The 139,802-nt window shown below is 37.0% G+C and overlaps 1 protein-coding gene across 1 annotated transcript; it reads right to left on the bottom strand.

The window, feature by feature from the left end:
- Nucleotides 1-18,590: 18,590 nt before the first annotated feature.
- On the bottom strand, nt 18,591-93,966 carry ACVR1C (activin A receptor type 1C). Its single transcript, XM_059167284.1, has 9 exons — nt 93,668-93,966; nt 60,223-60,453; nt 37,016-37,255; nt 31,809-32,039; nt 29,044-29,211; nt 27,540-27,696; nt 25,649-25,773; nt 23,121-23,251; nt 18,591-18,832 (listed from the first exon to the last, which is right to left on the bottom strand). Exons 1-9 carry the CDS (start codon nt 93,738-93,740, stop codon nt 18,707-18,709), a joined length of 1,482 nt encoding a protein of 493 aa, XP_059023267.1. The 5' UTR covers nt 93,741-93,966; the 3' UTR covers nt 18,591-18,706.
- Between the last annotated feature and the right edge of the window lie 45,836 nt (nt 93,967-139,802).

Here is a 139,802-nt window from a genome sequence, read left to right as displayed (position 1 = left end):
AGACACTGGAGCGGGGAAGCCGGATACAGAGATGGAGCTGAGGTGAGGGCTCTCAGCTCAGAGTTACCTTAAATCATGGTCCAAAGCACAGTGCTCTTTGAGCAGGGACCCCACAAGCAGCAGATCTGGGGAAACACCATTCTTCCTTATCCAGAAGGAGTGGCACAGGAGTGTGTTGCAGGAATCTTCTGGGTTTAGAGACTCCAAACAGGGCTGTGCACCAGAGATAGAAATGCTTGGTCACAGGCTGGGTGAGCACAGAATGTGGTAGGAAACCAGGGACACGGGAGGGATTGACTGCTTTTCTCTGAGGGTGCACTGAGGAGTGGAGGCCCCGAGCGCTCCGCTCCTCCAGGCCAGAGACTGAGAGGCTGTCATTTTCATTCCTGTCCTCCAAGGTTCTACAAAAAGCATTCAGGAAACAAAAGCTACTGAGAGCAAAACTAAGCAGATTGCTTAGCCCGGCCCCTGGCAAGGGTTGTGCAGTTATGCCAGGGGCAAAAACATTTACGAATCACAGCAACAGGCCCCTCCCCCAGAAGATTAGCAAGAACATCCAGCCAAGACCACGTTTATCAATCAATGAGAACTGCAGAACTCCAGAACTAGGAGAATGCAACACATACATAGAATTCATGGCATTTTCCCCGTGATTCTTTAGTCTTTCAATGTTAAATATTTTCAATTTTATTTTTTTCTTATTCTATTTTAAAATTTTTTTCTGCTTTCTTACTTTAACATTTTTCAACTATTTTAACATATTGATGCCTTTTTAAAAATATTTTTAAATTTTCATTGTTATATTCTATCCCTTCATTGTATATAACCTTATTTTTCGTATACATATAGGTTTTTCTTTCTTTGAAATTTAGGGATACAATTTCTTCTAACAGATCAAAGTATACCCTAAATCTAGCATATGGCTCTGTTCTAGTCTCCAGCCTGATCACATTCTTTCCTCTTTTTTTTTCTTTTTCTTCAACCAACTTCTTATCTTATCAATTCCTTTTTTAGAATCTTTTTAAAATTTTCATCTTTACAGTCATATTCCTTACCTTTATTGTGTTTACTCTTATTTTTGTATAGGTATAAGTTTTCCTTTCTTTAAAATATTTGGAGACTGCTTCTTCTAACAGACCAAAATAGACCCAAAATCAAGTGTGTGGCTCTGTTCTATTCTCCCCCTGGTTTGGGGTCTCTTCCAATTTGGTTATTTTTCTGGAGTTGTTGCTACCCTTTTAGCATTTTGTTCTCTCATTCATCTATTCTTATCTGGAAAAATTAAAAGGCTGAAAACCTCACCTCAAAAAAAAAATTAAATTAAATAACAAGAGGCAGTACTAATGGCTAGGGACCTAATCAATATGGACATTAGTAAGATGTCAGAACTAGAGTTCAGAATGATGATTATCAAGGTGTTAATTGGACTCAAAAAAAGCTTGGAAGATACTAGAGAATCCCTTTCTGGAGAAATAAAAGAACTAAAATCTAACCGAGTTGTAATCTAAAAGATATTAATAAGGTATAATAAAAAATGGAGGCTCTTACTGCTAGGATAAATGAGGCAGAAGAGAGAATTAGTGATATAAAAGACCAAATGATAGAGAATAAAGAAGCTGAGAAAAAGAAAGATAAACAACTACTGGACCACAAGGTGAGAATTTGAGAGATAAGAGATACCATATGATGAAACAATAGAACAATTGGGATTCCAGAAGAAGAAGAAAGAGAGAGAGGGACAGAAGGTATATTGGATTGAACTATAGCAGATAATTTCCCTAATTTGGTGAAGGGAACAAACATCAAACTCCAGGAGCATAGTGAACCCCCCTCAAAATCAATAAAAATAGGTCCACACCCCATCATCTAAGAGTAAAACATGCAAGTCTCAGTGACAAAGAGAAAATCCTGAAAGCAGCTTGGGACAAGAAGTATGTAACATACAATGGTAGACATATTAAATTGGCAGCAGACCTATCCACAGAGACCTGACAGGCCAGAAAGGACTGGCATTATATATTCAGAGTACTAAATGAGAAAAATATGAAGAATACTATATCCAGGTAGTCTATAATTGAAAATAGAAGGAGAGATAAAAAGCTTCGAGGACAAACAAAAACTAAAAGAATTTGCAAACACCAAACCAGCCCTACAGTAAATATTGAAAAGGGTCCTCTATGCAAAGAGAGAGCCTAAAAGGAACAGACCAGAAAGTAACAAAAACAATATAAAGTAACAGTCGTCTTACAGGCAATACAATGGCACTAAATTCATATCTTTTAATAGTTACCCTGAATGTAAATGGGCTAAATGCCCCAATCAAAAGACAGAGGGTATAAGAATGGATAAAAAAACAAGACCCATCAATATTCTGTCAAGAAACTCATTTTAGACCCAAAGACACTTCCAGATTTAAAGTGAGGGGGTGGATAACAATTTGCCATGCTAATGGACAGCAAAAGAAAGCTGGGGTGGCAATCCTTATATCAGATCAATTAGATTTTAAGCCAAATACTGTAATAAGAGATGAGGAAGGACACTATATCATACTCAAAATGTCTGTCCAACAAGAAGATATAACAATATTAAATATCTATGCCCCTAACTTGGGAGCAACCAATTATATAAACCAATTAATAACAAAATCAAAGAAACACATCAATAATAATAGTAGGGGACTTTAACAATCCCCCTCACTGAAATGGACAGATCATCTAAGAAAAGATCAACAAGAGAATAAAGGTTTAAAATGACACACTGGACCAGATGGACAGATATATTCAGAACATTCCATCCCAAAACAACAGAATGCACATTCTTCTCTAGTGCAACAGCACCATTCTCCAGAATAGATCACATCCTGGGTGACAAATTAGGTCTTAATGAATACCAAAAGATTGGGATCATCCCCTGCATATTTTCAAACTACAATGCTTTGAAACTAGAACCCAACCACAAGAGGAAAGATAGAAAGAACTCAAATACATGGAGGCTGAAGAGCATCCTACTAAAGAATGAATGGGTCAACCAGGAAATTAAAGAATTTTAAAAACTCATGGAAATACATGAAAATTAAAACAGAACTGTTCAAAATCTTTGGGACACAGCAAAGGCAGTCCTGAGAGGAAAATATATAGCAATATGAGATTTTCTCAAGAAACAAGAAAGGTCTCAAGTACACCTAAAGCAGCTGAAGAAAGAACAGCAAAGAAAACATAAACCCAGCAGAAGAAGAAAGATAATGAAGAGCAGAGCAGAAATCAATGAAATAGAAACCAAAAGAACAGTAGAGCAAGTCAACAAAACTAGGAGCTGCTTCTTTGAAAGAATTAATAAGACTCATAAACCCTGGGCTAGACTTATCAAAAAGAAAAGAGAAAGGACCCAAATAAATAAAATCATGAATGAAAGAGGAGAGAGCACAACCAACACCAAAGAAATACAAGCAATTATAAGAACATACTATGAGCAACTGTACACCAGCAAATTTGACAAACTGGAAGAAATGGATGCATTCCTAGAGACATATAAACTACCTAAACTGAACTAGAAAGAAACAAAAAACCTGAACAGACCCATAATCAGTAAGGAGACTGAAGCAGTCATCAAAAACCTCCCAAAAAATAAGAGCCCAGGGCCAGACAGCTTCTCAGGGGAATTCTATCAACATTTTTTTAAAAGATTTTATTTATTTATTTAACAGGGAGAGAGAGAGAGATATCACAAGTAGGCAGAGAGGCAGGCAGAGAGAGGGGGAAGTAGGCTTCCCGCTGAGCAGAGAGCCTGATTTGGGGCTCAATCCCAGGACCCTGAGATCATGACCTGAGCTGAAGGCAGAGGCTTAACTCACTGAGCTACCCAGGCACCCCTCTCCCAAACATTTATAGAAGAATTAATACCTAGTATTAACTATCCCAAAAATTAGAAATGGAAGGAAAACTTCCAAACTCATTTTATGAGGCTAGCATTACCTTGATTCCAAAACCAAAGAGCCCATCAAATGAAGAATTACAGACCTATATCCTTGATGAACATGGATGCAAAAATTCTCACCAAAACACTCGCCTGTAGTATCCAATAGTACATTAAAAGGATTATTCACCACAACCAAGTAAGATTCATTCCTGGACTGCAAAGTTGGTTTAACATCTGCAAATCAATCAATGTGATATAATACATTAATAAAAGAGAAACAAGAACCATATGATGCTCTCAATAGATGCTAAAAAAGCATTTGATAAAGTACAGTATGCTTTCTTGATCAAAACTCTTCATAGTGTAGGGATAGAGGGTACGTACCTCAATATCATAAAGCCATCTATGAAAATCCACAGCAAATATTGTTCTCAATGGGGAAAAACTGAAAGCTTTTCCCCTAAGGTCAGGGACACTATCAGGTCAGGGCTGTTCACTATCACCACTGCTATTCAACATAGTACTAAAAGTCCTAACCTCAGCAATCAAACAACAAAAAGAAATAAAAGTCATCTGAATCAGCAAAAAAGAAGTCAAATTCTAACTCCTTGCAGATGATATGATCTTTTATGTGGAAAACCCTAAAGACTCCACTTCAAAACTGCTAGAACTCATACAGGAATTCAGTAAAGTGTCAGGATATAAAACCAATGCACAAAAATCTGTTGCATTTATATACACCAACAGTAAGACAGAAGAAAGAGAAATTAAGGAGTCAATCCCACTTATGATTGTACCCAAAACCATAAGATACCTAGGAATAAACCTAACCAAAGAAGCAAAGAATCTGTACTCAGAAAACTATAAAGTACTCATGAAAAAAATTGAGGAAGATACTAAAAAATGGAAAAACATTCCATGCTCATGGATTAGAAGAACAAATACTGTGAACATGTCTATGTTACTTAAAGCAATCTACACATTTAATGCAATCCCTATCAAAATACCATCTATTTTTTTCAAAGAAATGGAACAAATAATCCCAAAATTTGTATGGTACCAGAAAAGGCCCTGGATATTGAAGAAGTGTTGAAAAAGAAAACCAAAGTTGGCAGCACCATTACTGTGATATAGAGCAGAAGAATTCCACGTTCATGGATTGGAAGAACAAATATTGTTAAAATGTCTATACTACCCAGAGCAATCTACACATACAAATTTTTTTTTAAGATTTTATTTATTTATTTGACAGACAGAGATTACAAGTAGGCAGAGAGGCAGGCAGAGAGAGAAGGGGAAGCAGGCTCCCCACTGAGCAGAGATCCCAATGCGGGGCTCCATCCCAGGACCCTGGGATCATGACCTGAGCCGAAGGCAGAGGCTTTAACCCACTGAGCCACCCAGGCACCCCATATACAACCAATTTAATCCTGATCAAAATAACACCAGCATTTTTCACAGAACTAGAACAAACAATACTCACTAGCCCTAGGATTAGGCTACTCTAGACCCTACCCTAACAAATATTAAAACAACTAGACTAGACAGAATAAAACTATTATAAATGACTTTTAAGTCAAACTTCAAATCTCCAGGGAAAAAATGAAAATAAAATCCCGACACTCAATAATGCAACCTATACAATGTCCAGCATCTAATAAAAAAAAAATACTAGACATACAAATAAGGAAAATATTATCCATAAACAAGAGAAAAGGCAATTCAAAAAAGAAAAGAAAAGGCCTAGAGGAAGACAAAGACAAGACTTTATAACAGTATTATAGTACTTAAGGACTAACAGTTGCATGAAAATAATGAGAAGAGATATGATATAACAACGATCTAAATGATGCTTCTAGAGGTGAAAAATATAATATTTGAAATGAAAATTTCGCAAGGATGGTGTATCAGGAGATTGGAAAATGCAAAGAAAAGGAGTAATGACCTTGAAGTCACAAGCAATCAAAACAAATCAAGCTGAAAAACAGAGAGATAAAAAGCAGCAGCAAAAAAAAAAAAAATAGAAACTCAGTTACCAACAGAGCAATGCCAAGATATCTAATATGCATGTATTTGAAGCTCTCTGTAAAAAAGAAGTCAGTTTGTGGGGTAGGAAACTTCCAAAGAAACTATGGGAGTCAGAAATTTTCCAGATTCAGTGAAAATTGTACACATATAGATCCAAGAAATTCACTGAAACAAAAATAGAATAAAAATAAAGAACTACACCAAAGCCCATCATAATTTGATTGGCAGAGACCTGTGAAAAGAGAAAATCTTAGGACAGCAGAAAAAGGCCACAACACAAAGGGAGAAAAGAATTAGTGCTGACTTTCTTATCAGGAACCATGCAAACAGGGAGATAACAAAACAATGACTTTAAAGCACTGACAAAAAAGACTCAAACAATAAAAGAAATTCTGTTAATTTAGAATTCTATGTCCAGTGAAAATACTCTTCAACAATAAAATGTATTTACGGTTTAACAAAAGCTGAGGAAATCTGATTCCTCCATGTATAAGAAATGTTAAAGGAAAATCTTCTGACTGAAAAACACAATATCAAATTAAAACTCAAATCTAGGAGTACCTGGGTGGCTCAGTTGGTTAAGCAGCTAACTGTAGGTTTCTGCTCAGGTCATGACCTCAGATTTATGAGATCAAGCCCCAGGCCCAGCTCCGTGTTCAGTGGGGAGTCTACTTCTCCCTTTCCCTCCCTCTGGGCCCCTCCACCCCCCCCCAAATAAATAAATAAAATCTTATAAAACAAAAAAATAAAGTTTATATTTTAATTTATTTAAATTATAATTCACAGTTTGAAGAAAAAAATAATTCAATATATTGTGAAATTATAACATAGAAAAAAATAAGTTCAACAACAACAAAAGCACAAAGGACAAGAGAGAGAAAATGAAAATGTGTTTTGTAAAATTCTTACTTGATATGTATCATGACATGACAGTATTCAAGGTAGATTATGATAAATTAATGATGCCCTAAGCTATATAACGTCGTTGGTGAGCATAGAGAAGGCAGATAGAAGAGTAATGAGAGCAAAAGTTGCACTACAGTGGATGAAGGAAGTGAAAGGGGATGAAGGAAATGGGATCATTTCTACTTCTACAAAAGTGTGTTTCAGGAAAGAAAGAAGAAACAAAGAAATAGTCACGTCTATGTTTCCGAATGTCATTTTCCTACCTGACTGTAAATTGGGGGTATTTACTAAGTACTTTGTAGCAAATAGATTCTCAGTAAGAAGTTCATGATGTCACCCATGTATTTCTGGGAAAGGAAAAGCTGACTTAGAGAAAAGTACATTTCATGAACTAGTTCATGTATTATATAAAAGCAAAGATCTTGATTGCGGTATAGAATTGAAATGTGTTTTGCAGTCTTGTTTTTGCTCTGTGCATAACTTGGCTCTATTTCCTGGTTCTGGTTCACTTATATCTCTGTGTCACCTTGTGTTTTACTGTTAAAAAAAAGAAAGAAAGAAAAAGAAAAGAAAAGTCCAACTCAGCAGTTCCTTTTTCTTAAACTGCTTCAGTAACCAGCAGTTGCCACATTAAAAGCTGTAGCTGGAAGATTATAAAAATAGCTTAATGCTTCCTAGCAGGTAACTACTTTTGAACCAGTTCTCCTTTCAGGGATGTAGTGAGGTCAAATCAAACAGCCAAAGAAGGACAGGCTATGAGAGAGAAGAAAACCGGTTGACATTCAAAGGGCAAAAGTGCATTGTGTTTGGAATGTTTTGTGTAAATGTTAAACAGTGCCCACATTTAACCACCTGCTTCTTGTTTAGAAGAGTTCAAACGAACAATTTCAAGCACAATTGAGTAACACTCAAAAGAAAATCAAGTGTAATTTCCTAAGTTGCTGAAGCAAGGGTTCTTCTATGAAATCACCATTAGTATTTCTAAACCCAATTTGATTATATTTGAAATGTACTGCACACAGTTCAGTGGCACCTGGAAATTTTTCATGCGGAGATGGAATTATGAGGAAGAACTTTTCAAATGATTTATTGTGTGTGTGTGTGTGTGTGTGTGTGTGAGAGAGAGAGAGAGAGAGAGAGAGATAAAATTCATAGTTGCAATAAAACGAAGTTTATAAGAATGAAATCTTTCATTTCTTTTTTATCTTTCTTGTGAATATAGCCTGCTTTTAAGACACATGAAAGAGGAGAAAAAAGCACCATATAAAGACACCTACATCATACCAACTGTACAGCTCATCTTAAAATTCTTCACCTGAGCGCCTGGGTGACTCAGTGGGTTAAGCGACTACCTTCGGCTCAGGTCATGATGCCAGAGTCCTGGGATCAAGTCCCACATTGGGCTCCCAGCTCCATGGGGAGTCCGCTTTTCCCTCTGACCTTCTCCCCTCTCATGCTCTCTTTCACTCTCTCTCTCAAATAAATAAGTAAAATCCTTAGGGGGAAAAAAATCTTCATCCATCTGCTATGTCTAAACATCCACCAATTAGGGAGGAAAGGTAATGGAGGAATCTTCAAGTCTCTTTGCTATATCTCCTAAGAAGGTAACTTTTTAAATTCCTTTATTAAATGTAAGTACACCTTTATTTTATTGTGCTTCACTTTATTGCACTTCTCAGATATTGTGCTTTTTAAAAACTGAAGGTTTGTGGCAACCCTGTGTTAACTGAGTCTATTGGTGCCAGTTCCCTGACAGCATTTGCTCACTTTGTGCTTCTGCGCCATATTTTGATAATTCTTTCAATATCTGAGAGTTCTTCACTATTATTATATGTATTACGGTGATCTGCAGTCATAAACTAGGACTTGCAGAAAGCTCAGATGATGGTTAGCATTTTTTAGCAATAAATTATTTTTCAATTAAGATATTTACATTGTATTTTTTAAGACATAATATTAGTGCACACTCAAAAGCCTCCAGGATAGTGTAAATAAAACTTTCATTTGTACTAGGAAACCAAAAAATTTCTTTGTCTCATTTTATTATGGTATTTGCTTTATTGCAGTGGTCTGAAATCGAACCCACAGTATTTTGAAGTATGCCTGTCCTAACTTTCCACTACCATTGCAGCTTTAAAATCTCAGTCTCCCTCAAAGGCAAGATCAAGTTTAAATGCTATAATCTAAACCTTATAAAAACCCTCCATTCTACTCCTCTAACTTACTCACTGCCTTGATCATCCCTGTCGTTTTTTCAGACATTTTTCCTACCAGGGACTTCTCTGTTCCACTTACAAAAATCTTTCCCATCCTACAGTATCAACTCCTTAATTTTCTTGAATATTCCAATGTAACTCATACCTCATTTCTATGCCTTTGTGATCACTTCATGTCTGTAACCACACTCAGCCTTCGTAACTTTTTTCCTTATGACATCTTTTCTGTTACTAGCTTCTGAGGTTAGATAGGCTATTTGTGTGCCTGCCTTGTGTTCCTTAAACCAATTATCTTCTGAAATGCAGGAGCATTTCATATTTTTTTCTTAAGAGCACCTACATCAACTGCAATGATACTATGTGCTTGGCAGCAATGTTGGATAAAGATTTGTTGAATAACTTTTGAGAGGGAAAGAATTTGAACCTATCTTAACTATAGGAGTGATTGATGGTAATTACAACTTTGTTACATATAGCATTAACAAAAAGAAAAAAAAAAAACTCCATAGAAGAGTTTTTCTCATTAAACAGATTTTAAAGAAACTATTCAAAGTTCAAATACTCTATTTAACCACAGCATATGCCCAAAGTCATTGAACATTTCCTTAAAATTGCACCTGCAGAACACCCCGTAAAACAGCCTAGATTTAGTTATCCCCCAAACTCAAAGAATCTATCCTAAGGGAATAAAAGTTGACTATCCACTTTTAAGTTCACTCATTAGGTAAATTATTTCATCATTGTGAATGTTAATCAACTTTTGCTCACATTACTGTTAAAAAATAAAAATGCTGAGCGTTTTTACAAAGTTACAACCAAAAAAACCAACTACTACCAGGCCTGCTGAAACAAAAGTATTTGTCTTATTTCAGGCATGGGTTTCACAATCCAGATTGACAAAGATAATATTTTTGCTTTTCTCTACAACTCCAAGAAAAATCTAATCATGAAGCCAAATGAGAGCCTGATTTAATGATTGTTGGGAAAGAATATTTGAGTGTGAATCTGGTTAGTACCTATTTAATGCAAAGAGGACACATGAATAAGATTGCCCTCAACGTAGAAAAAGAAAACGAAGTGGAAGAACAGAAGAGCTGATACCAAAAGTAAAACCAATGCAGTGTTTTGCCTCTCTACACTAATGCCCGGAAAAAATCCACCTTTGTAGGATTGAATGTATAAACCTCAAAACTAATTTTTTCATGTCTTTCTGCAACAGCCACTATGAATTTGGATAAACTATTCTTGATTGAGTTTATAAGTGTCCTTTAAGGTTTATTAGACATGGGGGAGGAAATGGGTAAATAATGACTGCCACAGAGTGCTTCTTACTGTGCACAATATATAATTCTTAACGTTTTAAAACTACATCCTCAAGGGGCACTTGGGTGGCTCAGTGGGTTAAGCCTCTGACTTCAGCTTAGGTCATGATCTTAGGGTCCTGGGATCAAGCCCCACATCGGGCTGTCTGCCTGCTTCCTCTCTGCCTGCCTGCCTGCCTACTTGTGATCTGTCTGCCAAATAAATCCATAAAATCTTTTTAAAAAAATGTTTAAAACTACATTTTCAAACTTAAGTGCAAGGATCCCTAATATCAGAGATCAAGGTATGTGATATAATGCCAGTTAATGTAAAGTACTATAAAGAAAAAGAAAACAGGCTAAATGGACAGTGAGTGATAAAGGGTGCAACTCTAGAAAGCATGGCAAAAAAAAAAGCCCATTTGGTGTGATGGTATACTAACAGAGACCTATACTTACAACTATCTGTAGGAAGGACAGTCCAGCCAGAGGGAATAGAATGAATCCCCTGGGACAGGCAGGTATATTGCAAGTTCAAGGAACATCAAGGAGCAGAAGACTGTAGAGCAGTCTGGAGGTGGGGAGATACCAGAAATGAAGGCAGAGAAGTTGTCCGGTTCCATAACCTGAAGGTGCTTATAGACCACATGAGTGTTCAGGATTTTATCTAAATGTGAAGGAAGCTATGTTCTGTTTGAGAGTAGGCCTACCCAAAAGTCTTTCAATAAATGCCTAAATAAGTACAAGGAATTGTTACTCTACAGGAAAAATAAGCCAAAAACTATTGTGCTAACTTTCACATAGAGAAATGATTATTGAAGAAGTTATAATGGTTATAAGAAGAAGCAAGTTCCTCTTCCAGGAAGGAAGGAGGGAAGGAAGGAAGGAAGGGAGGAAGAAAAAGTCCATTTGCAAAAAACATTTAAATTTCCAAAACCCCTCCGTTTACTGCAGGCAAATATAAAGACAATTTTAAAGTAACAGAACATAGAAACCAAAATATGACACATTTTCTTTTTATTTAAAATAGAGCTCTATATGCTTCACAGAAACAAGTGCAAGGAGTGATTGATTTATTAACTTTGCCACTTTACAAAACAATACATTTCCAGAAATGCATACATAAAAATATAACATTTAGGCAGATAAGTATTTACATTGGAGGCAGCTGAAAGTTATGCAATAATATTTAAAAAGCTTTAAAATAAATACTTTATGACTTACTGTTAGTAAATTTAAACATTTTGGTATGAAGGCTATCACTGAGTTCTTACTAAATTCTAAAATACTATTTTTCTAAAGAAAATAAGTATACATATTACTACAAAATGCATATTTCCATAAACTAGAAGCTAATGAAACATCTGAATATCATTCATTTCTCTTTGGAATTTAGAATTCTCTTCAGCTTCAGCAATTAAAATTATAAATACTAAAATCACCATCTGCATTTTTTATACAATTTATTGCCCAATTCTCATTTTAAAACCTAATTTATTTCTTCATATTCCTTATATACATTCATTTGGGCCTGTCTGTTGAAGGGTATTATTTTTTTACATACCTATGAATATCAGCCAGCTTACAATAAGTCTTTACAACAGTGATTCTTTTCACAATAGTTCAAGAGTTCAAGGCATGTTTTGCAATGTCAAAATGCAATGGTTTTGACATTTGTAATATGTTCTTAGGTATAAGAAAAGTCACACTACCAAAAGAAAAGTATAATTAGTATTAGTACTTTGAAAGTCAATCCAAAAATCTTTTTTTTTTTTTTTTTTTGAGATATGAATCTAATTTTCTGTATTTAGGACATTTTAAAGCCTCAAACACAGATCAAGTTTGAATAATATTCACCAGCCTAGGTTCAGAAGAGTACAAGAGCTTGACACTAGTGATTGTGGAAACAAACTAGAATTTAATATTTTGGGTCAAACACACCTTATATAAATAGGAAAAAAAGAGTTGGAATCTGGAAAATATTTAATTACTTGTCCTTAGCCTACTGAAGGAAATGGAGATACTGGTAAATTTCATTTTATACCTGCCTTAGTTACACAGAATTTAGGCATGTAGTTACCTCTTCACAAGCAAAGTCAATGAACAAGTTTGCACACGGAAATAAAACTCAACAGAGATATTAAATGAGGGCCCACATGTCTTGCTTCAGATTATCTGGGTTGAAAAATTAAATCGACAGATTGAACACACAGTCTCTTTCACTCTTTTAGAAATACTAGGATGAAAATCTACAGAATTTTTTCCCCTAGGTTCTGTAGTCAATTTGCAGATGTCAAGAAGCATTTTGGAATATTTAATGATCATTCTCTGAGGTTGTAGAAGCGGGACCATTTTTCTGAAGATACACAGCATGTAAGATATTTTTCTGAAAAATATAAAAATATTTGAGTTGAGGAGCCAACTGCGGGTTAGATTTTAGCTCCAATCTTTCCTCAAAGGAGAGGACTCATGCAGGACACTACATAGCCTGCTCAATCTGGCAACACTCAGTAGAAGGCCCATTTCCTAATACATTCAGATTCTCAGTGGTACTGTTGACATTCAGGTTCATGTAGCCCATGTACAAATCTTGCAGTTAAAACTGTTAGATCTGCAGAGAAAACTTTCTTGCACAATAACAAGGACCAGCGATAAGAAAATACAGTCATATCAGAATATATTAAAGTCTAAGATGAGACAGTGTGCCTATCCTCCCAAATGTTGTGTTAATCTATATCTGAATTAAGAAGGACAGGAAGCTTTTAATCAAGGGAGTTTAAAATGGGGATGATTAATTTCCATACAATCTTATGTTACAAACCATATGCCATAACAGCTTAATTTAAAAGATGGCCAAAGCAAAACAAAGCGATTGTATGAAGCAGCAGAAATAAATTTAGCAATTCCATTAGGAGACAAAAATTTCACGTTCTCTGTCCAAAGTCATCATCTTTGAAGCGGAATTGGGCATTAAGGCAAAAGTAGACATTCCTTGTATGTTAGCTAAAAGCTAGAATGTAACTTGACTGGTAGTCTTTTTAAACTGTGAAAGAAAATTTTCTCTGCCATTAACAAGTCCTCTCTTCATTGTGCCAAATGAAAAACCACTGGAAAAGGCACAAGACAAAACCTCTCATACGTGGTTATGGCAAATTACAATCTTGCCAGGAAGTTCAATGTGGAGCAAATGTGAACATGGGCTAGAAGAACAGAAATTACAGAGTGACTGGAACTGATGATATCCGGCAAAGATTTTTTAATGTATCTAAAGAAAATGAATAAAGAAAAAGTAATGAGAAACTGAAAAGAGAGAAGATAATATGCTACTAGCCATGGTCTGAGATTGAAAGGCTAATCGTCTCCCGCTCCCATTGCCAGGCATAAAAAGAACAATTGTTACCGAAAAGGGAGAAACAGAGGCATGAAGTGTCTCATCGTTACTTGCTACTTGTGCAAAGAAATACTACGTTCTCCCAATTCCTAAATTTTATTCAGTACTTCAGTGGTTGCCTACCTAGCTTGACAATTACTTTACAACTTTTCCCTGGCCTGTTTTAGCTTTTAGCTCTTCTCATTGACCCCACTAGGAGTGAGCAAAATATTTTAGCAGGGGAAAAAAAAGAGAGAGAGAGAGAGAGAGAAAATTGAGATTTGATCAACACAATTAAATGATGCATTCTATCAGTGTACATTCAAGGTAGGTTTAGAGGCATGTTAATAATTTTTTAATTAGCAAATGTTGACTGTGGTAGGGTCCTGGTGTGGGAGTCACCACTGAGTTTGCCTATCAATTCTGCTAATAACAAGCAGTCACGTAATCTTTGATCCTTGGTGTCTCTATCTATAAAATATGGAAATTAAATTGTAAAACCTCTTACATTCTTTATAATTTCCAAGTTCTGGTTTTTGTGTTTTTGTCTGTGACACATCTGAAATAACTTAGACCACCAAAGGATTCCCTTTCATGAGAAGGCTAAATATTAGAGTGATTAAGCTAAATGATGTCTAGTTGCTTTTTAAATTAGGGACTAAATATAATTTTGGAAAACAGTAGGGAATATTTTAAAAGGAGGTGAGAAAAATAATAAAACATAAAAGCAAAGCTAGGAGAAAACAAGAGTGTCAAATATTGGAAAATTTGCATTGACATACTTTGAAAAACTGCCTATTATGGAAATTCTATTTAATATTAACATTTTTAATGAAACTTTTGTATTCCAACCAACATCTTTTCTTCTGTTTAGAAGAAGCTGTCAGAAGCAAAGGGATGACTGTCATCACTAAATCGTACCTAAAGTCCCTGTAGGTATTACCTTATGGAGGGAGCTAATACAGAGCAGTGCCAAACACAGCAGAAGCATGTTTCATGAAAGAAGGTATTTAGAATATCTTCAAAAACCATAATGACACCATTTTAAGAAATGAATTCTTAAATATTTTCAAGTGACCTAAAATGCTATATTTGTAAATTTACTTAAAGTGATGCTTATTGAAATAATCACACACCATGAACTTGACTCACTTGTTACTGTTACTTTCTCAATTTCCTGATGGGACATAAAATGTCCATACTTTAAATAAATTTATTGAAACAAAAAACATCTCCCTGGGTGGCTCAGATGGTTAAGCATCTGCCCTTGGCCCAGGTCATGATCTCAAGGTCCTGGGATGGATCCCCCACATTGAGCTCCCTGCTCAGCAAGGAGTCTGATTCTCCCTCTGCCTCTCCCCTCAGCTAGTGCTTTCTCTCTCTCTCAAATGAATAAAATATAAAAAAACAAAAACAAAAACAAAAAACCCTCTATATATATTTTAAATAAGTAATCAAAAAATATTCCCTGCTAAGAAATTTTAAGTTGAATTTGATACAATGGCAAACGTGGGCTTCCTGCTTTCAGATGATGATTTCTCAGTAGGTTCCCTGGTATTTTTGCGTAAACTCTAAGACAGCCCTGAGTTTTCTCTGCCCCAGTAAGTCACATGGTGGCAAATTTCAGCACAGTTAGTAGTTCTGTTTAATAATTCTACTAAAGTAGAAGTATTAAGAATAATAAATTCTTATGGAACTTGTAACCCAATGAATCTATTGTAGATATTCATTTTAAAATAAAAGCTGATTTTGAAGTCTTCAGACACTGCAACCAGGTTACTATTTTCATACAATCATGGAAATTTAAAATGCAAAGTTAATTGAAAGTATAAAGATGAAAAGCAAGTGCTATGCCTAAAATAGTGCACGACACAGTCATGTTTCACTTTCAAGTCAGAACATAAATTAAGAATTCTAGATGTGACATGCCAAATATTTTAGACAGAGAAGAAAGCACACAACATAATTCGTACCAATTACACACTTAAACGTGTAGCTTGAAGGCAACAAGTTCATGCTGTAATATTGACAACACATAATGTTTCCCTTATTTTAAAAAGTGATGCTGCATAGAAACCCCATCACCACTTTATACAGTACTGGCATTTCATAAATAGCAATTTCCCAAGCTTTATATTATACCCAAAGTCAAAATATTTGAAAGGAGCAAAGAACACTGACACATTGAGTCTAAGAATATTTTTTGCTTATCACACAATTCAAAAGAAATAAATATTACACAATGACACTCCATCAAAAACAAATAATATGAAGTTTAACAGGAAAGGTATATACAATAAATTTATGCTCTAAACTTTATCCTGTTCTTGTGAGCATTTTCTATTTATAATCATGTTGAGAGTTAAGAAAAATTAGAACTTTCATCTTTTTTTAATCATTTTTGTTAACCTAACTCTTTTCTTAAGAAGTGTGTTTGGTAATTAAGATGTAAGACCAGTCAGTTAGAAATTACAGTAAACTAACATGAAAACAAGAAAAACATCTCAAAATGTACAAATTTCTCTAGAGTAAAAGTTGAACCAATAAGAATATGGAGTTCTATTTGGGCACACCCAAATAAATTATAAAACATAATGTAGAGGAAAATTGAAATGTTAAAACATTCTCTAAACACTGAAATAAGTATATTCACCCAACATAAGTGAATAAAACAAGAAATATTATTCTTATTTATTTGAACAACCATTTAACTATAACACAACCATAGTAAATAAATAATTTCATTTTCATATATTCAAATACAACCTATAAGAAATCAGATCACCCCTTCCCATAAGCTCTTTTTAAAATCCCTTCCCATATGCATTTTAAAAAACTGATTATATAATTAGATTGTCTGCACTGGCCCAATAAATATAACTTGTAAATGTTTTGCAAATTGAAAATAACTTCCAGAACCCACTGTCGTATGGAACTCAAGACTTCCTACATTGTCAATTTATTTCCTTCCCACAAACCAATACCTACATTGTTGTTCCCATTTCCAAATGAGTCTCTAAAATCCCTGAGGGCAGAACCTATGATGCATCTGTTCTCTACTGACCCCAATATTATGGCAATGAAGATAAGGGGTCCCCTATCTTATTTAATGAATGGATGACCACAGCTGTCAGATATTGGCCCTTGATTATCTCATTCCAATCAAATGAAGGTGGGTTCAGTAACATATTTCCATAGTGAAATGAACTATAATCACTAGATTGTGCTCTGCACGAAAATACATCGCTATATCCTTTTGAACACTGTTACCTAAGCTATGTTTTGTAGAACACTAAAATGTGGGACAGTAAAAAGGTTTTCCCTCCTCTTAACAAAAGGATTCCATGATCAAATAATTTGGGAAATCTAATTAAAAGTAGCTCCCACAACATTTCTTTATTGCTAGATTCCTCAAAGTACAAGATATACTAATGTATACTATCACTTTTTAAAAATCTATCAAAGAATGCTTTTGGTCTTGGAACGTCTCAACAGAAGAACGTTCTAAGGATCAAAGCTTAGGAATCAGTGCTGTAGAACAACAAAAGATACCATGTTAAATCTCCTTTACCCAAGCAGAATTACAGATTTGAAGGAAAGATTCAGTGTTGCAAGTATTATTCAGAATTCATCACTTCTGTCTCCACAGGAAGTAGAATAAAAGCAAAAGTACCATGAGCCTTCTTTTGCATTTACTTGCTCATTTTGAAAAGGTAGGGAAATAGCTATTTACAGTTACTGAAGAGTTCTCTCATCTTTTCTCAAAATATTTTCTACTTCCTCCTCCCTCTACTTCTGATACATTCTTTCTAAGTGTGTATTCCAAAAGCAGTGGGAACCTCTGAAATAAATCTTAAAGACCCCTCCTAACAATGCATCTTTATACATGATTAATCTCTGGAAGTTTTCAGAAAACGTTAATTTTATCTCACAAATAGTCAGACTATGAAATCTCTATGAGGAAAACGTCAAGGGATATTGTCCTCAGAGTTCATGCAGGCCCATTATGATTGGGCAGAATGACCCACGTGGTCTTCTGTTTAACTAAACCATGAATACCACCATGAAAGGTGTTGTTTCTGCCTAAGGAGAAAAGTACTATATGGGAATTAATGGGAAAGCAGGAAGTTAGCTAAGTCTACAACTGTGAGTTATCACAAGATTTGGACCTAGTGCCAGCTCCACCACTGGTTATGTGACTTTCAGGAAGTCTCAATGTTCAAGCTGTCCGATGTCTCATTTGTAAATGGGAGGAAGTAGCAATCGTAGTGGCTTTCATACTGCTTTGGGGGCTGCTGTGGTGGCGGGTTATGAAGAACAGGATAGCAGGTAGAAAGGAGGCCAAGCCAGTGGCTACTGGGACCTCAGTTCTATCTTCCAACTGAGCGGCTCCCCTTTTAAGTGTTTTAGACACTGAAGTTCAGGGCAATATGTAATCTTTTTCAAAGGCCCTTCTTAATTTAAAAACAAAAAAAAAAAAAAAAAGAAAAAGAGAAAAAAGAAAAGAAAACCGCAGATTATATAATCTAAGCTTCTGCTGAGATAGAACGTGCTCTAGTTCACACTTTTCATGAAGGTGTTTTCATCTCAGGAAAAAAAAAGCTTTTACATTTCCTTTTCTTCATTCATGTGTTTTTGATTCAAGTAAAATAAAATCTTAATGACTTGTATTAGTTTTATATAGCTTATTTTATATTCTTGCAATATCTCTCTTATTAAATAAAAAGATGAACTGATGTGGTGCGTTTCAAAAGAAAAGTAAAGACAACACAGAGAAGGGATGAAGTCAATTCCTGCCCATGCCTGACTTCAGTTATTTTTTCCATGCTGCCTTCGGGCTCTTAAATACTGTACTGCATTATCGTTGACGTAGAACGACAACCAAAAAAGGCAGAAACATTCACATAAAGAGGGAAAATGAGGGAAAAAAAAAAGCTGTAAGAGATTTCTTTTTAACAGAATCATCATCATTAGGCTTTGCAGTCTTCTTTGCCACAAAGTTGAGAGATAGTCTTCTTAATACGAAGGGCTGTTAGGCGGGCTGCCCCATTGGCATACCAACATTCCCGCATTATTCTCCCCATGACTCGGAGGGCCTTTAAGAGAGAAAAATATCAAACACTTTAGCTAGTCACACAAACACAGTCCAAGAGAAGCATAACCACAAACCCAGGAATTGATGCTAAGCTCTGACGAAGAAATCGTAAATTTAAAACGATATCAGAAGATCAGGACCAAACGTCTTTAAAAATCCGGTCAACACACACACATTAACCTTATGGAGACTAGCTTTTAATTGAAAATTCAATCACTGATTTCTGGGAATATGGTAGAGTAGCTCTCTTTTAAAATCTTCTGAGAAGGGACATGAAAGACAAAAAGGCATACAGGATGAGTTGCACATTCCTTGATCTGGATGTTAAGTACATACACGCATACTCTTTTTGTTACTCATTGAGCTATAAGCTATAAGACAATCAACAGAGAGCTATTAAGATTTGTGCATTTGTTGGGGTGCCTGGGTGGCTCAGTGGGTTAAAGCCTCTGCCTTCGGCTCAGGTCATGATCCCAGGGTCCTGGGATCGATCCCCACATCAGGCTCTCTGCTCCGCGGGGAGCCTGCTTCCTCCTCTCTCTCTCTCTCTCTCTGCCTACTTGTGATCTCTGTCTGTCAAATAAATAAAAAAAGATAAAAAAAAAAAAAAGATTTGTGCATTTGAACATTTAATTTATGCCATAATAAAATAATGACCTGGGTGTAAATATCAAAAATTTGAATAAAAAAATAGTATAAGTGAGCTGCTAAATAAATAAGATAAATACTCAGAGTGGAAAACAATCAGAGAACACAGGAATCTGGAGATGGAAGAAATCACTGAAGCAGCGTCCACCCTGGTAACATCTGCTGATCTCACAGTCTAGACTTTCAGAATTGATGAACAACATGGGAAAGACAGGAAACGCCATCAAAACACCCAGGAAGTATCAGGTCAAGATGTTTCCAAAGTCCTGGATATACAGGAGAATCAGTCTTATAAGGAATTTTGTAAAGAATATTATCTAAATCTTGATTCTTGGTAAGAAGAAAAATCAAGCCCAGGCCTTAAAATTTTACAGTAAGCCTAAGCTCAAAACAAAAAGTCACAAGACAGCAGAAAATAAAGTATCATAAGCAAGAATCAATTGAAACAACGAACAGTAAAATCAAATCCATCAAAACATTAGATGCTAGAATTAATGCCCTAGAAGAATTAATGTCCTAGAATGACACATGAAGAGATGCTCAACATCACTACTCATCACTTCTAGGTCCTTCTAAAAAATCAATTTAAATAAAATACATTTAAAGAATGCACATTAAGAAATCAGAAAATGATCTTAGAAGGCAGCTCTAAGGGGCACCTGGGTGGCTCAGTGAGTTAAGCCTCTGCCTTTGGCTCAGGTCATGATCCCACGGTCCAGGGATCGAGCCCCGCTTCGGGCTCTCTGCTCAGTGGGGAGCCTGCTTCCTCCTCTCTCTCTGCCTGCCTCTCCACCTCCTTGTGATCTGTCTGTCAAATAAAAAATTAAATCTTAAAAAAAAAAAAAAAAGGAGGAAGCTCTGAGAGGCAAAAAGGAACATTGAACAAAGAAAATGATAAATATCTTCTTAAGTTTAAATAAGTAATAGTGGTATAAAATTGCACTATATCTAATACATAGGATTAATACAGAATAAAATAGAACTAAAATATTGGATTAAAATGGACAAAAATTGCTTTTATCAGCAATGTACAAAATTGATCACATAAAAAATGACTATGTTAGTTCTATTCTAGGAATGTATGATTGGTTTAAGAGTGGAAAATTTATAAACGCAATTTATCACATTAAGAGACAAAACTAGAAAGGCTATATCATTACCTCATAGGTAGGAAAAAAGCTTTTATCAAACAAAGTCAGTTTTTATTTAATGTGATTAAAGTTTTGACAAACAAAACCTACAACGAACAGCATGCTCAAAGGAGAAATGTACAAAATTTTAAGTAGTAAAACATGGATATCCATTACCAATTTTTAAGCAACACTATACTGGAAGTCCTAGAAACTCAAGAAGAAGTAAAGAAAAGGCTTAAGAATTTGTTCCAGAACTCTCATTATTTGGAGATATGATCATCTATGTGGACACCCCAAAAGAATCTACAGTTTTATACTCTAAGACATTTTTCCCCCCACATATGCATATATATATATATACACATATATATATAATGTATATATATATTATAATGTATAACGTATGTGTACATATATACACACACATATATGTATATATATCAACATTGTTTAAAAAATATTGAAATCACACATAAGACAATCAACAATAAGAACCCATATAATGGACTACTGCACTGATATGAGCATGAACAGATTATAGCTACATATATAAATCAAAGTGAATAGAAATTAAGAAGACTATCTACAGTAAGTTTCAATAATATGTTTCACAGGGCACCTGAGTGCTCAGTTGGTTAAGTGACTGCCTTTGGCTCAAGTCATGATCTTGGAGTCCTGGGATCAAGTCCTGCATCAGGCTCCCTGTTCAGCAGGAAGTCTGCTTCTCCCTCTGACCTTCCTCCTTCTCATGCTCTCTCTGTCTCTCTCTCTCATTCTCTTTCTCTTTCTCAAATAAATAAATTTTTTTAAAAATCTAAAAAAAATAATGTTTCACAATTACAAAAAAAGTAAACAATATATTTTTAACATGAGTATATATATATTTATATATGCATATTTATACATTATATATATATTTTTTCTCCTAAAGAAAAGCAAGGCAATAATAAATAATCACTATTGTAATCTCTCAGAGCAGTATGGGATCTTTGTTCTATTTTTTAAACTTAGTAGTGAATTCACTGACTGCCACTTTATTATTATGCTTAAATTTTACATGAAGTGTGTAAACCTGGTGATTCACAGACCTGTACCCCTGGGGATAAAAATATATGTTTATAAAAAAAAAATTTTATATATGTTACATATTCTTTCATATACATAAAATTATTAACAATAGAAATAATTTAATTTAATTTCAATTTGGTTATAAATATTTCAAATTCTGCTTCTAAAATAAGTATGTAGGTAAGATATCTATACAAAATAGAAACATCAAGACATAATTCCTCCCTTAAATAGAAAAAGAATTGAATGAAACATGAAGGGGAGGGGAAATGAGGAGAAAAACTATTGTATGAAATAACCCTTATGATGAAGTCCAGCTAAAAGATGTCACTATAAAAAGACCTGAAAATTACAATTATGTATGGTAGAATATAACAGTAATAATGGGGTTGAGGGAGAGGAAAGCCATAAAACAGTTGTGGAATTAGTCAGATGGTTTGCAACCTTTCCCTCTTCTTCCCCTCCTTCTCCCTGTGGGAACTAGAAAAGTCTCTCGCTTCACGTAAGGCAGAACAAGCACTGGGATGACCACAATCTATGCCTATGACACGATGCTTACTGGATGCATTGTTGGTGATGAGAGAACAGTGGCCTCTGCCATGAGGAAGCTTTTCTGATTTAAAAACAGAAGGCTCAAACTTTGGCCAATGTACGGGCTGCAAAGATGATCGAAAAATTGCAATACTCCTCCTTGCATGGACACTGACGACCAAACCTGTCTGTGCTCCTCCAGTTACCAGACTCCTTGCAGGCAGATCGGGCCGTGTGACTGACTCTGGTCTGTGCATCATGAGCGGAAGTGAGGTGAGTCACCTGAAGCCAAAGCATTAAAAGCCATGGGTGACCCTCCAGCTCCTCTCTTTTCCTGACCTAGACACGTCCTGACCTAGACACTGTGTTGAGATAGCAGCATCCCAAGATCAAAGTTACCTGGATCATTGAATCACCACAGAGAGACACTTGCCTGACCCATAGGGGACTGTCCATAGCAAGAAATAGTCTTGTGTAAAGTCACTGGGATGCTTGTTGCTGCCACTTATCTTGGCGTTCTGTGTACATATGGCTGAAGGGAATAAAATCTTTTTGAAGACTGAAACAAGGACATAGACTTATACATGTGGAATGAACTGGATGCCTAGATGAAGACAGTAGAACTGTATGGTCTCTGAAAATCTTCCCCGATACTTACCTCAAAATTATAACAGATAAAACATATGTAAGAACATAGCCTGGGGCACCTGGGGTGCGAAGTGGCTCAGTTAAGTGTCCGACTCTTGATTTTGACTCAGGTCATGATCTCAGGGTCAAGACATCAAACCTTGCACTGGGCTCCACAGTGGGCATGGAGCCTGCTTGAGATTCTCTCTGTCCCTCTCCCTCTGCCCCTTTCCTGAAACCCTGCCCCACTCCATTCCCAGCCAAAGAGGAAAACAGACTTACTTCACAGCTTTGCCACTGGTTTGGGATACTTGGCCGAAACTTCTGGTCACAAACAACCTTCCTCATTTCCTCTATTGAAGGATCTGAAGGCACCATGTCATAATAAGGCAACTGGTACTCCTCAACAATTCCTATAAGAAATTTGCATAATAAATTTCCAAGTATGAATAATAAACAAAGATGCTTATTTCAAAAAGAATACCAATTAAGTCCTCTAGGCACAAGTGGCATTCTGAGAAACTGGAAAGTCAGGTTTATGATAATTCTATATCACTATAAAACTAAGGATATAAATAAAGCACTCAGATGAATAATTATTACATATGTTCTAAAATACATATTATGAAAGTTTACATAATCTTGGAAATTATATAAATTTTATATAAAACATAAAATTATATCCATTTTACAAAAATATAATTTATGCAATTACATAAAATCTTATAATTTTGTATAAACAAATTGCATGTATATAATTTTAATAATTATATAAAATATAATTGTATATTATAAAAATTATGTGAATACTGATTTATGTAAAATACCATTGTACAATTCAAAAGTAATGCCTAACTGCAAAATTTACAGCATGGTCCCATTTGGGAATGAAATATGTTTCTCCATTAAATAACCCTTTCAAAACAGGATAGTTTTCGCTTTTTGAAAATTGATAGGCAATCTTTTAAAAGTTGAGTTTCTTACATTTGGATTTTGGAAGTACTGTACCAGAGAATGTGCCAAAGAAGCAGCAAAGGTACTGAAGATGGACAGTTCAACACGAAGGTTCATATTAAAGAGTCTCAAAAAGAAATATCTGAATTTAATTATCAGAATATTACCTGGACTTGAGAATGTCTTCATAAAATTGTTTAAATTAACAGTCCTTTCAATTTAAAATATTTAATTTTAATTAAATTAATTAAAATACTTAAATTAAACTAATATTATGTTAACTATTTCAACAGTTAAAGAAAATTTAAGGACAATGAACAAAAAGCAGATCGAGAAGAATATTAATATGAAATTTAAAAAGTTTATAACAAACATGTTTCAATCTTGCTATTCACCATGCACTGTCTTAAACTCTTTACATGTTTTAATTATTCCTCAAAAAACACTGACTAAAAGAGGTAGCATATTATCCCTACTTTACAGAATGAGGAAACTGAGGCACAAAGAGTCATCAGTTTGCTCAAGGTCAAAGAGCTAGTAAGTGGCAGATCTGGAACTCGATCCCAGGCTCGAGGATTCCACTACAACTTTATTGCTGCTATAAACCGCTTCATTTTCCTGAATGGTTTACTAACTTATTTGTGAATAAAAAGGGGAAAAGTATGTTTCCTCATTCAAAAGAATTTTACCCTTGTAAGTTTAAAAACATTTTTAACCCATTTTTTTAAAATGAAATTGGTATAAGGGAAAATTATATCAATGCAAAATACAAAAACTGACAGTTGTCTGATAATGACAGCTCTTTTAGTGAACATTTACCCTGTCCTATGCTCTGTACTAATTAATTAATCAAATGAATCTGTTAAATCCTCAAAACCCAAGGGATCAGTTTTATTACTCATTTTACAGATGAGGGAAATGAGACCAGGTAACTTGCCTAAAGTCAGACATTCAGGAATTTGCTAAACCACAGCTTAGTGTTATGTCGGTCTCACTGGAAAGTGAAAAGCCTAATCAGTTTTCTACCAGGAGGTAACTTTTCTCCACAGATGCCACAACTTCATAAACTGCATTTGTAGGGTTTCATCCTTTCAAAATCTTCCTCCTCTCATTATTAATCTCTAAACAACTAGGAACAGTAGAGTCAGGAAGTTAGTCTTCCTCTCCACCTCTGCCCTCCACTTTCTCCCTTCCACATTCATTATCATAAGGAAAAAGCAACAACAGTAACAAAAAGCATACAAACAGGGCGCCTGGGTGGCTCAGTGGGTTAAGCCTGCCTTCGCCTCAGGTCATGATCTCAGGGTCCTGGGATTGAGCCCCGCATCGGGCTCTCTGCTCTGCAAGGAGCCTGCTTCCTCCTCTCTCCTCTCTCTCTCTCTCTCTGCTTGCCTCTCTGCCTACTTGTGATCCCTGACAGATAAATAAATAAAATCTTAAAAAGAAAAAAAGAGCATAGAAACAAAAACTGGAAAAACCTGAAAAATAGAAGACATCAAGTCCTGTGGCTTTTGGTAAATCATTTAACATCTTTGGGTTCAATTTCTGGTAGAAAGTAGGGATACAGCTAACTGCATACAAACTCAAGAAAATTTTCAAGTGCTTCGCAAAGTATCATTAAGAAAATCAGAATTATCAGAACTGTCACCCCCACCTGAGCAGTAATCATAATACAAAATCATCATCATATGTAGGGTGCTCCACTCTTGCCACGGGAAAGATAACACCAAAGGGCAGTCTCTTAAATATTAAAAAAATGATTCAATATAATGCTTAGAAAAAATACATAGAAAAAAATATCTTGTATTCACAGCATTGAGAAAAGACAGATACAAAGAGTATCTCCAACATCTTACCTCCAACTGAACACCTTCGGGCTATTTCCCAATAAACCAGACCAAGAGAATAGATGTCAGCTCGTTTGAAAGACTCAAAGATATTCACATTCATTGTATCATCCAGCATTTCAGGAGCCATATACCTTAAAAAAACATGCACATTCCAGATCCTCTGTATGACTTTATAGCAATCCAATAAAATACAACCTTAATAAATCCCCACATAAAATATAAATTAATAGCTTACATCAAATTTAAAAGTAGATTCAAGCCACTATAATAAATTAAATTTATGTAATATAGCTATTGACTGAACTATAATTTTAAAAACATTTTAAATAAAACTAGAGGTCATCCTACTCAGGGTATCAAAGCAAGGTGCCAGGAGCCAAGTACTTGCAAAGGACAAGCTAGAGGGAAATGCAGTAAGCAAAGCATTCAATAGGAGAGATGGAACTCAACCTCCACCAACAAACATTGCCATGGAAAGTTCCTTAGGGCAAAGAGCATTTCTTAATCATCATGGTGGGCCCAGGACTCTAAAACAGTGCTTAGCAGCATTCCATAAACACCTTCTCTGAATGAACAATTCTACTATAAATTGGCTTCCAGAAATATATACACCTTATATAGTGGCTACAAGAAAATGACAGCCTTGTTCAAATAAGACTAAACCAAAGAAATCTACAGCCTATGGGACCTGATGGAGTCTAGCTGTCCTAGGGGAATTCTACAATTTCCCAGAGTATTAAGATGAGGATGCAAAACCCTCCCAAACTCTTAAAAGTTTTAGAACCTCTGAAGGAGTCTAGCATCCAAGGCTTCCCGGGGGGTTGGGGGTGAGGGGTGTCTGTGATGGGCATACATTCCGATGGGCAAGCTGAAGTTTACTTTTTATAGGGGAAAGAAGAGAAGTCCCATAGGGTTGCCCAGCTTGAATAAACTGCCCTGAAGTGTTCCTGGGGTGTCATTAAATTGTCCTAGGGAACCAAGGGAAGGACTCAGAGGTTTGGGCTTGGAATCTTAAACATGGCTTGGAGGTCAACTATACCAGAAATCCCTTATTCCAAAGAGCCTTTGACAACTCCAGGAAAATGTTTTCATGTTTTCTGTCTTCAAGGTCAAGAACCCAGGAATTAATGTCAAAGTAGCATGAGCTTGATATTCGAATAAAAGGAAATGGAAGTACTCTGGCCATATGACCACAGGCTGGCCAGAACAAGAATCCACCAGAAATCCCATTACTAATGGGCCTGTGGTAATATATATGTCATATGTTCTGTTTCTCTCATATTTGTTCTGAGCCCTCAAAAATTCTGTTCCTTGAATGTGGAACTTGTGTCCAAACTCCTACTATCTCAATATACATCAATTTGGGAGACTTAAGAATAAGCACAATTATAGTAAATACAAAAACTGTTACATATTCTTAAATACAAAGGGAGTACAGTAGCACATGTATGTATTTATGTAGAGTCCCTCACTTATCTTGCTCAACACATTGACTGTATCTATTGTTTAGAACATTGAACAAATAGAACTAGCCCTGAGTTTCAGTTCCCTTATGAGTATAAAGGCTTTGGGGGAGCTATATACTGATGACATGTTTTTCCCCTCCTAGCCATGGGAAAATGTATTTCCGGAAACTGGCCCACTCAAAATAATGTATCTTCCACCATCCATCTCTACTGGATTCCCCACCCAGATAGCTACTGTCTGTCTATATGTAGTAACCATTCTGTTACTGACTTCTCAATGACCCAGAGAAGACTCTTTGCTTTCCTCGGCCTAATGATTTTCCATTTGGACTCCCACCTTCACCCTCAAAACACCCACACACTCATCCCAGGATTTCATGTTTATGGCGCGGTCATTTGTCTGAGTGTGCCACCAGAGTTAGTGATCTTACCTTTTGGTTCCCACTTTAGGATTCTGAGGTATGTCAATTGTGTTCAGTACTGAATCATGCTTCACAGCCAGCCCTAAGTCTGCTATGGCACATGTTTCGCATTTTTTCACTAAGATATTCTTTGATTTTATATCTCGATGAGCAATAGCAGGTTTACCTATGAAGCATAAGAAAAGAATACACATTTTTTTTTCTTTTTTGTTGTTATTGTTGTTACCGAAGGCTGACTCTCCCTAAAAGGAATCACATTGAACACCTGGCTCAAAAGTCACCTCCAAAAACAGGTCTTCCCTGACCACGCAGTCCACATCCCCTGTCAGTCTCCACAGAGTACGCCATTTTGCCTTCTTCATAACCCTTATTACTCCCTAAACTATACTGTTCATTCACATGTGTGTTTGATTATCTGTCTCTCCCAGCTAGACTGTAAGCTCCCTAAGGGCAGTGCCTGTGTGTTATTCATCAGCCTTCAGCATGTCATTGATGCTTAGTACACTAGGTGGCACTTAGTAGCCACTAGTACATATTTGTTGAATGAAAAGGGAAAGAATTAGCATTGCTACATCCACATAAGAACACAGCAAATATTCTCTTACAAAAAAGTCTCAAACTTCTACTACCTTAGACTAGCAGTTCTCAGAAGTAACCCCCAAATCCCTGGGAGTGTTTGATACTCTTTTCCAAATACACAGCTGTGGGATATTAACTTTTCTGCACATATTTCAATCAAAACATAAAGGAACAACTGAATGAAGAGCATGCATGAAAATCTATGCATTAAGTCAGACATTAAAGAGATTTGCAAAAATGTAAAAACAAAATCATATTTTCACTATATTGGTTTTGTATTATTAAAAAATTTTTTTTGAAACTTGTTTAATAATTATTAAGTAAATTAATAAATACTTTAACATTTTTTTTCAATTTTAGTTTTTAAAAGAGTAAATATTAACAGATAGAATGAAAATACACCAAAACCTCTGGGGTCCTCAATAATTTTTAAGAGTTTAAGGGATCATAAATGCAAATTTGGTAACCACTGCCCTGACTAACTAATGACTTTCTAGAGCAAATTCACTATTAGCTCAATAAATAGAAAAGACAGTGGGAATCATTTGATCTTTAAGTACTTTACATGTAAATTTTTTTTTCAAGATAATATTACCATCTCCAATTATTTTAGCTATCAGAAGTAAACATTTTAAATTAGTTATATTCTCTGAACATAGAGCATTTGCCACCAAAGCATGATCTCCCAGGTGTATGTGCTAAATGACAAAGTTGGAGCCACTAAGTATAAAAATATTACTATGGCTAATATGCAAAAAGTGTGTAGATGAGAGTTGGCTATATTATAATATCCTCAGCTTTATAAAGTATCTTAGTGTTTCTTTACATTTGATAATTGTTTTTAATAAACTAAAATGCAATTAAACACTAAAACACAACTTGGTGTTTCTATCCTCATAAATAAGCAGGAAAAACTTAGAAAGAAAACACGTACCTTGTGTGCCAACGATCTCCATATGTAGGTGGGCCAGGCCACTAGCTATTGAAAGGGCCAGTTTGATCATGCCAGCCACGGTCACTATGTTTCTATTCAAATAGTCATATAAGGAACCCAGTTCATGATATTCGGAGACAAGCCAAAGTTGAGTCCAAGTACCATTATCTAAATGTGAAAAAGTCATTTTATTGCTATAAATATATGTTGAGAAAGAAACCAAAAGCTTTTACCAAATGTCAGTATTTAAAGTAAAGCTGTACAGTTCACAAAGCAAAGTTAATTCCTTTAGTGAGGACGCTGATGGTCCAAATGAGCAAAGTAAAATTTCTCACTGTATCTCTGAAAATACTGATATGCTAGAACCTGTTGCATGTATCCACCAGAGCTACAGGAAGCTGTGAGAGTGATTCTGATTAAGTGAACAACTCCTTTCTTACTCTCTTTTTATACTGATAGCACCACATTATAGGAGAAGCTACTGACAGATGTACTTGGGCTCAGTGTCGTGCTAAAATTACTCTGAGCTTTCAAGAAAGATTGTTCCAGTACAAACCAGAAATGCAACAAATTTACACAAAGTGTTATTAATGTAATAAAGACTCTAAAATTCTAAGAACGTTCAATGTTCTTCACCTTTCAAAATATGAAGTTGATGATTTTCCCCAAAAGTTAAGGTTAAGAGCTAAATACAGTTACTAGACATTTTCAAGTAATTTACTTCATTAACAAAAGCTAATCCAGCTTATAAAATATTTTTAGCAGAACAGAAATTAGCCTATAACTTCTTCAGGTATTAGAGTCCCTGGAGTTAGCTTTAGCTTTTGGAATAATATCTACAGCAGCTCTGAACAGTCCTGATCTGTTCCAACACTCAGAGAAAGGAAGCTATAATGAACATTTGCTATGGACTTTTTCTATTAAATGCTTTATGTACAAGAGCTACTCCTAATCGAAATATTTACTTTTCAAATCCAGTAGTGATAAAATTTCCCTGGAATACAAAAATCAACATAACATGATAAAGTTCAGTAATAAACTAACCATGTATTAAACTAATCCTTATTCTGACTCTGTCCCTGCTCAACACCAGTGGCTATCTTGTCCTCTTATAGCAATGTCTCTGTCAGACTGTTGACTAACCAGTGGAACTATAAATACCACAAAAGATTTAGAAATGAGGATGAAAGCAATGTTGGAGATCATTTGAAACCATGCACAAAGCCAGATAAGCCAGCGACAGAGGTAGACCAGTTAAACTGAAGGAGAGACAATCAAGGATGATCTCCCTTGGGCCTATTGCTTTATAATCAAATAAACATCATGATGAAATTAGCCTCATCAAGATGATCCTTATAACTAAAGTCATTACTGCTTTGACAACAATGCTAATTAATCTGATAAGTAGGTACACCTCAGCTCAATCTTAGGAAGGAAAAGGAAAAGTTCTTAGTTTACTAAGAAAGGTCTCATTTTCAGTAGTCTGGATATTTTTTCAAAGTACACAGAGTTAAGAATTTGGAAAGAACTTTTTTTGTTTATAGCTCATCTTTATCCACTTTATACCTGGGAAATCAGAAAACACATACCATCTGCAAACATAATTATGGCCAAAATGTACAATAATTCTAAGCCTCTCTTTTGTCATCTAGTTAGTAATAATCAAGCTTATAATAGATAAAAATAACCACAGATTTTAATTTCCATGGGCAATGGTGTATCTCTGATATCCACAGATAATTTTTTTTTTTTTTTGTAATTTGTTTTTTAGATAGAGGTTACAGTCTCTACCTCACCAAAGTTCTTCATGAGTATTACTGATTCGAATTTTAAAAAATTGACTGGGTCATGTTTTGCTCGTCATTGTGCCCTGTTTCCCTTTGTTATGGGAACTAATGCACAATTAAGTAAGTAAAAGCCATGCAAAAAGAAGAAAGAACGCGTAAGTAATCCGCAAATTATACCCAGTCCCTGATTACTCAGGGATTTATACAATATTTTATGAAAATTGATTTCAATACCAAAACATTGAAGCTCTGTCTTGCTCCACAAATCTCAAAAAGTCATACTATTTGAGGTTGTTGACGTTCAGTCTCAATATAATTTATACTCAAAGTACATTAATAGAAAATTTCATTGAAATTGATTTGCTTGCTGCCATTCTGGTAATGCTCATAGAGAATTTGAGTCTTGGAATTGAAGCCTATTTATACATATGAGAAGTACAGTCTTAGCAAAGGTAAATATTCAACTAGCAGTCACTGGTATGCCTGTCCCAGTTAAAATATTGAAATATTTCTGTCCTCATTGGTTAACAGCTGCTATTCAAAATTCCAATGTCATCCCTTTGCCCTAGACACCCAAAGCAACCTCCCCCACCTCCCACTCCACCCCCTGACAAGATGCCTCTCCAACTCTTCACGAACCAGCAAGTAAGCGCTAAAAACTAGCACGGCACGGTTCCCCCAGGACTCTGGACCAGCTGAAGCTTCTGTTCTGATTGGATGGTTCCTGTGCCATACCAGTCACCAAATATTTTAAGTGTCAGCCCAGCTATGGCATCATCATGATTTCATGTCACTAATTTGCCCTGTCTTTATTGTATGGTTCTGTACATTTATCTGTGGAGAAGAGGAAAAGCATCTTCCATCCTCAATAAAGAAATTAGACTTTTATGTATTTTATTAAAACAAAGAAATTATTTATGGTGATCTGACGACGGACATGACATGTTTACTTGCTGAACCCAATTAGATAGAAAATACCTTTGTTGTCAGCAGCAATGAAACCAAGTATGTTTTCATGACGCAGCATAACCGTCTGATAAATTTCTGCTTCCCGAAACCAAGATCTTTCATCTCTGGAGGAGAAGATTTTTACAGCCACATCTTCCCCACACCATCTTCCATGCCAGACCTCACCAAATCTACCTTTTCCCACTATCTCTTGAAGTACGATCGTCCTTGCAATTGTTCTTTGAACCAACAGAGGTAGACCTAACCAAAGAAAAGATGGAATTGATGAGTACAAACAAGGAAGTGTCAGGAAAGAGCTATCATAATGATTATTATTTTCACACAAAAAGGCAAACATTGAAGCACTTTCATAATTTTACCGATTTTGAAGAAATAAGGACCATTGTATCAAACTTTTAGGTCAAACCTTTCTCAAAAAAAGAAAAAAAACAAAACACTCCAAATTCTTCATATGAATTTCTCTTCTCACATTCCCAAATAAAGATTTCTTGAACATAGCCTGCTGCTACAGATATCTGATTTTCAGAATTGCTGGAAATTTCCCTGATTTGCCCACGAAAGCCAGTCAGGTTACTAAATACACAAAAGTTAAAAAAAAAAAAAAAAAAAAAGCCATCAGCCTCTAAAACAAAATGCATTGTTTCTAGTACAACTGGGGAAGCAGAAGAATTCCTTGTGAATTTTTTCAAAAACCAAATTAAAGGGCCACCTGGGTGGCTCAGTGGGTTGAGGCCTCTGCCTTTGGCTTGGGTCATGATCCTGGAGTCCTGGGATGGAGCCCCGAGTCGGGCTCTCTGCTCCACGGGGAGCCTGCTTCCTCTTCTTTCTCTCAGCCTGCCTGTCTGCCTACTTATGACCTCTGTCTGTCAAATTAATAAATAAAATCTTAAAAAAAAATTAAAATGGCAAAGTGAAGAATCAGATTCAATAATCAAGTGAGATAATTATGTTACACTAAAAAAAGCAAGGCATCATCATAGAAAACACCAAATGGACATTCTTTGTGAAATAAAAAAAAAATTCAAAGAAAATATATTCCAAGTGTATGTTAAAAGTTTAGATTCTTTGAACCAATAACCCCACCTCTAGAATTCTATCCTAAATATTTAATGCAAAATGCAGAAACATGTCAAAATATTTAATACCTTAATATTTACAGGAAATAGAAGGAAAATAGAAAAATTGTTAAACATAGTACTGTGATTAAGAGAAAAGATAAATTTAAAGACCTCATTTCCAATTTCAGCTGTGCTACATGGTAACCACGGGCAAGTATCGGAACTTCTCTGAGCTTCAACTTCCTCATCTAAAAAATAGGGGATATTAACAGTACTTATCTCATAGGGGTAACACAAGAATGAATTAGCATGTTAAGCATCTGGGACAGTATCTGGTATATTACATGCTCAGTAATGGTCAGCCCTTAATATTCTATCTTAGAACAGATTACTTAGAGCAAATGATAATAATGCTATTTATGAGGAGGTATTTCTTAATGACATGGGAAAATACTTTTGCTATAATGTAAAATGAAAATAACACAGTAAATTCAACTCATCTAAATAAATATACCTAGCTATTCAAAATATGCACAGGAAAAAGCCTGTAAAGGAAATTTGCCAAATGTTATAATTGGTTCTGCCTATTTAGTGGAATCAGGATGAACTGTGATATTCTTCTTTCTAATACACATTTTCTTAATTTCCACAATAGGTACCTACCACTTTTAAAATTAGAGGAAAGTAGGTAAAGAGGTTACAGTCTAAGTTTACTCTGGGAGGTCATGTTTAGTTATTTTCCATGTACTCAGATGGCTTGGAAACTCTCATTGCTATAACCCTCTAAGCTCTGCAGGGTTCGGCCTCTGCTCCTGAAATGAGCCACGGTTTATTCAGATGTTCTCCTCTTCCTAAGAACCACCCACTGTGGCTAAATAAGAACAGACTATAAGGTTGCTATTATGGATCTCAACAATTAGTCATAGAGCCCCATAGCCAGGAAGTTCTGAGATAGTCTAGTTCAACTTTATCATTTTAGGGATGAGAAAATCGGGGCCCTGCAATAATCGAAGACTGGCCCAGAAATAGGCTCTAGTGGGAGGCCAACCTACAGCTGAAATGCTGGTGTTCAGTCCAAACTCTTGCTCTCCCTCAAGGAAGACAAAACATAAGGGACTCAATCTCACAAAACAAACTGAGGGTTGCTGGGGGACGTGGGGGTAGGGAGAGGGTGGCTGGGTTACAGACACTGGGGAGGGTATGTGCTCTGGTGAATGCTGAGAAATGTATAAGCCTGATGATTCACAGACCGGTATCCCTGGAGCAAATAATACATTATATGTTAATGAAAATAATTTAAAACAAAACAAAAAAACTCTTGTTCTCACCATTCAGTGGATATGCCCACAGTCTTCCCCTGTTGGGAAGACTTCCAGCAGCAAACTCTAAGGGCCATTTCTTCAGGCTTATGGCCAAGTTTACTACTTGACCATGCAGTAAAAGTTGTACTAACAATTATCAGGCCAAATTGCAATCTCAATCTCCCTCCTCCCTCCCCAATCTTGCACGCACACACTCACCAGAACACCACCATCAACAGCCACTACCACCAGTAACTGACTAGAGAACTTGATTAGCCTCTGTTTTCAAACTGCAAATTGATCAAACACAGGACCAATGCCACAGACCAGGGACAGAGGAACACAACATCAATAAAGGTACTGAGCACAGCAATTAAGCTGAGACACTAAAATTCAGGGAAAGTTGCTTCGGTATCTTTCAAGGCAACCACTCCAAAAAATCTAGTTCTTGTTTATACACTTAGAGATTTCATTTGAATATACATAGACTTTGCTTCTCCCTGTAGGTTCATTTCACTTTAAAAATTTTTCTTTAATTTTTTTTTTTTATTTTTTTACCAGTAGTTGTAGAAGCAGATGCCTGTCTGATGGGAAGGCATCTTTCAGTAATGTCACCACCCATCAGAAGAGTTATATTGGGACAGGAAAGCAGCCATCCACCCAGTTTCTCAGAAACCACCTGAAACACAAGCCATTCTCAGAAATAATCCAGCAGCAGATATGTTCACTTGCCTTTTTTGCAGATATTTTATCTCTTTGAAATGACCTGGTCAGGAATAAGCATCACAATTTTTTTCAACACCTAACAAAATTGCCTTTGCCTAAATTTTGCTGGCCAATTAAGAGAACCAAAGGGGAAGCGGAAGCACCTGATTTCCTCCCAATGAACGAGCTTTCATGATGGAAAACTTGTTGTAGCTAGACCCATTCTCTCTGATTACCAAAGGCACTGTTGTCATCAGGTATTTTTAGCCAGTGCTCACTGCTAAATGGATATAGTTGACTCTAAGAAAAAGTCTAAAACTCTTTCAAACGGGTCATTAAAATCATCTGTGCTTGAGTACATGTATGGCTTTCTTTTTAAGAAAGATCTTAGAATAATCTAAAGATGAGAGTTCAGCAGTCAATAAACCCAGATTTAGGTTTAAAGATGCACAAAAACACCAAAATATCTTAAGGTTAATTTTTAAAATTTCATGTCTTGGCTCATGACTACTTTCTTAAACTAAATATCCATTCTCCAGTTATAAAGTCTCTATTATTTTTATTTGAGAAGGAAATTCTTAGTCATATTAAATATATTCAAGGAGGAGCTACTTAACGTCTTCAGATAAACTGAAATGCTTGGGGGGAATATTAAATAGTTATTTAATCACTTGAAATTTATCAAGAAATTATATGAGGTTTCAAGGAATTGGGCACAAATCAGAGCACTCTCTGCTCATATTTTGTGCCTAGAATGCCACCAGTGTCCAGGAAATTAGCAACCAGTGAGTCCCAGGATGTAACAGTCAAAGAAGGATGAGTACTGAATCTGAACAGCTTTACGTTTAAAGGAAGAACATCAGTTTTCTATGCAATAATTTAATTTGGATTTTAGTTCTATAAACTTTGCAGTCTGGAGACCATCTTTTCTGGGATGCCTCCTTTGAAAACATGCCACCTAATTTGTGCAGTGATGGCAAACACATTGAGACCTTGGTCCATGACACAGCAGGGGAACTTGCCCCCCAAAACAACAAATTCTCTGGACTCTGTGGATGGCCTGATTAGGCCTCTCTTTCCTGGACTCTTAGGGGACTCTAAAGCTACTTCCTGTTAAATACAGACACTCATACAGATGCTACTGTCCCTCCGGCATCTGCCCTTGTTCATTGTGCCTGCCTGGATGCACCTAAAGGCCGTGAGCTGGGGAGTTTCTCGAAGTCTCTTTGAGGTAATCATCCTAAATGATCCTTCCAAAGCAAGAGGGGTCCCAGGGGCTCCTAAAGTGACCCACGTAGGCTTACCCTAGTTCAGCTTTCAGTACTGCATGCAGGCAGGATTTCTGGACATATACATTAGGAAAGGTCATTTTAGAAAGTTTATTATTACAGAGAAATCTGCTTGGTGGCCAGAAACCCAAAATGGCCTCATATGGTTTGTGCGATGAAAAAGGCTCATTTAGGCCATAAAACAGCCTGGTCTTTTGAATTGCTTCACCAGGGGTTGGAAAGTTCCATTAAAGAGGAATAGACTTACCATACTACCTTAGCAAAAGTCAGCACAGGAGGGCTGCGCTAATCCCTATCATCTCTGTTTCTGTGCTTTAAGAATACATTCTTGATTTTAATTTTAGGTCAGCTCCCCGTTGACTTCACACACACACACCTCCTGGGGGGTGCTTCGGATTCTAAAGACTTCCATTACCACAAGCAAAGACACTCTCTAAGAATACCACTTCACTCAACTAAAATCCTCCTCAGAACTCAGCTCTTCAAATACAGTAACTTTTGTGCCCATGAAACATTATAAAGAGAGCAACAATGATTATTACTAACCATAATGGTGGGGGGCGGAGGGAGAGAAGAGAAACTCTTTATCGATTCAGAAGTACACTCTGAAAGAATGTAAAAATGAGAATCTGAATACCTAAGGACAGAAAACGCAACTGAGAGGACTTAATTCTTTCGGCCACAGCTGTTGGCTCTCTTCATCAAATCCAAAACCAAGTTTTAATATCAGAACTTACCTGTACCACATCAAGCATTCTAAATGACCCAGTTCAAAATATTGGGGCCCTTTTTGTTAGAAATTGTTTTTTATTTCTTTTTTAAATAAGAGTTTTCTTACTACAAAATGGACAACAGGCACATACCAGAGCCAGATCCAGAGGCAGTCACATCATAAATCAGATCTTTGAGAGTTTTTCCAGCATTTACCAGATTGCACTCGGAGAGCGGTTCCTCCACATTCTGTCTCTTTTTCTTCCTGTTTGTGCACGGTCGACCTTGGCATGCCCAGATGGTCAGAACTGTGGCCAAGGACAGGAGGCAGACTGGCACAGTAATGACAACGGTCAACTCCATGGGTCCAAGTTTGGGGGCATTTGGAGATGCTTCAGTTAAAAAAAAAAAAAAAAAAAAAAAAAAAAAAAAAAAAAAACCATGACCATACTACAACAACCCATTTAAGGTACTCTGGAAATTGGAAATGTGATCACCAAAATCTCACATCTTTGATGTGGAGCTACACCCTATGCACGTAGGTGAGTTGGTAAAGATTCTCTGGGGGATAAGCAAAGATGGGGAAAGGGAGTTGAGGTCAGGATGCACCCAGCATAATTATGCCAGGTGAAGATGGGAGCCAGAATGAACATCAAGGAAAGCACTAGTGGGAGGGATCCTTTTTAAATCCTCCAAGGTATTTGACACTTTCCTACTATCTTCTTCCCATTTTTCAGCAGTCCATCCTGAGAGCACATTCATTCATTCACGCCACAAATAATTACTGAGCTCTGGCAATATGTCGCCACTATTCCAGGTGCTGGAGATACAGTGGTGATGACAGCCAAATCCTTGCTCTCGTGGTGCTTATGTTCTCATACACCCACTAAACAGATGGATATGCAATATCCAAGCAGGAGGCCCTCAGCATTATGATGAAGCAGAGGGGAAAGTCCATGATGCCGGGGTGCCCCTTAAGACAGAGTGCTCCCAAAGGCTACTCTGGGAAGGGGCAGGGAGAACAGCAGGAAGAGCCCAAGAAGGTGCTCTGGGCAACATGAAAGCAAGTGTACACCCCAAGATGAGGCCCACTCGGGTTGCTCAGGAACAACCCCTGCCTAGAGTGCAGTAAGCGAGGAGAAAGGCAGAAGACAGTAGGAGGCAATCAAGGGAAAGAGCATGTGAGGTATGGTAGGCTAAGTGAAGGACTCTGTATTCTATTCCAAGCAGATGCTGTCTCAGGACTTGGAGCAGGCAGACTAACTACATGATCTCACTTCCATTCTGCAGGGCTGCAGAGGGGCGCAGGAGTAAAAGTGAAGAGATACATGAGATCATCCAGGCAGAAGGGGACAGGATGGTCTTGGCTGAACTCAATCTGAAATAGGAACACTTCCTTCTCAGTCCCCATTCATTCTCTACACCCCTTTACTGTTTTGTTTTCATTCCTGGGTTGTATCACTGTCTGACACATCATATATTCATGTATTTGTTTATCTATTATTGGATTCCCTCCAAAGAAGGTGTGCTTGGTGAGAGAAAGAACTTTGTCTGTTGTTCACAAATATATCCCCAGTGTTTACAAATGGAGATGATTAATAGTTCTCGAATAGCAGAACCACTAAAAATTCTACTAGTTTTGTTCTTAATCGGTAAGGGATAAGATTTTTAATTTTGGAAAAATAAACCTAATAATTGAAACCAAGTAACATAAGGATATAATTTGTGACTCTAATATTAAAACACAGATAGCAACTTTTTCCAAAGCTCTCCTTGCACCTAAGAAATCTTTTTAATTTAGGGAAAATAGTGTTCCATGAAAAATCTACGATGGCAGATATTTTCTGTATTTTTCAAAGAAATTATTTTGACACTTGAAATGAGCACATAGTTCATTTTTCCTTCATTCATTAGACATCATCAGCATCAATTTAATTTTATCCCCATATCCTATCATTAGGGATCATGATTTTTGCTTTTAATAAACCCTAGGAAGTATTTGATAGGATATAGGAACAGAACTCTGGCGTCTCAGCTTCTCAGACATCAAGGAGAAATAGAAGAATGCAGGCTTTGGAGAAAGAGAAGCAAAAGTAAGCAGACAGTTTCTCCATTTGTGGCTCTAATGCCTTGAGCAAACTACACCCTTCCTGAGCTAACGAGGCATACCCAGAGAGAGGGTTGCAGACATGCATGGAAAGCACAGCACAACAACTGCCCCTTAGAATCTAAACAAATGATGGTGATAATGGACCTTGTGAATTAAGCCATTCGTCAGACTTCCTTCTTTGCAATGACAATCCTGAAGAGTTCCTTATATTAAATGCATTTACATTTTACTTACAATATGTCAACCGGAATATATAAGCATAAAGGCAAAACAATTATTTAATTCTCAAGGAAAAGGAATCAAATTCTTCAAAAACGTGTTCATACGAGTATCACTATGATCCTAAAAATAGCTGTTTTTTTTTCAAACCGATAAATAAAATAATTAAAACTGTTAAGAGAACCCTGGAAACAAACATTATCCTTGCTCTTCTACTTTGCCCTGAGAATTCTGGCAGATCACCAACTTTCCTTCTCCAGAGTGTTTCAGGATTCCGCTGAAGTCATTAGGAGGTGTCCAGGTGCATATGAGAAGAACTTGGCCTTCTCATGACAAGGTGCTAAAAGAGTTCTTTGACTTGACTTCGCTTTAGAAATCATTAACCATACTACTTGCAACTTCTACCATTTGCTATCATAAAAGGGTTTTATTATTCATTTCACAATGATCTTTTAAACATACATTTCAAGTTGTATCTGTATCTCTAGGTCCTCACGATGGTATTCTAGGAATTCTATGAAAGCCACAGAAAGCACTTAATCTTTTGCAACCTACATAAACATCCCACTTAAATATGTTTTTAAAACAAAAATAAAATTTAAAAAATAAAATTCCACTATTAGATCCACTTATATGCCTATATCTTATTTCAATATATGTTATCAGGAGCTACCAAGATAAACATTAGAGTTAAAAAGCTTATTGATTGTCTTCATTTTAGTAGCTCTATTAAGCAGAGCTCAGATCATCACTATGGCAACCAATAAAGAGGCGAAAGGTCAGTAACCCTGAAAATAGAATATTCTCTATAAAATTGTACTGCTCTAGTGAAGGTTACTGCTCTCAGAGATATTTATTACAGATGAGCAATTTTTCTACTTTTGTGAACAAATTTACTGATGGGAGTTAGTAATAAAAAAAGATTACTCCCCTAGAAAAAGGCTAGCAACAACATCCAGAAAGAGCTCCTTAAACACTGAGCAATTTTTAAAGCAAACATTTGTAAAACTATCTTCCTAACCAAATGTTGATTGTAATCTCTATAGGAGATAAACGAAGAAAAACTGTAGTCTCCACCCAATGAGTCATAGCAAAGGAGATAGCAGTGCAGCTAAGAATACATTTTATTAAGTTACCTGTGATGAGTGTATTATTTTTTCTAGCAGGTTTTACATTCTCGATCATAGAACTCTCATTATTCAGTAATTTCCAATCTGAGATTGCCTGTGCCAAATGAAATGCCCGCTCCATATTATAAGCAGCTCCACGGGAGAGTGTGTTAATCCCCAAAGTGAGGTCTGGGGAATGCTGCATTGTTCATTCGTGTAATTTCACTCTCCAGCAATTAAACAGAATAGATGGGGGGAGGGGGCAGAGAAAAGCTCTAAGTGAGAGCCTAGGTCACAAAGATCTCCCCTATATAAATTCTATAATACACTGAACCAAACAACACAAGGAAGGAAGTATTAATGAGGTAGGGAGAAGGGCACATTGACCCAAATGGGGTGGAAAATTCTGGACAGCTAAAGAGAGTCATGTGAAAGGCAGACAAATGTAAGAAAGTAAGACAAGACAAAACAATAAGAACCAAAAAGGAAAAAAGAAAGGAAGGAAGAAGGGAGGGAGGGAGAAAGGAGCAAATTAAAAAACAAACAAACAAACAAACAAACGTTTTGTGTGTGTGTGTAAACTTTGCAACTTCCACTGGAGACCTGAGTAGAACTGTTGATGGTGAAAGTCAATGATCATTGCCACTGCTCAAATTTCAGAACTATTTTCAATGCCTCAACTTCTTCTAGGACAGCGCCTCCTTGCCACTCCCTACTTTCAGCTTTAGGGAAGCATTCTTCAAGATGAAAAGAAAAAGGTAATACGGCCATGACCCCCATGTCCCCTCCCCTGCTGACCTCTTCTCTTTCCTTATTAAAAATCATTTTTATAATTACTGATGTTTGCAAGATGTATATGACCTTTAAATTAACTAATTTTTATCTCCTTAGTTTATGCTATTAGTAGGATGACAGAACTAAGTGGAGCTCTGGACTAGATCAATAGCTTCAAATAGCCCATATTGATTATTGGTATGGAAATCTTGAAAATGTCTATGTTCCATGTAAAGACACATTTCATTATATTTAAGCACCTTTCAACTGATTACAAACTAAGACATTACAATGGAGTGAGGAATAGAAACTCTGAGAAGGGACATCTGGGTGGCTCAGTCGGTTAAACATCCAATTCTTAATTTCAGCTCAGGTCATGGTCTCAGAGTTGGGAGATGGACTCCCCTGTTGGGCTCTGTGCTGGGTATGGAGCCTGCTTAAGATTCTTTCTCTCCCTCTCCCTCTGCCCCTTCTTCCCCTCTCTCTCTTAAAAAAAAGAAAAGAAAAGAAAAGAAAAAGGAAACTCTGAGCAGAGAATGACTAAAGACATACGCACTGGTCAAACAGTTGGTGAAAAACAAATCCAAAGAAAACAGAGGTCTCTGTCCAAAATGATTTTTTACAAAACTTTGCAGGGTTAGTGCTTCCTTCCCAAAGCTGTTATAGGAAACAACCTATAGAAATTGAAGAGGATCCAAAACACCCTTAAAGAAACCACAGACTAATTTAATATTAAAACCACTTGTGTTCCTTTTATTAAAAGTTTTGCCCCAAGGGAAAAGATACCACTTTGCAAGACTGTAACCATGAATGTATAAATATCAAGTCTTCAACTGCCTCCCCTCCCCTTCTCAGCATAAGAGGAAGCATTTCTTTTTCCAGTTTGGAGCATGTTCTCAGGTAGTAAGCCAACGAAAACAGACAATGCTGTTTGAGATGCCTTCTGAAGGGTGTGCTTCTGCCCTGGCATGTGGAAGAAATGCCACCAGGGTCAAATGAATGCTGTGATCCGTCCACCTTCCCTATAAACCCTCTATGACACAGGCTGTGACATTAATGAAAGGGTCTTTGTTTAGTTTAGTTCATAGGGGTCTGGGGGACATCATGGAAGTAATATCTGCAGCTGAAACAAGAGAATACATTGCCCTAAGATGTTCAAAGCTATCTTGTTAATTAGCTCAACAGGAATAATATCTTTTGCCAAAAAGAGAAAGACATGTAAAGCACTTAGAAATCTCCCAAGTCTTCACGATGAACCTCTTTGAATCTGCCATTTCAAATCATCCTTAAATGTGGATACCATCATTTCGAACATCTGCTTGATGGTAATGAAAAGACATTTTGAATTGGTTTCTTGCTGCTCTACTGAAAGACTGGATCCAAATGGATTGCTTTGTGTGACGCCGCACTGAGAACAACTCTCTAGGGCAGATGCCCGAAAATGAGGCACAGTCCACATCTTATGGAACTTAAATTCTACTAAGGAATATATGATCCGCCTAGGGAAAAATTCCAAAGCAATTACTACAGTAAAAATATGAAGACAACTTTACATAAGAGCAAGACAAGTGGGAGATAAGAGAAAGATCATGATGAAGAATTCCATTCATGATCAGTCCATATAAAACCACATGGAACTGCACTTACATGTGGGCAGGGAATGGGTCTCTGTTGCTAAGTCAAAGATACTGGCTTTATTTGTCTAATACTCTTACATTATTCCACATTCATGAATTGCAGGCAGCTCCCCACTCTCTGAAGCTTTTCATAGCTTCCTACTTCTTCACAGTGACCCTTATGAATGTCATCAGGAATAATCCAATGAGAAGTGAATTCAGTTAGATCCCTCCAACATACTCCAATATAAGGAACAGCAAATGGCCACCCTTCTCCATGGAGTAAGAATAATCATGTTAAACAGGTTATTTCTGATCAGGAACCTCAAGGACAGAACAAGGGGAGAATATCATCTAATCTAGAGATTCAGCAGAGCAATGAAGGTGACAGAAATAACGTGAGAAGTATTTTCTGCCTTTTAACTGAATCCAATGAGCTATCGATGAGGCCATTCCATTGTTCAGTGCTCAGTCTACGTATGGCTGTTTCCATCCACCATCTTCCCCTGGAATTATTTCATGATTTTATGGCGTGCTGATCGCACCACACATAAACGTATTTCCTGGCAGTTCTCCTTGTGTTGCTGGGCTTCCGGGAATATGTGAGGAACACTGGGTATCTTCAAATCTTCTCTTGTCCACTTTTGTCTGAATTTAGAATAAAATTGTTTTAATATGTTAAGGAATTAGGAATGTGAGGTTGAAGAATATCAACTTTGGCATGGGGTCTGTGGAACTTCAACTTCAGGGGAGATAAGATTAATAAAATGTAAGAAGGACGGGCTCCTGGGTGGCTCAGTGGGATAAGCCTCTGCCTTCGGCTCAGGTCATGATCTCAGGGTCCTGGGATCAAGCCCCGCAACTAATAAAATGTAAGAAGGAGGATTTAAATCAGCTCCATAGTTGTTCTTTATTTCAGTGCATGCACCCAGAGATTAGTTTATTATCTGTCATCAAAACACATATGATATGATACAATACATATTTGTATAGAAATTAGGTAGTAATTACTCAAAAACTATTTCAGTGTTGTTGCTTTTTTTTTCCTTAAGCCAACCTTTTACATGGAAAAAATGAAAGACCCTTGGAAGCAGCACCTGTCTCTCCTATCCCTGTTTCTCCTCTCATAACAAAGCCTTGTTCAGGGAAGCCATTTAAAAACATTGACCACGGAGTGCCTGGGTGGCTCAGTTGGTTAAGCCACTGCCTTCCTCTTGGGTCATGATCCCTGGGTCCCGGGATTGAGTCCCACATCGGGATCCTTGCTCAGCAGGGACCCTACTTCTCCCTCTGCCTCTGCCTGCCACTCTGCCTGCTTGTGCTCTCTCTCTCTCTGACAAATAAATTTAAAAACAAATAAACAAACAAAAACACCAAAACATTGACCAAGAGAAAGAATTTACACTTCTCTGTACTGAAATTCCTGCTACTATAAATTCTCCCACAGCAAACATACTCACACAAAGCAGTTTTTTCACTTGGAAAAAAGACTGATGCGATATCATCCTATTTTGACCCAACCCAATGTCCCATACAGGATAATCACCCAAAAAGTATTCCAGCAAACAGGTAATAGTATTTACATAACTGAGAGAGTAGAGGCTCACATTGTGTGAAATCCTCAATTTAGAATTGGTTATAAATTTTACTTCCAATTTCCCATTACATCCCTCTGAACAAAATTCCATAATTGAAATCAGTGTACTTCTTTACCGAGATAGGAAATGCTTCCTATATTAGACTTTAAGGCACGTGTTTGACTTCTTTGTATGCTTATATTTCATAGCATTTTCTCAAATATAAAAATCATAGCACCTTGCAGTTTACGGAGGGGAAAAAAAAAGAGCCCTGTCTGGCACACCTGTCAGGTGTGCACTGAATCCTCAGAGGATAGGCTATAAATGGATTTGCTCCTGTGATGGCAGAACAATTCCACAAGGGGTCCCGTGAGTATTTCTCAGCAGGTAGATGTCACCTTACACGGATCCGAGCAATGAATTGGTTTAAAATAGAAAACCATAAGAAAGTTTGAAAACAACAATGAATTTTTTAAAGAATTGCAGATCACAAGACGTTTAAAGTCCCAAAAGAATAATACGATCAGAGTCTGCAATTTTTATAATTATAGCATCCTTTGAAATTATTAATTTTTGATAAATCTAATTGTAATGTTTTGGCAGTTTATCTTCCTTCAGATGTAATCCTTCAGTTGGTTTAAATGAAAGTCTAGTTTAGACATGTACCTAATCAATATGCATTGTTTACCTACCCTGATATAAATAATCACTTTCCCTTTTTCTCTTTACACAACTGAGAACAGAACAGAAAGGTGGAAATTGTACTGAGGTTAATAAAGCACCCAATATTTTCATGTTGTGCATGTCTTTTCTTTACTAAAACCAATTATTTGGAAAGCAAAAAATATAATAGCATTATTAAAATAGCGTATGAAATCTGAAAGGGAATTATTAGTACATTTACCTTTTCAAGCGCTGTATGTTTTGGTAGCAAAATAGGAACAAAGATACCTGGAACTTGGATGCTTTCCGTTGAATAGCCGATTTCCATATGAAAGGTGGTAATTAGTGCAAGCCTGAACTAAATAGCAATTCCTATCAAAATTAACCCAGTAGGGATGCCTGGGTGGCTCAGGTGGCTAAGCTTCTGCCTTTGGCTCAAGTCATGGTCTTGGGGTCCTGAGATCAAGCCCTGCACCCAGTCCCAAAACCAGTCCCAAAGGGCTCTGTACTCAGTGGGGAGTCTGCTCGTCCCTCTCCCTCTGCTCCTCCCTCTGTTCCTCCCCCCATTCATTTTCTCTCTCTCTCAAATAGATAAATAAATAAATAAAATATTTAAAGGAAAAAAAAAAAAAGCTCGCTAGATGCTGCCTGAATGAATAAACAGGGAAAGCCTGTGTCCACTAAGGAAGAATGAATTACTTCTCAGCTTCCACCAAAAGATAAATGAAGAAGACATTAAGGGTGCCATCCCTGATTTTTCAAAACAAGCCAGATATGGAGAAGTTTCATATGAAGACTCTGAATTTTTAACAATGTAAAGAAATTCCTGTTTCTTTCCTTTTCCAGAAACCATAGGTCAAACAAAACCTGTGAACCAGATATAACCCATAAGCAGGTAGAACTCTGTAATTAGATTTGGGTTTAGCTACAAATAACAGAGGAAACCGGACAGAAGTTTCCTCAGTCATGGAAACGACACTTGAAGATGAGTTGTCCAATGTGAGCAGGTGAGTCCATGAAGTTTTCAGAGAGGCTCCTGTCAGTTCCGTATCGCCACCCCCATGGTGCCTCCTCACAGTCCAAAGGCAGCCACTAAAACCACCTTCACATCCAGGCATCAGGATGGATGTGCCAGTTCTAATGGACTTCAAAACACTCACATTCATCTCATTTGCCAGAACCTAGTCACATGGCCACACTTACCTATAAGGGTAGCTGAAAACATTGTCTGTTAGGGGGACAGCTATCTTAACAGCAAAAGTCTAGGTCCTGCTACAAAGTTGGTTTTGGAGGAAACAATATGTCTTTGAAACACTTATTTATAGGCATAATAAACTTTGATCTATTAGATTTTCTCGTTAGAAAAAGAACACATGTGCGAAGAAATAAATCAGACAGTACTGTATGAGAATTGATAAGGAGTTACCTAATGTCCTCAGCTGTTCAGCACTCCAACACCAACTCAGATGTTCATAGAATGTGTAACCTCAACCCAAACATTACCCTGAAACTTGATGTTTTGTTCTTCTTTTGTTGTGAAATATAGTGAATATACCGAAAAGCACACAGATTATATAGGTTGAGTACAAAAAGAATGATAAACTTCCATGCATCTCCTCTCCCTGTCCCCCTTCCCCCCTACTCTGAGATACCCCCAAATGGTCACAACCTAATTTCTTAACCAAGGGTAACACTTATCCTGATTTGAGGAACAATGATTTCCTTACCCTTGTACTGTGGTTCCCAGTATCCCTTTTCTTATATGGTTCCAGGTTCAAGTTGGCATATTTGCATACATGTTCATAAATATGAGTGGCTTGTAATTTCCTTTTCTCATACTATCTTTGTTGGGTTTTGGTATTAAGAGTATGTATAGGGGCGCCTGGGTGGCTCAGTGGGTTAAGCCGCTGCCTTCGGCTCAGGTCATGATCTCAGGGTCCTGGGATCGAGTCCCACATCTGGCTCTCTGCTCAGCGGGAAGCCTGCTTCTCTCTCTCTCTCTCTCTCTCTCTCTCTCTCTCTCTCTCTCTCTGCCAGCCTCTCTACCTACCTGTGATCTCTCTCTGTCAAATAAATAAATCAAATCTTAAAAAAAAAAAAAAATTTTAAAAAAAAAAGAGTATGTATAAAATGAGTGAAGGAGTGTTTCCTCTTTGTCTGCATTTTGGCAGAGATTTGTGTGAGATTTATTTGTTCCTGGAAGTTTATCAAAATTTTCTGATAGCCCTCATGGGCTTTGAAATTTTCTTTCTAGATATACTTTTCCTACCTTTTTCAAACTACTAATTCAGACTCTTTATTATCATAATACTACTCAGATTTAGTAAATTACAATCTTCTAAAAAATTAGATTGTTTGTAAGCCATCTGGTTTCAACCTTATACAGTCTCACTAATTATTTATCCACTTGTTCTATCAATTACCAAGACTGTGGGATACTAAAATCTCCCCCCTGAGATTGTGGACTTCTGTATTTCTCCTTACAGATCTCAAATATTTTCTTTATTTTTGAGTCCCATTCTTAAGTACACAGGAATTTAAATGTATTAAGAATTCCTAAAAAAAAAAAAAAAAAAAAAAAAAAAATTCCTGGTAAATTGAAACTTTAATCATTATAAAATGACCCTTCTTAACTCTAGGAATTTTTTTGTCTCAAAGTTAATTTTGTCTGCTCTTAATATAAACTTATTTGTTTTGTTTTGTTTCAAAATATGTATGGTTGTGGTGCCTGGGTGGCTCAGAGGGTTAAGCCTCTACCTTTGGCTCAGGTCATGATCTCAGTGTCCTGGGATTGAGTACTGCATCGGGCTCTCTGCTTGGCAGGGAGCCTGCTTCCTCCTCTCTCTCTGCCTGCCTCTCTGCGTACTTGCAATCTCTCTCTGTCAAATAAATAAATAAAATCTTTAAAAAAATAAAATAAAATATGTATGGTATATCTTTTCCATCAAAAACCACTTCAAGATTTCTCTAAACTTTCATTTTTAAGACATTTTTAAAACAACATTTAATTGGATTTGTTTTCTCCAATCTAGTAATCTTTGTTTAGTCTATTTACATTAAATTATTTTTGTTTAATTATTACTGACATTTGGATATTTTCTTTTTGTCACACCTGTTGTTTGCTTCTTTTGCCTCTCTCTCACTCTCTCTCTCTTTTTCTTTTCTTTTTTTACTTTTTTTTGATAGTTTTTATTGTTCTATTTTTCCAACTATAGATGAGAAGGAACATAGTCACCACTCTTTTAGAAGTAATTCAGATATGACAACAGGGACACTTGAAAGCATAAGGATTAACAATATGTTTATCCTCCTAGACAAAACAAGGCCCCTAGAAAAGTTTAATTCCATTTATGTCTCTCTTGACATGTATAGTATGCTATTTTTATACTGAATGACCATTTTATCTTTTTTTAACCCCATAAGACATTGCTGTTGTTGTAGATTAATATTCTTTAGATTTAGTCACATATTTCTCTCTCTCTCTCTTTTCATTTTTTCTTTTTCTTTTCATTCCTCCTTGCATGCCAGAACTTTGGTATAGTTTTTTGTGGTTTTTTGCTTGTTTGTTTTGCCTGAAGTACATCTTTAGAATTACTTTTATCAAAGACTTTGATAATGTGAAACTCCCTTATTTGTGTTACTTTGACAATGTCTTTTACTTAACTTCATTTTTTTTTTTTAAGATTTTATTTATTTATTTGACAGAGATCACAAGTAGGCAGAGAGGCAGGCAGAGAGAGGAAGGGAAGCGGGCTCGATCCCAGGACCCTGAGATCATGACCTGAGCCGAAGGCAGCGGCTTAACCCACTGAGCCACCCAGGCGCCCCAACCTCATTCTTTAAAGGTATTTTTGCTGGGTAGAATTCTGGGTTACCAGTTAATTCCTTTTAGAATATTGAAGATGTAATTCCACCTTTTCTCTTTTTGCTTTTTGTTATTGAAAAGACAATGTCAGTTGTTGTGTAATTCCTTTGAATTTCATTTACCCTTTTGTCTGTCAGCTTTTAGTGTTTCACTTTGTTTTTGGTGTTCTGCAATTTTACAGTGCTATGTAAAGGTTTAGATATCTTTTTACTTCTCCTCTTGATATTGACTGAATTTCTTAGATTTATAGATGGGTGTTCATCAATTCTGGAAAATTCTGAGCTATTACTTCTGCAGAGACTGCTTTGGCCCAAATCTTTCTCTCCTCTCCTATGGACCACTGTGTAAAAGCACATATTAAACCTTTTTATGTGTCATCTATTTGTCATCCTCTCTTCTGTATTTTCCATTACGTATTCTCTGTCTTTTTCCACACAAAATAACTTCTGACCTGTATTTCAGATCCCTAATTCTCTCCTTATACTAATTGCTATTAAACCTATCTGCTAAGTTTTCGATTTTTGTTATTATATTTTTAATTTTTAAAAAGTTTTATTCTGTTACTGTTCAAGTCTGGTAGGTCACTTTTTCATAATATCTTCTTTTAAAGTATTTCCAGACATCTCTGCAAAGAAGACATCCAAATAGCCAACAGATCCATGAAAAAGTGCTCCCCATCACTTGGCATCAGGGAAATATGAATCAAAACCTCAATGAGATACCACCTCACACGTCAGAATGGCTAAAATTAACAAGTCAGGAAAGGACAGGTGTTGGCGAGGATGCAGAGAAAGGGGAACCCTCTTACACTGTTGGTGGGAATGCATGCTGGTGCAGCCACTCTGGAAAATAGCATGGAGGTTCCTCAAAAAGTTGAAAATAGAGCTACCCTACAACCCAGCAATCGCACTACTGGGTATTTACACTAAAGATACAAATGTTGTGATCCGAAGGGGCACGTGTACCCAAATGTTTATAGCAGCAATGTCCACAATAGCAAACTATGGAAAGAACCTAGATGTCCATCAACAGATGAATGGATAAAGGAAATGTGGTAGATATACATATATAATGGAATACTATGAAGCCATCAAAAACCCAAAATCTTGCCATTTGCAACAACATCTATGGAACTAGAGAGTACTATGTTAAGTGAACTAAGTCAATCAGAGGAAGATAATTATCATATGATCTCATTGATATGAGGAATTTGAGAAACAAGACAGAAGATTATAGAGGAAGGGAGGGAAAAATGAAACAAGATAAAACCAGAGAGGGAGAGAAACCATAAGAGACTCTCAATCTCAGGAAACAAACTGAGGGCTGCTGGAGAGGAAGGGAGTGAAAGGTATGGGGTGGTTGGGTGAGGACATGGAAGAGGATATGTGCTATGGTGAGTGCTGTAAATTGTATAAGACTGATGAATCACAAATTGTACTTCTGAAATTATACATTATACATTAATAAGAACAAAGTTTTTCCAAATTTGCCTTATTTTTTTAAACTTAGGATAGTTGGTCTACAATTATTTTCTGATAATTCCGATATACGAAACCTTTGTGCTCTATTCTGCTGGCTCTTGCATGCTGCCCTGCACCCCCCGTGTGCTTGGGAGCTTATTCTTCACTATGTACTGCTCACGTCCTTGAATAAGCATCTGATTTATCTGCTTGAGACCTAACATTAACGTCCCTTCCTCTAGAGAGCTGGTACTTTCTTCTGGCAGACTTGGGGGCACTAACAGTCTGGGACTACTTTAAAGAACGTTTGTTCCCTGGAGAGTCCTTAAACCACTCAGACAATGGGAACATAGGCCTGTCCGGGCTATATTCGTAGCTTCTCAGGGACAGGTTTTTTGTTTGTTTTTCATTTTCCCTCTCTGCTTAGTGAGAAGGCCAAACCTCCTCCTTGGGGTTAAAAGGAGATGGGTTTGTATCTTGTTTAAGCTTGCGATATGCAAAGAGACCTTTGATATCTCTGCTCAATACGGTGCCTTCTATTAGACAATCCAATTTGAGCAAATCATGTTTCTTGACCTTTGTCATCCTTCAACCTTGAGATCCCTGATAATAAAACCCAACATTTTCCATATTAGAAAAAGCAGACACACATGAAGAAAAGAGTCTTAGCTAAAAGTACCAGAAAGTTACATAATAATATCTTAATAATAAGGGTGTTTACCGATTCATGTAATGAGAATTCTGGAAATAGCCTGGCGATATTATTGAGTCTCTTTGTTAATAAATCATGGAACGAATCTACTTCCAGATTCCTAATCATGTTGAGTTAGTGAATTCCCTTATTAAGACATTATTATCTAAGTTTCTGATACTTTTATTTGAAACTATCTTGACCTATACATCACTCTTCTAACTTATGCAAAGCTAATGGGTGGAAAAGAAAAATGGTGGTTGTAATTCGCATTCCTCCGCTATTAGTGATATTTATCATCTTTTCAATACTCTGGCCACATAGAATATTCTCTTCCAGGTGCCTGGGTAGCTCAGTCAGTGAAGCGTCTGCCTTTGGCTCAGGTCATGATCTCAGGGGCCTGGGACTGAATCCTACATCAGGCTTCCTGCTCGGCAGGGAGTCTGCTTCTCCCTCTCTCTCTCTCTGCCCCTTCCTCTGCTTGTGCTCTCTCTTTCAAAAATGAATAAATTTAAAAAAGAATATTCTCTTCTGTAAAATTCCTGTTTGTGTCTCCTGCCCACTTGTTCACTGAGCATCCCCTCTCCTTCTCTTTCCATTCTCTTGCCATGCACATGTACGTACATGCAGCATACACACGCAAGATGCTCCTTACCTTCTCAGAGTTAACTTTTCTCTAGTCACACATGCTGCAAATATTTCTATCCCATATTTAACTTATCTTTGGTTTTATTTATGTTATCTTTCATTACTCATTTTTATTTTAGTTTGCATGCAATTATATCTCTTTTCCTTTTATAACAGTTGGATTTCCTGTCTTATTTAAAAACAGCTTCCATACTATAAAGTCATAAAAATCTTTTTTTCTAAATTTTCCTCTGACATTTAAATTGTTTTATATTTCACAATTAGATATTTAATCAAGCTGTAATTTATTTTTGTATATGGTATGACACTGTGGTACAGCCCTGTTTTCTTCCAGATGGATAGATAATTATGCCAGCATCATTTCAAAAATAAACTATCCTGGAATTTCCATTTCTGCCAAGTTACAATTTAGATGTCCACAGAAGCCCTTCTTGGTACAGCACATGCAAAAATGCTGAATAAAATATAAATGAAAAACTTTTTTTTTTATTACATGATTAAGCTGGTGGGAAAAGAAATGAATTGCTTGGAGCCATAAATAAAGTGAAAATCCAGAGAGGTGCTTGTGCACTGGGGCTGCTATTTACCCTGGAGGCATCTGCCAGCTCCTGGTGGTTACACACTTAGCTTACCAGACCTCAGCACAAAATCAGGAGATAAAATATGGTTCCTAAGACAATGCAAGGCCAGATCAGAGACCCTCATCTAAATCAGGCAACTATGAGTGAAATTACACTGAAAATAAAACAGAAAATGTTCTGTAGAGAGAGACAGGGTATATACTTGTCTATTTGTCTGTCTCAACCTTGACTTTTATATAGCAAAAAAAAAAAAAAAATCCTCAAGACTTGCTCACCCCAGTGTATTCAGGCTTAGAGCCTGAATTCGTATTATATGTTGTCCCAAATAAAGCTAATCAAAACACTGAATGGTTTCAGATACTTAGCAGATACTTAGCAGAAGCTAAAGTAAATCTTCTCTGAAGGAACATATTTTAAATACTGGTCTCAAAAGTGCCCTCCAGATACGGTTCCCAAAAACATGAGCTCACATTCAAAAATTACAAAACACAAGGTAATTAGCCCCAAAAATATGAGTCAGCAAAATAAAAAAACAGCAAATTCAAACTTAAATAAACTGTAGATATTAATATTATCAGAGATTCAAACATTAGAAAATATGAAGGAAAGATTTTAAGAGATATAGAGAATAGACGCCAAAGGCCCAGCTTGCACAAACTCAGTGAAGGCATTGTGAGAACCAACAAGAACCTATTAGAAGGCTCACAGACAAGTTGAAATGGATAAAAGACCTCAATATGAGGCAGGAATCTACCAAAATCCTAGAAGAGAACATAGACAGTAACCTCTTCAACATCAGCCACAGCAACTTCTTTCAAGACGTGTTTCCAAAGGCCAAGGAAACAAAAGTGAAAATGAAATTTTGGGACTTCATCAAGATAAAAATCTTCTGCACAGCAAAGGAAACAGTCAACAAAACAAAGAGGCAACCCACGGAATGGGAGAAGACATTCACAAATGACACTACAGACAAACAGCTGATATCTAAGATCTATAAAGAATTCCTCAAACTCAACACCCAAAAAACATGATACTTCCACAAATGGGCAGAAGACATGAAGAGGCACTTCTCCAAAGAAGGCATACAAATGGCTAATAGACACATGAAAAAATGTTCATCATTAGCCATCAGGGAGATTCAAATCAAAACCACATTGAGATACCACTTAGAATGGCCAAAATTAACAAGATAAGAAACAAGTAGTGTTGGAGAGGATGTGGTATATATCAGTGGTATATATCAGTTCTCAGAAATGAGAACCCTCTTATACTGTTGGTGTGGATTCAAGTTGGTGCAGCCATTTTAAAAAACAGTGTGGATATTCCTTAAGAAATTAAAAATAGAGCTACCCTATGATCCTGCAATTGCACTACTGGGTATTCACCCCAAAGATACAGATGCAGTGAAAATAAGGGCCATATGGACCCCAGTGTTAATAGCAGCAATGGCCACAATCACCAAACTGTGGAAAGAGCCAAGATGCCCTTCAACGGATGAATGGATAAAGAAGAAATGGTTCATATATACAATGGAATATTATGCCTCCATCGGAAAGGAAGAATACCCAACTTTTGTATCAACATGGACAGGACTGGAGGAGATTATGCTGAGTGAAATAAGTCAAGCACAGAAAGTCAATTATCATATGGTTTCGCTTACTTGTGGAACATAAGGAATAATAAGGAGGACTTTAGGAGAAGGAAAGGAAAAGTGAACTGGGGAAAATCAGAGGGGGAGACAAACTACGAGAGACTGTGGACTTTGAGAAACAAACTGAGGGTTCTGGAAGAGAGGGAGTGGGGGGATGGGCAAGTCTGGTGGCGAGTATTAAGGAGGGCACGTACTGCATGGAGCACTGGGTATGGTGCATAAACAATGAATATTGGAACACTGAAAAAATAAAATTAAATTAAAAAAAAAAGAAAGAAAGAAAGCTCACGGACAGAACCCGTCATAGAGACATATCTAAATACTTCCCAATGTGAAGATCTATTATTATTTGTTAACCCTACCTGATCCCCGAGTCCCCCACCAAGTGACCAAGTGCACACCAATTTGTGCAAGTAAGTCTTTTCTTTTTGAAATGGAAATATTCTTCAAGAGCTAAGAATTAATCATTTACTTTTAAAGGTAAATTTTTCCTACCCAGTGGCTTCTTTCATAAATTCAAAGAAAGCTGAGAGTGGGCAATCTGCAGGAGTTACTGCACAGGAAGTTTCCTTAAGCCTGGGAGTACTAAAGTCAGAACTGGAATCTGACTGGAGTCAGAGCAAGAAAAGTAGCACCCAGAAAGGTAGGCAGATATGTTTGGAATTGAGGATCTAAAAATAAAGAGGAAGAATAGATTAGACAGGGTACACTACATACAGTATATGTTTATCTTGTTTAACTGATTTGCATTGTCTATATTCAATTTTTAGATATTCAATACTACACTTGTTGTATGAAAATAATAACATATTTGCTGTTGGAAGAAATGTGAACTCAAAGTACTAGTCAAATAAATGGCTGTTATTGGAAATGGATATTGCCTTTCAAGTTTTACATAAGAAAAATAAACTTCTAAATATTTGTGATAATACTTGAACTTGGAAGGTCATTCTAGTGACAACAAAGATACCAACTTTAATAAGCTTCAGGGGAGGAAGCAAGTTTTCTAATATTATATCTCTATCAAACTATAAAATTGCTTCTATCCGAAAAATTATTAAATCCTAAAAATTAAACTCATGTGCAATGTCAAAGAAGAAAGTATGTTAAGGGCAAATTACTGAATTTAATGTGATCTAAATCAAATCTTGCTTACAAATATCTGAACTAATTCAACTTAAATCTAAGGCAACTTAATATTAAAACTGAATGGGTAAAAGGTTTTAAAGTTCATTTAGAAAGAAAACATTTCAGATTAAAATGGTAACTAGATTCTTACCAGAGTTTTGTGCAGTAAATTAAAATAATAAGTGTCCTTGCTCCATTTTAAATTACCACATTTTAAATATCAACTAAAGTAGGGTTTCTCAAACTGTGAACAACCTATTAATGGGGTCTAATCAGCATTCCTAATTAAGGAAAATTCATATGGTGCCTCGCACATTTAAAGGGTATGAATATTTTGTAAAAATTCAATTATTTCAGTTGTGCATGCATGCAGGTTGAGGGATATTGTATAAAATGTACTTCTTCTGTGTGTCTCAGTGGAAATCTGTATAAAAGCCACTAGTCTAAGTCTTTAGGAATTACAGCCAAACACTTAAAAGAATTTATAGGAGGGAAAGAGGGAGGGCCTACAGTTTCCAACTGCTGAGTTACAATCGCACTAGCAGAGAGAGGAAGGGAGAGAAAAAGTCCCAAGCTGTACTCAAGGTAGGAATTTTGTCACAAAGAAATAAAGCAAGAGCCCAATCATTACACGTAGGACTTATGAACCAAAGAGGGTCAGCTAACACATCCTAAGCCTTGGTTACTCCACTTCCATCAAGTCACTACCCAGACATGGCCCCACAGTCTGGGGTGGTGGGTGAAAAAGCCAAAGAGCCAAGGGTCTACTTGGCTTTCAGAGGAACCAAAAGGGGAAGTCCGGATTTTCTCCAGTCTCTTCTGGTGACTTTCCTCCCTTTTTCTTCTCTATTCTGCCCATCATTGTGATTGCAGAGCATTAACACTGTAGACATGTCACACTGCTTACTCAGCAGAGTGCTTTTATAGATTTCATATATATATGTAACCACACTTGAAATGAATAAATCTCCTCTAGGCAGAGCAGGGAATGGATAGCGATCACACTCACTGATGCCACAAAAACAGTGGAGTTCTTGGCACCGACTGTGTCAGTGCTCAGCCTGGAAGTTCCTTCCCAAACAGCTGCTCTTCCAAATACAGCTAATAACCATTAAGCGCTGCCTCACAGACAGAACAACCCGACACAAAATGACTACACATGCAATCCTGTTCAATTTTATGTCAGCTGACCACACAATGTCACTAAAGGACAAAAATTCTTAGTTCAAGTAAAGACATTTGAATTCAATGTCCCATAGCATTTTTTGCAGACATACTAATTACTGATGAGACAATACATATCTTCCCTGTTATAAGTAATATTTGGAAACCAATGTCTGTAATCTATCATATCAATAGACTGAAGAAGAAAAAGCATTCTATAATCTCAATACATTCATGAAAATACTTAAAAAATTTAATATTCATATAGGATTAAAAAAAAAAAAACCTCCCCCCCAACTAGGAATAAAAGCAAATCTCATCAATTGATACCAGGAATCTACAAAAAACTAGAGTTAAAATCATACTTAATGGTAAAAGAGGGAGTGCATTCACTCACTCCTTGGACCAGGAAAAAGGCAAGGATCTTCACTCTTACCACTCCTACTCATCATCGTATTAGCAATCCCAGTCAGTGCAAAAAGCAAGAAGAAGAAATAAAACACATACAGACCAGAATAGAAGATGTAAAATAGCCTGTATTCACATATATATAGAAAATGACAAATTTTAAAAGAGCTACCAGAACTAATAAATTCATTTTGGCAAGCTTGAAGGAAATAAGGTCACTATACAAAATTGATTTTATTTTCATATACTAACAATTAATGTTGACCAATTAAAAATACCATTCACAATACCCCAAACAGGTAATATTTAGAGAAACATTCCAGGAAATATATATGAAACCTGTTCTCTCACAACTACAAAACATTGCTAAGAGTAACTGAAGAAAAATAAGTGGGAAAACATGCTATATTCTACACTAAAATGTTAAAATGACGATTTTCTTCAAATAGTTTATATATTCAACTCAATCTAATAAAAATCTCAAAAAAAATCTCAGGTTTTTGTAAAAACTGCTGAACTAATTCTAGAATTTAAATAAAAATGCAAAGGCCTCACAATAATCAAAACAATTTTAAAAAAGAACAAAGTTGGAGAGGTCACACGACCTGATTTTAATACTTACTATAAAGCTACAATAATAAAGAAAGTTGGATAGTGACATTAATATAGACATACAGAACACTTGAAAAGAATTATGAGGTCAGAAATATACACACACATATTTTTGGTCACTTTGCGTTCAATCAAAGTGGTAAGATAATTGAAAGGATAGATTTTTCAACAAATGATGTTGAAACAACTTCAGATCCATATACAAAATAAAATTTCACCTAAACCTCACATAGTAACAAAAATTAAGTTTAAACTGAATATAGGTCTAAATGGAAATGCTGAAATGTTAAAATTTCTGGGAGAAAATATAAAAGAGTATTTATGGCCTTTGTAGATAAAGACTTCCTCAGTTAAGACAGGACACATGGGAAAAACATAATAAAAATACATACTTCACAAATTTTAATGTACTCTGCAAAAGACACATTCAAGAAAACAAAATGGCAATCCACAGAGAGGGAGAAATTATAATACACATGCCTGATAAGGGACTTGTCTTCAGATTACATAAAGAAGTTTTAAATTCAACTTTTTTAATGTGAAAAGATTTGACACTTTACAAAGCAAGACACACCACTGTCCAATATGCACATAAAAATAAATGGACATCATTAATCATCAAGGAAACGCAAACTAAAACCATAATGAAATACCATTACACAATCACTTGAACGGCTACAATTAAAAAAAAAAACTGATTATACCAGGTGACTATAAAAGTATGGACAAACTGGGACTATCATACATTTCTGTTGGGGATATAAAACAGTACAGTTTGAAAATTACTTGGGAGATTATATTTATAAAACAAATAGGTACTTAACATATGATCCTATAATTCCACTCTTGGGTATTTTTCTTACACACACACACACACACAAACATATAAACAAAAACTTGTACATAGACAGTCATAGCACCTTTGTTAAGAGCCCCCACATAGAAACAAGGTGAGGACTCATCAGTGGGTGAATGGGTACCAGCAACAGCTGTAGTATATCCATATAATGGATACTACCATTATATGGATACTACCATTATATGGATATGCTACTACCATACCCACAACATGCATAAATCTCAAAAAACCCTGACTGGAAGAAGTCAAATGTAAAATAACATCTTCCATAAGAACTCCATGGTATGAAAGTAAATCTAGTCCACAGTAACAGAAAAATAGATCGGTTGAGCCCTGGTCAAACTGGGGATAGATTGAGGAGAACATTATGAGGCAATGGAAAAGTGGTGGTGGTTGTACCGAGTATGTGTGTGCCAAAAATTATCAAACCATATACTCAAAGTGTGTGCATTTTATTATAGCTAAATTACACCTCAATAAAATTGATTTTAAAAAAAGACTGGTTCCTACGTGGACTTCAGGGTAGAATATAAGCTTCTCAGAGTGTATAGTTAGGCTGGAAAGGATCCACCATCTAGCTGCACTAAGTATCTTTAATTTGCCCAACTGTAAATGAACCATTTTGCCCTCCAAGACGTTTTGTTGCTGTCAAAGTACTATCTTGTGTCTATACTGACTGGCAGCGTGTGGGAAACCACCTCAAAGATGTCATGGCCACAGGCTAAGGCAGACTTATGTCCCCCTCCTTAATTTTTGGATCTTGGTCATGGGAAGACCAATATCAGATACAGAGAGGCTTCACTTCAGGGTATCTCAGATAACCATGGGAGAAAATACAGTATCCAGAATAAATGCCAGATCAGCACCAAACCAAGGAAGCCTATGGAATCTGAGACACAGAGTCTAAGTATGGTCTAACATCCATAACTGCAAGTAACCTTGGGGGATGAAATATGCCAGATATGATTTCTGAGTTTGCAGTGGGTAGTTTAATGTCCCAAAGATTGGGACAAGTCTCAGTGGTGACACATAAAATGATTTTAAGTGTTCCTGAGATGATTTAGAATGGTCAACAAACATGATTTAAATAACATTGAATTACATAATAATTATTTTTCTAATTCTCTTAGTTTCTCTGATAACCAAAAAGCCTTATTTTCTGCTAGTATGTCTTAAACATCACATTCTTCTGTCTTTTAAACAAAAAGAAAATATAAAATACTTAACTGGAATGCAGTAGCTATGTTTGTTTAAGCACACAGTCATCTTCTACTTACGGTAAGTAAACTGGTTTTTCATTTGTCGTAGTGATGCCCAGTTTCTGCATAAAATAAATGTTCTTCAGAAAAAGGGGGGACAGTGAATTTACAGAAAAGATAATAGGTTAAAAAGTACTACAGTAGAATATTGATATGGTGATAGGGGAGCAGCTGAGATGATAACACTAACTTAAAATGTTACTTTGTAAGGAAGACTATGTATCAGTGTGCAGATAGTAACATAGCAATAAGCACTGAATTATTACTAAATTAATACACATTAAAGAAAATTCACTACAGAATGTTTCCTGTCATAAATCAGCTTGTGATTTAATTACTTGCCCCTTAACATCCCCCCAAGTTTCAGATTCCAAATTACCGATAAAAAAATGAGATTAAGCTTTTCAGTGTCTTGTAAATTAGGATAAAACACCATGATATTGGGGGCAAGGCAGGAATTTATCTGCACAATAATGAAGAGTTACACCCCATTTTCCATCTTTCTGCTCCTGAGGGCTTGCACAGGGAGGCAAAGAAGTTATCCAGAAGGTGCCCATGAAAAAAAGATTTTGTCTCCATAAAAGTGGCAATCTACTATTTTTAGTTCTGCTCTTTAGTCTCTTCCCCCCACCCTTGGTATACATTTCAATTTCTTTCCTTTACAAGAATCTATACAAATTGGCATTTTACTCTGGGTCCATTAATCACTTCAAAAAATACAATTCACATGGACAAATGTCTTCACAATTATTATCCGGTTGTCAATGTTTTGACAATCCTGTGCGATTAAAACAAAAAATCAGCCTCACCGAGGCTCTAGAGAATGCCACCAGTCAAAAAACGGAGAGAACTGTAAAATGGATTTTCCTATGTACAGTAACAACCAACACCTTGATTTCTAGCATGCTTATATAATTTCCCCCTAGCACAATTAAATGTGGAATGAACAAAGAGGAATGCCTTACCCATTGGAAGGTGCAGTGTTATGTTGTTGCAAAAGTCTGTGAAGCAGCATTCGGTTTTGGTAACATTGTTGGAACTATGGCAGAAGACTTGAGCATTCAGTTCTGGGAGAGAGACACAGGACTTGATCACCTGCTCTTTTCCATTGGCCAACATAACTGAAGCCCAGCATGCTCCTTCAGTTTGGCAGGTAAAGTTTGAAGAGTCACACAGAAGACATACACACTTCAATCCTGGAACGTGTAAGGCGGAAAGCTTTAAGACATAGATATATAGATATAGATATATAGATATACAGATGGTAAGATATCATGCAAATTCATTTCCTAATACTTGAATAGAAGAATTCAATCTTAATGAAAATTGAGGAAGGGTTTAAATGAACAGCACTGGATAAATATATGCTCCTGCTCTCTGTTACCCCTCAGTCACCGGTTTTATTAAATCGGTGGCCCAATCTTCATTTATTATTGCTTGTATTTTTGTGAATTCATTCAGTTGCTACTGTATTTTAAAACAATTTTCTTAGCCGTGGTCTAAGTCCTACCTTTTTAAACTCAACTGGCCTATTCCTAAATCAACAGCTCCCGGTGAAATGCTGGGACCTAGTAACACAATGACCAAGGGGCACTGTCCAACATAAGCATAACAAAGAAATGCATCCCTTTCTACCTGTGGAGTGAGTTGAGTGCTCACCTTCTTTTAACAGACCAGTTTAGAACCTAGATAGTCACACAGCAGGGTGGCATCTGGCCACGGTCTAAATAAGGACCTCAGGAAAAGAAGGTCTCAGTCCTACCTCTGTCACTAACTTGCTCATTGACTTTAGAGAAGACATTTAACCTTACAGGGGCTCTGTGGCTTCTTCTGGAAATGGGAAATAAACCAGGGTCAGGTCAGTGGATCCCCAAATCCTGAAACCTCATAGAGTGCCACCATTTAATAGTCTATGATTTTATAACTCATGGAAATTTACAATTACAAAATATAGAAAGCCTTTGACATTGAAGAAATGTAATCCACTGTGGTTATTCTTTACCCTCATATTTTAAGGGGCTGAAGTTGGGAAGAATAAGTCTTCTGACACACAGTCTCAAACCAGTTGTTACTAGACTCCTCATCAAAGTCTCCATAAATTTTCTATTTCCAAGAGAAGCTAGCTTAGAAATCAAGGCAACTAACTATGGAATATGGGTCCACTGAAGGAAGACAAGCATAAAGCACTCAACAGTTAAACATATGTTAGTTTCATGTATATTTATCATTACTTATGTATAATTCCCAGTGCCAGTGTGGGAGTTAGGTGTCCCTATCTCCGTTCTATAGATAATGAAATAATGCTCAAAAAAAAAAAAAATCAAGTGACTGAATTAATGTAGAAGCTAAAAGACTACTCAAGCAATGTTGTTTCTACCCTACCAAAACTTATATATATATATATATATATATATATATATATATATATATATTATATTATTTTTTAAAAGACAAGTCCATAAAACATTTTCCTATCTCACCAGTTTCCAGCAATTGAATAAAATATAATTCTAATACAGCAGAAATAAATTAATAATTGACAATTGACAATTGAGATTTTGATCTGTATTATCCTAATTATCTTTCAAAACACAGTTGATATTTTTAAAAACCTACTTATTTTCTGAGAAGACAGGTAGTTAAATAAAAGTAAATTACCATGTGTGTGCATCTACGTAAATAACCTTACCTTTCAGGTTGTCTAAGTTGTGTATTAAGTGTGAACCTCTAAGTGTCTAACCTGATACCTTTTCTTGGAAATATTACTAGCTCCTTATAAAAATGACACATAATTAATAGCTCTTACCAAGGAATAATGTGGATACTCACTGAATGTTTAATAAGCTATAAAGATTTCCTTCAGTTTTAAGTAAAAGATACAAATCAGAAGATTAATTCAGACCGAGGTGACATAGTTAAGGCACAGTAAATGCCACCTTGCTTTGCATGGTACACAATGGAAAACAGTGACAAAACTGAGAATGTGTTGATAATAGCTTCAAACATCTGCTAAATGTTCCCATTTATTCCAGGTCAACTGTCAGTACTATAGCCCTGCTGGAGAAAAAACAGCAAACTAAAAGGAACCTAAGATGTATAGCTAACATGCAACATATTCAGTCTTGCATTTTTCACTTCCCATCAAACCACTATATGGTCACATTTGGTATATAATTAAATTATATTTATATCAACCACCCTCAACATAGAACCCTTGTGCTGCCAATTAAAACATAAGTTGCCCTTAGTGATTAGACTTATGCTTTCATATTTTGTTTTTTAAAAGACTGATGTTAATTGAGTCAATTATACTAGAATATTCCATGACAGGATAAATCTGGCTGTTAGCAGACAGTAGTCCAGCCTTATGTTTCTTTATTTTGTACTTTCCCGTTATAATGTACTTGAGTCATATGGAAAGGGATAGCAAATGAAGTTGAAGAAGGAGGTAATTACCCAGAATAAGGAGGTCTATTAGAGTTTCCCCACAAGAAAGATTGCACTTTTCTTGTATCTCCTCCCACCCTTTTAATTAGCCCCTTTTCCCCCTTTTTGCCAATTAGTGTGTAAAAGCCAAGACATCTGTTACTCATAAGACATCTGTTACCCACATGAAACCAAAGGATGTGCACATTCTTAATCAACCAGAAAATAAATTTTCATCCATATTTTCATGTGATGGCAAGCAAACCCTGGTGTCCAGAAATGTAAAATCCATCAGACAGCAGAAAAATAACCAAGTTTATTAATTTGTATTTATGTGCTAACAAGAGTTAAAAAGCCAACCATTTGCTTGGGAAATATTAGTTGTTTTGAATTAGATACTACTTGCAATAAATCAGTCGCCTACATTTTATATGCTAAAATATCGATTGACCAGTGTCTTACACAAATTTCTGACACACTACTTTTCCTCTTCTCCAGACATCAGTTGATTCAATTTCCCTAATTTTAGAGCAGGCTATTGAACAGTTTTTTTTTTTTTTTTTTAAATTCAGAAAACTGTCTCCAATTTGACCTGCTGAATATATAATCTTTTCATCATTTGCAGACTTCTGAGTTAACAAAGGAACAATTCAAGCTCATCCATGTGCTGAATATAAAAAGAACACCAGGACAACTAGCACTAGTGTGTGTAAAGGAAAGCCAGAGAGAGGTCAAAAGAAATCAGGCAAAGACCTAGCTTCCCTTCTTTTCCTTTTCAACATTTGATTTTCTTGTCATGGGGTCATTTCAAATCATTTCTCTTCCTTCATGTTAGGGAAAAATATGATAGAAAAAGAAAGCAGAATTACTAAAATAGGGACAAAATAAAGGTAAACTTTTTGGCCAAAGGAGTTTTCAAAAGAGATACAACTTTTAGAAATTCTATTTACCAGGCTGATCCAAGGACATTCAGAAAGGAACCACTCTCACGGGAGGGATTCCATCCAAGAGAATTGTTTTCACTTCCAGCTGCAGGGCTCAAATTACAAAGAGTCCAGCACATTTTGAATAATAGGACTAGCCATTTTGAATGCCCTCATTCCACAGGCAACACTAGATGAAACCAGACGTGTCAGCCCATCTCCACCGCAAACCACCCACCACTACAATGTCTCTGCATTATAGATGCCTCACCTGAAATATAAGGTCAGGAAGCAGATAAAAAGATTTTTAAAGACCCCAGTTTTATAGTCTTTTCCTCCTCTGAGCCCATGTCCCAATACTCAGTACAACTAACTACAGGGGTTATCTTAGGTATGATAAATAAAAAGAGAGAGCACCCAAAGGATAGGTTTATACCCCCAAATTCCCAAAATGATATTTTAGTGGATGGATGGCTCCTACTAGTTTATAATCCAACAAAATTTCTCCAGTTAACATTGAAGATTATTAACCATATCCTGTATCATATGAGAATCTAAAGCTTTTTCCAATATTGGAACAATATTTTTAGGGAGAGAGGGGAAGTTCATCACCTCTCTGAATTGGGCCAGACACTTAAAGTCTTGCCTAATGCTTCAATCATAGATATATACACCAACACAGAAATGGCACATGAGACCAAAAGCTATTCAAGAGTACCACAACATAGAAAAATCTGACTCTACTAAATAGAAGTGAAAACATTTCCCAATAATGTTTAAATGGCTGACAAAAAGAGTAAAGTTTAAAGCTGGCCAGGATTAAGTTATTTCTTTACTTATAGCCTCAAAATGGGGACCAGACACAGAAAGGACATGTCCTATGGCATAATCTCAAAAAAACTATTTGTGCAATTCAAAAACTTAACAGAGAAAAATGATCAGTTTAACATTTTCACTTCTCCACATAGTAACTGAAAAGTTCATTTGTCAAAGAAGGGCTTTTCCAAAATTACCACTAATAACATTAGCCCCTAAGCTCATGCAGTAGGATACAAAACTAAGATGACACATAAAGGTTATCTAATCTAAATTAATCTAATCTAAAAAACTAATCTAAACTAATCTAAAAAGGGGGGATGATGGTATTATTTGTGCGGATTCTCTTAAAATATCCCTGTGACAGCATGAAAATGCAGAAGAATTCTGAGCTGGGGAGAGGACAGCCTTGTCCTTTCTGCCTCTGGAAGTCAAGGCAGTCGTTGGCAACAGGCTGGTAGGGGTGGCAGTTTCATGATGACTGCTTTGGGGACTAGCGTGACATCTCTTAAAGTATATGCTTGTTTCCTTAGGGAGGGCACACTTCCTGCAGCTCCCTGGCCAGCTTTAGACTTGGCAGCCATGGACAGAAGAAAAGGACCTCACTTGGGATCTCTCATATCAAAACATCATGTCGAAGAAGAAGGTGTTCCTAATCACGAGACACATTTCCTCTGTCACCTTCCATGTCATTCTCCTTTAATTTAAGAAGTTCTATTCTTGGGCTGCCAGCCTAAATGGCTTCTCATCAAACTGTTCTCTCAGTCTTGGGATTTTTTTTTATTTGTCTTCTAGTTAAGAAGAGAGCTATATTCAATGGAATCTAAGTACATCTGGAATAAAACAAATCCATGGCCATTATTTGTGACCTCATAAGCTAGTCACTCCAACTTGGGTCCTTCCCACTTCTTTTTTTTTTTTTAATTAACCTTTTTTTTAAATTAATTTATTTATTTTCGGCATAACAGTATTCATTATTTTTTCACCACACTCAGTGCTCCATGCAATCCGTGCCCTCTATAATACCCACCACCTGGTACACCGACCTCCCACCCCCCGCCCCTTCAAAACCCTCAGATTGTTTTTCAGAGTCCATAATCTCTCATGGTTCACCTCCCCTTCCAGTTTCCCCCAACTCCCTTCTCCTCTCTATCTCCCCATGTCCTCCATGTTATTTGTTATGCTCCACAAATAAGTGAAACCATATGATAATTGACTCTCTCTGCTTGACTTATTTCACTCAGCATAATCTCTTCCAGTCCCGTCCATGTTGCTACAAAAGTTGGGTATTCATCCTTTCTGATGGAGGCATAATACTCCATAGTGTATATGGACCACATCTTCCTTATCCATTCGTCCGTTGAAGGGCATCTTGGTTCTTTCCATAGTTTGGTGACTGTGGCCATTGCCACAGTCCAATATAAACATTGGGGTACAGATGGCCCTTCTTTTCACTACATCTGTATCTTTGGCGTAAATACCCAGGAGTGCAATTGCAGGGTCATAGGGAAGTTCTATTTTTAATTTCTTGAGGAATCTCCACACTGTTCTCCAAAGAGGCTGCACCAACTTGCATTCCCACCAACAGTGGAAGAGGGTTCCCCTTTCTCCACATCCCCTTCAACACACGTTTCCTGTCTTGTTAATTTTGGCCATTCTAACTGGTGTAAGGTGATATCTCAATGTGGTTTTAATTTGAATCTCCCTGAGGGCTAGTGATGATGAACATTTTTTCATGTGTCTGATAGCCATTTGTATGTCTTGATTGGAGAAGTGTCTGTTCATATCTTCTGCCCACTTTTTTTTTATATGATTGCCTGTTTTGTGTGTGTTGAGTTTGAGGAGTTCATTATAGATCCTGGATATCAACCTTTTGTCTGTACTGTCATTTGAAAATATCTTCTCCCATTCCGTGGGTTGCCTCTTTGTTTTTTTGACTCTTTCCTTTGCTGTGCAGAAGCTTTTGATTTTGATGACTCCACCCCCAAACTACTAGAACTCATACAGCAGTTCAGCAACAGGGCAGGATACAAAGTCAATGTGCAGAAATCAGTGGCTTTCTTATACACTAACAATGAAAATACAGAAAGGGAAATTAGAGAATCAATTCCATTTAGTATAGCACTAAGAACCATAAGATACCTGGGAATAAACCTAACCAAAGAGGTAAAGGATCTGTACTTGAGGAACTACAGAACACTCATGAAAGAAATTGAAGAAGACACAAAAAGATGGAAGACCATTCCATGTTCTTGGATTGGAAGAATAAACATTGTTAAAATGTCTATACTGCCTAGAGCAATCTATACTTTTAATGCCATTCCATTCAAAATTCCACCAGTATTCTTCAAAGAGCTAGAACAAATAATCCAAAAATTTGTATGGAATCAGAAGAGACCCCGAATCGCTAAGAAAATTTTGAAAAACAAAAATAAAACTGGGGGCATCACGTTACCTGATTTAAAGCTTTATTACAAAGCTGTGATCACCAAGAAAGCATGGTACTGTCATAAAAACAGACACATAAGCCAGTGGAACAGAGTTGAGAGTCCAGATATGGACCCTCAACTCTATGGTCAAATAATCTTTGACAAAACAAGAAAAAATATACAGTGGAAAAAAGACAGTCTCTTCAATAAATGGTGCTGGGAAAACTGGACAGCTATATGTAGAAGACCATTCTCTTATACCGTACACAAAGATAAACTCAAAATGGATAAAAGACCTCAATGTAAGACAGGAATCCATCAGAATCATAGAGGAGAACATAGGCAGTAATCTCTTCGATATCAGCCACAGCAACTTCTTTCAAGATATGTCTCCAAAGGCAAAGGAAACAAAAGTGAAAATAAACTTTTGGGACTTCATCAAAATCAAAAGCTTCTGCACAGCAAAGGAAACAGTCAAAACAACAAAGAGGCAACCCATGGAATGGGAGAAGATATTTGCAAATGACAGTACGGACAAAAGGTTGATATCCAGGATCTATAATGAACTCCTCAAACTCCTTCACACTTCTCAAACCTCATTTCTTATCACACAGCCCTCCAGACATACTGACTGGTCTCCTTTTCAGAGCTCTAGATAACAAGTTTTTTCCCACCTAACGGTTTTTTCTTTTCTCTCCCCCACCCCGACCCCCCTGGCTGCTCCCTTTGTCTGGAGTGTGCTTCCTCTCCTTCTAATTTTTGGGCCTTAGCTCAAATGTCACCACTGCAGGGAAATCTTCAGACTCCTCACCATAAGTGATCTTCTCCCCATCCTTTCCACTATATACTGCTATCTGCAGTTAGCTAATTTATTGTATCAGTTCCACTAGAATGAAAAGTACATGAAGGCAGGGACGCTTTCTGCCTCATCTATCATCACATCCCAAATACCTACAATAGGGTATGGCAGATAATTAAAAAACCAAGAAACGTGTATTAAATTAAAACATATTTAAAAAAAAAACTATATGGGGGCACCGAGGTGGCTCAGTCTTTAAGCATCTGCCTTTGGCTCAGGTCATGATCCCAGGGTCCTGGGAATGAGCCACACATCAGGATCCCTGCCCAGCGGGGAGTCTGCTTCTCCCTCTCCCACTCGCCCTGCTTGTGTTCCCTCTCTTGCTCACACTCTTTGTCAAATAAATAAATAAAATCTTTTAAAACACTATATGGAAGAATGGAAAATGATCAAACACATGAAAAGACTCACAACCCTGTAACTATTCTTACTGTGGTGTATTATCTTCCAGTCTTTTTTTCTATATAGGTTTCTACCTATAAACACAACTTTATGTTCTTCCTTTTTATGTTGTCAGTATTATATCATGAGCTTTTATAATCACCTGTTTATAGTCACTTAATGGCATTTATAGACCCTCTATTAGTGTAAATGAATGACATCCAGCATTTACTTGTTTTTAGGCATTTCTCTTGCTTCCATTTTTTTAAGTAGAATTTGAAAAATGTTTATTGGATAAATGACTAAATAAATGGGTAAATTATCAGTCATAAGTACAATGAGAATCTTTTATAGAGTTTATGGTTCCTGATTCACTCAGTATAAATCTTTTTTTTTTTTTTAAGCTCATCTTGAAGTATATTTGCTATAGAACATTTAGGTATGGCAGGCTTTTTAAAAGTTTCCAATTTTTGCAATTAAATAACACTGTGTTGATTATTTCTGTGGATTAATCTTTAACCAAATTTAGTTTCCTAGGCTAGAGTCCCAGAAGTGGAATCACAACACCAGACTTTCTCGATAGACACTGTCAAATAGTTTTCCAGAAAAGTTGTACCAATTAAGATTTCCATTGGCCCTATATGAAAGAATCCATTTATCAGCATTAGATATTCTCACTAAAATCTTAATAAAATGATGGATGGGTGTTGCACCTATTTTAATTTGCACTTCCCTACAACTGGGGTTGAATTTTTCTTTTTCAAATATTTCCTCTGGATTTCCTCTTGGGTGAATTTTTTGTCCATGCCATTTAGCTCTTTGATAAGTATTAAATTTCTTCTCAAAGAGCTCATTATAAAGAACAGAAATCCTTTGCCATACAGTTACATAAAATTTTTCCCAGTTTCACATTTATTTGCTTCTTCCTAATGTACCATCTTCATTGTTTTTGGGAAAAAAAAAAAAAAAAAAACTTGGCCCTTGTCAAAAGAAGTCAAGTAATACATGTAATATAAAAAAGCAAAATAAAATTAATTACTCCTAATCCCATATCACCAAAATGACTAATGTTAACATCCTCTCTAAATATCTTTCTATGGAGCTTTACTCTAGCTATCAAAAAAACTAATGTGACAGATGGAAATAGTATCAATCAATCAATCTTTTCCTTGGCACCTTCTTCCTTTGCTTTCAAGCTTAGGAAATCCCCCATCCAGTTTATGACTTTTTAATACACTTAATCCCTAAACTTATGTGGATTTGATGGTGGTGTTAAATAATAAATAATTCTAATAATAAATCTCGTTGGCAGGTGATACATGAATTACTCTATGGTAAGTTTCTGGATGTTAAAAATTTCCTTAAATTATTATTTAAAGAATATTGTATTAGCCATGGTTCTCCAGAGAAAATAGAACCAGTAGGATATATATGTATATATTCCTGCACATACACACACACACACACACACACACACACACACACACACGGGAAGAGAGAGAGAGAAACACTGAGAATTTATTTTAAGGAACTGGCTTACTGGACCGAGGAGTCTGACAATTCAAAAATTTCCAGGGTAGAGTTGATATCGCAGTTCAAGTCTGAAGACTGGAGGCAGAATTCTCTCTTCTTCTGGGAACCTCAGTTTGTTTTCTCTTAAAGCTTTCAACTGATTTGATGAGGCCCACGCAACTATGGAGGGTAATCTGCTTCACTGAAAGTCTACTGCTTTAAATATTAAACTCATCTAAAAAATACCTTCACAACAACATCCAAATATTTGACCAAATATGCAGGTACTATCGCCTAACCAAGTTGACATATAAAATTCATCTTCACAAATATTTTTACTGTATGTCAAATATATGGTAAGAGCTAAGGAAAGAAAAGAAAAAAAGACCATTCCTTAAAGGAATTATAGAGTTAAAGCACATTATGATAGCATGATAAGACAGTCAGTGTTGTGTGCACAATGTGTTAAGAAACAAAGGTTGAGAACTGCTTAATCCAACCTGGGGGAAAGGGGGCAGGAGCACACAGGGAATTTTCTTTGAGGTGAGTCCTGAGGAACACAGTTGCTCTTCACTATCCCCAACCCATTCTCCTCCTCCGTAGTCCCATCCCACCCTCTCAGCAGTCATCAAAGATCCTCCAGCCCCCACCAACCTGGATAAACTGAGGCAGCCTTCAACCAATATATGGCGGGAAATGTCTCCTGTGGTGGCACTGAAATGTAGAGGATTTAACCTGTTCCCACTTTGCCAATGTGTTCTTGTTAAACACACCCCCACGTGAAATTCCATCCACAGTCCAAAAGGCATCAGTATTCCAGGAACAGCCTCATAGGGCCACTGGACTCAGCTGCTGTTTGGAAAAGCCCAGCCTTCCCTAGAGTTGCAGGATAAGGCTCAGAGTCCTCCCCAAAAGAGGGCCACAGAGCTTCTGCTTCCTTTTCATCTGACCTGTTTGCCAATCCCTGCTGGGGTTACCAGGGATCCTCAGGCTTTCAGCCAAGCACTGGCATGAATGCATTCTAGACCTAGGTCCTGGCCATATAGTTGTTGATATTCACACAAAACCATATTTAATAGTGGTAACCAGATTTGGGGATTTCACCAACCAGTTAAATTTCAAAAATAGTTTCAGGACGCAACCAGGGTTGCATTAAATTTTTGCCTTCCCCAAGGGAGAGCACTGGGGACCAGGGGAAGCAACTTCTATCATCATCATTTCAAAAAAGAAAGGTTATAATAATACCAACCAAGTAAGGAAGAACATAAAGGAACTAGAGGCTGACTTTGCCAAGATCATAGATACCTTTTTAAATTTTCAAATGTTGAAAAATATAATTACTTCATATAATGTTACATTTCTTTTGTCTTTTTCCAAAACAAATTGTTAATCTGGAGTGCCCAACCTATTCCTGTACTTTGTTTTGTTCACAGTCAACGGCCACAACCCATATAGGAATGTTCTCTAGAATGGAAAAGGCAATATTCTATAGTGCTATTTTTATTCAGTATGGATATTCTGGAAAACTGAAAAAGATGAATAACAGCCTCCCATCCCAAGCTACCAAGAAACCTAAGATCTGTCCAGATCCCAGATCCGTGGTCTAGCTAATAAGGGTCTTGTTTAGTGAAGGGGCTACCGGATCTTTTGGCCTCAATTCAGCGAGTTCACTCTAGGCAATGCCTCCGTCAGTAGTGGGGCACAGAGCTTAGCACTATATTTAATCAGCCTACACATTAGGGTCTATTTTACAAGACTTGGAGGATGACATATAATTTTTAAATCATTACAGACCTGTGTTCAATATATTGCTTGTCAAATCTATGATTTACTTCATTGTAACTCTTGATCAAGAGTATACCATTTTTAGTATGGTTCTCATGAGAAATTGTGACTAATTACAACCAAATCTGTGGGAGGCCACAATAAGGCTTGAGACGAGGACCAAACCAGGCCCTGACTTGTGCCTCCTTTAAAGTCCAAATAACCTAACAAAAGGTTTAGGACAGGAAAAGTTGAGTAGCACTGAGAAAGGGTCTGTGCTATGTGTTGTGCGCTCACCTACGTGACTTCCCACACGCTTGCTAAACAAATGAGAACAATTCGGTTGGGGTCAAAAGTTCGTTGCTGGTCCTTGCTGCCCTAATACTGCTCATAAATTACTTTCAGGTTTGCTGTATCAATACAGAACAATTGTACTAGCATCAGCCATTTGGTGTCAGGAGGTCTGCTTATAGCTAAATGTGAAACTTATTATGGGAACTTGTGGTTGTTTAACTGGACAGAGGTGTATTGTTTCTCCTATCACTATATATATGGCCTTAATGCTTTGAATAAACTTAGCACTGTTGGACCCTCCTCAGTGCTCCTCTTGCCCCCATCTCTTTGCCTCTTAACTTCTTTTCTTCATCCTCTTAACCTCACGTTCCTGGTAGATTTGTCGCGTCGGCCGCGACCCAAATCTCATAAAATACAATTTTCAGCAACACCTTGTACTGATATGCAAAAATTCCTATCATTTTGCATGGAGAAATGAACCTGGGTAAAGAGAAGAACAGCGTAGTAGTTCTAATCCCGTCTAGTGCATTTGCGGTCCAAGTTAGAAGACCTGAAGTTCTAATCCTGATTCTATTAATGTGGCCTTTGGGACTTTTATGTCCTCAACTGATCTGTCCAATTAATTTGATGATCACCAATTGTTCTAAAGTTGTATGATCCAAAGAAATGAATGCATCAAGGGCTGCCATATAGTATCAGAAAGAGCGATATGAGCGTTTGATACCCAGGGAACAAAGAAGTTGTCCTGGAATCAGAGATCACAAAGAAAATAGTTCAGGAAAATACTGTTTCATTCTGATAAGGACTGAAGTCAATAATCTTGAGTTCCTACGTTGGGGGTCCATTAATTTATAGAAATCTAGCTTTGTGTTTCCAATCTCCATGAGGTAGAAAAGACAGAAAACAAATGGGAGAGAACCACAAAGAACTTAGTGATGTAAGGAAAACAGGAGCACATGACATGGTCAATCTATTTTGGAGAGATGAAATAAAACACAAAAAGTTAATGGTAAAAACAGAAGTTTTTAAAGCTAAGGAAGCTCTGACTTGATTAAGGGAGGCAATTAGGTAATCAGTAAAGAAACAAGTAATCAATAGGTAATAGTCGAACTATAGGGCTAAAAGAACATGCAGAGTGAAAAAGAGACAAAACTATCTGAAGTTTAGAACGAAAGTAGAAAAGAAAATTAAAAAGTTAAAGTCCTTGAGTTCTCAGGGGTTCACTTGTCAGAAATTTTTATCATGATCTACAGTTATTCATTTATATGATCAGATATGGTAAGGAATAGATAATTCTCAATCTAGAAATAAAAGGAAACTATCCAAAGTAAGATGATCTAACTAAAAATAGATTGGTAAGTGAAGAGTTGAAAGGGGAAAAGGAGGGCAAGTAATTTAGAAAGAAAGCTTTTTTTTTTTTTTTAAAGGCTGATCTTAATTGGTCCTCTTTCTGACACTGACCCTAAAACTCAAAGGATTGGCATAGATAGTAAGAAAACTTGTATTATACAAGCATAAGTAAGACAGGTAGACAGGCAGCATCGCCTGCCCCTCTATCCATAGAAGGTACTTGGGAGGAAGAGCTGAGCAATGGGAAATGAAATTTTTAAATCTGTAATTAAAAAATATATACCTAAATTTCAGACTTCTTGGGATTATCATAGCTGGTTTAGAAGGTCAGTCATACAGCTTTCTCTGGAATTACATTTTCTTTTGTTTATCAAAGCATTATTAAATAAAATAACTGTTTTCATTGAGCTATACTAATATATTTCAAGACATAAAAGTGAAGCAATAGAAAAAGAAATTAGAGGACCTCAGAGAAGTCTCAAAGAACTCATAGTAGCCAGAACAAAAGAGAAGTCTAAGGCACATTGTTTTGCCTCAATTTTGCTGCTTCTCTTATGTTAAACAAGTATAAAACAATACAACAACATAAAACTACAGGAAAGAAACAACAAAAAAAAAACCTGTATCTTTGTAGTTCTGTTCATTTGAGTTTATTGTTTAAGACTTCAGCAAGGTGTTGGAAAAGGATCCTGTGTATCCAAGGACTCTCCGCCTGTAGCTGAAATCTAGAGTCCCCACTGGTCCAGCCTCAGGGCCTGCAGAGTTGTAACACCTCTCCAAACAGGACTACACACTACTGAAACATGGATAATAATCCCTATCTCACAGGGTTTTATGTGATTAAGAGATATTTTAGATAAAACATTTCATGCACAGCAAATGTTTAAAAACAAAAACGAAAAATTAAGCTCCTGCTATTACAAATTATAAGCTATATGGACAGCTCAACATTCAAGGCCCAAACCACACTCCCTAAAACCAACTCTCAGTGTTCTGACAGACGTTCCTGGTTTTAACCTTCCCTTTGATAGCAACATTGCCACTTCAAGGTGATAACATTGGCAGCTCCAAAACAAATAGAAAACTTTTCTTTAAAAAAAAAAAAAAACAAGCCTTTAGCATCTGGGCATGATCAAAGAGTGGAAGTATCTAGAATGTTAATTCTCATATTGGTTACTATGTTGTCCGTGGAAAAATGAACAGAGTAAATGGTAATACATTATTTCCATTTGCCAAATAAGAAATGATTTCATAAATTACAACACCCAGAATTGGCAAGGGGTTATCAGTGAAATTTCATCTTTATTCATAGTTGGTAGAACATTATTTGGTACAAACTTTTGGGAATACAATCTGAAATGCTTGTCTTAGGAGTCCTAAAAATATATTATTTGTGGTTGTATTTCCACTTCCTCTTTATAAAATAAAAGGAAAATAAAATTTATTTTAAATTTCCATTGCAGTTATTATTCACAAAAATAAAAATTGGAAATAATCAAAATATCCCTAAATCAAAACGGGTGAGTAAATTTTGACAAAACATATGATGGCATAATGTCCTGTTTTTAATAATAATTAAAGGGAATGGAAATGGCTCACTGTGGCTATTAAATGATAAGTAGAATTATATAGGATATGATTTCAATTCACATATATATGTGCACAGAAAGTAAGATTAGAAGGAAATACAACGAAATATTAATAGTAGTTTCCTCTGAACTAAAAACTAAAGATGATTTTTATAATTTTCAATGCTTTTCTCTAATCTCCTACAAAGAACACATATTAATACTATGATACTAAAGTCATCATATTTTTTTACAATTTAAAGATTTTATTTATTTATTTGCTAGAGATCACAAGTAGGCAGAGAGGCAGGCAGAGAGAGAGAGAGAGAGAGAGAAAAAGAGAGGAGGAAGCAGGCTCCCTGCTGAGCAGAGAGCCTAATGCAGGGCTTGATCCCAGGACCCTGGGATCATGATGTGAGCAGAAGGCAGAGGCTTTAACCCACTGAGCCACCCAGGGGCCCCAAGTCATCATATTTTGTTAAAATCATGTCTTACTCACAGAGATTTGTTTTGGGAATCACAGTGATATTTTCAGACAGCAATTCTGTATAGGTCTTTAAAAGAACACTGATGCTGGAGTCTGGTGAACACCCACATTCCCGCTGCCATGTTACCCCACAGCTTACAGCAACTCTATTTTCCAGACCAAAAATTGGAATTTGTGATCTGAAAATAGGCTAGCATATTTGAAAGCATCATTGTCCCTGAAAATTCAGGTGCATGAGTATTATACAATGACTCTTATTCAACCCTGGAAATTTACCTGATCCTGAAATGGAAACCAATGAACTCGCTAGCCTGATGATCCTTCCCTAATCTTAACCTCTCATCTTTAAATCTGTCTTGGAAGAGGGTCAAAACACCCATGGTGACTTTCCCTAACTGTGTAGAGAACAATCAAGAAATGCTGACTGCCCACTGTGTGCATGAGACTGTACTGAACGAGGGTTACCTCTAATTTAGCTCAGCAAAATGAGGTTTGTTAATGCATTAATAAGCCCGTGTATAGACTGCTGGTGCAAGCAAAATTCTCCATAAGCAAGTTTAAGGCTCTAGGAAACCAACAAAAAGAGCCCAAGCAGCCAGTAAGTGCTCCCTCGTAGGTGATAAATGACCTTTCAAGTCGAACCAAATGCTTTCACCTAAAAGAGCAGGTGAGGAATGCTGCATTTACAATGGGCTTTATCTACATATGGATGATGTACCTTAGTTGCAGTTTCCTTTGCCCAGAGAGGAAATCACTACTACTCCAGGTTAATGAATTAAACACAGTCTAATTTATCCTAATTTCATTTCATTTCTTTCTACTTTATGCCATCAGACTGAAGATGATACACACAAAAAAACATTTTAACAGAAATCCCTTATTTGTATAGGGAAGACAAGTCAATTATTTGTAATTTTAAAATAGTTTAAAATAGTTTTTGTTTTTATAACCAACCCTATCAGTGCATATGGTTAAAAAAAAAAAAATTCGTATAGGAAGAATTAAAAGAAAGAATCTATCCCACTTCTTTTCACTCCTCCCCAGTCTCACTTCACAAAGGCACTTTTAACGATTTTTGTTGTTTTTCTCTAGGACATTATCATAGGACATTAACTCTAAAAATACACTGCTGTTCTTAATTAACCAATTTGAAACATTATTGGCTAACTTCTTGATTTATACAAGATTCGTTAGTTCTCATACATACTCTCCAATCTGGGGAGGAGGATCAGGCTTATTAAGATTGAATTTATATATAGTAACATTCATTCTTATGAGTATAGAGTTTTATGGGTTTTGACAACTGAGTTCAATTACCCCTCTTCCCAGATATTCTCAGGCTCTCTTAGACAACTCCTCCTGCCACTCCCGTCCCTGGCAAGCAGTGACACTTTGTGTTCCTGATGTTTGCCTTCTTCAGAATGTCAAAATGAATGCAGCCTTTTGATTCTGGTTTCTTTCATTCACTTCTTAGGGCCTTCATTCATGTTGTTGCATACATCAGTGTTCATTAAATGGACATAAAACAGTTTGTTTATCCATTCACAAGTTAAAAGCCATGTGGGTTTTTTCCCCCAGTTTTTGCCGATTAGGAATAAGCTTGCAATAAACATTAACATACAGATCTTTGCTGGACATCAGTTTTATTTCTCTTTGCTAACTGTCTAGAGTGAAATTATTATATTTTATATTAAATGTATGTTTAACTCTATATAAAATTGCCAAAGTGTTTTGTCTAAACTGGCTATCCTACTGAATATTCACTGGTAATGGATGAGAATTCTGATTACTTAGGATTCCTACCAACACTGGTATTGTCATCTTTGTTTCCTTGAGCTTTTTTGGTTGTTGTTTGTTTTAGTCATGCAAATAGATATGCAGTGGAAAGTTGCCTGTGGTTTAAGAAGGATTTCCTCAATGACTAATGACACTGGGCAGTTTTGGTGTGTTTATTTCCATTCATATATGTTCTTTATACCTATTCAACTCTTTTGCCCACTTCTTATTGGATTGTTTTCTTGTTATTGAGTTTTGAGAATTCTTTACATAGGCTGATGCAAGTGTTTTATTAAATATGTGTCATGCAAACACTATCTTCCAGGCTGTGGCTTGTCTTTTCAATTCTCTTAACAGCATCTTTGAAAAAAATGTTAAGTGTTCAATTTTGATGAAACCCAATTTATCAATATTTTCCTTTATGGATTGTGTTTTTGGTGGTCACATTTAAGAAATATTGCTCAACCCAAGACCAAAAGATTTTCTTCTATGTTTTCTTTAAGAAGTTTTTTTTTATAGTTTTAGCTTTTATTTTCAGGTCTATGATCTAGGTCTATGATTTATTTTAATACTTGCACACAGGCAAAGCATTTTTTGAGGTACTTTTCTTTCTTTCTTTTTTTTTTTTTTTGAGTATCAATGTCTAATCACTGCATCATCGTTTGCTGAAAAGACTAAAAAGACTACCCTTTCACTATAGCATTGTCTTTGTACCTTAGTTAGAAAAAAAAAAAAAAATTGGCAATATATGTACTGGTCTATTTCTGCTCTCTCTATTCTATTCCATTAGTCAACGTGCATCTCCTTTTACCAATAACACAATCTTAATTTTGGAGATTTATAAGACTTCAAATTTAAGTTACTGTAAATATGACAACTTTGATCTTTTTTTTCAAAATTGATTTGGTTTTTCTAGTTCCTTTACCTTTCCACATAAATCTGAAAAAACAGCTTGGTGAATTCTGCAAAAATCCCTGCTGGAATTTTAACTGGAACATTGATTGGTATCACACTAAGTCTATAAACTAAATTGGGAGATAACTGCCATATTAACAACATTGTGACTTTGATACTGTGAATATATTATACTGTTCCATTAATTCAGGTCTTGTCTAAACTTTTTCAATTGTGTTTTAGAGCTTTCAATACATCCTTCCTTTCAATACAGACCTTCCATACATCCTGTTAGATTTTTCACCTTCATATTTCATGGGTTTTAGGTGTTATTGTAAATGGCTCCCTTTTTCCCTAATTTCTAATTTTTTGTTGCTAGTATATATAAAAATACAATCGATTTTGTGTATTAATGTGTATCTTGCAACCTTGAATTTGAACTAGAATTTCAGTTCTAATTCCTTTTTTGGAAATTCTTTGGCATTTTCTCTACATAAAACCAAATAATCTGTGAATAGAGAAAATTCTTATTCTTATCCAATCCATATACATTTATCTTAATGCATTGGCTAGGACTTTCAATGCAGCACTGATAACAATTGGTAAGAACAGATAACTTGCCTTGTTTTTACCTGTAGTGAAAAACACCCACTTTCATAGGTAAGTGTAGTGTTAGCTGTAAGTTCTCTGAAGAATCTCTTTATCATGCTAAAGAAGTTCACTTCCATTCTTAGTTTAGTGAATTTTTATCAAAGATATTAAGTACTGACATCTGGTTTTTATGTATCTATTGATACTATCATATGTCTTTTTTTCTTCTTTAGTCTGCTGAAATGGTAAGTTGGAATATTAGATTTTTGAATGTTGAGCCAGTCTCGCATTCCCCAAAATAAACTCCAATTGATCACAATGTATAATCCTATAATATCCTGTTTATACTCTTAGATTTGATTTGATAGTATTTTATTAAAGGTTTTTGCATCTTCATGAAAAATATTAGTCTGTAGTTTTCTTTCACTAAGATGTCTTTTTCTAGTTTTTGTCTCAGGGTAATGCTGATCTTATAAAATGAGATGATAAGTATCTCCTCCAGTTCCATATTCTGAAAGAGTTTGTGTAGACTAAATATTATTTCCTCCTAATTTTTTTAAAGTAATCTATATGCCAATGTGGGACTTGAATTTATGACCCTGAGATTAGGAGACACCTGCTCTACTAGCTGTACCATCCAGGTGCCCCTCTTTCTAAATTTTTTGACCGAATTCATCAGTAAAGCCATCTGGGATTGGATTCTTCTTTAACAGAAATTTTCCATGTTATTTATTACTTCTTGAGGAGCCTTTGGTGGTTTATACTTTTCGAGGAATTTGTTCATTTCCTAAGTTTTCTCACTGTGGGCATAAAGATGTTTTGAAAGGTTTCCTAATTTTTAATTTTTGTATATGTAGTATGTGCAATGACATCCCCTCTTTGACTGTTGACATTGTTATTTCAGGTTGTTCCTCTTTTCCTTGGTAAATCTAGCTAAAGGTGAGTCAATTTTATTGATCTTAAGAAAACATCTTGGTATTCTTTAATGTTTTCCTATTTTCAACTTCACTAACTTCTCTTTTTAACTTTATTATTTAACTCCATCTATTTGCTTTGACTTCATTTGCTATTCTTATAAATTTCATTCTAATTACTGATTTCAATGTATTCCACAATTTTTGTTATGTTGTAGTTTCATTTTCCTTTCATTAAAAGTAATATATACTTCTACTTTAATCCAAGTGTATTTAGACATTTGTTGCTTAATTTTGAAATATCTGGTGATTTTCCAGATAAGTTCCTGCTGATTTCTACTTTATTTCCAATATGTTCAGAGAAAATTCACTGTGTACATTAAATTTTTGTATATGTATTAGGTTTGTTCTATGACCCACATTATGGTTTATCTTAACATACTGCATGTGCTTTAAAATAATGTATATACTGTTGTAGTTGGAATGTTACATAAATGTCAATTAAGTCAAGTTGATTTAAAGTGTTTCTCATATCTTATATATCCTTACTAATTTTTGGCCCACTTATTCTATCAGTTATGAAAGAGTAGTGTCGAAGACTCAAAATATAATATATACTTGTGTGTTTGCCCTTCTAGTTCTATCAATCGTTGTTTCATGCAGTTGAAGCTCTATGATTAAGTACCTGAACATTTAAGATTATCATATCTTCTTGGTGAAGTGAGCCTTGTATCATTATGGAATATCCTCGGCAACATTCTATTTTCTGAAGTCTACTTTATCTGTTATTAATCTAGTCACTCCAGGTTTCTTATGATCAGTAACTTTTTCTCTTATCTTTAGCTTTAGTCTATTTGTGCCTTTACAGTTAAAGTGTATATCTTATATTGCAAGTGTGTTTCTTAGAGCCAGCATATAGTTAGAGCTATAATCTCAGTTTTTAAATTAGTATATTTAAATGACTCACATTTAATGTAATTATTGATATGGCTGAATTAAAATCTGCCATTTTACTGGTTTCTTTCTATTTGCTTCACCTCTGTTTGGTATTTGTTTGCTATTTGTTTTTAAAGATTTTATTTATTTATTTGACAGAGAGAGATACAGTGAGAGAGGGAACACAGGCAGGGGAAGTGGGAGAGGAAGAAGCAGCCTTCCTACTGAGCAGGGAGCCCGATGTGGGGCTCCATCCCAAGACCCTGGGATCATGACCCTACCAAAGGCAGACATTTAATGACTGAGCCACCCAGGTGCCCCACACCTTTGTTATTTTATCATGTTTTTGGATTCAAAATGTTTATTTCATTTCATGTACTTTATTATATTCTTATTTATGCATTTATAACTTAATAGTTCAAGGGTTGTTCTTGGTTGTACATTATAAATCTTTAATCATAATATAACTTCAAGTAATACTATAATCCTTCACATAAAATATAAAAAACTAAACAATTGTATATTCTCAATTTCTCCTTCTTATTCTTTGTGCTAAGGCTGTCATATATTTTATCTATATCTATGCTATACATTCAAAGAGCACTGTTAGTATTTTTGCTTAAGAAAGTCAATGATAGGGGTGCCTGGGTGGCTCAGTGGGTTAGGGCCTCTGCCTTTGGCTCAGGTCATGATCCCAGGGTCCTGGGATCAAGCTGCACATCGGGCTCTCTGCTCAGCAGGGAGCCTGCTTCTCCATCTCCCTCTGCTTGCCTCTCTGTCTACTTGTGATCTCTGTCAAATTAAATAAATAAAATCTTAAAAAGAAAAAAGAAAGTCGATGATATTTCAGGGTGATTAAAACTAAGGAAAATATATTTTATATTTATCTTCATTTTAGCCATTTTCAGAGATATTTCTCTGTGTGTATTCAAGTCTATGATACTGTACACTTTCTGTCTGAAAACATTCCTTTAATATTTTTTGCTGTACAGGTCAAGAAGTAATGAATTCTCAGTTTTTATGTATTTAAAATGTCATTAACCCCTTTATTTTAAAAGATAACTTCAGGGGTGCCTGGCTGGCTCAATCAGTTAAATGTCTGCCTTTACCTTAGGTTATGATCTCAAGGTCCTAAGATTGAGCCCCACATCTGACTCCCTGCAAAGCAGGGAGTCTGCTTCTCCCTCTCCCTCTGCCTCTCCCCCACTTGTGCACTCTCTCTCAGTAAATAAATAAATAAATAAAATCTTTATAAAAAATAAAAGATAATTTCATGTAGTATAGAACACTTGGTTGCTTTCCACTTCTGCTCTTTAAAGTGGTCACCTTACTGTTTTCTTGTTTGCACAGTTTCTGATAAGAAGTCTGCTGTAATTCTTAACTTTATTCCTCTGTAAAAGGTCTATTTTATTTGGACTGCCCTCAAGATTTACTCTTTTACTTCTGAATTTTATCAGTTCATATATGATGTGTCTAACAGTGTGGGGTTTGGGAAAAGAAATATTTATCCTGCTTGGGCTTCTCTGAGCCTCTATGATTTGTGATTTGATGTCTTTCATTGTATTTGGAAAATGATTAACCAATATATCTCTTAAAATATTTCTTCTGGGGGTGCCTGGGTGGCTGAGTCATTAAGCCTCTGCCTTCAGCTCAGGTCATGATCCCAGGGTCCTGGAATTGAGCCCTGCATCAGGCTCCTGCTCTACAGGAAGCCTGCTTCTCTCTCTCCACTCCCCCTGCATGTGTTCCCCCTCTTGCTATGTCTCTGTCTCTGTCAAATAAATAAATAAAAATCTTTTAAAAAGCATCTATTCTATCCCATTCTGTCCCTTTTCTATATAGAATTCCCTTTACACATATGTTATACCACTTTATATTTTCTCACACCTCTTGGATGCTCTGTTTTGGGCCTTTTCACTCTTTTTCTTTTTATCTCCTGACACCTCCCATTTTATTTTAATCATCTTGTAATACCATAATTACATAATTACAAGGTAATTTCTGTTTGTCTATTTTCAAGTACATGATTTCTTTCTTTGGCTGTGCTGAGTCTACTGATGAGCATATCAAGAGTATTCTTCATCTCATGCTTTCATATCTAGAATTTCCATTTGACATATTCTAATATTCCCTTTATGCTAAAATGCCACATATGTTCATGTGTATTTCCCACCTTTTCTACTACAGTTTTTAATCACAATTATTTTAAATTCCTATATGATAGTTCCAATATCTGCATCATAGCTAAATCATGAGTGCCCTGTCTCTTATGAGCAAGGTATTTCCTTGATTATTTGAATGCCTCATTATGTTTGGTTGATGTCAATATAATTACAAAACTTTTAAATGTAGTCATAGAATTATAAAGGTCTTTACACTGAAGGTGTAAAGGAGGTGTCATGGGATAAAAAGGGAAGTGAAGTTGGCAAAATAAAGCATTAAGTGTAAAGAGTGATATATGATACAGTACAATATTGACTCGAAAGGAACATTAAATTAAGAAAAAATACATGTTAGCTTAGAAAAACTACTAAAAAAAATAATTAAAAGAGGGACACCTGGGTGGCTCAGTGGGTTAAAGCCTCTGCCATCAGCTCAGATCATGATACCAGGATCCTGGGATTGAGCCCAGCATCATGCTCTTCGCTCAGCAGGGAACTTGCTTCCTCCTGCTTCTCTGTCTACTTGTGATCTCTATCTGTCAAATAAATAAACAAAATCTTTCCAAAACAAACAAATAATTAATTAATTAAAAGAGAGTGTCAAGAAATCAATAAAGGAAATGAAATGGAATACTCAAAAAAAGTGACTAGCCCCCCCAAAAAGGCAAAAAAAGGAGACAGAAAAAAATAAAAAGAGAGACAAGTAGCAACAGGGTAGGCATGAATCCATACCAATAATTATACTAAATGTTAATGATCTAAACACTTGAATTAAAGGCAGATATTGTAATATAGTTAAAGGATAAAAATCAAGAACCAGCTATACGCCATGTACAAAAGTTGCACAACCAAGATAAAGACACAGATGGGGTGTAAGTAAAAGTATGGGAAAAACAAACATGCAAATATGAAACATAAAAATGTTGGCATAGTTATATATAATTTTGCACAGAGTAGATATGAAGACAAAAGTATTAGTGAGATGAAGTGGAATATTTAATAATAATTGGTCATTGCTTCAGGAAGACATGACAACTGTAAATGTATGTACCTAATAAGAGAGTTTCAAAATATATGCAATAAAAACTAACAGAACTAAAGGGGGAGAAAGCTAAATCCACAAGTATAGTTGGAGATTTTCAATACCCCTCTCAGTAAAAATATAGATGATGTGAACAATATTATCAATGAACTGTACCTAATTGGCATTTACAAAGCAATACACTCAACAGTTAAAACTAATCTATGCTGGATAAAATACAAACTCAGGAAAGACTGGGTGGAAACAAGAGGAAACTTATTGTGATGGTGTTTATTATTAACATCTTGAAAAGATTAAGGGAATGAAATTCTCAAACACCATGACTGCACACATAAGCTTTGTGAATGTTATTATATGTAATATATGTAAATGTTTCATGAAAAGAGAAAAATGTTAGCAAGTATTGTACTTGTATAAATGCATAATGAAGTATTTAGAGGGTAGTGTAATGATATTTGTAACTTATTTAGAAATACATAAAAATAATACGTATTTGATGAATAGAGGAATAGATAAACGGATATATATGTGATAAAGCAAGCATAATGGTATGATCTAGTTGATGGATATATGAATCGATGAACTAAATTTCTTTCAATTCCAGTTAATAAAAAGTTTCTTTTTCATTATTATTATTAGTTTCAGGGATAGGATTTAGTGATTCATCAGTTGCATATAATACCCAGGACTCACTACATCAAGTATACTACTTAGCCCATTACTCAGTCCCAGTCCCAGTCCCCCAACCACTTCCTCTCCAGCAACCCTATTTGTTTCCTATAGTTAAGAGTCTCTTATGGTTTGCCTCCCTCTCTATTTTCAGCTTATTTTATTTTTTCTTCTCTTTCCTTATGTTCATCTGTTTTTTTTTCTTAAATTCCACATATGAGTGAAATCATATGCTATTTGTCTTTCTCTGACTAATGTGGTTTGCTTAGTATAATACCCTCTAGTTCCATCCTCATCATTAAAATGGCATGATTTCATTATTTTTGATAGCTGAGTAATAGTCCATTGTTAATATATACCTCACTTTCTTTATACATTCATCTCTTGATAGACATCTGGGCTCTTTCCATTATTTGGCTATTGTGGACATTGCTGCTTTGAACATTGGTGTGTGGTTGCCATTTCAAATCACTATGTTTGTATCCTTTGGATAAATACCTTGTAGTGCAATTGCTGGCTCATAGGATAGTTCTATTTTTACCCTTTGAGGAAACTCCATACTGTTTTCCAGAGTGGCTGTACCAGTTTTCATTCTCACCAGCAGTGTAAGATGGTTCTCCTTTCTCCACATCCTTGCCAACATCTACTGTTTCCTGAGTTAATTTTAGCCATTCTGACTGGTGTGAGATAGTCAATTGATGAGAAGTTTAACTAAGTGATGAGGAAAAGGAAAATGAAATAAATCTTTTCCAGAAAATAAAATTCATTGTCAGAAGAAATGTTCTTCAGGTTAAAGGAAAAAGACACCAGATGTAAATTCACTTCTACACAGAATAATGGAAAACAATGAGCAGAAATGATAAATACGTGGGTTAATGCAAAATCCTACATTCATTTTTTAATTCATATAAAAATAACTAAGTATTTAAGCCAAAATAAGAACTATTTTTTTCAAGGTCTATAAAATATTTAGAAGTAAAACATGTGAGATTAATTACACAAGGGACAAGAAGAAAAAAATGAAAGAATATGAGAATAAAGTTCTTAGATTAAACTATGATAATTTAATGATGGATATTATAAAACTTGGAACAATCACTAAAAATAGACAAAGAGATGTAGCTTATAAACCAATAGTGGAAATAATACAGAATAGTAACATTTTGTCAATTAAACCAAACTAAGGCAAAAAGTAGAAAGAAATAAAGGGAGAGACATAAAAACAATAAGGTGACAGATTTAAACACAACCATATTGATAAATACATTAAATGTGCATGTTCTAAATTCTCCAGTTAAAAGACAAGTATGTAAGCCTGAATAAAAAAGCAGGAGCTTTCCATATGCTCTCTACTAGAAGCCCAATTTAAATATATATATATATATATTTGTGTGTGTGTGTGTATACACACACATAAGTATATATATATATATATATATATATATATATATATGTATGTATACATACATAGATACAATAAAAGTTTAGAATAAGAGAAATCTATGATATGCAGGCAATCAGTAAAAGAAAGCAGGAGTAGCTATATAAAAAGAGATACAAAACGATTAACCATGAAAAAGCTGGGATGGCTATATTAATATTAACAGAGTAAACTTTAAAGCAAAGATTACAAGTGATAAAGAGAGACATGGCATAAGAATAAATAACACCAGGGTAAAGTGGGAGATTTCCTAATGATAAATATGCATTAAGAGAACATAACAATTTTAAGGTATATGTACATATTAACAAAATTTTCAAACACATGAAGCAAAAATCAGAAAAACTAAAAAGAGGAGCAGACAAATTCACATGTATGTAGGAGATATCAACAATCCTCTCTTGGTAATTGAAAAACAAGCAGGTAGAAAATCAATAAAGATATAGAAGCCTTGAATAACACTGAGAAACAACTTGACCAAATAGCATCTATAGAACACTCCACCCAACAACAGCAGAATATACGTTATTTTCAAGAACATGTAATACATTTACCAGGTCAGATACAGGTTAGGCTCTAAAACAGATCAATAAAATTCAGAAAAATTAAAATTATACAGATTATGTTCTTTCACTCCCAGTGTATTTAAATCAGAACTCAATAACAAAAAACAACCTGAAAATTCCCAAAATATTTAGAAATTAAACAAAGGACATCTAAAAAACCCACAAGTCCCAGAGAATCATAAAGAAAACTAGAAAATACTCTGAACTCACTGAAAGTTAAAATACAACATAGCACAATTTATGAATGAGCTGAAACAGTTGCCAAGGAGGAAATGTGAAACTTTAAATGCCTGTATTAGAAAAGAAGAAAGGTCTTAAATGAATGATTTAATAAAAGGTCATCAAACTATGGCCCATTGGCTGTCCCATTTGTAAATAAAGCAACACCTATTTGTTTATGCATTGTCTATGGTTGATTTTACATGAAAATGGCTGAATCAAGTAATTGTAACACAGACTGTTTGGCCCACAAGCCGAAAATATGTATTATCTGATCCTTTAAGAAGAAGTTTGCCTGCTGTTGATCTAAAGTACCAACTTAAGAAGCTAGAATAAAGAAGAATAAATTAAACTCAAAGTAAGTAGAGGAAGGAAATATTAAGTTAAGAGTAGAAAACAACTAAAGGAAAAAAAAAAAACCTGAAAATCAATAAAGCCAAAGTTATTTATTTGAAAGAATTTAATAAAATTGATAAATTCGCACCGATCAAGGGAAAAAGAAAGAAAATTCAAATTCCCAATTCAGAAATATAAGAGAGACAGCACTATAAACCCTATAGATATTAGAAACATAATAAAGGAATTTAGGAAAACTTTATGATAATGACAATATATAAAGCAGAGTTCAGTAAAAGCAATTCTAAAAGAGCATCTTCATCTTGATTTGACACAATAAATCTCATTCTTTAAAGTCCATTTGTCTTAATGAAATTAATTTTCTCCTCTGTGCAAAAAGTAATACTTTTTAATATAGTTAATATACAGCTAGAGAACAGCTATAAGGAAAAAATTAAAAAATAAAGAGAGATCCATTTAATTACACATTTATTATCCTGTAAGAAATGTTCTACTAGGGGCGCCTGGGTGGCTCAGTCTGTTAAGTGTCTGCCTTCAGCTCAGGTTATGATCCCAGGGTCTTGGGATCCAGCCCCGCATCTGGCTTCCTGCTCAGTGGAAGCCTGCTTCTCCCTCTCCCACTCCCTCTGCTTGTATTCCCTCTATCCCTGTGTCTCTCGCACTCAAATAAATAAATAAATAAATAAATAAATCTTTTTTTAAAAAAAGAAAGAAAGAAACGTTCTGCTAATCATATATTTATTCTTTATTTAGAGTTTCAAATTTACAATGGATTATCTTTTTCTGAGAAATATACACTACAGGTAATAGGTAGAATTTGAGTGAGAACAAAGTCTCACTTTGATTATTAGAGCAGACAAATATTCACAGAGCAGATTTTTATATTCTTGAAGAGCAATAATGGGGATGGAGAAAAGAAATAAACACACTTTTAGGGGAGCAGTCCAGAAAAATGTCATCAGATAAAATTATGAGATGTGATGTATTAATACTCTTCAATATATTTTGGCTCTGTTTTAAAACAATCTGGTTCCTTAAAGCTGTGGTAATCTGGATTACCACCCTTTGAGTTAACATCTCTTGGATAAGCATGCCTTTATGAAACTAAACATTTCGCATTAAAATGCTCATTGTCTGGACCATAATGGGTTAGATTTATTTCTCATCTTGTTTTTGACCAAGTCAATCATGGTGTTAAACAAAATATTTAAAAAGAACTCAATCCACATACAGAGATACGGTGCTTTTCTCAATCATTGTACCTTACCATGAGATAGGGATGATAAAACAAATTAGAAGAAAATATACGTGTCTCGCTTCCAAAACTAAAGTATCCTAATCATTTTCTCGGTGTGAAAAGTTTAATGAAAAAGTAGATAGATCTAATTTGGGATCCTTAAGTCACTGGCAAATTTAAATTGTTTTAAAAAATAATAAGCCAAGCTCTTGAGTCATACTGAATGATTCACCCATGAATTCTTGAAGGGATTAATTTAAAACAGTTCCAAAGAAACATAAGTATATGCACATACTCTAAAACACAGCAGAGAACAACAGAAAAGGGAAATTACTCTGGAGGACAAAAAGCAAAAAAATGAGGACAGAGTAGAACCTTATGATTCTCGTTGGCCAATCAGAGCAAGTGAATGCAAGAGCCATGTGGTAAAGCAACGAGCAACCCCTCCCAATTAGGAGCGCTGGCTTCTATGGAAATGAAGTCTCCTCCTGCCTGCTTCACACTCCTACTCACCTCCTCCCTCCCTTTTACTTTTTACTGGATTCCTAAATGTGAGGAGTAGTGGTTTTCCTGTCCCCATTCCGGGGAACCAAGAGGCCCATGTGCTTTAGGGATGTGGCTTCCAAAGAATGTGAAAGGCACCAGGTTCATGACCACAGTCCTGTCTTCTACAGAGGTAACAAATGTGGGAAGGGCAGGACCTGCTTCTTGGTAGAAGAGAACCAGCCATCTCTCTCCACAAACTCTCCACCTTTTCCTGCCTGAGCAGTAGCCCCTGACATTATTGCCTGAAACTTGTCCACTACCAAGAAGGCTGGGGACTAATGTGAGGTATTGGAGAAAGAGGTCCCCACTCCGCCGTCCTGCTTCACTTGGCAGGCATCCTGCAGCCTTTCAGTCAGTGTCAGGATCCAGGATTCTGAGGTATCACAGCCTCCTCCCCTTTATCCTTAGGCTGTTTAACTGTTACAAAGTTTGAAAAGAGGAGTAGGTTAGAGTTCTGCCATGCAATTAGGGGACAAAGTACCAGGTAACCAAAAGAACAGTTACTTTGCTTTATTTTGCCTCTCTTTTCTGGATATCACCCTGAATGACCCCTCTTAGACTGAAGAAGCACAGCTGCGACAGGACAGTATTGGGTATTCCGATTTCTCCTAGGAAACGGGGAAAATCTGTACCACTTACAAATATATCCCTTTATTATCCCAGTTTCGTAAATAATGTAAGGATAAAACTTGAGATCGGAGAATTGGCTACGAAAATTTAAAATAGAGACAGCCAAAACAATGAAAAACGCAGAGGTGGCCTCACAGATAAGTGATAAGGAACAATATAGAGGACACACTTGGTGCTTAGAATTTTCCCTCTTTTTCCCCGTTTAGTTCTGTTTTCCATTTATATTTAGAAATTAGCTCTCTCATTTTATTAAAATAAACCCTTGATATACATGCGAACATATCCGTTTAAGCTTGTTAATGATCCATGCATAGAGTTGTTCATTTAAAAGGCCACCGTCCTCTACACATCTCAAAATGAAGCCCATACTAATCATTTGGTAGCTGGCCAAGACTTAGGTCAGAGCAAGAATTAAAAAGTCCATAGTTGAAATCAATGTATCCCTGTCCATTCCCCAAAGGATGAGCAGTTAACTCTCTTGGGCACCTGCTCTTAAACCTCAATCTGCCTTCGATGAACAGGTCCTGTGAGGGTACCCCCTCCCCTGCTCTGACTCTGCCCATTCTCCACTCCCCTTATCCGTCTCTTATTTACAGTAAGAGATACAAGTACTGCCAAGAAAAATACAATGAACTGCATCTTGGCTACTGCCTGGAAGCAGTTCTCCTAAAAGAGAAACCTAGGAATGCTTATTCAAAAGGCAAATACTCTAAAAATGCATTTGAAAATAACAATCACATTCAAGAAAATAGTTGGGCAAAACTACCTGCTTTCACCCACCAGGGAGTCTAGGGAGCTCTAACTTTCTCACCACCTTTTCAGGTCAAGAACCCATGTAAGGTTAAGAGAGGCTGTCTCTCCGTTCACTGAAAACAGTAGAGCCAGGCAACGCATGACCGCAAGTGCTAGAGGTGAGCATTCAGAGACACATACAGGGGCGGTGGCAGAGCTAGAATACAAGTGGTAAGAGAAAGAGCTAGAAAAGAGGTCTGTGCTTCTCTTTCTAACCTAAGATCCCAGCATACCCGAAACAAGAGCAGCTTAGCTCACCGCAATTATCTCTTTCATGTAGGACAGCCAGGTAAAAGTACAGAACACTCAGTTAAATTGGAATCAAAGACCAATTATTTTGACTCTTGATTTTTTAGCGTTAGTCTAGACTTGTGCCTGGAACCCCAGGCCCTAAACAACCAACTGCCTACTTGGTATCTCCACTTTGGTGTGTACTAGGCATTTTAAGCTCTCCATGCCGAAACTTAGTTCCAGCTGTGGGCCACCATCCCCACCCCCACCTGGGGCCCGATCTGCTCCTCCTGAGGTTGCCAACCTGACCCCACATCATGGTACTACTCCTCCACTGCTCGAATCAAAAATTTGGAATCATCCCCATTCCTCTCTTACACTTACATTTATTTGAGGAACTCTGTTTGATAACTTGAGGCTAGATAACAAGTTGAGGTACTACAGTTAATGAAGAAATATGCTGCCAAGGACTTCTGCACAGAGTTTCTCCTGGGCCAGAGAAGTCTCTTCCTTAAGAACCATCTGTGTCACATGTGTGTCAACCAACCAATAAATGACCCTGCTTAAAGAAGGGCAAAGGTGGCAACTTCTTCTGCATTTGTACCCTCATCCAGCCCAAGGCTTTCACTTTCACTTCCAGCACACCTTAAAATGGGCAGCGGAAACATCTCCCCATCTGAAACCCCTATCCTATTTATTAAATGAAAAGTTATCTTCTCACTCTTAGAGCAACTGCATCTAGCTTTCCAGTCTCTTTATTTTATTATTTTGTTTAAGATTTTATTTATTTATTTGAGAGAGATCACAAGCAGGGAGAACTGTAGAGGGAGATGGCGAAGCAGGCTCTCCACTCAGGAGCAGGCCCAGCCCTGGGCAGGGGAGGGGAGAGGGGGTCCTAGATCCTGGGTCCTGGAATTATAACCTGAGCTGAAGGCAGACACTTAACTGACTAACCCAACTACGTAGCCCCTGAACTTTTACTCACTTACTAACTTATTTATTTATTGTAGCTTTCCAGACTCTTAATAATCCATTCCCAACCAGGAGACCAAGGAATTTCATAAAATTAGTAGAGAATGCACCATGTGTAAATCCATATAATATCCCAATCACAGCTTCAAACTCCAGAACTCCAAGATATTTCGTGCTGACTTTTTGTTTAGTATACCTGATAAATGTGAGATCATCTGAAGTCTTTCTTACCAAACAACAAGGAACCCAGATACTAGATAATTAGTGTAACTCAGAGAAGCCTAATTTTTTAGCCAGCCCAGCCCAATAAATATTTTCTCATTTTTTTTTTTCCATCAATGGTTACCCTCTGAGAGTCTCATCAAGGAACAATTGTTTCTACTCTACTGCTAATGCATGGCATGGTTTAGGTGACAGAGATGCTGGGGAATAACAGCCAAGCAGAAAGAGTTTATTGGTTTATCGATGTCTTCAGGTATTTAAAGTCATAAGCCTGGTGCTCAGCAGAGTCAGATTGGAAAGTGGTGCTTTCTGCCACCCAGCCATGATATAGTGTCAGGAGTGACTTCTACATTTTCAAAATTGACCATTATGACAAACTATGTAATTTATAAAAGTAACTAGATTAAAAAACCATACAGGTAACCACATGAGAAAAACAATTTAAAAGATGAAGTTTTTAAAAAACTACTTTGACCTCCTCTGCCAAATAATCAAAGATGGGTATAAAAGTAAAATTCAAGAAAGTAGACAGCAATAGACATTGTTTCTGCAGGACACAAAGAGAGATAAAGTTCTTACAAGAGATTTGACATAGAAAAGTTTATTATAAAAGTTTAATTTTGGTAAGTACTTCTTTACTATACTGACACATTATCTCCATATCGGTCATTTTTCTTAGCCTTCATATTTTGAGGGAAAAAAATTTTGAATGGATGGTCTATTTTTTTTCTTTTTCATACATTTCAATGTCAAAAGTTTCCATGCCTTTTAAAGAACATAGCTTTGCATATTTATCAATACTGCTATGCCCAGGGTCTCTAAAATTTTCTGAAGATTCTGACATATAACAAAATATATGTTAGATAAAAAAATAATTATCTTTTTTAAATGTCTGTGGCAAATTTATTAGCTCCCTAAAATAAAAAGTGTTGTACAGGCAATCTGTGGAGGTAATTTTACAGGTACCTCGTCAAAACTGTGATACCTAGAAGGCTATTTAATTCTTCTTCTTCTTCTTCTTTTTTTTTTTTAAGTCTGTTAAATTCATCAAGAGTACTTTGAGTGTTCCAAGTTAGTGGAGTTTCTGCTCATTTCTCATAAAGACTTTCCCATTGTCAGTTTTCTTCCCACTGATGAATTTACTAACTCTGAATGCAAATGTTTCACTTTATCCCATCATTCTCTGGACAGTCTCTGAGTAGTAGCTTTCCTAAAAGCCTGTGCTTTTCCAAAGATAACTAAAATGCTTTAATCCTCATATTGTATTAATCACTTCCAATAATCAATTTTCATTTGAATATTGTATGAAGTGATTCTCTCAGGCCATCTGAAACATCAAATCTGCACTTGACAGAAATCATACTATTCAAAACATTCCCCTGCACATGTCACTAAAAGGAAAACTACCCACCCTGGAGTATAGCTATTAATGTCAAACAGATTGTCATCTGGGAAAACAAAAATGCATAAAAATCAGCTTCGGACAAAGTACAGCTCTATGGAAAAACACCAGGTTTTTGTGTGCAAATGTCTTAAATGTCTGATTGAAATGTTTAAAGAACGAGTTAGCAAGGAATCTGCCGCTGTTCTCCATAGCCCAAGATAATGTTATAACGAAAACAGTTTTAGAGCTAAAGGGTTTTTCTTCATAGCACACTATGATTTTACCGAAGATGCATTTGCCCCAGTTTCTAGTAAACGTTATAAGAAATGTTTGGTTTCCAGCTTGGGCCGAGGGCTCTATTTAGCCTATCAAGGCACAGACCTGTTAAAAACGCTGGGGCGCTTGCCAGAATTTTTTCTCCTGCAACTCTTGGTAAAGATCGTACCTCGAAAGCAATGTGCGTTGCAAACCACGCAGATCTAAGCTCCCTCTCCCGCCTACAGAGCTTGGCACCCGCGGCTTCTGAGAGATCCTTTGCCTCCTAAAACTCAGACCGAATCGCCACCACCATTCCCCACCACCTTTCCACCACCACCGCGCCACAATCTTTGCTCAGCTCTCCGGAGCCCAGTACAGAGCGTGCCCGAAGCCCCTGCAGCGTGAACTCCTGGTGCCACTCAACTCCCCAGCCCAGCGCACACCCACAAACACACTCCCTCCGCTGCAAACTGCCCCCAAATTTGTCACCCACCTCACCCCTACTACCCCCACGTCCCTGTCGTTTTTTCGCTCCTCCTGGTGGCTCCGTCCCCAGCACACCTGTCTAATCCTATGGCTACCAGACGTCAGGTGCCCACGCTGCGCCCTATCCCGCGCCCTCTCGATCCAACTGGCGCTTCCCACTCCGCCCAGTGGAAAGTCAGTGTACTCGCAGCACCTTCTACTCCACCCGCGTGCCCACCCGCAGACCTCCCCCTACTCCCACCCTCTCTTGCGCTGCAGAAGGAGCGCCCGTCGTACCTGTCGAGATCGCGGCGGCGGTGGCGAGCAACAGGAAAGCCTGGCGGAGCGTCGCGCACTGCGCTCGGGTCATGGCCACCGGGCGGCCGCGCCGGGGCTGCGAGGTCCCAGAGCGGAGCTAGGCGGTCCGAGCCGCCCGGGCCGCTTTGAAGTTCCCGGGGCGCGGGCGGGATGGAAGCACAGTCCCGTCACCTTTTTGAAGAGCGCGGTTGGCTCTAATCCATGCGGGCGCCCCGCTCTCCTGCCTCCCCCATCCCTTGCCCCCCGCGGCTGGCAGTGCGCGACGCTCCTGCCACCGGCCTCAGCAGCCCGCTGAAAGGGCGGGGGGCGGGGGGGACAGAGCCCGCCCCCGCCGCGCCTCCGCCCCCTGCGCCCTCTTCCAGCAGCCCGGGGCCTGCGTTGCCGGCCAGGCGGGCAAAGGGAGCCCAAAGGCCGGGCAGTGAGACTGCCCAGAGCTGGGGACAAGAGAGGGGATTGGGTAGCGCGGAACCCACAGGACCGGAAAGCTGGGAAAAGGGTCAGGACGCGAGGAAGAGCCCCACCGAGGCTTTAGGGAAACTTAAACCCTGCCGCAATTCCTTCCTGGTGGTCGCTCTACAGCCTCTTACAGAAGAGCCACTCGTCCAGATCTCTTGACATTTGTTTGTAGTCCCGTGGGCTAAAGGTTTTCTAAGTAGACTGAGCCTTGAGACAGCCTCAGGTTTCCCGCGGGGCTCGTCCCACCACCTTTTCCCGGCTGTGCGCGCGTCTGTAGAAGGGCGCCCTCTCTGTTCAGCCCTGGAAATAACCAATCCCTACTGCCTTGGCTACCCATAGTTTGGGCTTAATAAACTTTCTTACTCGATGTATTCCGATGACCCCCCCCCCACCCCCGAATGGACCAAAGCTGGACCACCAGCGCCAGGCCATGTAGTTATCTGACACATTTGGAGGCAAAATACCCGTCTTCCTATGCGCTATGGAAGGTCTCTTGCAACAATTTCAGCAATGAAAATATGGGCCGGAAGAGGGGAATCGTACACAAGGATAAAGGCAAGGTGAAGCGTCATTTAAAATAATGTGTTGGAAACTTGTTTGAATTTAATTCCTGGAGCCCCCTCATCAAACGGGCGAGCTTCCCATGCGGGTTGTGATTGAAAATTTAAGGGCATAGTTGCCAATTATCAGAAATCAGCCCAAATTTAATTCATATATGTAGCCTATACGTTAAAGTGAATGGGATTATTTTAGCCTGAACCACACACAAAGCCCAAAAGCCGACATTGGTATTATTGCCACTGTTAGGGGGCGCCTTGAAAATCGATTGTCATATATATTAATTGCTTGAGAGCAAGAGGTATTACTTGCTTCCTCACCCCCTCAGCTCTAAATAGAGTGTTCTTTCTGAGGTTTATGAAAGTCTTCTGGTGAAATAATGTATGTAATTGATTTCACCACCAAAAGATCACAGTAATGGGGGTGGGATGTTTGTTGGATTTGGTGACAGTCCTCAAGATCTCACCCCCACCATCACCACCTTGGATGAATCAAAACATTCCTAAGGGTAAAAAGACTTTGTTCTAATTTTATTCTGGATCCAAGCAAAAAAAAAAAGTGGAGATGTGGGACAAGACTGAGCCCTTCCAGACACCCACAAAACAGATGCTTAAAAAAAAAAAAAAAGACAAGAAAATGCTAGGACACATTATATTTTGGCTGACTGGGCTGGCTCATTATTTGGTAACTGAACCCTAGATTGTGATCTACCATTGGATCATGAGATTTGGAGCTGAAAGAGCAGGATTTAGTGTCTGTACCTGCTTCCTCAAGAGTAAATGGAACTTCATCCCTCCCTATTTCTCAAAACCATGACTGGGATTTAAAAGAGGAGTGACCGTGAAAGCCTGTTAAGCCATCAGGCATTATACTAATGTCAGGTATTTACTTTCAATATTTATTTTGTCTCTTGAATCCAGGAAGCAACATCCCTGCATGTCAGAAAGCTCTTATCTTCTTAAAAAAAAAAAAAAAAAAAAAAAGCAAGGTTATTACGCAAGAAGTCTAATACTAATATTGAATAACTTTAATATTCTAAACAAACCCAACACTGTCTCTGCATCTAATGGTGCCCTGTCCACTACAGAATCCACTGGACACATGCTATGGTACCACTAGCCACGTGTAGGTAGTGAGCACTTGAAATGTGTCTAATCGGAACTGACATGCTCTAAGTATCAAATACATGCTGGATCTCAAAGACTTAATATAAAAACAGAAGGTAAAATATATCATTAATAGCTTCTCTATTGTTTATGTTAAAATGATAATATTTTTAAAGTATTGGGCTAAATAGATTTCTAAAGTTAATTTTACCTATTTCTTTTTACTTTTTAACATGCCTACTAAAAATTTTTAAAATACATATGGCTTGTATTATGTGTTTATTGGGCAGTGCTGGTCTAGTGAATCCTCATCAATGGCAAGGTCTTAAGCAGAGTACTGAAAAAAAAAAAAAAATAGAGTTGTTGGGTGCCTTGCCAGTCAACATATGGCCAGCCAATAAAGGAATCAGGATCTTTTGCATTTTGGCACAAAGTTCTGTGACATACACACACACAAAAAGGTTAGTATGTCAAAAGCTAAGCACGTAATTTGTAGAAGTATTTTTAACTTCATCTTCAAACACCATTTCCCTCTGTACTCTGGTGCATGTTCTCCTTCCAACACCAATACTATAGAGGTTTTGAAGTAAGGAGTTAGTCATTCTAAATGTATTGAAGCCCAATAGCTGGCAAAGTATTCTCTTAGATAATTATAAATATTTCTGATATGCTTGTGTTCTTAACACCACCTTCGTGGCAACCAAGAAAAGAATTTAATCATCATAATGTGTCCCAATTTTAATTTAGAAGAGTATATTTTATTCACACACATACACATCCCTATAGAAATTAATCCAATCTTAATCCAATACCTTTTTGTGTGAACTATTATTTTTTTAAAAGATTTTATTTATTTATTTGACAGACAGAGATCACAAGTAGGCAGAGAGGCAGGCAGGGGAGCAGGGGAAGCAGGCTCCCCGCTGAGCAGAGAAACCGATGCGGGGCTTGATCCCAGACCCTAGGATCATGACCTGAGCTAAAGTCAGAGGCCTTACCCCACTGAGCCACCCAGGCACCCCTTGTGTGAACTATTATTAAGAAAATATTCTTTGGAGAATAGTGAGTGACTCCTGTCATTGAATATAAGCAACACAATGCATTGTTGAATATATGATATGATATAACACATCTTTTATATTTTTTGTACGTAACAGAAAAAATTCACGTGTGACTTTTTTTTTTTTAACTCACTGGAAAGAATTTATATGCAAATGTGTTTCTCAGGACTTAACCTCCCCCCCCACCCTTAATCATCTATTTGTACATATTCATTACCATAGCAACATTACATCATGACTCCTGGATCCTCATAATCAAAAGAAAACAACAGCAATAATCAAGGGGTTCATAACCCACCAGTGAAATAGACTTTGGTTGAATGAATCTTACATAACCAAGAAAAACAAGTATAGGAATTTTAAATTGGAATGACTCGACACATTTGCAAACTAACTTTCTGAATTAATAAGGCAAACAAATGTGTATAATAATTGAACTTTGAAAATGACTACTTGTTGGGTATGGTTGTTTGGGATTTTTTTTTATCATACATTTTTCTTTTTTTGTTATCCTTTCTAGAATCTCCCATGCCATGCATCTTAATTTTTCATTTCATCTTGGAACATGAACTTATCATGGAATGAGCATATGGTGAGGAGGCATACTACAATAATTTGCTATATACTATCAAGGTCTAGTCTGTTCTCATTTTACTGCATTTTTCCTTCCCTAAACTCATATTCTCCCTAAAGGAGCCTATGATAAACTCATTTCTACTCTTCTCATCTTGTAATCCCAGAAATCTTTCTATTAAGGAACTCGGGTTCACTCCTATTCTCCTCTTTCTCCTTTTGATTGGTCATTTCATTCCATGAAAATAGTCATGTGTTTTAGGACCTTTATTAAGGTTCTATAGTATGTACCTTTAATCCATCTACCTCAAGGACAGTTCAAGTCTCATAAAGAAGAAAAATAATGGCATCTCTGTGGACATGATAGTGGTACATCAAACAGTTTCTTTCTTCCACTGCCACTGCTAAAAGCTTAAAGTCTTTAAGTACTTACATTATGTTTTCACCACCTTCCAAAATGGCTGCATCCCTTCCCTGAGTTTTCATATCCCTATTACTATTACTATTACTATTACTATCCCTAACACTATTAATATGATCTTTCCAAATAACTCAAACTTTGTCTCAGTTTTCCCTCCTACTGATTAATGTCAGTGTGCTGGGCTTATTAGCTGCATTCAGTACAGGCTCTGTAAAATGCAGGTCAAAGATTCAGTTCCAAGTAAGCAGACCACTACTACCTGGAGCATTTCCTTAGAAAGGACCTCTAATTATACTCTACCAGAGTGAGGTGACAAGGAGGTGAGAGAGTTATAGGACTCAGTACAAATCCATCCCTTCCTGAGTAAATAACTAAAAACAAAACAAAACAAACAAACAAACAAAAACACAGTTACTTCAATCCCAGCCAAATCAACACTGGTGTTCTGATGACCTTGACTCAAGCAAAAGAGTAATCTAAAGCTGCTCTGTTGAGGGCAGCAGCCACTAACCACCTGTGGCTCTTGAGTACGTGAAATATGACTAGTCTGATCTCATAGGTACTGTGAGTGTCAGATATACAAAAGACTTCAAAGACTTAGTACCCCCTAAAGTCTCAATAATTTTTAAAGTTAATTACATGTTGACATGATAGTATTTTGTATACTGGGTTAAATGAAATATATTATTAAAATTAATTTCACCCCTTTTGCCTGTAAATGCTAGTAGGAAATCTAGAATTATGTGTATGGCTTCCATCCTAGTTTTATTAGACAGTTTTTACCTCAAGAATCTTCATCAGATGTCAAGGAACTGTCAATTTTCCTGCACTTAAAATGGTAGGAGAAACAAGACCTTTCTTCCAGACACGTCGTTACAACACCAGCTCTCTTTTACTAATTTTATTCTTCAGTCATGATCCACATTCAGTCATAATAAAATCACATTTATTTTCCTTTTGTGTTGTCCTTGTCATTCACAGTTATTTCCGAAGTTCAAGCCCCTAACATCTTCATTACCTGAGTTGTAATTACCAACTAAATCACCTCCATTGCTTCATGTTATCCCCATCAAAATGTTTCCTCAAAACAGCCATCAGAATAGCTTTTTATTAACATGACTCTGATTATGTTTTCCCCTGCCCTCAAATCTTTAGTGATCACCCTTGCATACAGAATCAAGGCTAAATTCTGTAGCCTACTGGTTCTTAGACATTTTGATTATTATGATCCCTTTACACTTTAAAAATTCTGAGGACCCCAGAGAGCTTATATTTAAGTGGGCTCTAACTATCAACATTTATCATATTATAAATTTAAATTGAGAAAATTTTAAAACACAGGCATACACAAGCACACATTCCATTAGCTTCCAAATCATTAACATCATACATATCTTGTGGCTTCTGGAAAATACCATTGTATCTTTGTGTCAGAATGTACTGGAAAAGACAAATTACATCTTAGCATGACTCATAGACAAAATTTTTACCTTATAGACCCTCCAGCATGGTCTTGAATACCCACAGGTCTCCCTGAACCATACCTTGAGACCTATGGAATAGCTCATTTCTCTATACTCTCCCTTGGTGATCTAATCCTTTCCCATGACTTCAATGTTTATTTCTGGTTTTTTGTGCTCAAGACTCCCAAGTCCTTGTCTCTAGCCTTGACCTTGCCCATGAACTCCAGATTTGTATATGCTACTGTCATTTCTACCTATATAGTGCAAAGGTGGTCAAATCCGACATGTGTAAAACAGAACCTGCTCCCAAATCTACTCTTTCTGTCTTACTTATCTTGGTAATTGTCACCACTCACGTCAGATACCTTGGTTTTTTCCCTTATCTCTCCTCTCTCTCTCTCCTCCTTCACATCAAATTAATCAGTAGTTTCTATGGATTCTAACTCTTCTAAATACCTCTCAATTTTTTTTTTTTTTTACTTCTTCCCACTTCACTGCCACCATCCTACCTCAGATCAACCATCTTCTTTTACTTGAAATGTCAAAAAGCCTTCTAACTGATCTCCCTTCCTTGAGGTTCACTCTTCTCCAATCTATTCCCACTACCCTTCAGCCAGAGGAATCTTTTTATAGCACAGATGTGATCATAACACTGAAAGCTATCTAAGACACGTTGCCATTTCTAACACCAGAAATTCTAACACTGGCATTCGAAATCAGCTTAGCTCATAATAAGTACTCAATAAATACTTTTTGAATGAATAAATGACATTTAAGATCCTCAACTGTATTGTCCCAAACCTGCTTTTCCAAGAGTATGTGCATCTTCCCCTCTGCTCCCCTCATACTGACACTATGTTCGTTGAATAAATGAGTTAGTTGAACAACAGCAGCATTTCTATAATGAAAGATTTGCTCCCTTGACATTCACATTGCCAAACCAGAGACAGTGATTTGGGTAAAGTACAGGTAATGTGAATGAATGCCAAAGCTGAAAGTGAGTAAACATTAAAAAGGACAAAAGAGTGCTCATCTGGCTTGTGGTCTAAGTCATCCCAACAAAAGAAACTTGAGCTGCATATTGGTCAAAGCTTTTAGTTGCAAACAGAGAAACCTATCTTAATAAGTTTAAGCAGAAATTAAGCTTATTAAAGAATATTAAATAGCTCATACCTTCTCTAGAGAAGTCCATGTAGGAGACCTGGGTGGCTCAGTCGGTTAAGTCTCTGCATTTGGCTCAGGTCATGATCTCCAGGTCCTGGGATTGAGCCCCGTGATAGATTCCCTGATAAGCAGGGAGTCTTCTGGCTTCTCTCTCTCCCTCTACCCCCCGCCCCACTACTTGTATGTGTGTGTGTGTGTGTGTGTGTGTGTTTCTCTCTCTCTCTCCTCTCTCTCTCAAATAAATACACAAAATCTTAAGAAGAGGAAAAAAAGAAAGAGAGAAAGAGGAAGGAGGGAAGGAGGGAGGAAGGAAGAAGATAAAAGAGAAGAAGAGGGAAGGAAAGAAAGGAAAAGAGAAGGAAAGGAAAGGAAAGCAAAGAAAAAGAAAAAGAAAAAAGAAAGGAAGAGGCTTGGAAATCACAGGGCCAGGGACAACATACCCATCCCACCATAGACCTGGCCTCAGAGATGCTCTTCCCCCCTTCTTTCACAAAGCACAGACAGGACATCTTGCACCATCAACACCCTGAGGCTGGACAGTGCATGATTCAGCTGAAGCATTTCCAACCGCTACTTCTGGACACTAGCCAGTTTTCTTCACCCTAACTGGAGTTTCAAATGAGGTTTGGGACCCAAGCATCAGGCTTTTATTGAGTAAAGATTCATAAAGTCAGGAATTCCCCCCAAACTGGATCAATACTAGAAGGTGCTGGTGGTCCAAAAGGAATGAATGACAAGCTAGAATCCTGAAATCCAGTTCTAGTCTCAGTTTTCTAGAATTTAGGCTTGTTACCTAAGCTTTCCAAAGTTACAGTCAGATATTGAGGTTTTTCCTGTAAGCTTTATGTAGCGACAGCTTTACAACATTTTATACTCTTCTCGAATACGGGAAAAGTACCTCCAAGGTTTATTTAGACTACTATGCAAGTATAAAGTGGTAATAATATCATTTTCACAAAATAGGGATAATATTTTCCCCTGCATAGAACTGTTGATAATGAGATAAGATCATGTGGAGTCTTTTTGAATTTCCGAAGAAGTTGGACAAACACAGGCAACAGATTTTTAATCACTTGCGTTAGAAAGAAAAGAGTAGAATACTTAAATGCAGTTCTAAAAATTGCAAGTTACATTGTTGCTAAAATTCTTTGAAAAATACTGGATCTTTTTCTACCATTACTGTTTTGATAGTAAATGAAGTTTATGTACAAATATTGGTTGGCATGAGTGACCTGTTTCCAAATTAAAGGGACCGGAATGGAATATTTAAATAAATTCCACTTAAAGCTCAGATATAATAAAAAGGGAAACAAACCAGATAAAAACAAAACCATACAACTAGGCAACATAATTCACAAAATATCATTTGCTCATATTTTATCCTGTAGTCTCTAGAAAGGCCTTCCTCCCTCATCCTACAGTTCCAGGCTCCTTTTCCTGTGGCCTATTTGGCAGGGGCCATCTTTAACAAGATGGAGGTTGACCCCAGAGAGCAACCGGTATTTCCTCTTGCACTTTTAAGCCCACTGTCTCAATGTTCATTCTTTTCCACAAATCCTCCTCTTCGCCACATCATTGACCCCAGGAAAATCCAACTCGTTAAAGTGAAAATACACTCTCCTCCCACCCACGTAGGCATGGCTTTATCACTTCACAGAATAACCATATCAGAATCCAAAGCAAAAAAGCACCAAAGAGACACATGCATGAGTGCAATACACACACACACACACACACACACAGATACACACACAGTAGCAAGGGTCTCAATTCTCTGCAGCACCAGATTTAACTCTATGGGGATGACTGGCAGTCAAGTTTGAAATCAAAAACACCACAGATAAGTTTCCCTGAAGAGAGTGGCCAGTTCTGTTGCCCTGTTGCAGCTGTCTCTTAAGAAAACAAGCCAAGAAAATAAGATAGGGACAGGGAAGTGGACAACCAGTTGTCATCTGCCTCTTCAAGGTCCTGAAACATGTCATCCTATGACACATCTAGCAAGCTCTGATGGAATTAGGATAATTGAAATGGAGAACAAGAATGTTTGTAGATGCCTTCATAAACCTCAGAGGTCAAAGTTTCTGATAACATATGGCAAAGAAGCAGATAGAAAACTTGCTGTTTTCTATCTTAGTTTGATTAAGATTACTTCCACAAAGCCCCCAAGTTTTAAGTTCTAAGTTTTCTGAACCATTAATACATCTTTAGTGTATATATCAAAGCACTACTGCTAATAGCTGTCTTTTCCACAGTCTTTCAGAATTGGAGTGATCATTATGTCACTCCATTATGGAAATGGTTTCTTGACACAGAAGTCAAACAGACTTAGAGTCCAGCCACTCCTTTTATTAATAAAAGTCTAAGTAAATCAACATAGCTGTCTAAAAATACTACTGAACACCTACAATGTGGGAGATGCTAATCCTTGTGTATCTATAAAACACAAGAAGATAAAGTTGATCTGTCGGAGGTAGCAAGGAAAGTTTGTAGTACAAAATATGTCGACCAGGGCTGGAAAGTAGAACAGAAATTAGCTAGATGTTGTTTGTGTATGAGTGTGATCTTAAGGACTCAGGCAAGAAGGCATGTCGTTTTAAAGGGACCTGAATAAGGCCAATGTGACAAGATGGAAAAGTACTAGATGAGTCAGAAGAAATATTTCGATCAGGTGGGTGGGTGTCTTTTAGGCCACATTAAGAATTTGGGTCCCAATTTTTAAGGTAATGGGAAGTCACTGAAAAACTCCAAGAAAGAGAATGCCATAGTCTGAAATATTAAAATATCGCTTACAGATACTAGTATGGAGAATGGGTTGTGCCTAGGCACAAGTTAAATCTCAGTCACTAGTTGGGAGGATTATTCAATCATGTGGGTGATAAAGGATTTTTGTCAAGAACCCACTTGGGCAGGGGAGATGGAAAGAAGGATTATTTGTTGAGGAAGGAGTAGGCAGGAAAAGAGAAATGTTCTAGGCATGCCCCAAGGTTCTGATCTCTGCACTGAGTGAACAAAAATTCCATTCACTAAAAAAGGGAACACTGTGAAGATTCAGGTTGTATATGTATGAATTCCACTAAGGACTTTGAGTTTGGAATGAATGTGAGACACCCAAGTGGAGCTGAGGAGGCAGTAATTAGAAAAAATAGCTTTAGGGTTCAGAATATTGGTCTTGGTTAGAAGCAAAACTTTGAGAGTTCTCCTGGTATGCAAGAGGTAATAAAAATTAAATAAATAAATGTAAAACATAAAAAAAAAAAAAAAAAAAAAAAGAGGTAATTAAAACCAAGGCTGTGGATAAGATTTTCTGGATACATGTTTTTAAATGAGACATCCAGTGAAAGTGTCTAGAGTTTTTTCCTGATTTTTTATAGACTCCCAAAGTTCAGTTGGTTCATCCTGACTTAAAATGTTTTCAAGAGCTATGCTCTATGGCACCAAGGTATGGACTCTCAACCAATTGCTGCAACTACTTAAGAAAACCCAAAATTTTTCCTTGAGAAAAATGTTGACTCTGTGCATAGATACCACTATATTGGCCAATACCTGTGTAGGTGTGTTGATCTTTTGACTGGGATAGACTTCACATTTGTGTACTCAAGTGTACACAACTGAAAGAGAACTTTGTCCCCTTTGAATCTAGGGTTTAAAGCATATGGCCTTCACTTGATTCACAGTGCAAAATACATACAATAGAGCTAATTCTTGGAAAATTCAATCATGGATGAAAGTCTTTTTTGTTTGAGAGAAGTACTTATAGGAGAAGAGGGAAAAAAGATCTAATCCTCTATTAGATTTATCAGTAAGAAAGCTTTTGCCATTGAAGGTATTGGTATTATTTTAATCTGCTATGTTTTCCTAAGTGAGGATCATTTTCATGTGTCTGTGAAAGTTAAGATATTAAAGAACAACGTTCTGCAAGATTTCAAAGCTCTGCCTCTTCTTAGGCATAGAGTAATAGAAAAGGCAAAAGTAACAAAAGTTAAATTTTTGATTTATATTTCTCTGTGTTCCATGAAGAATTTGAGATGTCTTACAATAACATATGAAATCTATATATTCAAAACATGAAAAAATAGAAATTGGAGCAGATGGTTATTACTGAGGAAAAAGGTAAAATGCAAATGTATAGGACAAAGACCCCTGCACAAGTACTTCAGATTTGAGTCTGAAATTTTGGCTTTTGAATAAAAGGATATGTCATTACATTCTTTATTATACACAAGAAAGATATTTTCTTTCTTCCAAAAGTATTGCTTGAGGTTTTCTTTAAAGGGCTCCAAAAGATATATTTTAAAATATGTTCAAACATATCTCTAGAATAAAATGCAATAGTAGATTTTGTACCACTATTTCTAGTAGTATGCTTCAATTCAAGATTAGGACCTAATTCCAAAACCAAACCCATAACAGTAATTCTGCGAAATGAGAAAGTAGAGGGGAGATGACCCATGTGCCCCAAATACGTGCCTCTGTGACGGCCTAACTTAATCCATAGCTAAACTCTAGCATAGCTGGATGACTAACTTTTAACTGTTTAGATGAGCTATCCTAAGGGAATCTGATTCAAACTATGGATCTCCAGCAAAACAAATATTGCAAACACGTGTGTGTGCACACACACAAACACAGTAGCACATAAATTCAAAAGATTCACTAATCTTTCCAAACCTAGGTTGTAATACAGGATTTTAAGTACCTGAAAAAAATTACATAAATAATTAGAGGTAATATGAGAAACTGCTTAAGAGTATATGCTCTGGGATCAAACAGAACTCAGTTTAATTCCAGGTTCTGCCCCTTCTGGCTGGAGAGCTTTGAGCAAGCTGTGTAACTTCCCTATGCCTCTGTTTTCCCATCTATAAAATGAGGCTGATAATATATTTTATTTCATAGGGTCAAGGTAAGGATTAAATGAGATTATGCATATAGAGGGCTTAGCATCATGTCTCTAACACAGTAAGGACTTAATTAATAGTAGCTATTAGTTATCATTAGTTTAATCAATCAATTTAATCAATGAATTGAAGCTATCATTTTTAGTTACACTGTTCCCATTTCCCCATAAGACCAAGAACATCTGATGAGTACCTGGATGCCTTAGTCAGTTGAGCGTCCAACTCTTGATTTTGACTCAGGTCATGATCTCAGGGTCATGACATGGAGTCCCCAGTCGGGCTAAGTGGGGGGAGTCTCTCCTTTTCCTCTCCCTCTGCCTCTTCCCCTGCTCATACTCTCTCTCTCTCTCAAACAATTTAATTAATAAATCTTTAAAAAAAAAAAAAAAGACCCAGAACATTAGAGAAGTGGTAATCAATCTACAAAACACTATGCTTATATGTAAATGAAAACTATTTCTTAGGAAGGGTATATAGAATCATTTTTCAGATTTTCAATAAGGTCCATGAATGAAAAATGTGGAGACTACTGCAAAAAGGCAAACATGAGTTGGCTCGGTTCTTTATGAAGGTACTGACTCACAATCACTCTTCCCCAGTCTCCATTTCAACAGGACATTCATGAGCTCTGAGAATATATTTATCTTATAAGCTGTTTCTCTAAAAAATAATAGTGGCCTCATGGCTCACTAACTGTCACTAAGCTCCTTTATTGATCTGATTCGATTTCTGGACACTCTGTCATTGACCTGAGTATGCCTAGCCCACCCCACAGCCCCTTGGATAGTCAAGGATGCATTAACATAAGAAATGACAGAAAACTTCCAGGTAAGTTATCGAGCAGTACAAAATTACTTTAAAACCTCTCCAAAATTGCCAGCAATCGTCACTGCTTCTCTTGTTCAGAACAACTTTCTCCCATTCCCTGAGTAATTTCACCCTGTGCCTTTACTGCCCTTTTATTTATTTTCTTTCCTAACCCAGACTTCCTTTTTGTCCTTTTAAAAGCTAGCATTTGTAATAAGAATATCCTTTCTGTTGACTAAACAACAAATCAGGGTAAATCTAGAAATCTCAACTCATCTCTGCAGTTCATTGCATCATGCTCAAAGATTCTTTTGTTGTTGTTGTTGCTAAGCATACAACGTGGCTTGTTTTATTTTTTTTCCCAATTCAGAACTATTTTGAATGCTTGACAGAGTCTTCTTCCATACAACCAAGAATGTACTGTATAGGAATGAACATTTTAAAGCTTTAAGATTTGGAACACTTCCAAAAGCCTTGCAAAATTAGGGTTAAAGATGAAGCATGAGGTTCTAGGGTCAGTGAGTTTTGTTTTCTGAGACCTTTGACTTGCTGATGTGTTTATACATTATGTGTCTCAAATAAAAGCCTTCTCCAGCTCATGTCATTGCTATGGTTATCTTTATTTTAGTATCCCAATTTCTGTTCTTAACAGTTACAAATTTTGCAATTTGCAAATATTGCAGCCATGAATCTCTTAGCTCAAATAATTGCTTAATAGACCATATCTTCACCTCAAATGAAGCAGGTCCTTTATGAATACCCACAATAAATAACAGATATTTATGGTATTTACTATACGCTAGGGGTGCGCTGATGCTGTCATACATTCTTTGCCACACTGGTGAGAGGCCAGCTACCCTTCCCACTTTATTGGTGGATAAATTAAGGCTCAGAAGGTTTTAAGTGACTTGCCCTAGCTCAATGAGTCTAATTCTAAGGTTTTTGTTTGTTTTTTAAAGATTTTATTTATTTGACAGAGATCACAGGAGGCAGAGAGGCAGGCGGGGGGGGGGGGGGACTGGGTGGGGGGAGCAGGCTCCCTACTGAGCAGAGAGCCCCATGTGGGGCTCGATCCCAGGACCCTGAGACCATGAGAACATGACCTGAGCCGAAGGCAGAGGCTTAAACCACTGAGGCACCCAAGCGCCCCGTGTCTAAGATTTTGATTTTTAACTCAAGTATGTCTGATTCTAAAGCCCTTCTTTTTCGGCTAATAAAGAGAGATCCAATTGAATTCAGAACCTATAAAGGAACTTTATAAAATTGTGAATTTTTGAGCTCCCAAATCTTCTAATTCAGGAGATCTAGGTGGAACGTGGAAAACTGGTAAGGACTGGATTAATGGTATCTATTGTTAGTTGTTAGTTATGCTGCTTCAGTTTTTTAAATAGGATCAAGAAGAACATTAGAGAAGGGGTTATTAATATTCAAAACATTACATGAATATGCAAATGTGAATCTCTGGGAAATGTTCCATAATCTTGTTCAGATTCTCAATGAGGCCCTCAAACCAAGAAAGTTAAAAAACCACTGGATAGAGGCAAACACAAGTAGGCTTGTTTCATTTTTTTTTTTTTAACAAAGGTTTCTACTCACACTTAACTACATTTTATTCACCCTTTAAGAATACTAATATGCTCAGAACAGGCATGTTTATTTTATATATTGTCACTTTAAACTCTGTAGGTCACACAATGTCTACAAATATCTTTGTTGCTCAAATCACAAATACCTTGGACCGATCCACTTTTCACACTAATGCTCTTCATTTATCCCATAGACCCTTGGAATTTCTAAAGCCCAGGTAATTCAGATTCATAGCCAGTTTGGGTTACAACTAGTGATTACTAACCCTTTTGGTATAACATTAATCTTATTTATTAACTAAAACCTCTTTATTAAGTAGCACCAGTTAGTGGCCCTAAAATAACAAAAGTTTTCCTAAATATACCACAATATGCATAGATACTAGAGCAGTCTTTAGATAGATTAGTGTACATTTTATTACCACAACAAAATTCATAATAATTATTGCTTTTGCATACCTTTTTTCCTCCAAGCTGTTTATGAACATGAATGCCTGATTGTTAGGAATGACAGCCTTGGTGTGAGATAATGTTCTTTATTGTAGCACTGGGGTCTGTTCTTTGAATTAATTTCTATGTGTGATACAGCACCCAATGATGGTCACTTTCTCAACACTCATTATCCCCTTCTTTCCGATTTGTTTCAATGTGTCCAGCCCCAAGGGTGAATTATCATTGGCCCAAGTCTCTATTTGCCAATGATTAGTCTAGTGATAGGCATATAGCCCAGTTCTTATTCATTAATAAGGAAATTGAAGATAGGCAGTCTTGATGTTCATTTGGTATATCACATTTTCATCAAAAACCAAAGTTCCGGGCACCTGGGTGGCTCAGTGGGTTAAGGCTCTGCCTTTGGCTCAGCTCATGATCTCAGGGTCCTGGGATCAAGTCCCGCATCGGGCTCTCTGCTCAGCAGGGTCCTGCTTCCCTTCCTCTCTCTCTGCCTGCCTCTCCGCCTACTTGTGATCTCTCTCTGTCAAATAAATAAAATCTTAAAAAAAAAAAAAAAGAACCAAAGTCCCATGTCAGTTTCAACTCTGCACAAATGACATATGCCCTTTAAAGGAAAAAAAAGATTTAGATTCCTGCCATACATTGATCTAAATCTATAATTAAGCATTATTTTTTGCAGTAAAAACAGAATAACTTCTGTCAGCTTCAAAGCTGGAATTATCTCAAGATATTTGACAGCTATTAAAACTGATTAATTTAAAAATAATATGTATTAAAAATTGACTAATTTGATCATATATGATATGCATCATATATTGGTTTATACACATATGATCAAATTAATCAGTTTCCAATGAGTATAGCTAATAGGAAATTATGTCTAGGAGCCTAGATGGAGAATTTCATAAGCAAGACAAAGTAATTGATGCCAGAAACTTCATCAAACAGAACATCCTGTATGAAGCTGACGAGATAAACAATTGGTTGCCCACTGCAATGATACAAAATTCTTTGGTTTCTTCAGATTAATGAGAATCTTGAACAGTAGATTTAAAAACAAGAACTTCAACAATTTGAAGTGCTACAGACAATGTTTAGAAGAATAATTTATTTTCACTATTTACAATGATTAGGATTTAAGTACTTGTCATGATTTTAGCAAGGACTTGTATATGCTAGACATTTTATAAGCACAACATTATTGAGAGGACACAGATATGTTTCTCAACATTTCACAGTGGATGACTTTTAAAAAATCATAAGCAAACTTGATTCAAATGTATTTAGTAGCTTATGTCAATGCTTTACATAATACATTATATGTGAGGAAAGGAATTTGTTGATTCACTCAGTCCCGATTGTTTTATTGGTCTCATTTTGTGTTTGGTAGAGAACATTTTCCCAGTACCTAGAAGTTACTTGTCAAAGTAAAAAGCCCTAGCAAAAATCCCTCATCTGAGAAAACATGCTAGGTATTAGGCACTTGGGGGCAAGCCAATGCCAGAATTAGGGAACATCTAGTCTGCCATAGAAGAGAATCAATCAAATGGTTTGTTTCTTTGTTTGTGGGTATTTTCTTTTTCATTTTTTTATTATGTTATGTTAGTCACCATATAGTATATCATTGGTTTTTGATGTAGTATTCCATGATTCATTGTTTGCTTAAAACACCCAGTGCTCCATACAATACATGCCCTCCTTAATACCCATGACCGGGTTCACCTATACTCCCACCCCCCTCCCCTCCAAACCCTCAGATTGTTTCCTGGAGTCCATAGTCTTTCATGGTTTGTCTCCCCCTTTGATTCCCTCCCCCTTCATTTTTCCCTTCCTTCTCTTAATGTCCTCCATGCTATTCCTTATGTTCCACAAATAAGTGAAACCATACGATAATTATCTTTCTCTGCTTGACTTAGTTCACTTAGCATAATCTCCAGTTCCATCCATGTTGACGCAAACGTTGGATGGCTGAGTAATAGTCCTTTCTGACAGCTGAGTAATATTCCATTGTATATATGGACCAATCTTCTTTATCCATCTCTTGAAGGGCATCTTGGCTCTTCCATAGTTTGGCTGCCATGGTCATTGCTGCTATGAACATTGGGGTGCATGTGCCCTTTCTTTTCACTACATCTGTACCTTTGGGGTAAATACCCAGCAATGCAATTTCTGGGCCATAGGTAGCTCATTTTTAACTTTTTGAGGAATATCCACACTGTTTTCCAGAGTGGGTGCACCACCTTGCATTCCCACCAACAGTGTAAGAGGGTCCCCCTTTCCCTGCAACCTCTCCAACATTTGTTGTTTCTTGCCTTGTCAATTTTTGCCATTCTAGCCAGTGTAAGGTGATATCTCAATTTGGTTTTGATTTGAATTTCCTTGATAACTAATGATATTGAACATTTTTCATGTGTCTGTAAGCCATTTCTGTATCTTCTTTGGAGAAGTGTCTGCTCATATCTTCTGCCCATTTTTTGACTTGATTATTTGATTTTAGGGTATTGAGTTTGAGAAGTTCTTTATAGATCTTGGATACCAACCCCTTATCTGTAGTGTCATTTGCAAATATCTTCTCCCATTCCGTAGGGATTCTTTGTTTTGTTGACTGTTTCCTTTGTTGTGTAGAAGCTCTTAATCTTGATGAAGTCCAAAAAGTTCATTTTCTCTTTTGTTTCTCTTTCCTTTGGAGATGTGTCTTAAAAGAAGTTGCCGTGGCTGATGTCAAAGAGGTTACTGTCCATGTTCTCCTCTAGGATTTTGATAGATTGTTGTCTCACGTTGAGGTCATTCATCCATTTTGAGTTTATCTTTGTGTATGGTGTAAGAGAATGATCCAGTTTCATTCTCCTGTGTATAGCTGTCCAATTTTCCCAGCACCATTTATTGAAGAGACTGTCATTTTTCCACTGTATATTTTTTTCTGTTTTGTCGATGATTAGTTGATGATAGAGTTGAAGGTCGATATCTGGGCTCTCTATTCTGTTCCATTGACCTATGTGTCTGTTTTTGTACCACTGCCATGCTGTCTTGGTGATCATGGCGTTGTAATAAAGCTTGAAATCAATCAATGTGATGCCCCCCGCTTTGTCTTTCTTTTTCAACATTTCGTTGGCAATTTGGGGTCTTTTCTGGTTCCATACAAATTTCAGGATTGTTTGTTCCAGCACTTTGAAAAATGTCATTGGTATTTTGATAGGGATGGTGTTGAAAGTATAGATTTCTCTGGGGAGCATAAACATTTTAACAATGTTTATTATTCTGATCCATGAGCATGGAATGTTTTTCCATCTTTTTGTGTCTTCTTCAATTTCTTTCATAAGTGTTATGTAGTTTCTAGAGTATAGATCCTTTACCACTTTGGTTAGGTTTATTCCAAGACATCTTATGGGTTTTGGTGCTATTGTAAATAGAATCAATTCCCCAATTTTTCTTTCTACAGTAACATTGTTAGTATATAAGAAAGCAACTGATTTCTGTTCATTGATTTTATATCCTGCCACATTACTAAATTGCTGTATGAGTTCTAGTAGGTTGAGGGTGGAGTCTTTTGGGTTTTCCACATAAAAATTCATGTCATCTATGAAGAGAGAATGTTTGACTTCTTCTTTGGCAATTTGAATACATTTTATTTCTTTTTGTTGTCTGATTGTTGTTGCTAGGATTTCTAGTTCTATGTTGAACAATAGTGGCGAAAGTGAGCATCCTTGTCATGTTCCTGATCTTAAGGGGAATGCTCTCAGCTTTTTCCCACTGAGAATGATATTCACTGTGGGCTTTTCCTAGATTTTTTTAAATAAAATTGAGGAATATTCCCTCTATCCTTACACTCTGAAGAGTTTTAATCAGGAAAAGATGCTGTATTTTTGTTAAATGCTTTTTCTGCACCAGTTGAGAGGACCATATGGTTCTTGTCACTTCTCTTAATAATATATTCTATCACACTGATTGATTTAGGAATGCTGAAGCACCCTTGAATCCCAGGGATACATCCCACCTGGTCGTGATAAACCTTTTAATGTACTGTTAGATCCTTTTAGCTAGGCTTTGGTTGAGAATTTTGGCATTCATATTCACCAGGGACATTGGGCAGTAATTCTCCTTTTTTATAGGGTTTTTGCCTGGTTTGGGGATCAAGGTAATGCTGGTCTCATAGAAGGAGTTTGGAAGTTTTCCTTCTGTTTCTATTTTTTTAAACAGCTTCAGGAGAATAGATATTATTTCTTCTTTGAATGTTTTGTAGAATTCCCCCAGGGGATCCATCAGGCCCTGGACTCTTTTTTTGGTGGTGGTGGGGGGGGTGTTTGATCACTGCTTTAATCTCATTATGGGTGATTGGTCTATTCAAGTTGTTAGTTTCTTCCTGTTTAAGACTTGGTAGTTTATAGGTTTCCAGGAAAGCATCCATTTCTTCCAGGTTGCTTCATCTATTGGCATATAGTTGTTGATAATATTCTTTAATAATTGTTTCTATTTCCTTAGAATTAGTAGTGATTTCTCCCCTTTTATTCATAATTTTATTAATTTGGATCCTTTCTCTTTTCTTTTGGAGAAGTCTGGCCTGTGGTTTATCGATCTTATTAATTCTTTCAAAGAAACAGCTTCCAGTTTCATTAATTTGCTCTATTTTATTTCTGGTTTCTAATTCATTGATCTCTGCTATAATCTTAGTTATTTCTCTTCTCATGCATGGTTTAAGCTTTAGGCTTTATTGGTTGTTCTTTCTTCAGTTCTTTAAGATACAAAATTAATTTGTTATATATTATATATATTACATAATATTTTATATATATATATATATATATATATATATATATATATATACATATACATATAAATGATATAAAGTTAATTTTTTTTTGAGGCTTGGCTGACTATGTATTTCCCCCTTAGGGCCACCTTTGCTGATTCCCATAGGTTTTGGACCATGTGTTTTCATTCTCATTGGTTTCCAAGAATTGTCTAAGTTCGTTGATTTCTTGGTTGACCCAAACATTCTTAAGCAGGATGGTCTTCAGCTTCCAAGTATTTGAATTTCTTCCAAATTTTTTCTTGTGATTGAGTTCCAGTTTCAAAGCACTGTGGTCTGAAAACATGCAATCTCAATCTTTTGGTATCAGTTGAGACCTGATTTGTGATCCAGTATGTAATCTATTCTGGAGAGAGTTCCATGTTCATTCAAGAGGATTGAGTGTTCTGTTGTTTTAGGGCGGAATGTTCTGTATAGGTATATGAGGTCCGTCTGGTCCAGTGTATCATTCAAAGCTCTTGTTTCTTTGTTTATTTCCTGCTTAGATGATTTGTCTATTGCTGAGAGTGGAGTGTTGAGGTCTCCTACTATTAAGGTCTTATTATCAATATGTCTATTTTGGTAAACAGTTGGCTTATGTAGTTGGTTGTTCCCATGTTGGGGCACAGATATTTACAATTGTTAGACCCTCTTGTAGGATAGACCCTTTAAGAATGATATAGTGTCCTTCTATATCTCTAACTAGAGTCTTTAGCATAAAATCTAATTTGTCTGATAGGACCCTTTAAGAATGATATAGTGTCCTCTGTATCTCTAACTAGAGTCTTTAGCATAAAATCTAATTTGTCTGATATGAGAATTGCTACCCCAGCTTTCTTTTGAGGTCCACTGGTATGAAAAATGGTTCTCCATCCCTTTACTTACAGTCCAGATGTATCTTTAGGTTCAGAATGATCTCTCATAGACAGCATATGGATGGGCGATGGCTTTTTATCCAATCTGCGACTCTATGTTATTTTATGGGAGCATATTGAAGTTATGATTTTATTGTCATCATGTTGCCTGTGAAGTCCTTGTTTCTACAGATTTTCTCTGTAAATTTCTCTGTAAACCTCTGTTCTATATCACTCTTGGGATCTTTCTCCTTTTATAGAAGCTCCCTTCATATTTCTTGCAGGGCCGGCTTTGTGGTCACATATTCTTTCAGTTTCTGCTGGTCTTGGAAAGTGTCTCTCCGTCCATTATGATTGACAGCCTTGCTGAATAAAGTATCTTTGGCGGCACGTTCCTCTCATTTAGTACTCTGAATATGTTTTGCCAGCCCTTTCTGGTTTGCCAGTTCTCTGCGGACAGGTCTGACATTATTCTGATATTCCTCCCTCTGTACATAAGAAATCTCTTCCCCGGGGTGCCTGGGTGGCTCAGTGGGTTAAGCCTACACTTTCAGCTCAGATCATGATCAGGGTCCTGGGATCTAGCCCTGTATCAGGCTCTCTATTTGGCAGGAAGCCTGCTTCCACCCCTCTCTCTCTGCCTGCCTCTCTGCCTACTTGTGATCTCTGTCGTCAAATAAATAAATAAATAAAATCTTAAAAAAAAAAAAAACATCTCTTCTCATCACTTTCAAGGTTGTTTCCTTGTATATAAGATTTGCAAGTTCTATTTTTATGTCATGATGTCAGTCTGTCCTCATTGATCTTGATCTTGAGGGGGTCTTATCTGCTTCTTGGATATGAACGCTTGTTTCCTTCCCCAGATTAGCAGTTGTCAGCTACAATTTGCTCAAATATATCTTCTAGACCTCTCCTTCACACCACCCTCTCAGGGATGCCAACAATTCTGATATTAGAATGTTTCATTGAGTGACTAATCTCTCTCAGTTTGATTCCTTGGGTTTTAATTGTTTTTCCCATGTTGCTTCAGTTTCCTTCTTTTCTATCATCTTATCCTCTAGCTCACTATTCATTCTTTTGTCTTGCTTATTTTGGCAGTCAGAGTATCCAGTTTAGACTGCATTTCATTCATAGCATTTTTAAGTTTGACCTGATTAGGTCTCATTTCTGTCCTTAGAGATTCTATATTGTCATTAATATTTTTCTCAAACCTAGATTTTGCCTTGATAATTATTACTCTAAAGCCTATTTCTGACATCTTGGTTATATCCATATCCATCCATTTGTTCTGTGGCAGAGGTCACATTCTCTCATTCTTTCTTTTGTTGGGGGTTCCTCCTCTTAGTCATTCTGTTGAGGGGTGGTTGAGGAAATGTGCAGAGCCCAAATTATTGACCACAACCCAAGCAAGATGCACCTGTTTTTTAGGGTTGTCAGCCTATTGTTCTTCCAGTCTGTCTTCTGGGGGAAGGGACTGTCATGCTGTTACTTAGGTAACCCTATTTGGGCAGAGTTGCCCTGCCCCCTGTGGGAGGGGGATGGGCTCAGTGAAAACCGGTTTTGTGGGGGCTCTTCTCTCTGGCAGCTTTCTCTGGCAGCTTTCTGCATCTCTTCCAAGAGTCAGAGCAGAAGTGGCCATATCCAAATCTCTGTCTCAGAACAGAGAGATCACAGTCTGCTCTTCACTGAGCTCTCCAGGCCACACTGCCTTTGTTTCTGTCTGTGCTGCTAAAAGCCACAGCATCCTGGGGTGTGCACCTCACAGCAACATTCCCAGGGTCAGGCAGGTCTCTGCCCTTTGTGCTTCTCAAACCGCAAGCTGCCCCAATTCGCACACCTGCCCCCCACTAGCTCCAGGGTTTAGTCTAGGGGGCTGCCCTAAAGTCCTTTCCCTACTGCTACTGGTCTGCGAGTCTGTACCTGGTCTCCAGCCTGGGTGGTTTTTGCACTGACATGGGGCAGAATCCTGGAGACTTCCTCCCACTTCTGTTAATCTTCCAATATGTGCCCTTGAAAGACTCCTCCCCTAGAAGATAGATAGGATAACTAACCGCTTGTTTGCTTTTCTGTAAACCACTGGCTTTTAGGTATAGACCAGGTTATTAATTAGGTTATTAATTGCTTATTAATCGCTCTTTTGCCCTTCTGTAACCGCTTGGCTTATAGAAATAATAGAGACGCCATGATGGCATTCCTACCTTCCCCCTTCTTGTTCCCCTTTCCCGCCTCTCTCCTCCTGCGCGCGGGCCCTCAGAACCAATCAGCTTGTTCCCCCTTCCTGCCTCTCTCTTCCCGCGCGTGGGTCCTTAGAGCCAATCAGCAAACTCCACGTATGCCTTTTTCAAAAGTTCTAACTGTCAACCAATCAGTTGCGCCCCACCCAAAACTTGTTTGTGCCTGTCTATAAAGGCCCGGCAACACCCCAGCCGGGTGTGCTCAGCTAGCAGGAGCTGCTGACCACCCGCAGGCGCGCGCTGACCACCCGCAGGCGCCTGCGTAACAATAAAGAACCTCTTGCTGATTGCATCCAGTGGCAGTGTTGGATTCTTGGGTAAGGGGATCCGCGAGTCTTTCACCCTCAGTATCACAGCTCCCTGCTCCATACCTCGAGACCAACTGTTGGAGATATTTTCTATTGAGATCCACTCCAGGACAAGATGATGGTTTCCTCTTCTGTACTCCTTTTCTGCTGAGGACACCACTCCTCCTCACCAGACCTGATAAGCTGGGCTCACACCACCCAGGAATGCAACCCCCAGGCCTCTCCCCACACAGACCTGGACAGTGCCTAGGTGCAGAGGGCATGCTCAAAAGCTTCCCAAAGACACACACATTGCTCAAGCCCTCACGGCCAGCAGAGGGGCTTCTGGCCAAGCTCCCACCCCCTGCAGCCTTGCAGGGAGTGATGAGCGAGCATGCTGTGGGCAGTGTGCAGGCTAGGATTCCTGAGCTGAAGGTGTCCTTTCCCGGTCCAGTCCTCTGCCCCGACTTAGCAATAGTTCCCTGTGCATCCAGAGGAATGTCAAACTCTGCCCTGTGAGGGGATCCAGTATGTTGTCTGGCTGGAGCCCTGCTCAGTGGGACAAACCTGCGGGAGGGCCCCCGGGAACAGGATCCAATCAAACTGTTAAAAATAGCAAACTGGGTTCTCCTTCTGGCTCTTTCACTAAGACTATTATTTTGAGGGTAAATGACTTAACTTATTATGACAACTAACATTTATTTAATCTTTGCAACATGATAAGAGTTTTATCAAGCCCTGAAAGTAGGTTTTCTCATTGAACCAACATATTATCCCTATAAGGTAGCTAGTATTATTGGCCTCATATTCACATCAGAATCTGAAGCTTAGACTTTATATCTAAGTGCACATGGCTAGGAAGTGGCAGAGTCAGAATTTGAACCCAGACAGTCTGATTCCTGAAACCTCTTAGACATAATTACATGAAAAACATATTGTTAAGATAATTTCTAAGGGACTTTTATGCTTTAACTTTTTTTGAACATCTGAATTTCCAGATACCTTGTCCTTAAACAAAATATAATTCAGCAATAAGTGTCTTCAATGCAAATATATATACTACAGGGCTGTACATATAATACAAACTGCAAAGTTCAATTTAATAAGTATTAATTGAGCACTGCAAATGTGCCATATGTAGTTTAGATATACAATCGATAATACTCTGTGAAGTCACACATGTATAAGGAAGATATTCAAGATGGGAAAGCTTCCAGGTTAGGGAGGAAATGGCAAGTGTAAACTGATCTTTTTTTACTTTTCTTTCTTTCTTTTTTTTTTTTAAGATTTTATTTATTTATTTATTTGACAGAGATCACAAGTAGGCAGAGAGGCAGGCAGAGAGAGAGAGGAAGGGAAGCAGACTCGCCACTGAGCAGAGAGCCCAATGCGGGGCTCGACCCCAGGACCCTGAGATCATGACCTGAGCCGAAGGCAGAGGCTTTAACCCACTGAGCAACCCAGGTACTCCAAAACTGATCATTTTAATAATATGAGGCACATACTATGATGGAGATAGTCTTAGGATGCTTTTACGAAGAAGCACAAGACACTTAATCCATTCTGAAATGAAAGAAGAGATCAGAAAAATCCACCTCTGGAAGGTAGATGTCCAAGCTGAGCCCGAAACAAAGAACAGGAGTCAGCCAGCAAGGGAAAGGTGGGTGAAGGAACCCACAAAAGCAAAGCCACAGGGAAGTAAAAGTACGTTGCTGGAAGCTCACGTAAGAGGCAGGGTATAATGGATAATGAAACTAGAGACGAGAAGAAGAAGAATTCCTCATCAGGGAGGAATTTAAATATTTTAGAAACCGTAACTCCTACCCCATGGGTCATGGTCAGCAAAGAATTTGCACATGTTCTCATTTCCCTCCCCCTATGCCCAAAGGAGGCATCACTGAAAGATCACCAATCCTTTCCCACTGCATCTGGTCACAATGTGGCAGTACTCCTCCAATCCCTGCCCTAAACCGTGCACCATTAAGGGATTGGATTTGCATTCATTATGGGTCCCATCTGCCATTCCAGTTATGGCTGATAAGCCACTAGTCAGAAGGTCTCACTGGGCTAGCTGTCTACAGAAGACAAGGGAACTTGTTAAAAACATAGTTTCAAATCTAGTACACGGAGTGAGGCCTGCTATCAGTATTTTTTATTTGTAACTTCTGCAGGTAATCCTTACCCACTGCCTTGTTTGGAAACCTGTGATGCAGCACATTCAGAACACGGAACAACATATATCCAAAATCGCAGAGTGGCAGCCCATATGCTAAATTTGGCTTTCCTGTGTCTTATGGCTAAATGGTTTTTATATGTTATGTCTTATATTTCTATTTTTTACTTCTCAATATTTAAAAATTGGTAAAAATCACATATCATCAGGATTTTTTTTTCTTTGACAATGAGAACATCTGCAGCTCTGGATTTCTATTCCAAAAGGGCAACTATCAGTGGGAGCGGACTGGAGCTGCCCCCCTGGGATGGGGCACACATACACTTACTATTCGGAACCAGTCCTCCTCTTGCCTTGACGCTTCCTGCTGCTGCCGAGAAACACCGCTGTTTACCGCCGTGTTTTCACTTTTATTTTGCTTCTATAGCTAGTGTGTACAGAGAAGAGGAAAGTGAAATATTTTTTGGACTCCAGTCTTAGTCAAAAGCAGGAAAACAAATGACAGACCAAAGAGGTCAGTCGTAGAGGCAGAACACTGAAGGATATTAGGGCATCAATCTCTTTCTCATGAAATTTCAAGAAAGATTAACGACGTCCTTGTGCAACGACTTTGCCAAACAACTGTTTGAAGTCCGTTTCACAATTTTAATAATACCAGGGAAGTTTCGTTCTGCACTGTTTTTCTCATATGTTAAAGAGCAAAAGTTCAGTAGAGCGCAGCAGAGGAGAAAGGTCCATCCCAGCGTGTCACACTCTTTGCTGCAGTACGACATTCAGTGTGACGGGGCTCGATGCGGTGTGTCCGCAAAACCACCTCGACCCAACTGACTCGCTCTAATGAGGCGCTCGACATTCACTTAAAATATATACTGTGCCGAAGCCAGTCCTGAATTTAGTGCTTTATGAATCACCCTGCTACACGTCCCGATTATTTGTGATCTTGTATTTGAATTTCCAATTGTATTGTGAAAATATAAATTACCTTGGGTAAAATTTTGGAAGTTCTCATTCTGGTAAACTTCATAGCAAGCAGGACTATCTAAGGATAACTTTGATTTGGGTTTTTTTGTTTGTTTTTGTTTTTGTTTTTGTTATATAAGTACAAGTGAATATATTCTAGTCATAACCCATTTAAATAGAGAAGGGGGCTCCTGGGTGGTTGAGTCCGCTGAGCACCTGATTCTTGGTTTCCACTGGGGTTGTGATTTCCTGGGGTGGTGGAATCCAGCCTACCATATGGGGCTCCGTGTTCAGCAGGGAGTCCACTGGAGGATTCTTTCCCTCTGCCCCTCCCCCAACTCGTACAGTTTTCTCTCTCAAATAAATAAATAAATCTTAAAAAAATAATAAACAAGAGAGAGGTGTGGAGAATAAAAGTGTAACTCTCTCTTACTTTCTTACCTCCCCACTGCTCCCCCCACCATGGACCCCACTCTCATTATCAGAAGCACTCCCTTACCTTTTAGGTGTGCTTTTTTTCCAGACATTTTTCTATATAGTTAGATATATGATATACTTTTGTCTGAAGGATTTCTTATCATTTATGGAATTATACTATGCATTTTATTCTGCAACTTGCTTATAATATTGTTAAATATTATATATATTATTATTATATAATAGCATGTTTGAGAAACCTTTCATCGGTACTTAACCACACGATGTTTAACTATTCTATAATGCTCCATATCAACCATTCTTCTATCTATAAATATTTAGATTATTTCTACTTTTTCTTTCTGATGTGGTAATTTTAATTCTCTTAATCATATGTCTTAGTGCACCTATGTATGTAAAAAAGATATCCAGAAGTGACATTTGTCTGTTCAAGGTGTATCTACAGTATAATTTTTTCGGTACTCCCAAATTACATTTCTACGTGGAATGTACCCATCCTCTTGACTTATAAATATTCTAAGGGTTTGTCTTTCTGAAAGGCAAAAATATGGCTCCGTTTGAACTTGCATTTGAACATTTTTAACATGTTTATTAACCATTTATACTTTATAAGATTTGTATTAGGTTGTTTTTTTCCTTCTTAATTTGCATGAAACCTTAGATACTAAGGCTGATATCTTTTTGTGTATACATGTAGCAAAAATTTTTGTCAGGTTGACAATTGTTTTTTAACTCTGCTTTTGATGTCTATTGAACAAAAATTCTCCACTTTTAAATATATAAATCAGTTGATGAATTCCTTCCTAATTTATGAATTTTGTGAATCCCCAGGAAGGTTTTACCCTCTGGAGGGTCATAAATATACTCTCCTTTATTTTCCTATATATATTACTCACCAGACCTACTGACCTGGGTTTGAATCTCATAATTAGGAAAATGTGGCAAGACACTGAGCATAATCAAGACTCTTCAGGGCCCAGGTGGCAATGTGCAATTAGAAACAGGCCCTTTCCCTCCGTTTTAACATAATCCAGCACCAAAATCTTGTAAATCTGGGAGCATGGCATGTCCATGCTCAGACAGACTCTGAGATAATACCATTCCCACTCTGTATACCTTTGTCATCACTCTGGCTCCTTTCCAGACCAGCAAGGGCAGCTATCTCGATGGAACTGTACCTAACAAACTGCTTTTTTTTTTTTTTAAGATTTTATGTATTTATTTGACAGAGAGAGGTCACAAGTAGAAGGAGAGAGAGAGAGAGAGAGAGAGAGAGAGAGAAAGAGAAGCAGGCTCCCTGCTGAGCAGAGAGCCCGATGTGGGACTCGATCCTAGGACCCTGAGACCATGACCTGAGCCAAAGGCTGTGGCTTTAACCCACTGAGCCACCCAGGCGCCCTAACAAATTGCTTTTAATGATCATAATATCAATAACAACAAAATCATTAATTATTAACTACATTAATAGCGATGATGATGATTTTCATGCTTAACATTGCCAAGCACTTACGATGTAGCAGGGATGACATTTGTCATCTCATTTAACGCTCTCAGAGACCTTATGATGTAGGCATTACTGCTACTTATGACCATTAGCATCTACTCACATTTTCTGAAAGTGCCACAGCTAGTAACTATAAGAGCCAGAATTTAAATGAATCTGTCTAACTCCAGAAGCTCTGATTATAGCCAAGGAATTATCCTGCCTCATACTTAGATGATTCATGAAATGTGCCTTTAAGTATATCCAAAAGACAATTGAGGGAGACTAATGAAGTGGCTGAGGTCCTCAAACCTAGGAAGTAGGGGTTTGTGTCATCTAAGTTGAGTATTCAATCTATGAAAGTGGAATGAAGAGTTGATAGAGAAAAAGAAAATAGAATAATTTCCAGATGGATATAAGATTTAATGTGATAAAAAATTAATTCATAGAACTACTAAAAAAAGATCAAGTGATTTTTCAAATAATTTGGAAGAGGAAATAAATGTCCTAAATATCAAACAAAGCTCAGAAACCACTAAAAATAGATGTTGGATTCTCCTATGTAAAAATAAGAACTTTCTGCGTTGCAAAAATGACCAAAACTCAAATGACAAATGATAACTTTGGGGAAAGAGGGGGTAGGAATTTGCAACCAATGTCACTAATAAAAGAACAAAAGCCTTACACTTATGTAACTCAGTAAGAAAAGTCCAAGAACCAAACTGAAAAAAAACAGAAGTCAAACATTAATAGAAAATATTTTTTAAAAATTGGTTCTTAGACACACGAACTATTGTTTTGTCTCATTGATAATTTTTTTTTAATTTTTTATTTTTTATAAACATATATTTTTATCCCCAGGGGTACAGGTATGTGAAACACCAGGTTTACACAGTTCACAGCACTCACCAAAGCACATACCCTCCCCAATGTCCATAATCCCACCCCCTTCTCCCAAACCACCTCCCCCCAGCAACCCTCAGTTTGTTTTGTGAGATTAAGAGTCACTTATGGTTTGTCTCCCTCCCAATCCCATCTTGTTTCATTTATTCTTCTCCTACCCACTTAAGCCCCCATGTTGCATCACCACTTCCTCATATCAGGGAGATCATATGATAGTTGTCTTTCTCTGCTTGACTTATTTCGCTAAGCATGATATGCTCTAGTTCCATCCATGTTGTCACAAATGGCAAGATTTCATTTCTTTTGATGGCTGCATAATATTCCATTGTGTATATATACCACATCTTCTTGATCCATTTATCTGTTGATGGGCATCTAGGTTCTTTCCATAGTTTGGCTATTGTGGACATTGCTGCTATAAACATTCGGGTGCATGTGCCCCTTTGGATCACTACGTTTGTATCTTTAGGGTAAATACCCAATAGTGCAATTGCTGGGTCATAGGGCAGTTCTATTTTCAACATTTTGAGGAACCTCCATGCTGTTTTCCAGAGTGGCTGCACCAGCTTGCATTCCCACCAACAGTGTATAGGAGGGTTCCCCTTTCTCCGCATCCTCGCCAGCATCTGTCATTTCCTGACTTGTTGATTTTAGCCATTCTGACTGGTGTGAGGTGATAGCCGCATGCAGAAAAATGAAATTGGACCATTTCCTTACACCACACACAAAAATAGACTCAAAATGGATCAAGGACCTCAATGTGCGAAAGGAATCCATCAAAATCCTTGAGGAGAACACAGGCAGCAACCCCTTCAACCTCAGCCGCAGCAACATCTTCCTAGGAACAACTCATTGATAATTTTTAAAAGGAGTAAACAGAATTATGATGAGGTTTCATTTCCATTTACCAGTTTGGCCATGATAAGAGAGAGAGAGAAGGGGGGCATTATGTTCAGCAGAACTGAAGGGAAAATGCATTAAGTAAAATAAATTATGAAAATGTGTATTTCTTACACATTGTTGGTTGAAAACTATATTAGTATATCACTCTACAGAAGAAGCTTAAAACTTTTAATTTTCCAAAAATAAAATTGCACATACTCCTTGATCCAACAATTCCACACTTAAGTCTGGTGCTACAGATACATGATCACCTATAAAATGGTATGCATATAAAGATATTCACCACATTGTAATAGCGAAGATGGAAAACAACTTAATAACAGACTATTTAATATTTAAAGGATGAATAAATTGTGCTATATCCATATAAGGAAATACTTCAGAATCAGTAAAAAAGAAATAAGCAGCTTAAACAGACAACTCTATTATTAAATTAAAAACCAAAATACAGAGGAGTATATAGATTATGGTAATATTTGGGGGGGGAAACTTTGTATACATTTCCCCCTTTCCTGACACACAAACACGTAAACACACACACACACACACACACACACACACACACACACAGAAAATCTCTGGCAGGATTCAGAGGAACAGGAAGAAAACTGAATGTTTGGGAAATAGAGGAGCTAGAGTGAAAATTCTTTTTCACCATATGCTCGTGTGCATCTTTTGAATTTTGAATCAAGTATAAATGATATCTATTAAGATTTAAATGATGAATGTTATTGGGAAATTCACAAGGTTGTTTTCATCAGGAAGCATTTTTTACAGAAAAAAAGATATCGAAGATGACCTTGATATCTATCAACAAGAAAATAATTTTATAAGTGGTACATGGAATAGTGTGCAGCTGTGAAAACATTAATTTAGTCTTTATAAATGTTTACTTTTAATATTAAAAAACACATACAATCAATGTAATCTGATCTCAATATTTATAAGACAAAAACCAGGCATATGTATGTATATACACACATCTAGGTGTGTTTGTGAAAGAGGGTCTAGGTTTTTACATTTTTTAAATACCTGGAAAATAAGGGGTGGCAGTGGGTAATTGCTCTAATTTTGTATTCACTTCTGTGTTGTTTGAATTGTACAAAGCCATGTGTTCCATTTATTGTTAATCTTACAAATCAAGTCTTTGAGAGCTTATTTGTAAAAGAAGGATAGATAAGTCAAGGACCTGGTGGTTATATGATACTAAGTTATTTTATCATTTTCCTCTGAGTTTTCTAGACACGCAGTTTCTACTTTATCTACTTGATATACTCAAATATTGAGAAATACATATAAATGAGAAATATGTGCTTGTTTATAATTTGTTAAGGTTTATATGCTGAAATTAACCTATAGTCAACATCTGAGAGCTCAATAAAAAGATGTGTTTGGTATTGTGTAAGACTGAAGAATCACAGAACTGTGCCTTAATACAAATAATATATTATGTGTTAATTTTAAAAAAAGAAGTATTTGATAAAAAGCTAGAAAGTTACTTGATTGGGTTAAAAAAAAAAAAAAACAGAAAGTAAGGTTTCAAATTAAGTAAAGAAAACAACCTCAATTTTAACTCCAAATTTCTTATTATGTATTTATTCTTTTGAAGCCCTGTGTCAGGCCAATTTACAGATGGTCTGGTAAGCCACAGGAAAATAGCCTCACTTAGCTCATGAATCATAAGCAGTTACTCTAAATAGTTGTTAATGCAACTTCTCAAGGCTTCTGCCTTACCTCAAGGGAACGTTTTACCCATAAGTTTGAATCTTGCTCAAAGTAAAATGGGTAGATTGATGCCCTGCTTATAAGTGAAGTTACCTCCTAATGAAGTCCTTTGGGTACTTTATAATCTAAATTTCCCATCACAAAGGATTAAAATGAATTCAATTTCATACAGAAGTTCTGTTCTGTAATTAACAAAGTTTATAAGAAGGCCCATGTTAAACAGACTTCACAATTAAAACCACTGGCACTCTAAAACGCTGGAAGACCTTCACTTTCAGATTTTTTTTTTAGAATGCCAGCTATTAATGCACAGAAAGCACGTTTTCCACATGTTCTTTAGTGTACGTGAATCTTTAGCTGTATTTAACAGATATTAACCAACAATGAGTTTTCCATTTTCAAAAAAATGGAAAGAACTAGTCCTGGCTGGGAATTAAACCCTCCAAGGACTCAACGAGGCAAATCAAGTTCTGTCCAGAGTTTCTCAAGTACTGTTCCTCTTTGTTCCAGGGATGTGGGTATTTAACTTAATTGTTTTAGATAGGAAGAATGCATACTATATATGTTTTTGCTACATAGCTCAACATGACTGGGTTATAAATGACAGTAAAGAAAATGGGTGTAGGGGCGCCTTGGTGGCTCAGCCAGTTAAGCAAGCAACTTTTGGTTTCAGCTCAGGTCATGATCTCAGGGTTGTGAGATGAGCCCCATATCAGTCTCCATGCTCAACACAGAGTCTGCTTGAGGTTCTCTCTGTCCCTTTCCCTCTGCCCCTCCTCCCTCCATTGTCTCTCTCTGTCTCTCATTTTTTTTTCTCTCTCTCAAATAAACAAATAAGAATTTTTTCTTTAAGAAAAAAATTTAAGAATACTGGACTTATACTAAAAGTTTAAGAATACTGGACTATATTCTGCATGATTAAGTATGCTATTAAGTATGCTGGTGACAAAAAGGCTTTCCTAAGAGGCAAAAAGATCAATGATATTCTATGCCATACATGAAATATCCAGGACTTCATTGTAAGCAATGAATGTAAAAATACTCCCAGCCTAAGTCTCCATCCCTAGCAAATATTTTGTTTATAGAAGAATGAAGAGTTTCAGTTTCTTTCTTTTTATCCTATGAAATGGACATTCTGGTAAAGATTATACTACCGAGAAAACAGGAGAAAATTTTAATATTAGAAAGAGCACAGTACTAGAAATCAGGGAATGTGAGTTCTAGTCAAATCTCTCTCAAGAATAGAATGAGCAGGGGTGCCTGGGTGGCTCAGTGGGTTAAGCCGCTGCCTTCGGCTCAGGTCATGATCTCAGGGTCCTGGGATCAAGTCCCGCATCGGGCTCTCTGCTCAGCGGGGAGCCTGCTTCCCTCTCTCTCTCTCTCTGCCTGCCTCTCTGTCTACTGTGATCTCTCTCTGTCAAATAAATAAATAAAATCTTTAAAACAAACAAACAAACAAACAAAAAAAAAACCTCTCCCTTCGGCTCAGGTCATGATTCCAGGGTCCTGGGATCGAGCCCCACATCAGGCTCTCTGCTCAGCAGGGAGCCTGCTTCCTCCTCTCTCTCTGCCTGCCTCTCTGCCTGCTTGTAATCTCTATCAAATAAATAATAAAATCTTTAAGAAAAAAAAAAAAAAAAGAATAGGCTGAGCACCAAAGGAAAGTCAGTTCCTCTCTATGGTCCTTAGTTTCCTCATTTTGCAAAATAAAGGGTTAACATTAAACCTCCCCTAAGGTCTCACCAAGTCTAAGGCAATATAGAATAATGTTTAAAAGACTGTCCTCAGTGATATATACGGGTTGTGAAGTCTGAGCAAATTATTAACTTTTTGTGCTTCAGTTCCTTATCTGGAAAACAAGGATAATAATGTACACCACATTGGATTATTGGTAGTTATCCATGAGTTAATATGTGTCAAGAACCAAATCCACTCCCAATAATTGTGATGGCAATGATGAAGATGAGAATGGTGGTGGTGCTGCTGGTGATGGTGAGGATACTATGGACTGAGCATTAAGAGAGAAGGTAAGGTACAAATATCCGACCAGCTACAAGTTTTATAAAATCCCAGAAAATACAAAATATGATGATGTATATTAGTCAGGGGAGTTCAGTTGAGAAACTTTGTTATATAAGTATCATATATATTCATCATTTTTTAAGGCAACTTATGCCTTAGATACTTAATCATTGGGTAGATAAATCCCCAATTATACTAATTTCTTCAAATATCAAACTACATTAAACCTAAATATTTGATTTCAAGTATAGGGACTCAAAAACAGTCCAATGTAAGTTTCCTATTAGACATAGAGACTCACTGAGAGTGACCCAAGTCTAGTATTCCTTGTCTTGTTCTCATCCAGTGGTATCCATTAGACCATGCTTCTCTCAACATCTTTGTTAAGAGATGTTTGTTTCTCAGTCATTTGGTCACGAGATGTTAATCTGTGCAGAATGGCCAACTCATCCAAATAAGTTAGAAAAACATGAGACTAGCATGCAGAACATGTGCATGCAAAACAAGAGATCCACAGTGTCTTTCTTGTTCTTTCCATTTGGTCTTGCTCTGTCAAGATTCTGAATTGTTTGGTGTCCACAGATGACATTTTTAGAAGTTATAAGAGCACAATACATCCTTTTTCTACATCATTCAAAGTAAAACAAAAATGTATACCTGATACTTCATCTTTAGATTCTAAGATCTACTTTTTCTTAGATAACTAACATATTATAGTTCTTTGAAATGTGAAAAGGAAGTGTTCCTGATAGCCTTTTCCATTTCCTTTTTTTTTCTCTCTTAAGAACAGAGTCACCATTCCAAGCCACCAGCCTTTTATAAAGCCACTCTCAGAAACATTTAGTGCCATACGGCTACAGAAAAAGACTCTTGACACGTGAATAAATTAATCCATGTACCACCTGAAAATGGAAATTCTTAATACCTAAATCCATAATCCTTCTGCCCGGATGGCTAGCGGTTTCACTCCTGAATTTAGCTGGTCCATTGTTCTCTTCTGATTCATGGGGGCTCATTTCTTATCGGTGCAGCCATTCCCTGGAGAAGCCTAGTCTAGTGACTGACAACATGCAGCAACTTAGGCAGGCCTCTGGGAAGTTCTGCTTTGCCAAAAGATGGTGAAACTAGCTTGATGTTTTCTACCTCCAGTCCATGTCCCCGTGAAACTGCGGGTGAGGCAGGGGTTGTAAGGTTGAAAACCACTCTCTTTTGGTTTACAGAAACACTGTAGTTAGCAACTGACTGGAGTTATTAGCAATGTCCTAGAGCCACGTCAGTGGCCCCCAACCAGTGAGAGATGACAGATAGAGCAACATGGTTAAGGACGGGGTTATTTTCAAGAAAAAGTACAGTGGTTTTAAAAACAAATTATTAAAGTCAATCACACTCAGTGGGAAAGTCCAACCAAGTGTGTTTGTGTTGTTTAAATACATTTTCTATAGTATCTCCCAGTTCAGGGGGACAAAATCAGCCCTCAGCAAAATTATAATAAGCTTTTGGGGGGTAATCTAATCTCTTCTTTTGTCCTTCCAATGCCCAAGGATATACAAGTTTCTTTTTAAATTTACTGTAAACTGCAAACATATCCAATCATGTTAAAATTTTGTACAAGATTAGAGGAAATTGGCTCAAAGTGAGGGCCTGAATTGTTTTCCCGCAAATAAAGTACATGAGCTTAGTAAATAGACTCAGTGACTTCTATTTTGGGTACTTAGAGGTTCATTTTTACTTACTGATGGATGTTATTTTTCTAAATTTGATATTCTTAGATTAGTGAGCTGGTGTCCCTAATGAGAACATGTATCATTGCCTTAGAGTCACTTAGTCATCTCCATGTTGATTATTTCTGTCATGAAATAGAAACACTGAAAGAGCAAAGGCTCTGCCGAAGCCACTCCACACAGGTCTTACTAGGCATGGGCCATATAGCAAGTATAGCCCTAATGCCAAGTAAAAGCAATAAAAAGAGATTTACAAAACAACAGCAACTCAAACTGGTAATGAACAATGAAATCCTTATCTTCCAGCTTGGCATAGAGCCTGATAAGGTTAAAAATAGTGACTCATTTACCTTTTTACCCCTGACACTGAGTCCAGTGTCTGGCAGGTTATGTAGTAGTTGCCTTCATCATTACTTGTTCGAAATGAACGGATAAAGGAGGTCTTTTTAACAGACACATAACACAACGCAGCATGGCGTCATGTTCAGAATATCTACCCATAGTGAGTCTCTTTTCTCATCTATAAATTGAGTCTTATATGATAATCAAGAGGGTAATTGCAGGACCCATGCTGGCCTAGAGCGGGTACTATTTGCTGAACTGGAATCTTAGATACTTTAAAATAAGTTAATAGGCAAAGAGTGAGGATGCATTCACCCATTCAGAGAGTTCGTTTAGATCAGAACAACTTGTTACAAGAAGGGAAGGTAGACTTCCCCTCAATGTGGGGAACATTTGTAGGTAGTCTCCATTCCCTATTTATGAACACTGTATTTAGTAACAGCAAAGGATTTGGTAAGAACAACTCGTGACAGACCAGAATCCTAAGTCTGTATAATTGTTCCCTGAGATACGGGGCACAGAGTCATTCAGAAGTACTAAGGGCACAATTGAAATTTCGATCTGTAAGCCCCCTTGGGCAAACGACCCCAACCCAGCTCAGCTAAGAGATGACTTTGATGAATCTGTACAACCAGATTCATTTTTAAGGGCTTAAATATCCATTTCAGAGTATCCATGTCTCTCTTGTTTCTCTTTTTTTCTATTAGGCACAATTTTGATTTTAACTGACTCATTTGCAATAGCATCAAGAAAATGGTAAGGTCAGATAAAGAAAATTATATCAAAATCCATCATACTTATTATTTAATAGCTATAGTAATGGGTTTAGTGTGGGCAGGAAAAGGAGACATCAAAACAGTGGTTTCTAAAGCAACTCTGTCCCCTATTATGGTGGTGAATTGAAAGTGGCTAGGACTACTTTATTCAGGTTTCACAAAAGTCAAAGTATGCTTTTATCCAATTAATAAACCAATAAATTTAGAGTGTATACCCCTCCTTTATAAAGGACTCTAGCCCAAGGTGAGTGAAACAAACATCTTAGCGAAGGAACAACAACAAAAACAGAGAAACCAACTTTTTATATGTTTCTCACTGTGACAAAAGGTTACGGTGATAAAGCTGATGATATTGATTAAATTTCCCAGGATAACACACTGGAGCCACTCATTTATCACAACAAGAGAGCACTCTGTGTCCTCCAGATTTTATTTTGGATTGTTGGGAGGGTAAACACCTCTGCTGCCCTAAAGAGGAACACCATGTGCTGTTGGAGACATTCATTGTTTCCCTACCTAAATAATTTCCAAAATATTCTACAGGTCTTACTGGTATCCACATTGAAGCACTCTTTGATAGTAATCAACTTTTTTATGTGTTGGAACAGTCTCTATCATGCTGTCCCACTGTTCAGTATGATTCTTACCGGGTTCCAGGAATTGTGCCCAGTGTGATGTCTCAAGAGCAATAGAAAAATAGCCTTGTTTTGCATGACTCTTTTTTGTTTGTTTGTTTCCATTTTATGGCCACTAAAACAAATAACTACTTTTTTTTTTTTTTTTTTTTTTTTTTTGCCAAACGTCTCTCCATCAAAGTAATTTGAACCAACTGCAGCCATCGGTGGAAATAAATCAGAAACAGTGAGGAGGACAAAGAGAGACTGGGTATTTTTGTTATTTCAACCAATGAACCACTGAGGCATGCAATAAAACAGCAACTGCTTTTGACCAGAATCACTAATCCCCCAAGCCACTCTCAGATTCAAAACCTACTCTCATATGATCTCCCTGATATGAGGAAGTGGTGATGCAACATGGGGGCTTAAGTGGGTAGGAGAAGAATAAATGAAACAAGATGGGATTGGAAGGGAGACAAACCATAAGTGACTCTTAATCTCACAAAACAAACTGAGGGTTGCTGGGGGTGGGGGATTGGGAGAAGGGGGGTGGGGTTATGGACATTGGGGAAGGTATGTGCTTTGGTGAGTGCTGTGAAGTGTGTAAACCTGGCGATTCACAGACCTGTACCCCTGGGGATAAAAATATATTATATGTTTATAGGGCGCCTGGGTGGCTCAGTGGGGTAAGCCACTGCCTTCAGCTCAGGTCATGATCTCAGGGTCCTGGGATCGAGTCCCGCATCGGGCTCTCTGCTCGGCAGTGAGCCTGCTTCCTCCTCTCTCTCTCTCTCTCTGCCTGCCTGCCTCTCTGCCTACTTGTGATCTCTCTGTGTCAAATAAATAAATAAAATCTTTAAAAAAATATATTATATGTTTATAAAAAATAAAAAAATTAAAAATTAAAAAAACAAAAAAAAACCTACTCAGTCAAACTATTAGCTGCCTAATGGTATCATTTGAGGAGTACTTGGAGTCTCTCTGGTTCCTACATATTAACCTTGTTAATTTCTTTAGTCCTTAGATTCCATTGTTAAGGTTTTATTCCTTGGGATTAAGATCTTTGGTTTGTTAGCATAGTAATACTCTTGAAACCCATACAAAGTAGCTCACCAACCAAACTTTCTAGGTCTAGGGTTGGGCCCAGGATTTTCTGTATTTATAATACATCCCTGGACACAGTTACTGCTGACCTGTAGACCCCACTTGGAGTAGCAAGTTCCTAGACTTTTCTCAAGGTCTCCTAGATTGGGACATAAGACCAGGGGTCAGCAATACTTTATTGTAAAGGGACTGATAGTAAATATTTTAGGTTCTGTGGACTACAGGCTCTTCACAGCAACCATTCAACTTGGCCATTATAATAAGAAAGTATTCATAGCCTGTATGTAAGTAAGTAGGCATGGCTATTAATGAAGTATTTGAAAAACACCTTATTTACAAAAACAGGCAGCAGGATAGATTTGACCCACAGGTCATGGTTTGTGGACCCCTGCTCTACCCATGCCTAATCAAGGCAAAGGAAAAAAAAATTCAGAATGAGAACAAGAGAGCAATCAGGAAACAAAACCGTGTGTTTTAATATCCTCATAGAAAACTTGGAATCACCTTCAGAAGCCTAGCCTAGTGCTCTAAACAGAGAGGACATGAGAAATGGAGATACAAGTGTACCAAACCACTTACCAGTTCACAAGTTAACGTGTAACTTGCTTCATGCTCATTTCGGGTTTTCCCTAGCAGAATAAGAGACTTAAGAGTAGGAAAGAGACAAAGTAATCTTATACCCTGTGAGCTCATACCCCTACTACCAGCCTTTTGTCGATAAGGGTAAAATCACATTTAAAAAAATCGTTTTTGGCAGCCAGGAGGAGAAAAGATATTCCCAATATGCTGTAAGTTCACTGTACAAGCAACACAGATGGCCCTCTGCTTTGTCTTGCTGACTCTTGTACTTACCCACTCCACACCTGAAAACCTAGATGTGTTGATACTCTAGTAGGCATGCTCATATGCCCAAATTCATTCACTCTTCAAACATTAACAGAGCATCAGTTTTGTAACTGGAATAACAGTAATCCTGAAGAAAACGTGGACAAGGAAGGCCTAACACTTACCCTCAGTGTTAATGGTGTAGTGGTAGCTTCAGACAAATATATATGTAATTAAGCTTCACTGGGATGAGAACTATGAGGGCAGGAATTCTGGTGCTGTGAGCAATAATAAGACAGACATATAGTTAAACTGTGACCTGAAGAATGAGCAGCTGTTAGCAAGAGTTGAAAGAAGATGCAAGGAGTCTCAGGAGGAGAGTAGTGTATGGAAGCAAAAGAAACCATATATGTCAGAAGAAATGAAAGGCATTTAGTAAGACAAACAGAGTATAAATAGGAGGTAGTAAGAGATAAGATGAAAAAGCATGCAAAACCCAAATAATAAAAAAGTCTTATAAGCAGGGTGACCTTATAATCTATCAATCAAAGCAGAACACATTTGTGAGTGAAAGGAAGCACTGTGAATTATATTGAAATAACAAACATAAACTGAAACTATTCCAGGAAAGTGGATATATGGTCAGCTTACTTATCAACCATATGAAGGAAAAAATAAAATAAAAATAAATAAACCATATGAAGGAGATAGGTTTGTATCCAAGTGCAATAGGAAACTGTTAAATATTTAGGACAAATGGTGATATGGCCATAATGGTGTTTCAAAAGAATTATTCCAGCCACATTATACCAAAATGGGAAGCAGGACAATCATGAGGCAACCACTACAATATTCATGTGAGGGATAATGATATCCTCAACTAGAGTCATGATATCAGAAAGAAGTGAATGGAGGGAAGAGCTACGGGGGACTGAGAATCTGCAGGACTCAAAATTGATTAGTTTGGCCACTGGGGGAGGTAGCAAGGAGAAGAGGAAAGGGGGAGTCAAGGATGAACTCTTGGTCTCCACTGTATGCAAATATATTCACAGTAGTAACATTCAACATGGGAAGCATAGAAGTCATTATAGACCTGGGGGATAATTATTTTTTTTAAAGATTCTATTTATTTATTTGACAGAGAGATAGAGAACAGAAGTAGGCAGAACAGAAGGCAGTAGGAGAGGGAGAACCAGACTCCCTGGTGAGCAGGGAGCCCGACACGGGTCTTGATCTCAGGACCCTGGGATCATGACCTGAGCCAAAGGCATCTATTTAACTGACTGAGCCACACAGGCACCCCTGGTGGGATAATTATGAATTACATTTTTGTATATACTAAGCTTGAGAGGTTGTGGACTATCCTAATGGAAATGTCCAGTAGGCAATTGGCTACTTATATGGATATGAAACACATGAGAAAAGATCAGGCTGGAGATATCACTAGATGGTCATCACCTTGTAAGTAGCATTTGAAATAATAAATTTCCATGTAGAATTTGCAGTATGAGAAAAGAAAGGCCTAAGACTGAGCAGATACAAATTTTATAGGCCCTAAATTAAAGCATGAAAAAACATTAACTTCCTTAATTTGGGGAAACATTGTATTACATTTTATTCCCACTGAGATAAGCAACCTTGGTTGAGTAAATTCCTTTATAAATAGTTACCATTTGTTAAGTGCATGTTCTACAAAAGGCATTGGCCTAGCCCGGCACTTAGCAGTCTTCTTGTTGTATCTCATGCCTGCAGACACCAGACCAGGTATGATTCTTAGCAATGGACCCAACCACGCTCAACCTAGAACTTCTACTAACAGAGATAGTGATAAAATGGTCATTTTTACAGAAATGAGTGTGACCTCTGAGATTGTCAGGACAAAATTAGGAACTTTTCTCCCTCTTAACAGTCTGTATTGGAGATCCCCCTCTTATCTATTTCCAGAACACAAATGCAATTCCATACCAGCACTTGCCACTCTGTACTGCATCATGTATTTCCTTGCCATTTTCTCCATGAACTGGAAGTCTTCAATGGCAGGAACTGCAACTCATTCACTCCTGTGGCCAAGGCCAAGTATAGTGCCTGATAGGTAATAAGATTTCTTCAATATTTGTTACACAAAGGGAGAATGGTGAACAGAAGGATGTTTATGTTATCTTCTTCTTTATTGTTCTTCCTGTTATGTTTTTGCTAACGTTGTCCTTGTACTTGTAGGAAAGAACAATTTTGCTAAATTAAAGAAGCCTTTGGTTTCAGAGTGTTGTGCCAATCCCTGACATCGTCATAGCATATGGTATCAGGATGGACATCATATGATTGGATAGGAAAAAAAACAACTATGTAGAAGAGAAACCCAGTGGACACTAAATATTAAATGTTGCTGAGAAAAATATACCTCAAACAACAAAATTGTCCCTGTGAATCTCAGAAGCAGGGACTTGCAGGCTCATTTCTAGCTTGTGACCTTGACAAGCTGAATATCATATCAGTGTTTCAATTTCCTTAATTGTAAAATGAAGGATGGAGAAAAAAGAGAGAGGGAAGCATAACCATAAGACATTCTTAACTATAGAGAACAAACTAAGGATTGATAGAGGGAGGTAGTCAGGGGATGGGCTAAATGGGTGATAAGGATTAACAAGAGCACTTGTTGTGATGAGCACTGGGTATTATATGTAAATGATGAATCACAAACTCTACACCTGAAACCAATTTTACCATACATGTTAACTAACAAGAATTTAAGCTAAAAAACTGAAATAAAAAATTAAAAATATCTTCAAGCTGAACATTTAAGAGCTGTGTATTTTGCTATATGTTAATTAGACCTCAATTTTTTTAGAAAAAGAATTGTTCTTGGTTGTCAGAGAAAGCATTTGGTGGGAGAAATAAAAAGTTTAAATTACATTTTATTGACAAAATAAACAAATCTCATCACCCATGATAGCCCATGTGCCCCTACCCCCCCTCACACACACACACTCATGTCTCACACCTGATTAACCAGAAGCCTAAAGTTACAAGAATCTGGAAATTGATTACATCTGAAAAAATAAAGTCTGAATAATGATATTAATACAGTTTAGTTCTTGGTCTTCAAAAAAACAATAGTGCTAGTTAACATTTACTGACTGCTTACCATGTGGTGAGGAATATAGGACTTATCATGCATTAAGTCATTTAATCTTCACAATAACCCTGGAATATAGGTACTATTATTATTCCATATTACAGATGAAAAAAATTGAGCCACAGTACCTTGTCTAAGATATAATCTATCTAGGTAGATTGGCTCGAGCACTGTGCTTTTTTTACCACTTTAATATATAGTCTCTCAACAAAAATGGCCATTTCCAAAGAAATCCAAATTTACTTAAGAACTATAATATTGTTTTTTTATTGAAAAACATTGGATTTGCTTCTTCCACACTCAGGTCTTCATTTGCTCTCCAGATTGTACTTCCTAAATATGCAGACAGTATTTGGCAATTTAACTAAAGCACATGCAGGACATGACACCAAAAGCACAAGCAACAAAAGCAAAAATAGACAAGTGGGACTACATGAAACTAAAAAACTCCTGTACAGCAAAGGAAATAGTCAGCAGAAAGAAAAATAACATACAGAATGGGAGAAAGTATTTGCAAATCATATTTTGGATAAGGAATTAATGTCCAAAATATATAAGGCAGTCCTAAAACTCAATAGCAAAAGAACAACAGCAGCAACAACAAAAATATCCTAATCAAAAAATGGGCAAAGGACTTGAATAGACATTTCTCCAAAGAAGACATACATATGACTAACAGGAAGACATACATATGACTAACAGGAATATGAAAAGATACTCAGCATTACTAATCAATGGGGAAATGTTATTATTAAATAAATTAATAAGCATTAGTGATGATGTCGAGATATTGAAAGCCTTGCACACATTGGTGGGAAAGGAAAATAGCTCAGCTGCTAAGGAAAACAGTATGAAGGTTTCTCAAGTTAAAAATAGAACTATTAGACAACCCAGCAGTTCCATTTCTGGATATATATTTAAAAGAATTGAATTCTGCACTTCCATGTTCATTGTACCATTATTCACAATATCCAGGCTACGGAAACAACTTAAATAAATGTTTATTGATGAATGAATAGATAAAGAAAATGTGGTATATCCATACAATAGAATACTATCCAGCCTATAAAAAGAAGACAATCTGCCATATGCAATAGCATGGATGAACCTAGAGGACATTATACTAAGTGAAATAAGTCAGTCACCAAAAGACAACTATTGCATGATTCCATTTATATGAGGTACTAAAATAGTTAAACTCATTGAACCAGAGAGTAGAATAGTGTTGTCAGGATCTGCAGGGGGAGGGAAAGGAAGAGTTTAAAATGTGTTAAAAGAATAGATTTCATGTTCAATGTTCTTACCACAATAATAAAAAAAGAGAAAGAAGCTGTCATCACACAACATATAATTAGATAATTCCATTTACTCAAAGCTTTGTCTCATCCTTTGATGTTCAGTAATTTGCTAAACTACAATAAGCAAATTCTCTTTTTTATCCCATTCTTCCTTTGTTTAACTTCTCATCATACTTTTATCTATAAAGAAGCTCAGAATTAAAGCAATTATGAAAAAATAATGTTAAAGCCCACAGGTGACTTGGGAGAAATTATGGAACCAATAGCATTTAGTCAATTCTTAAAAGCCTGTTTCAAATGTCACTTCCTTTACAAAGTATTCCCTAAATCCCAAAGCTGGATGAATTTCTGCTTCCTCTATTCTTACAGTTCTGTAGTTATAAGGGTTATAAGTTATGTTAGCATTTATTACACTGAAATATTATATTTCTAAGCCTACATAAGGGAAAATGTGTCATAACTAGCCTTGTATCCCGTAGCTTAGCATACCTGGCATACAGTAGGTGCTAAATACATATTTAATTGCTGAAGGAATGAAAACACTTTTAGAGGTGCTTGGAAATTTTGTGTTATTTTGTATATAAAGTAGCATCCTTAAGTTGATTGTGTAGAAACCGAAATTGACAAGTACATCAAGATTAGGCAATGGCTGGTTGCTAAGAAGCAGTCTGCTATAATAGCCCTTGAATTTGTCTGGTTACCAAGCACAAATTCTTTTAGAAAAACAAGTGATTTTTTTAAGTTGTTGACATAATTTTTTCACTATAACCCTCCATAGGTTCTTGCAAACCCCAGTCCCATGAATAATCTTGAGGAATCTATTAATATGTTTCTCATTTTAATTTCTACAGTACTTGACAGATTAAAATATTTTATAATTCTGATTTCCTATTCCATGTAGCTATCCAAATATTTTTAGTGCTTTTTAAAAGTCTGTTTTTTAAATTCTAACATAATCACCCTATAGTGTCATATTTGTTTCAGGTGTACAATGTGGTGATTCAACAATTCTATCCATTTCTCAGTGCTCATCACAATAAGTGTGCTCTTAATCCCTTCCATCCATTTCACCCATCACTCCATCCACCTCCCCTCTAGTAATCACCAGTTTGTTCTCCATATTTAAGAGTCTGTTTTGTTGTTGTTGTTGTTGTTGTTGTTGTTGTTTGTCTCTATTTTTCTTTGTCCATTTGTTTCTTAAATTCCACACATGAGGGAAATCATACGGTATCTTTCTTTCTCTGACTGATTTATTTCACTTAACATTACACCCTGTAGGTCCATTCATGTTGTTGCAAATGGCAAGGTTTCATTATTTTATGACTAATGTTCCATTGTATATATATACCATATCTTCTGGATCCGTTCATCTATGGATGGACACGGGTAGCTTCCATATCTTGTCTTTTGTAAATAACGTTGCAATTTGAGTTCTAGGTGTTTCCTTAGAGCATTCTACCAAATGTCTTTGAGGGAATTATTAGGGCTGTACTTCCCCTACTATACTCAGTCCCTGGCAGATCTTTTGAACTAATTATAGCTCTCTTCCCTGAACTTTCTGAGACTTCAATACATTCTCAGGATAGTTGTTACTAAACAACCGGATGAGCCTAAGCAGCATTTTTTTTTTTTTGAAAGATTTTATTTATTTATTTGAGAGAGAGGCAGAGTGAGAGAGAGCATGAGATGGTAGGTCAGAGGGAAAGCAGACTGCCAGGCAGTCACTTAACCAAGCCACCCAGGAACCCTTAATCAGCATTTCTTTTTTTTTTTTTTTTTTTTTTTTTTTTTTAAAGATTTTTTTTTTATTTATTTACTTGAGAGAGAGACAGTGAGAGAGAGCATGAACGAGGAGAAGGTCAGAGAGAGAAGCAGACTCCCCATGGAGCTGGGAGCCCGATGCGGGACTCGATCCCGGGACTCCAGGATCATGACCTGAGCCGAAGGCAGTCGTCCAACCAACTGAGCCACCCAGGCGTCCCTTAATCAGCATTTCTAATGAACAGGATTTAATCGCCCATTGGTCTGCCTTCCAAGCTGTTTTCCCAGTCATTGCCCCACTCACTCATACAAACCTGAACCACCTAATGAATCTGAATCTGAAAAGCTACAATGGTTGTCAAGGTCTTCCTTGGCCCCAGGCCTTAAAGTTTCCCCTGCCCTTTGAGTTCTTGTACATCTCAAAGTCTCGGTCTTTAGCCTGAACTCTGAGCCACTTGAATTCCTCTCTTCATGAGTATTTTTTCTTCTCATGACATGGTATTCAGAATATGTGATTCTTCACCTCAAGCTACCAAGGTCTTACCATTGCACTTCAGTAAGCACAATTAGCTGTGCTTCTGAATGTTCAGGCCAAAGGAAAAAAAAAAAAAAAAAAAAAGAGTCTAAATGCTCATGCTGTGAAGCATGAACAAAAAAATCCCAGAAAGAATTCTGAGTTTCTACTGAATATACTGTTCACCCCTTTCATTACCATTTTATCCTTGTGAGTGCCAAATTTTTTAATGGTCACAATAGGGGCTGGGTCCCAAAGGAATAACATATCTCAAGAGTGGGTTCTTTGATGATGGTAAATACCTAAAAGATGTGAAAATTCTTATCTAAGATGCATACTATCCCCAATTGCAACATCCATTCTTTCACTCACGTCTAGTAGTGCAAATCCAACTTATTAAATACAACCTGAAATTCAAGAAACAGCCACATTTGTTTATTGGCATAAATTAATACAAAATGAGTCATTTCAGGTCTGTAACAACACTTCCTGACTCTTCCTTCCCAGGGCACCATTTCACTGAAAAACTGTTCTGCCTTTAGCCCATGTGATTAAAAGTGAGATTCTCAAAACGGTCAAGTGGTCTAAGGCACCAGACTCAAGCCCTGCTTCCCATGTGATTAAGACGCAGCCAGTCACCCTCTGTTCCTCATGACCTGTCCACAAAGTAAGAACATGAAGTCCTTCCCAGACACATCTTATGTCTAGGTAC

This window comes from Mustela lutreola, chromosome 3 (genome assembly GCF_030435805.1).
Source record: "Mustela lutreola isolate mMusLut2 chromosome 3, mMusLut2.pri, whole genome shotgun sequence".
NCBI lineage: Eukaryota > Metazoa > Chordata > Mammalia > Carnivora > Mustelidae > Mustela > Mustela lutreola.
Note: the sequence above shows the minus strand (reverse complement) of the source record. Positions and strands in the feature narration are given on the sequence as shown.

Coding starts and splice junctions, on each gene's coding strand:
- ACVR1C (XM_059167284.1), bottom strand. CDS start 93,740: ATGACCCGAGCGCAGTGCGCGACGCTCCGCCAGGCTTTCCTGTTGCTC. Junction 60,454..93,667: donor CGCCGCCGCGATCTCGACAG/GTACGACGGGCG, acceptor TACACGTTCCAG/GATTGAAGTGTGTATGTCTT. Junction 29,212..31,808: donor CATTGCTGCTGACAACAAAG/GTATTTTCTATC, acceptor TTTCACATTTAG/ATAATGGTACTTGGACTCAA.